Genomic DNA, 144,179 nt, shown 5'->3' with positions numbered 1-144,179 from the left:
AGTTTTAAAGCGCGCACCACAAAACTCAGGATGCTGCTTGAAAAACAAAAATAAATAAAATGGGCTTAGTGCAGGATTAGTTTAAATGGGTTCTTGATGGGCAGCAGGGACTCGATGGGCTGAAGGGCATGTTTCCATGCTGTATGACTCCATGTATTGTTTAAGAAACGTTTAGACAGCTACATGGGTAGGGCAGGTTTGGAGGGATATGGGCCAAACGCAGGCAGGTGGGACTAGTATAGCTGGGACAAGTTGGGCTGAAGGGCCTGTTTCCACGCTGCATCACTCTACGAACAGCTACAGAAAGGCCTCGTGAGGTTTGCTTGAATCCGAGTAGACCTATATAAATATTTAATCGTCTTTGATGAAAACAGAGCAGAGAGTTGTTGCAATCACACAGCCCACTTCACAACAATCGCAGAGGTGTAGTGGATTCAACAAGGTCAGATTGATCAATTAAAATTGTGAAACAGTTCTGTCTATTAATGCTGAGTTTCTGAGCTCAGAGCTTTGTATTCAAAGCTCAGAGTGTCACTGAATGCTCATGGAGTCTTGCAGATGCTTTGAAGAGAGAGTTAAATAGGGTTCTTTAAAATAGCGCAGTCAGGGGATATGGGGAGAAGGCAGGAACAAGGTACTGATTGGGGATGATCAGCCATGATCACATTGAATGGCGGTGCTGGCTGGAAGGGCCAAATGGCCCACTCCTGCACCTATTGCCTATTGTTCAGTTGCCCGATAACAGCTGGGAAGAAACTGGTGGTGTGTGTTTTCACATATTGATGGGGCAGATAGTTACAAACTGCAGGAATAAGTGGAAGCCTTTGGACCGTGCCTTTGCTGTGTCGGCACCCAAATTATGGAACGATCTGCCTGTCCATATTAAACAGGCCTCTTCTCTGTCTGTTTTTAAATCACTTCTTAAAACCCATCTCTTCTCCGTGGCCTTTGATACCCAGTAAGATGTCGACTTTATTTACTTGATTTAATTTCTTTTTTGATTGCTTTATTGCGTGGTTATTATTTTTACTCATGTTTTATGTCATGTTTTACAGAGTTGATGTGGACAAGCTTTTCCCTTTGAGAATAGGGAAGATTCAAACAAGAGGACATGACTTCAGAATTAAGGGACAGAAGTTTAGGGGTAATATGAGGGGGAACTTCTTTACTCAGAGAGTGGTAGCGGTGTGGAATGAGCTCCCAGTGGAAGTGGTGGAGGCAGGTTCATTGGTATCATTTAAAAATAAATTGGATAGGCATATGGATGAGAAGGGAATGGAGGGTTATGGTATGAGTGCAGGCAGGTGGGACTAAGGGGAAAAAAAATTTGTTCGGCACGGACTTGTAGGGCCGAGATGGCCTGTTTCCGTGCTGTAATTGTTATGTGGTTATATGGTTATTTATGTCTTTTAATTTGTCATTGTATTTTATATGTAATTTTTGTGCTTTATGTGAGCTGTTATATTATGTTCTGTTATGTTGTCTGTTTATGATGTCTTGTTTATTCTTCTGTACAGCAGTTTGGTCAACATTGGTTGTCTTAAAGTGCTTGACAAATAAAGTTGGATTGGATTGGATTGGAAGCATCTCTGGAGAAAACACCATCTCTGGAACCGAGACATATGGGCAGGTGTTTAGGAATTCAAACATAACAAGGGATTCAATCTGTAATACAAACTAACTCAGAGAATTAAGCATATAATTCTCACCGCACAGAGGCTCATTCAGTCCATTGAGCCCATCGCAACTACCAATAGACCAATCCATGGACATCTGTGTCATTCATAAGTTTATGTGAAAGGAGCAGAATTAGGCCATTTGGCCCATCAAGTCTACCCCGCCATTCAATCACGGCTGATCTGTTTCTCCCTCCTAACTCCATTCTCCTGCCTTCTCCCCATATCCCCTGACATCCGTACTAATCAAGAATCTACCTATCCCTGCCTTAAATATATCCACTGACTTGTCCACCACAGCCTTCTGTGGCAATTAATTCCCCAGATTCACCACCTTCCGGCAATAGACAATAGGTCCATTCGGCCCTTCGAACCAGCACCGCCATTCAATGTGATCATGGCTGATCATCCCCAATCAGTACCCCATTCCTGCCTTCTCCACATATCTTCTGACTCCGCTATTTTTAAGAGCCCTATCTCGCTCTCTCTTGAAAGCATCCAGAGAACCTGCCTCCACCGCCCTCTGAGGCAGTGAATTCCACAGACTCACCACTCTCTGTGAGAAAAAGTGGTTCCTCGTCTCCGTTCTAAATGGCTTACTCCTTATTCTTAAACTGTGGCCCCTAGTTCTGGACTCCCCCAACATCGGGAACATGTTTCCTGCCTCTAGCGTGATATCTAGCGGGCTAAAAATATTTCTCCTCATCTCCCTCCTAAAGAAACATCCTTTAATTCTGAAGCCATGATCTCTGGTCCTAGACTCTCCCACTAGTGGAAACATCCTCTCTAAGTCCACTCTGTCCAGGCTTTAGTTTAGAGATACAGTGCGGAAACAGGCCCTTCGGCCCACCGAGTCCGCACCGACCAACGATCCCCTCACATTTACACCACCCTGCACACACTAGGGACAAATTTTCGCATTTGTGCCAAAGTCAATTAACCTACAAACCTGTACCTCTTTGGAGTGTGGGAGGAAACCGAAGATCTCAGAGAAAACCCACGGGGAGAACGTGCAAACTCCGTACAGACAGCACCCGTGGTCGGGATCGAACCCGGGTCTCCGGCGCTGTGAGGCAGCGACTCTACCGCTGCGCCACCGTGCCATCCAGGTCTTTCGGAAACCGAACGTATGTATCCTAATAAAGGGAAGCAGATTCTTTGTCAGGAAGAATTCAACGATGGGTTCACGGAATGGAAGCAATAAAGCCGACGTCTTAGAGATGAAATCTGTGTCACAACCTGGATTTACTCCACTAATTCATCCTGGGACATCCCCCGAATCTGCCAGATATCCAATTCAGTTAAGGCTTAGATTGTATCATTTATTTCACACTAGCATTCAATGTATTGTGAAGGGTTTAACTGGCCTTTCAGCTGGGAGCTGTGGAGGCAAGTGAAGCATTTTGACTGCACTCTGCTAAACCTCAATCTCCGATTCTCAGATCTCCCCATGTTTTCGAGAAAAAAATTCAAATGTTCTCAAAATTGTTTTACAGGTGATAATTCTTAACGTTTCTTAACGTGTAGGAAGGAACTGCGGATGCTGGTTTACGCCAAAGATAGACACAAAATGCTGGAGTAACTCAGCGGGACAGGCAACATCTCTGGAGAGAAGGAATGGGTCTCGTTTCGTGTCGAGACCCTTGTTCAGGGCTTATCCAATATTTGCTTATTTAAAAAAATCTTTTTTCTGTTTTGTTTAGTTTAGAGAAAACAGGTGGAAACAGGCCCTTCGGCCCACCAAGCCCGTGCCGACCAGCGGTCTCCGCACACTAACACTATCCTACGCACACTAGGAACAATGTGCAATTCTACCAAGCCAATTAACCTACAAACCTGCATGTCTTTGGAGTGTGGGAGGAAACCGGAGCACCCGGGTAAAACCCACATCAATGAATCTCACCTTCTAATCCAGGTAGTATTCCGGTAAACATTCTCTGCACTCTCTCCGAAGCCACCACAAAACTGCAAAGGTGGAATAACATAGAACTAGTGTGAAAGGGTGATCGATGGTCAGCTTGGACTCAGTGGGCCGAAGGGCCTTATTTCCATGCTGTATCTTTCAATCAAATGCACAAATGTGCACAGGAGCCTGAAGACTGCAACGACCAGGTTCAGGAATAGCTACTTCCCCACAGTCATCAGGCTATTAAACTTGGCTCGGACAAAACTCTGAACATTAATAGCCCATTATCTGTTATTTGCACTTTATCAGTGTATTTATTCATGTGTGTATATATTTATATAATGCTATATGGACACACTGATCTGTTTTGTAGTCAATGCCTACTATGTTCTGTTGTGCTGAAGCAAAGGAAGAATTTCATTGTCTATCAGGGACACATGACAATAAATTTTAAATCTTGAATTTTGAATCTTGAATAACCTGGTGCAGAAGAAGGGTTCCGACCCGAAACGTCACCTTGGATCAATGTTCTCCAGAGATGCTGCCTGACCCGCTGAGTTACTCCAGCACTCTGTGTCCTTTTGTGTAAACCAGTATCAGCACAGTGCTTCGTCTCAACAGACCAGGCCCACTTGGTGTATATTCTAACTGAACCATGGGAATGCAGCTAATCAGGGTTAAGATGCATATTTAATTTAGTTTAGTGACACAGCACGGAAACAGGCCCTTCGGCCCACCGAGTCCGTGCCGACCAGCGATTCCCGCACATTAACACTATCCTACACACACACACTCCAGGGACAATTTACACTTATACCAAGCCAATTATTTAACCTACAAACTTGCACGTCTTTAGAGTGCTAGAGCGCAAAATCAGGCCCTTCGGCCCATTGAGTCCATGCCGTCCAGCGATCCCCATACTCCAGCACCATCCTATACAATAGGGACTATTTACAGTTTTACCAAAGCCTATTAATATTGCAAACCCGCACGTCTTAAAATCCCGGAGAAAGCCCACGCGGGTCACGGGGAGAACGTACAAACTCCATACAGACAGCGGCCGTAGTCAGGATCAAACCCGGGTCTCTGGCGCTGTGAGGCAGCAACCCTACCGCTGCGCCATGGAGCCATGTAATGGATAAATGTGAGATTATCCACTTCAGTGGCAGGAACAAGAAGGCAGATTATTACCTGAATGGTGTCAGATTAGGGGAAGTGCAATGAGATCTGGGTAAAACCCACATCAATGACCATATCACCATCTAACCATATAGTATTCCGGTACAGCATTCTCTCCGGCCACCACAACACTGCCATCTCGGAATAACAAGTCCATGCTGAAAGGGTGATTTTTTCCCCTTAGTCCCACCTGCCTGCACTCTAGTACCACCTTATTTCCATGCTTCTCATCCATATGCCTATGCAATAAATTTTTAAATGATACCAATGAACCTGCCTCCACCACTTCCACTGGGAGCTCATTCCACACCGCTACCACTCTCTGAGTAAAGAAGTTCCCCCTCATATTACCCCTAAACTTCTGTCCCTTAATTCTGAAGTCATGTCCTATTGTTTGAATCTTCCCTATTCTCAAAGGGAAAAGCTTGTCCATATCAACTCTGTCTATCCCTCTCATCATTTTAAAGACCTCTATCAGGTCCCCCCTTAACCTTCTGCGCTCCAGAGAATAAAGACCTAACTTATTCAACCTATCTCTGTAACTTAGTTGTTGAAACCCAGGCAACACTATAAATCTCCTCTGTACTCTCTCTATTTTGTTGACATCTTCCTAATAACCTGGTGCAGAAAAATTGTACCCCCGACTCCAGATTTCACCTCACCAATGCCTTGTTCTAACAGACATCCCAGCTTCTATACTCAATGCTCTGATTTATAAAGGCTAGCATCCCAAAAGCTTTCTTTACCACCCTATCTATATGAGATTCCACCTTCAAGGAACTATGCACGGTTATACCCAAATCCCTCTGTTCAACTGTATTCTTCAATTCCCTACCATTTACCATGTACGTCCTATTTTGATTTGTCCTGCCAAGGTGTAGCACCTCACATTTATCAGCATTAAACTCCATCTGCCATCTTTCAGCCCATTTTTCCAAATGCCTAAATCACTCTGTAGACTTTGGAAATCCTATTCATATCCACACACCCACTATCTTAGTATCATCTGCATACTTACAATCCAATTTACCACTTATCCAGAGTCATTGATGTACATAACAAACAACAAAGGTGCACGTCTTTAGAGTGCTAGGCACCCAAGATCAGTCACCTGCGGCCAACCGATAAATGCCGTCCACCATTACCGATCCCCTCTCTAGCCACTGTCCTATCCAATAGGGCTATTTACATTTTTACCCAACAAACCCTCTTAACCAACCTTGCAGGAACCTTGTCAAAGGCTTAAAAGTCCCGGAGAAAGCATCCACGCTTTACCCTCGTCAATTTCCCTCGTAACTCTTCATAAAAATTCAAGACAGCGTCCAACAGTCCTTCCAGGCCCCATGTTGACTGTTCTAATCAACTCCTCTTTATCTAGATGCTTATATATATTGTCTCTAAGTATCTTTTCCATTAATTTGCCCACCACTGAAGTCAAACTAACAGGTCTATAATTGCTAGGTTTACTCTTAGAACCCTTTTAAACAATGGAACAACATGCGCAGTACGCCAATCCTCGGGGACTATTCCCGTTTCTAATGACATTTGAAATATTTCTGTCATAGCCCCAATCACGGAAAGTAAGCATGCAGGTAGAGCAGGCAGTGAAGAAAGCTAACTTGGCCTTCATAACGAGAGGATTTGAGTAAGGTGCAAAGAGGTCCTTCTGCAGTGAGATCGCACCTGGAGTATTGTGTGCAGTTTTGGTCTCCTAATTTGAGGAAGGACATTCTTGCTATTGAGGGAGTGCAGCGTAGGTTCACCAGGTTAATTTCCGGGATGGCTGGACTGTCATATGCTGAAAGAATGCAACGAGTAGGCTTGTATTCACTGGAATTTGGAGGGATGAGAGGAGATCTTATAGAAACATATTAATTTATTAAGGGATTGGACACGCTAGATGCAGGAAACATGTTCCCGATGTTGGGGGCATTTAAGAATAAGGGGTAGGCCATTTAGAACTGTGAGATTCAAAAATCACAAATGCTCTTGAGACAAAGAAGAAGTGTTTTTATTAATTTCATATTCTGCAGAATAGGTGCCTCTCCTCTGATGTCCCCTAGAGGCACACGAAGATGGAGATGCTTTCTATCTTTATACCTTTCTTCACTATGGTCACTACCTCATGTCTCCCCATCGAGTTTCGTCCAATCATAACATAAAGCCCACATTCCCACGAGAATGTCCAGGAACGTCTCGGACCATCTCCTGACGTCAAAGGCTTCTGCTGGAGTTTTTATCTTTGTTACTTTCTTTATCTAGAATTTCTCTCTGTTCTGTACATTGTTACTTTATTCTACCAGCAGTCTGGCTTCTGCTGACAGCTCATTTCTTTCTAAGTTATATTTTTCAGAGTTCTAGTATAAATCAACCATCCCTATTGACCCTTTTCTCACAGAACTGAGGTGAGGAAAAACCTTTTCACCATGAAAGTTGTGAATTTGTGGAATGCTCTGCCTCAGGAGGCCGATTCACTGGATGCATTGAAAAGAGAGTTAGATAGAGCTCTTCGCGCTAGCAGAAACATGGGATATGGGGAGAAGGTAGGAACGGGCTACTGATTGTGGATGATCAGCCATGATCACATTGAATGGCGGTGGTGGCTCGAAGGGCCGATGGCCTACTCCTGCACCTATTGTCTATTGTCTATTGTCTTTCGCTGGAAGGTAGCGAATGCCCTGGGCCTGCACCTAATATTCCCTGGATCTATGTATCTATGTAAAGTCAAGGGGAACGGCCCTGACCTTAGAGGGAGGTGTAAACTGAACGTCAGTTAAGTCCCTGTCCCACTTTCCCGAGTTACTCACGAATTCTCCCCTCGATTGAAACTCCGGGAATGTCCGTAGTGAGTCCACAGGAGTCCGTGAATATATCGTAGCGGCTCGTAATGCCAACTGTAGGTACTCGGGGCATCGTGTAAGTCGGGACGCTTTTTCAGCATGTTGAAAATTGTCCCGGAGTAAAGAAGATAGCCCCGAGTACCCACGGCTGGCATCTCCGAGTTTGAATCAAAGGGGAAAACTCGGGAGAATTTGTGACTAACTGGGGTAGTGGGACATGGGCTTAACCTTGCAGCCAATGTTACACCTCTCGCAGGTTTCATCTTGGTTGAGTTCCATTCTTTGCATTAGATTCTGTGGCACGGCGCTCCAGCTCAAAGCATTTTCTGGTCTATTTATGAAGAAACAGTATAGATCCTTCAACCTGTTATAAAACCTGTTAAAGGCTGGAACCACTTACTGTGCTGTCGAGCTCATTTTCCGCATGGGTTAGATTAAAGACGCGTGAATGTACAGGATACATTTTCATTAGTGATCCTCTACATCCTGTGCGATGTTAAAAGAAAATAAACTCATTGCCTTAAATAAGTAATGCGGAAAATCCAATCTCCGATCGTTTTGAAGCCGGAGCAGAATTTGTCAGTGGAATTTGAGAAGACCTTACTCACTTCGTGAGGCCAGGCGTGAAAAAGGGTAATTTGTCAAACTGCTCCACTAACTCAAGCTGCTCCGTTTAGTTTGGAGATACAGCGCGGAAACAGGCCATTCAGCCCACCGAGCCCATGCCGGCCAGCGATCCCCGCACACTGTCTTTACCCTCCACGCACTAGGGACAATGTACAACTTTGCCAAAGCCAATTGATCTACAAACCTGTACGTCTTTGGAGTGTGGGAGGAAACCGGAGCAGCCGGAGGAAACCCACAAGGTCACGGAGAGGACGCACAAACTCCGCTGGGACAGCACCCGTAGCCAGGATCCAACCCGGGTCTGTGGCGCTGTGAGGCAGCTACTCTACCACTGTGCCACCGTGACGTGCACTTAATGAAAGGCCCCTAATGTCTGCAGCAGGGTTGGAATCAGCCATTGTCTTTAACATGACCTGTTTCAGTTACAGTTTAGTTTATTGTCACGTGTGCCGAGGTACAGTGAAAAGCTTTTGTTGCGTGCTAACCAGTCAGTGGAAAGACAATGCATGATTACAATCGAGCCATTTACAGTGTACAGATACATGATAAGGGAATAACGTTTAGTGCAAGGTAAAGCCAACAAAGTCCGATCAAGGATAGTCCGAGGGTCACCAAAGAGGTAGATAGTAGTTCAGCACTGCTCTCTGGTTGTGGTAGGATGGTTCCATCCTGTTACAATGCATTTCATTGTCTCTGTACTGTACACTGACAATGACAATTAAAATTGAATCTGAATATGAATATGAATATGAATTACAGGAGGAATGTGCAAACTTTGGAGAGAAGGGATGTATTTAGAATGGATCCACTTGGACAGGGTGGATGTGGAGAGGATGTTTCCACTAGTGGGACAGTCTAGGACTGGAGGTCACAGCCCCAGAATTGAAGGATGTTCTTTTAAGAAGGAGAAGAGGAGAAAGGTCTTTAATCAGAGGGCGGTGAATGTGTAACATGTTTAAAGCAGAGATGGATATATTCTTCTGAATATGTCCGAAGAAGGGTCTCGACCCGAAACGTCACCCATTCCTTCTCTCCAGAGATGCTACCTCACCCACTGAGTCACTCCAGCGTTTTGTGTCTGCCTTCGATTTTAACCAGCATTGCAGTTCCTTCTTACACATGGATAGGTTCTTGATTAGTACGGGTGTCAGGGGTTATGGGGAGGAGGCAGGAGAATGGGGTTCGGAGGGTTGGAGGGATAGATCAGCCGTGATTGAATGGCGGAGTAGACTTGATGGGCCGAATAACGTAATTCTACTTCTATTCCTTATGACCTTAATGCAGAAGAGGTTTACCTGAATGTCGCCTGGATTAAGGGGTGTTAGTTAAAAGGGGTAAACACCTGCATTGCTTTTTCATGGAGCATCAGAGACTGGGTGGAGACCTGATAGACAGTCATAGAGTGATACAGTGTGGAAATAGGCCCTTCGGCCCACCTTGCCCACACTGGCCAACGTGTCCCAGCTACACTAGTCCCACCTGCCTGCATTTGGTCCATATCCCATAGCCAGTGATCCGGGTTTGATCCTAACTACGGATGCCCAAGAAAGAACTGCAGATGCTGGAAAAATCGAAGGTAGACAAAAATGCTGGAGAAACTCAGCAGGTGAGGCAGCATCTATGGAGCGAAGGAATAGGTGACATTTCGGGTGGAGACCCTTCCTACGACCCTTCTTCTGACTACAGGTGATGTCTGTGCGGAGTTTGTACATTCTCCCCATGACTGCGTGGGTTTTATCCGGGACTCTTTCCACAAAGACGTGTAGGTCAATTGGCTTTTGTAAATTGCCCCTAGCGTGTAGGATATAACTAGTGTATGGGCAATCACAAGTTGGCACGGTGGGCCGAAGGGCCTGTTTCCACGCTGTATCTATAATACTAAAACTAAAAACTAAATCAGATTTTCTCCAAGTCTATAGGCCTTTGAAAGCAGCAACACATGTAGATAATGTTTAAGAAGGAACTGCAGATGCTGGAAAAATCGAAGGTAGACAAAAATGCTGGAGAAACTCAGCGGGTGAGGCAGCATCTATGGAGCGAAGGAAATAGGCGACGTTTTGGGTCGAGACCCTTCTTCAGACTGAAGGTCTACACATGTGTCTACACATGTAGATAGGGTTGGTAAGGAAGGTGTAGGCCATGCTTACTTTCATTGGTTGGGACATTGAGTTTAAGAGTAAGTTCATAAGGTCATAAGTGATAGTTGCAGTATTAGGCCATTCAAACCATCCAGGAAGGCAGATTACTATCTAAATGGCGTCAAGTTGGGGATAGGGGAAGTACAACGGGATCTGGGGGTCCTTGTACATCAGTCTATGAAAGTAAGCATGCAGGTACAGCAGGCAGTGAAGAAGGCGAATGGCAGGTTGGCCTTTATAACAAGAGGAATCGAATATGGGTGCAAAGAGGTCCTTCTGCAGTTGTACTGAGCCATACATCTGGAGTTTTGGTCCCCTAATTTGAGGAAGGACATTCTTACTATTGAGGGAGTGCAGCGTAGGTTTACATGGTTAATTCCCGGGATGGCGAGGGCTGTCATATGATGAGAGAATGGAGCGGCTGGGCTTGTGCACTCTGGAGTTTAGAAGGATGAGAGGAAATCTCATTGAAACATATAAGATTGCTAAGGGCTTGGACACGCTAGAGGCAGGAAACATGTTCCCGATGTTGGGGGAGTCCAGAACCAGGGGCCACAGTTTAAGAATAAGGTGTAAGCCATTTAGAACGGAGATGAGGAAACACTTTTTCTCACAGAGAGTGGTGAGTCTGTGGAATTCTCTGCCTCGGAGGGCGGTGGAGGCCGGTTCTCTGGATATTTTCAAGAGAGAGCTAGATAGGGCTCTTAAAGATAGCGGAGTCAGGGGATATGAGGAGAAGGCAGGAACGGGGTACTGATTGGGGATGATCAGCTATGATCACATTGAATAGCGGTGCTGGCTCGAAGGGCCGAATGGCCTACTCCTGCACCTATTGTCTACTGTCTACTCCACCATTCAATCATAACTGTCTCGCCCTCCTAACCCCATTCTTCTGCCTTCTCCCCATAACCCCTGACACCCGTACTAATCAAGATGCAGCTCAGTAGGACTTTGGAGATGCTGCCTGACCCGCTGAGTTACTCCAGCACTCTGTCTTTCTCTGCAGTTCCTTGTGTCTCTATTTGATTTCTTACCTGGTCCAATGAGTGTTGCAAATGTCACAGTGCATCATTTCCTAGGCAATCCAGCAGAGGGCTCCTGGATCAAGGGATGTGACCAGCATTTAATCTAAAAACCTATTGACAGAGTTAAATGTGTTTTATTGACATATGTACCAAAATGGTACACTGAAATCTTACTTGCAGAGACGCAACAGGTTTGTAAACTCATTACTCAATAGATAATATAATAACCAACGGAAAAGAAGTTCAAGAAATAAAATAACTCAATATAGTACATATCAGAGTCTAAAGTCCCTAATGCAATCAATGAATATTGATTTAGTAATAATCTTTCAAAACTCTTTAGATTCTTGAGTAGTTCCTGAGGATTGGCGGGTAGCAAACGTAACCCCACTTTTTAAGAAGGGAGGGAGAGAGAAAACGGGGAATTACAGACCAGTTAGTCTAACATCGGTAGTGGGGAAACTGCTAGAGTCAGTTATTAAAGAGGGGATAGCAGCACATTTGGAAAGTGGTGAAATCATTGGACAAAGTCAGCATGAATTTACGAAAGGTAAATCATGTCTGACGAATCTTATAGAATTTTTCGAGGATGTAACTAGTAGTGTGGATAGGGGAGAACCAGTGGATGTGGTGTATCTGGACTTCCAGAAGGCTTTCGACAAGGTCCCACATAAGAGATTAGTATACAAACTTAAAGTACACGGCATTGGGGGTTCAGTATTGATGTGGATAGAGAACTGGCTGGCAAACAGGAAGCAAAGAGTAGGAGTAAACTGGTCCTTTTCACAATGGCAGGCAGTGACTAGTGGGGTACCGCAAGGCTCAGTGCTGTGACCCCAGTTATTTACAATATATATTAATGATCTGGATGAGGGAATTGAAGGCAATATCTCCAAGTTTGCGGATGACACTAAGCTGGGGGGCAGTGTTAGCTGTGAGGAGGATGCTAGGAGACTGCAAGGTGACTTGGATAGGCTGGGTGAGTGGGTAAATGTTTGGCAGATGCAGTATAATATGGATAAATGTGAGGTTATCCATTTTGGTGGCAAAAACAGGAAAGCAGACTATTATCTAAATGGTGGCCGACTAGGAAAAGGGGAGATGCAGCGAGACCTGGGTGTCATGGTACACCAGTCATTGAAAATAGGCATGCAGGTGCAGCAGGCAGTGAAGAAAGCGAATGGTATGTTAGCTTTCATAGCAAAAGGATTTGAGTATAGGAGCAGGGAGGTTCTACTGCAGTTGTACAGGGTCTTGGTGAGACCACACCTGGAGTATTGCGTACAGTTTTGGTCTCCAAATCTGAGGAAGGACGTTATTGCCATAGAGGGAGTGCAGAGAAGGTTCACCAGACTGATTCCTGGGATGTCAGGACTGTCTTATGAAGAAAGACTGGATAGACTTGGTTTATACTCTCTAGAATTTAGGAGATTGACTGGGGATCTTATAGAAACTTACAAAATTCATAAGGGGTTGGACAGGTTAGATGCAGGAAGATTGCTCCCGATGTTGGGGAAGTCCAGGACAAGGGGTCACAGCTTAAGGATAAGGAGGAAATCCTTTAAAACCGAGATGAGAAGAACTTTTTTCACACAGAGAGTGGTGAATCTCTGGAACTCTCTGCCACAGAGGGTAGCCGAGGCCAGTTCATTGGCTATATTTAAGAGGGAGTTAGATGTGGCCCTTGTGGCTAAAGGGATCAGGGGGTATGGAGAGAAGGCAGGTACGGGATACTGAGTTGGATGATCAGCCATGATCATATTGAATGGCGGTGCAGGCTCGAAGGGCCGAATGGCCTACTCCTGCACCTAATTTCTATGTTTCTATGATTTCTCTAACTTCAAGTAACCCTTACTTTCCCTCTCTCTCTATCCCTCCCCCACCCTAGTTCTCCGACTAGTTTAACTGTCCTCCAGATTAACTTGCACTGATTGTCTCCTTCGTTGTCACCTTCCCCTCATCTAACAATGAGTCATTCTACATTTTCTTTTGAGCTTCATCCCTTTTGATCCTCGTTTTCTCTCTGTCTCCCTCTCCCTTGACTCTCAGTCTGAACCCATTCCTTTTATCCAGAGATGCTGCCTGTTCCCCTGAGATACTCCAGCATTTTGTGTCTCTCTCCAAGGTAGTTCACAGCTTGGAGTTCAGTCTTAGGTTTAGTTTTAGAGATAGGGCGCGGAAACAGGCCTTTCGGCCCACCAGGCCCGTACTGACCAGCGGTCCCCGCACGCTAACACTGTCCTACACACACTAGGGACAATTATTACATTTACACCAAGCCAATTAACCTACAAACCTGCACGTCTTTGGAGTGTGGGAGGAAACCGAAAACCTCGGTGAAAACCCACGCAGGTCACGGGGAGAACATGCAAACTCCGTACAGGCAGCACCCGTAGTCGGGATCGAAACCTCAAACACTACAAATGCTGTACAAACATAGAAAATAGGTGCAGGAGGAGGCCATTCGGCCCTTCGATTCATTGCGATCATGGCTGATCGTCCCCAATCAATAACCCGTGCCTGCCTTCCCCCCATATCCCTTGATTCCAATAGCCCCTAGAGCTCTATCTAACTCTCTCTTAAATCCATCCAGTGATTTGGCCTCCACTGCCCTCTGTGGCAGGGAATTCCACAAATTAAGGAAGGAAGCAACTCTACCGCTGCGCCACCGTGCCACCAGTTGGAGGTGGTAGTGTTCAAGAGCCTGATGGTTGTTGCGAAGAAGCTGTTCCTGAACTTGGTCGTTACAGTCTTCAGGTTCCCGTACCTTCTTCCCGATGGCAGGGGTGAAATGAGTGTGTGGCCAGGATGGTGTGGGTCTATGGTGATGTTGGCTGCATTTTTGAGGCAGCGACTCCTGTAGATCCCTTCGATGGTGGGGAGTTCAGACACGTGATGGACCGGGCTGCCAAGGGTGGTGGTGGAGGCAGATATGATAGTGGTGTTGAAGAGATCTTTTGAATAAGCACATGGAGAATCATACTTTTAGCCAAGTATGTTTTGCAACATACAAGGAATTGTATTTAAGAAGGAACTGCAGATGCTGGAGAATCGAAGGTTGCACAAAAAAGCTGGAGAAACTCAGCGGGTGCAGCAGCATCTATGGAGCGAAGGAAATATTTCCTTCGCTCCATAGATGCTGCTGCACCCGCTGAGTTTCTCCAGCTTTTTTGTGTAACCAAGGAATTGTATTTGCCTTACTAATGAAAAGCAACAGAACACACAAAATATATTTTAACATAAACATCCACCACAGTGACTCCTGCACATTCCCCACTGTGATGGAAGACTAAAACAAAAGTTCAATCTCTCCCTTCTTTGTCCTCCAGTTTTTGGGGACATCGAGCCTTCCGTTTACGGGACGATCTTACTCCCCGCCACGACGTGGAGCGGGCCCCCTCATCGTGGCGATCACGCTCCTGCATCGGGGGGGAATCATTGCTCCCCTGCGCCGGGCGATCTACCCTAGGTCGGGGCGTGTCGAAAGCCGTGCGGTTTTGGAGCTTCCCGACGTCGGTCTCAACCCGAGACTACGAGCTCCTTAATGTCAAAGTCCGCAGTTGGAGCGTCGATCCCAGGCAAGGAATGGAGTGATATGGAGGCAGAGAAGATGAGTTTAAATTGGCATCATGTACAGCACAGACATTGAGGGCCGAAGGGCCTATTCCTGTGTTGTACTGTTCTGTTCTATTATTGACAGTCACTGTTAAAATATTACACATAAAGTTTGAAGAAGTTTCACCTGAAACGTCACCCATTCCTTCTCCCAGGGATGCTGCCTGTCCCGCTGAGTTACTCCAGCATTTTGTGTCTATCCTCGGTGTAAACCAGCATCTGCAGTTCCTTCCTACACATATTCCATGTTAGGATTCATCTTGCCAGTATAGATAGCCATATATTTTCCAACATTATAGTCTGTCTGCGTATTTTTTTAAATCAGATTTTTTTCTCTTCCACGTCACAGCCATTAGAGTAAAGCCATTAATAAGGAGAGACTTTTTCACTGGCAAATATTAATGGCTGCTCTTTTGTTGTTCTTCTTACCAGAGTTCCCAGAACCAAAGTAGATGCATAATCAGACTCCAGAGATTAATTTAACCCCAACACTCAGTTCTGCTTCGTTGCAGCGGTAGTTAGCTGATATCACCTCGGCCTTGCCTGTCCCAGCTTATGGAAACACCACTCCCTGTGGATCACAGCACCACTGCTCAAAGTACAACTCCACAATAAATGCTTCGTACACAAATCATCTGACAGGGATAGGTGACGTTTTGGGTCGAGACCCTTCTTCAGACTGAGGGGACTCAGGGGATTAGTTTTTTATCTTGGCACTATATTGTTCCTTTTAGTTTAGTTTAGATCAGTTTAGTTTAGTTTAGTTTAGAGACACAGCGTGGAAATAGGCCCTTCGGCCCACCGAATCCGCTCCGACCAGCGATCACCCCATATACTAGCTCTATCCTACACACACCAAATTTACCAAAGCCAAATTAACCTACAAACCTGCACGTCTTTGGAGTGTAGGGGGAAACCGAAGCACCCGGAGGAAACCCATGCAGTGACGGGGAGAACGTGCAAACTCCGTACAGACAGCGCCCATTGTCGGGATCGAACCCAGGTCTCTGGCGTTGCATTCGCTGTAAGGCAGCACCTCTACCGCATCGCCACCGTGTCGCTGTGCGCTGTGTGACTCTATTTAAACTGCCCAATGGCGCATGTTCTGGTGCGATTATTCCTCTCTGGAAATTAAGGGGACTGTCCCACTGGCCGATTTTTTCGGCGACTGCCGGCGTCATATCAGGGTCGCAAAAGATTTTGAACATTTCAAAATCCAGCGGCGACAAAAAAATGTTGCGACACTTGAAAAAGCGCCGCGCGTCAATACGCCATCACGCCGCGTCACGCCGTGAGTTTTTCGATGACCCGATACGTCAGTCGGTGACGCCGGCAGTAGCCGAAAAAATCGGCAAGTGGGACAGGCCCTTTACTCAATAAATCTGACCATTAATCCAGGACTGTTTTGTGGTCGCACGCTGTGTCCAACTTGACTCTGGCAATTCCTACATTACAACAGTAACATTATTCTGATTGACTAAAAATTGCTTTGGGATGTGAGACATAGAGCTATACAGGATCGAAGCAGTCCCTTCAGCCCAGCTCATCCATGCTGACCCACATCCACACGTGTCCCATTTGTCTGCATTTGGCCCTAATCCCTCTGCCCGCTCCATGTACGGGTGTCAGGGGGACAAGGCAGGAGAATGAGGTTAGGAGGGAGAGATAGATCAACCATGATTGAATGGCGAAGTAGACTTGATGGGCCGAATGGCCTAATTCTGCTCCTGCATGGCCAACATGCCCTATCTAAGCGAGACACAATATGCTGGAGTAACCCAGCGGGACAGGCAGCATCGCTGGAGAGAAGGAATAGGTGACGTTTCCAGTCGAGACTCTTATTCAAACCATCAACAGAACTACTGTCCGCCAAAGAGCCAGAGCCTGGAGACTGGAGGTGCTACACCTTGGCAGGACAAATCAAAATAGGACGTACATGGTAAATGGTAGGGAATTGAAGAATACAGTTGAACAGAGGGATCTGGGTATAACCGTGCATAGTTCCTTGAAGGTGGAATCTCATATAGATAGGGTGGTAAAGAAAGCTTTTGGTATGCTAGCCTTTATAAATCAGAGCATTGAGTATAGAAGCTGGGATGTAATGTTAAAATTGTACAAGGCATTGGTGAGACCAAATCTGGAGTATGGTGTACAATTTTGGTCGCCCAATTATAGGAAGGATGTCAACAAAATAGAGAGAGTACAGAGGAGATTTACTAGAATGTTGCCTGGGTTTCAACAACTAAGTTACAGAGAAAGGTTGAATAAGTTAGGTCTTTATTCTCTGGAGCGCAGAAGGTTAAGGGGGGACTTGATAGAGGTCTTTAAAATGATGAGAGGGATAGACAGAGTTGATGTGGACAAGCTTTTCCCTTTGAGAATAGGGAAGATTCAAACAAGAGGACATGACTTCAGAATTAGGGGACAGAAGTTGAGGGGTAACATGAGGGGGAACTTCTTTACTCAGAGAGTGGTAGCGGTGTGGAATGAGCTTCCAGTGGAAGTGGTGGAGGCAGGTTCGGTGGTATCATTTAAAAATAAATTGGATAGGCATATGGATGAGAAGGGAATGGAGGGTTATGGTATGAGTGCAGGCAGGTGGGACTAAGGGGAAAAAAGTTGTTCGGCACGGACTTGTAGGGCCGAGATGGCCTGTTTCCGTGCTGTAATTGTTATATGGTTATATGGTTATACGAGGAAGAGAAGTTTGTGCAAACTGGCAAGCTAGAAACGTACCATAATTACGGAAAATTAGAAGTAAATGGACCGTGAAGCAATAACTCAAAGATGTAAAACAGGGGCAGAGTTCGGTGCAGTTGCTCAATGGTTGGGTGGTTCATCAACCAGAGATGTTTATGGAGTTAATGGAGGAGCAAGCCAAACCTCAGACAGTCTTGTGTAGATCAAGGGATGTTGAGATAAGTCACTTTTTCACACAGAGAGTGGTGAGTCTGTGGAATTCTCTGCCTCAGAGGTCGGTGGAGGCCGGTTCTCTGGATGCTTTCAAGAGAGAGCTAGATAGGGCTCTTAAAGATAGCAGAGTCAGGGGATATGGGGAGAAGGCAGGAACGGGGTCGTGATTGGGGATGATCAGCCACGATCACATTGAATGGCGGTGCTGGCTCGAAGGGCCAAATGGCCTACTCCTGCACCTATTGTCTATTGGCTATTGTCATAGAGTGATACAGTGTGGAACCAGGGCCTTCGGCCCAACTTGCCCACACCAGCCAACAAGCCCCATCTGAGGTAGACACAAAATGCTGGAGTAACCCAGCGCAACAGGTTTAGTTTTAGAGATATAGCGCGGATAGATGGAATGGGTGTCGTTTTGGGTCGAGACCCTTCTTCAGACTTAATGTGGAGAGTAAGGGGAGAGGGAGACAAGAGATAAGGAAGGGCAAGTTGTAAAACCGAAACATCAAAGGAGACAAAGTTCAAGGAAAATTTAGAATAGATCATAGTTAGCCTGGGAAAGGTGACAACAAGGCACACAAGGTAAAATTTAATCAGGAGGACAGTCAGACTGGTCAGGGAACTAGGATGGGGGAGGGATGGAGAGAGAGGGAACGCAAGGGTTACTTGAAGTTGGAGAAATCAATATTCATACCACTGGCAAAATCTACACGTCCCACCTGCCTGCATTTGGCCCATATCCCTCCAAACCTGTCCTATCCATGTACCTGTCTAACTGTTTCTTAAAAGTTGGGATTGTCCCAGACTCAACTACCTCCTCTGGCAGCTTGTTCCATACACCCACCACCCTTTGCGTGAAAATGTTACTCCTCAGATTCTTGTTAAATCTTTACCCCCCCCCCCCTCACCTTAAACCCGTGGCCTCTGGGTGGGCATAGTTTGATACTCAGGATAATGGGACTACTATCCGACGAGCTGTTACAGTGACAAGGTACAGCACGAAAGACCCAAACGTAAAAAGATTGAATTAAAATACAGGTCCACCACCGAATTTTCCGGCAACTGGTGGTCCTTTTATACAGACAAAATTACGAGAGCGGGTCCTCAAACCACCCCCACCCCCCTGAAGTCCCCCCCCCCCCCCCCCCGATAACGTGCCCCCTAGGCCGGTGAGATGGCATCGGAACTTCCGCGGCCGATAGGCGGGTGGAATTTGCACCCTGGGGTCGGGGCTCTGGAACTCCCACCTGGCCAGAGCCAGCAGATCCGCTCCCAAGGCCCACTTCCATTGTAGCGGGAACACGTGGTGTCCATGGGGACTCTGGAGGCCTTCCGCGAACGCTGGTCACCGCGGGAGGTCCAGTGCATTGTAGATAATAATAATAATCTTATTTATATAGCACATTTTTAGTCAACTTGCATTGACCCCAAAGTGCTTCACATAATTACATTACATTCACACACAGGCAAAGGTGGGTGAAGTGTCTTGCCCCAAGGACACAACGACACTATGCACTCCAAGCGGGATTCGAACCGGCTACCTTCCAGTCGCCAGCCGAACACTTAGCCCATTGTGCCATCTGTCGTCCCAATGTTGTTAATATTTTAATTTGATAACTTTGTTTGTAAACTGCCAATATAGGCATTCTTTGATCGTGTTACTACTATGTATTTTTGTTTGTTCTGAATAAAAGCATTTTGTATTGTGTAAAAAAAAGGCCAACAATGGACCATTGTGGGCTCCTCCTTTCCTTGATCATCGTTACTTTTTTGCATAAAATTTCATTCATTTGTTCTGTAGCCCCTCTACATCACCGTCTATATCTCTCACTCCCCTTTTCCCACCGACTCTCAGGCCGTAGAAGGGTCTCGATCCGAAAAGTCGCCTATTCCTTCTCTCCAGAGATGCTGCCTGTCCCGCTGAGTTACCCCAGCTTGCTGTGTCTAAGCTAACCATCGCCTAGCATGGTAGGGCCGTAAATCTCATCACTACATGGCTCCGTATGTTGTTGCACACCCGCACTAAATTGCCGTAACAGGTTCATTTGGAAATTAATCTACAAACCTACAAAAATTCATTCATAAATGGAAACTCAAAGCGAAGTTGAAGATGAGAAGTTGAGAAGATTAGACAGGTAGACAAAAGTGCTGGAGAAACTCAGCGGATGAGGCAGCATCTATGGAGCGAAGGAATAGGCGACGTTTCGGGTTGAGACCCTTCTTCAGAAGAAAGGAAGATGCGGAGACTGTGGGCTGTGGGAGAGCTGGGAAGGGGAGGGGAAGGAGGGAGAAAGCAGGGACTACCTGAAATTTGAGAAGTCAATGTTCATACCGCTGGGGTGTAAACTACCCAATATGTGCGAAATATGAGGTGCTGCTCCTCTAATTTACGGTGGGCCTCACTCTGGCCACGGAGGAGGCCCAGGACAGAAAGGTCGGATTGGGAATGGGAGGGGGAGGGGGAGTTGAAGTGCTGGGCCTCCGGGAGATAAGAGAAGATTAGAGGTGGGACAACAGAAGATTGCCCAGGTTCGTGATTCATTGAGAACGTCTACACTGTGGTTACAGTAGTTATTTGATGATTTATGTGTTTTTAATACAAGCACCATTAAACCCGCTGTTGCTTTGGCGGCCAGTGCTGACTTCAGCCAGCTTTGTACAATGAATGATCAACAGGATAATAAAGATTTATAATTGGATTGCACGTACATTATAGCCCAGCAATTATTTTTGCCGAGATAGACACAAAAATGCCAGAGTAACTTAGCGGGTCAGCCAGCATCTCTGGAGAAAATGGACTTTAGTTTAGTTTAGTTTGGAGATACAGCGTGGAAACAGGCCCTTCGGCCCATCGAGTCCGCGCCGCTCAGCGATCCCCGCACAATAACACTACCCTACGCAGACTACGGACAATTTTACATTTATACCAAGCCTATTAACCGACAAACCTGTACGTCTTTGGAGTGTGGGGGGAAATCTCGGAGATCTCGGGGAAAACCCATGCGGGTCACCGGGAGAATGTAAGACTCCGTACAGACAGCACCAGTAGTCGGGAGCAAACCCAGGTCTCTGGCGCTGTGAGGCAGCAACTCTACCGCTATGCCACCATGCCACCCGTCTTCACACTGATTGCAGGGAAGGAAGGGGAAAATAACGGTGGCGCAGCGGTAGAGTTGCTGCCTTACAGCGAATGCAGCGCCGGAGACCCGGGTTCGATCCCGACTACGGGTGCTGTCTATACGGAGTTTGTACGTTCTCCCCGTGACTTGCGTGGGTTTTCTCCGAGATCTTCGGTTTCCTCCCACACTCCAAAGACGTGCAGGTTTGTAGGTTAATTGGCTTGGTGTAAATGTAAAAATGTCCCTAGTGGGTGTAGGATGGCGTTAGTGTACGGGGATCGCTGGTTGGCGCGGACCCGGTGGGCCGAAGGGCCTGTTTCCTTGCTGTATCTCTAAACTAAAACTGGAAGAGAGAAGAGGGGGTACGGATAAATCGCGGCTGGCCTGGAGAGGAAAACTAAAGGTATGAAAAGGCCGGCTCTGATTTGTACTGCACCTTTTGATACCTCTAGTGTCCCTCTCCCCTGACTCTGTCTGAAGAAGGATCTCGATCCAGAAGGTCACCTATTCCTTTTCTCCAGCGATGCTGCCTGACCCGCTGAGTTACTCCAGCAATTTATGTCTAACTGCACTCTATAATCTAATGTTATCCCACTTTCTCACCCTACATTCCCTACACACTAGGGGTAATTTACAGAGGGCCCATTAACCTACAAACCCACACATTTTTGGAGTGCGGGAGGAAACCTGAGAACCCGAATGGATCCTATGTGGTCACAGGGAGAACGTACAAACTTCACACACAGACCACACCCGAAGTCAGGATCGAACCCGGGTCTCTGGCACAGTGAGGCAGTGGCTCTAACAGCTTCAGCGCACCCTTACTAACAGAAGCTTCTGTGTTCAGTGTCATGATTCATTTCATGCTGGTCGGTTCGGACTCGGTGGGCCGAAGGGCCTGTTTCCGCTCTGCATCTCCTAAACTAAATCTAAAAAAATGAAAACAATAAGAGCACAGATAATGAAATAAATGTGCTCTCCATAAAGTGGGTTATCAATCAATGGCAGAACAGATTGTAGTCCTCGAGATTTGCCAAATTGTATTTTCCATTTCCAAATCACTAACAAGACAGCTGATTAATCATAAATTTAGTGCTTAATTGCAAAGTAAAGCTCGTAAGTCAAACTACAGGTGCACAACCTTTTATCCGGTGTTCCGGAAACCGAAAAACTCCGAAAACCGGCCATTTTTTCCAGATGTCATCTGCGCACCAAAGCTCGCATTTGGCGCCAAACTGGACCCGAAACGACCCACGGTCAACCCAGGTCTGTACTACTGTAGTGGCTGCCTCCTCCCCGGAGACGGGGGTTTAAGACACTTAAACATCTGTAAATCATTGCTTAAATGTTAGTCAGTTAGTTTGGAGGGCTTTTATGTGAAGGGGGGGGGGGGGGGGGGGGGGGGGGGTGAAGGGGTAAACTTTAATTCTTAGTCCCCTACCTCGTCGGAGAGGCGGGGAGCGGTCAATGCCTTACCGGGTCGCCGTGCAGTAAGCTCCGCAGCGCTGTGGCCGGTGGGGCTGCGGGCGGCGCCGGTTGTAGCTCCGACCCCGGCAACTCTACCCCTGGCTGCGAGGCGCTCCAAATCCAGCGCCGCCCGCGACCGGACGCCCGCCCAATGTTGGGAGTCGGCGGCGTCGCAGCGCTGGGATACCAGCGGGAAGCGGGCAATGCCTTACCGGGTCGCCGTGCGGCAAGCTCCGGAGCGCTGTGGCCGCCTTCTTCCAACATTCGCGGAGCGTCGCTGGATTTGGAGCCGCGCAGCCAGGGGTAGAGTTGCCGGGGTCGGAGCTACAACCGGCGCCGCCCGCGGCCGGACGAAGCCCCCAGCTCCGCGAGGTTGGGAGTCGCCGACCAGGTAGGGGACTAAGAATTAAAGTTTCCCCCTTCACCCCTACTCCACCACCACCACCACATAAAATCCCTCCAAACTAACTGACTAACATTTATGCAATGATTCTCCCGGTCTCCGGGGAGGAGGCAGCTGCTCCAGACTTTTCAAGCCACCCGTGCTACCTACCTAATCTACGCTAAAAATCTTCCATTCCGAAATCCGAAAATGTCCGAAATCCGACAAGTGTCTGGTCCCAAGGCTTTCGGATAAAAGGTTGTGCACCTGTTATAGTTCAGAGCACCTCATATTCCGCCTGGGTTGCTTGCGTCCGGATGGCATGAACGTTGAATTCTCCCAATTTTGCTAGCCCTTGCTGTCTCCTCCCCTTCCTTAACCCTCGAGCTGTCTCCTCCCATCCCCCCGCCCTCGGGCTCCTCCTCCTCCTCCCTTTTTCGTTCCTTCTCCCCCCCACCCCCCATCAGTCTGAAGAAGGGTTTCGGCCCGAAACGTCGTCTATTTCCTTCGCTCCATAGATGCTGCTGCACCCGCTGAGTTTCTCCAGCATTTTTGTGTACCTTCGATCTTCCAGCATCTGCAGTTCCTTCTTGAATACTAGTCCAGAGCCATTGACTCCACTTTGATCTAATATATAATTGTGCAATAATCCATAATTAAATAGCACATCTGGTGTCATGTAGCGATGTTGCAGTATAATAACAGTGCTTCTCATGATGATGTTAATTAGTATCTATCTGTATAAGAGGCTGTTTAAGATGGAGTTCCAGAGGTGGCATTAATTTGTACTTGCGCTGAGTGGAGAGACCAAATGTTTATGATGGGTGGAGATTTATTTTATTTTAGTTTAGACATTCAGCGCGGAAACTTTGGCCCACCAGCACCCTAGCACCATCCTACACCCACTAGGGACTTCACCAAGCCAATTAACCTACAAACCTGTACGTCTTTGGAGCGTGGGAGGAAAATGAAGATCTCGGAAAACAACCTCGCGGGTCACGGGGAGAACGTACAAACTCCGTACAGACAGCGCCCGTAGTCGGGATCGAACCTGGGTCTCCGGCGCTGCATTCGCTACAAGGCAGAAACTCTACCGCTGCCCCACCGTGACCGCCCCTGGAGTGGGGAGGGAAAAACGCTTTTAATAATTTCATGGGAATCAAATTTCATGGAAAAGGAGAGGCCCTTCGGCCCACAATGTCTGTGCTGAACATGATGCCAAGACCAACTCTTATCTGCCTGCATGTGATCCATATCCTCCATTTCCTGCATATCCATATGCCTATCCAAAAGTTTCTTAAATGCCACTATCGTATCTCCCTTACTCCGAAGATGTACTGGTCTGTAGATTGACACAACATGCTGGAGTAACTCAACGGGACAGGCAGCATCTCTGGGGAGAAGGAATGGGAGACGTTTCGGGTGGAGACCAATCTTCCGACTGATGTCAGGGGAGTGGGCGGGACAAAGATAGAATGTACTCGGAGACAGTAAGACTGGTGGGAGAACTGGGAAGGGGGAGGGGATGGAGAGAGGGGGAGAGCAAGGGCTATCTTTTTTCACACAGAGAGTGGTGAATCTCTGGAACTCTCTGCCACAGAAGGTAGTTGAGGCCAGTTCATTGGCTATATTTAAGAGGGAATTAGATGTGGCCCTTGTGGCTAAGGGGATCAGGGGGTATGGAGAGAAGGCAGGTACGGGATACTGAGTTGGATGATCAGCCATGATCATATTGAATGGCGGTGCAGGCTCGAAGGGCCGAATGGCCTACTCCTGCACCTAATTTCTATGTTTCTATGTTTCTATCTGAAGTTAGAGAAGTCAATGTTCATGTGTAAACTGCCCAAGCAAAATATGAGGAGCTGTTCCTGCAATTTGCGCTGGACCTCACTCTGACAATGGAGGAGGCCCAGGACAGAAAGGTCAGATTGGGAATGGGAGGGGGAGTTGAAGTGCTGGGCCACCGGGAGATCATGTAGGTTAAGGTGGACTTAGCCCAGGTGTTCAATGAGAACATCTCCTCATGTTTTACCACAGCCTGGTCTGTAGGTTAATTGTCTTTGGTTAAAATAGCAAATTGTCATTACTGTATCTTCCTCCACCACCACCCCTGGCAGCGCATTCCAGGCACCCACAACCCTCTGTGTAAAAAACTAGCCCCGCACATCTCAATAGACAATAGACAATAGGTGCAGTAGTAGGCTATTCGGCCCTTCGAGCCAGCACCGCCATTCAATGTGATCATGGCTGATCATCCCCAGTCAGTACCCCGTTCCTGCCTTCTCCCCATATCCCCTGACTCCGCTATTTTTAAGATGCTCCTGAAAGCATCCAGAGAACCCGCCTCCACCGCCCTCTGAGGCAGAGGATTCCACACACTCCCCGCATTAGACAATAGACAATAGACAATAGGTGCAGGAGTAGGCCATTCGGCCCTTCGAGCCAACAATGCCATTCAATGTGATCATAGCTGATCATCCCCAATCAGTACCCCGTTCTTGCCTTCTCCCCATATCCCCTGTCTACGCTATCTTCAAGAGCCCTATCTAGCTCTCTCTTGAAAGCATCCAGAGAACCGGCCTCCACCGCAGAGAATTCCACACTCACCACTCTCTGTGTGAAAAAGTGTTTCCTCGTCTCCCTTCTAAATGGCTTACCTCTTATTCTTAAACTGTGGCCCCTGGTTCTGGACTCCCCCAACATCAGGAACATGTTTCCTGCCTCTAGCGTGTCCAAGCCCTTAACAATCTTATATGTTTCAATGAGATGCCCTCTCATCCTTCTAAACTCCAAAGTGTACAAGCCCAGCTGCTCCATTCTCTCAGCATATGACAGTCCCGCCATCCCGGGAATTAATCTCCTTTAAACATTGCCCCTCTCACCTTAAAGTTAAACCCTCTTGTATTTGATTTTTCCATCCTGGGAAAAAGGTTCTGTCTGTCTCCCCTATATGTGCCTCTCATAATTTTACATCCTTCTATCTGGTCCCCTCTCAACCTCCAATGTTCCACAGAAATTCAATCCAAGTCTGTCCATCTTCTCCCTGCAGCCAATACCCCCTGATCCAGGCATCATTTCGGTTTATCTCCTCTGCGCCCTTTCCAAAAGCCTCCACACCCTTCCTGTAATGGGGTGACCAGAAATGCACGCAATACTCCAAATGCATAGGAAGGAACTGCAGCTGCTGGTTTAAACCGAGAGATAAGACACAAAACTCTGGAGTAACTCAGTGGGTCAGCAAGCATCCCTGGAGAAAAGGAATATGTGACGCTTCAGTCGAGACCCTTCACCAGACCTTTCCCCCAGCTTTTTGTGGCAATATTCTTCGCAATACTCCAAATGTGGCCTGACCAAAGTCCTATCGAGCTGCATCATGACTTCCTGACTCTTCTGGCCCTGTCCCACTTAGCCGATGTTTTGAGCGACTACAGGCGACTGCCGCTAAATTTTCAACATGTTGAACATTTTTTCGACGGCAGTGGCGACAATTTTTGCTGTCGTAGGTTGTCGCCAGGTGTCGTAGGTGAATTCCATTGAAACTAGCCCCTGGCAGTCGCCTAAACAGTCGCCTAAGTGGGACAGGCCCTTTGCACTCAATGCCTTGACCTGTGAAAGCAAGCATAGCATATGCCTCTTTTACCATAGACAATAGGTGCAGGAGTAGGCCATTCAGCCCTTCGAGCCAGCACCGCCATTCGCTGTGATCATGGCTGATCATCCACAATCAGTACCCCGTTCCTGCCTTCTCCCCATATCCCTTGACTCCGCTATCCTTAAGACCTCTATCTAACTCTCTCTTGAAAGCATCCAGGGAATCGGCCTACACTGCCTTCTGAGGCAGAGAATTCCACAGACTTCTCAATATTCTTCCAAATAACCCTTTCTGGCTTAAGTCCTCCCTCCACCACCTCCAGTTTAAATTCCATTTGGAATATTTTGGAGGACCAAGAAACCAAGAACCAAGACTCACAACTCTCTGGGTGAAAAGGTTTTTCTGCATCTCCGTTCTAAATGGCATACCCCTGATTCTCAATCTGTGGCCCCTGGTTCTGGAACATCGGGAACATGTTTCCTGCCTCTAGTGTGTTCAATCCCTTAATAATCTTATAAACACGTATCTTTTATTTTTTTCCTGCGGGTCGCTAATTGCATTTAAATGAATGAGGTGTGGCAACAGCTGAAGGGTCATAGAAACATAGAAATTAGGTGCAGGAGTAGGCCATTCGGCCCTTCGAGCCTGCACCGCCATTCAATATGATCATGGCTGATTATCCAACTCAGTATCCCGTACCTGCCTTCTCTCCATACCCTCTGATCCCCTTAGCCACAAGGGCCACATCTAACTCCCTCTTAAATATAGCTAATGAACTGGCCTCAACTACCCTCTGTGGCAGAGAGTTCCAGAGATTCACCACTCTCTGTGTGAAAAAAGTTCTCCTCATCTCGGTTTTAAAGGGTTTTCCCCCTTATCCTTAAGCTGTGACCCCTTGTCCTGGACTTCCCCAACATCGGGAACAATCTTCCTGCATCTAGCCTGTCCAACCCCTTAAGAATTTTGTAAGTTTCTATAAGATCCCCTCTCAATCTCCTAAATTCTAGAGAGTATAAACCAAGTCTATCCAGTCTTTAACCATATAACCTTTAACCATATAACCATTAACCTTTCTTCATAAGACAGTCCTGACATCCCAGGAATCAGTCTGGTGAACCTTCTCTGCACTCCCTCTATGGCAATAATGTCCTTCCTCAGATTTGGAGACCAAAACTGCACGCAATACTCCAGGTGTGGTCTCACCAAGACCCTGTACAACTGCAGTTGAACCTCCCTGCTCCTATACTCAAATCCTCTTGCTATGAAAGCCAACATACCATTCGCTTTCTTTACTGCCTGCTGCACCTGCATGCCTACCTTCAATGACTGGTGTACCATGACACCCAGGTCTCGCTGCATCTCCCCCTTTCCCAATCGGCCACCATTTAGATAATAATCTGCTTTCCCGTTTTTTGCCAACGAGGCAAAACGTGGGTTCAGCCAACACGTGTAGTCACATCTGTAACTCGTGTAAAATCACGTTCCAGATGTACTGAGTATGGGATCCAGGAGCGGAGAGATGAATGAGATCCGTGTGCCACCATTTTGTTTCCATCACACCTTGCCAAACATGCCACAGTATATACCCACGTAAATCTGGCACCTACAGGCATGCCTTGGTTGCTCACGGGACGATGGAAGGACACAAAAAGCTGGACCAACTCAGCGGGTCAGGCACCATCTCTGGAGGAAAGGAATAGGTTGAGACTGTCTGAAGAAGGGTCTCGACCCGAAACGTCACCTATTCCTTTTCTCCAGAGATGCTGCCTGACCTACTGAGTTACTCCAGCACTTTGTGTCAACATTATTATTAATTCTGATCCACTAAAACCTCCGCATCACAACCGCAACTCACTAGAGTCATAGAGTGATACATTGTGGAAACAGGCCCTTTGGCCCAACTCGCCCACACCGGCCAACATGTCCCAGTTACACTAGTCCCACTTGCCTGCATTTGGCCCATATCCCTCCAAACCTGTCCTATCCATGTAACTGTCTAACTGTTTCTTAAATGATGGGATAGTCCCAGCCTCAACTACCTCCTCTAGCAGCTTGTTCCATACACTAGTGGATACATCCTTCCAAAGTATTTAATTTGTTTATTGATGGAAGTACCTGTAATATTATTTTGACAGCCTGGGTGAAAACCATGTAATGAGATGAAAACCATGAATGAACTCACGACAGTTACTCACGACAACATAATGCGTGTGGTACACCAGCTGTACACCATTGACAACGCCCAGAGGATTGTCGGCTGCCCTCTCCTTACCTTGGAGGACTTACACAGTTCCCGCTGCACCAAAAAAACCCAGAATATCATAAAGGACATTTCCCACCCCGGACACTCCCTGTTTGAACTGCCGTCAGGCAGACGGTACAGATCTACAATTTGCTTAGATGTGTAATTGTGGGTGAATAGTGAATAGCTTGGATAGAGTGGATGTGGAGAGGATGTTTCCACTAGTGGGAGATTCTAGGACTAGAGGTCATAGCCTCAGAATTAAAGGATGTTATTTTCGGAAGGAGATGAGGAGAAATTTCTTTCGTCAGAGGGTGGTGAATCTGTGGAATTCTTTGCCACAGAAGGCTGTGGATATTTTTAAGGCAGAGAGTTAGATTCTTGATTAGTACGGGTGTCAGAGGTTTTGGGGAGAAGGCAGGAGAATGGGGTTAGGAGGGAGAGATAGATCAGCCATGATTGAATGGTGGAGTAGGCTTGATGGGCCGAATGGCCTAATTCTACTCCTATCACTTATCACTTATGACTCGTCCTATTTACTACACTCACCGCCTCTGCCTGAGAGACGCACCTGTCTGTCTGTCTGTCTGTCTGTCTGTCTGTCTGTCTGTCTGTCAGTATTTGCACAACTGCTTGTGATTGTGCATGTGCCTGTTCTGTGTTACAAGTCAAAGGCACCTCTAATAGACTGTGCCACGGCTGAAACCTATCCAATTTCACCAGCCAGCAATATTAAATTTAGCACTGAAAGCAAAGCATAAATTTATCTCTATCAGGATACATCTAAATTGTGCAATGACTTGGCATTTAATCCTTGCTTGTCATAGAGTCAGAGTCAAACAGTGTGGACACAGGCCCTTCGGCCCAACCTTCCCATGTCGGCCAACATGTCCCATCTATAGTCGTCTCACCCGCCTGCATTTGGTCCATACCCCTCTAAACCTGTCCCACCCAAGTACCTGTCGAATTACCTCTACCGCTGCACCACTGTGCTGCCGTATGCGCTTTTTTTGTAAACCAGCATCTGCAGTTCCTTGTGTCCAAAGGATAATACTGCTCCTCATGTTGCCCTCGGCATTGTGCGTGGTGAAGATCATACCGATGAGAGTCATAGAAACATAGAAACATAGAAATTAGGTGCAGGAGTAGGCCATTCGGCCCTTCGAGCCTGCACCGCCATTCAATATGATCATGGACTGATCATCCAACTCAGTATCCCGTACCTGCCTTCTCTCCATACCCCCTGATCCCTTTAGCCACAAGGGTTTTACATCTAACTCCCTCTCTAAATATAGCCAATGAACTGGCCCCAACTACCCTCTGCGGCAGAGAGTTCCAGAGATTCCACCACTCTCTGTGTGAAAAAAGTTCTTCTCATCTCGGTTTTAAAGGATTTCCCCTTTATCCTTAAGCTGTGACCCCTTGTCCTGGACTTCCCTAACATCGGGAACAATCTTCCTGCATCTAGCCTGTCCAACCCCTTAAGAATTTTGTAAGTTTCTATAAGATCCCCCTCAATCTTCTAAATTCTAGAGAGTATAAACCAAGTCTATCCAGTCTTTCTTCATAAGACAGTCCTGACATCCCAGGAATCAGTCTGGTGAACCGTCTCTGCACTCCCTCTATGGCAATAATGTCCTTCCCATGCAGTGGAGACCAAAACTGTACGCAATACTCCAGGAGTGGTCTCACCAAGACCCTGTACAACTGCAGTAGAACCTCTGTGCTCCTATACTCAAATCCTTTTGCAATGAAAGCCAACATACCATTCGCTTTCTTTACTGCCTGCTGCATAGAGTGATACAGCGTGGAAACAGGCCCTACGACCCAAATTGCACACACCGACCAACATGTGGGATCCACTAGTCCCACCTGCCTTAGAAGGTCCATATCCCTCCAAACCTGTCCTATCTGTGTGCCTGTCTAATTGCTTCTTATACGTTGTGATAGTCAATAGACAGTAGACAATGGGTGCAGGAGTAGGCCATTCGGCCCTTCAAGCCAGCACCTCCATTCAATGTGATCATGGCTGATCATCCACAATCAGTACCCAGCTCCTGCCTTCTCCCCATATCCCCTGCCTCAACTACCTCCTCTGGCAACTCGTTCCATACACCCGCCACCCTTTGTGTGAAAAAAATCACTCCTCAGATTCCTATTAAATCTTAACCCTCCCCCTCACCATAAACCTTTGTCCTCTGGTCCTTGATTCCCCCACCCTGGGCAAGAGACTCTGTGCATCTACCCGATCTATTCCTCTCAAGATTTTATACACCCCTATAAGATCACCCCTCATCTTCCAGCGCTCCAAGGAATAGAGTCCCAGCCTTTTCAACCTCTACCTTTAGCTCAGACCCTCTAGTCCTGGCAACATCCTCGCGAATCTTCTCTGCACCCTTTCCAGCTTGACGACATCTTTCCTATAACATGGTGCCCAGAGCTGAACACAATAGTCTAAATGCGGCCTCAACGACCTCCATGTCTGTTCTGCAATTAATTCTGCACGATCAGCCTGTATTTTAGGATCTAACACAAATAGTCTCAATAGCCACTGACTAATCCCAAGTGATTCAGAAGCTTTACACTTGATTCGAAGTATCTGAAAATTGCAGACAAAATATTTTGCTCCCTGGACAATAATTCCCCACTTGATTTCTTAATCTTAACAAACATAACAATGGGAAACTCTAAACAACGACTCTTACTGTGGATCAGTGTGATTATCTGTGATCATCGGTGTGATTAGAGCATTTATAATATTTTTTTATTTCCAGTTTTTGTTTAGTTTAGATTAGTTTGGTTTAGTTTGGAGAAACAGGCCCAGCCGGCCCACCGAGCCTGCGACCACCAGCGACCCCCACGCACTAATGGGCCTGTCCCACCTACGCGACTTTTACGACGACTGTCGGCACCCGTCATAGGTCGTTGCAGGTCGCCGAAAATATTCAACATGTTGAAAATCCAGCGGCGACCAGAAAGACGCTACGACTCTTTGGGCGACTGAGGAGACGACTCATTACCATACAGGGGACACCCTGGCGACATTTGGTGGGGTGAAGCCTGTCTGGTCGTGTGTAGTCGCCCAAAGAGTCGTACCTTGTTCTGGTCGCCGCTGGATTTGCAACACGTTGAAACATTTCGGCGATCTGTAACGACCTATGACGGGTGCCGGCAGTCGCAGAAACAGTTGCGTAAATGGTTCAGGCCTATTAGTACGCGGGGATCGCTGGCTGGCGAGGACCCGGTGGCCCTATTACACTGTCCTGCAGACACTAGGGACAATTTCCAATTTTTACTGAAGCCAATTAACCTACAAACCTGTACGTCTTTGGAGTGTGGGAGGAAACCAGAGCACCCGGGGAAAACCCACGCAGGTCACGGGGAGAATGTACAAACTCCGTTCAGACAGCAGCCGAGGTCAGGATCGAACCCGGGTCTCCGGCGTCATGCCTTATCTTTAGAAACACTTATCTCTACACTAAGCTAAAACTTTATACAAGGGATGGGTGATATACACTGGCTTTGCCAGTGACTGCGACATGCTGAAAAAAGAATAAATACATAAATAAAAACGGGGTTGAAATGAAAGTTATAGAATATTTAGTTTAGAGACACAGCATGGAACCAGGCCCTTCGGCCCACTGAGCCCATGCCGACCATCCGTTCATATTAGTTCTATGTTATTCCATTTTCTCATCCACTCCCTGCACACGACCAGCAATGTACAGAGGGCCAATGAACCAACAAACCCGCACGTCTTTATAGTGTGGGAAGAAACCGGAGCACCTGGAGAGAACCCACGTGGTCACAAGGAGAATGTGCAAAGTCCATTAAGACAGCACCCGAGGTCAGGATTGAACCCGGGTCTCTTGCGCTGTGAGGCAGCAACTCTACCAGTGTTTAATCTACATGGGGAAGAACAAATCTCAGATTGCACTCTAACCCTGATAGCAACCTCAGTATCACTATATCTTTATTGTCATTTCCTGAGTACTCACATACCCAGAGGAAACAAAAAAATGTTGCTCAACCAGTGTCCATTCAGTGTGCAGTAAAAAATAAATAGAAATAAAAATACATATATCATGAACAAATTAAATTAAACACTCTACTCTCTACTAAACATCAACAGGCGTTCCGATCGACAGCTGCTGCAGTGTGTCCAGGTTGGTGGTTGGTGCGCGATACTTTGGCAGGGGGCAAAGTCCGTTTATCAGTCTTATAGCCTGCGGGAAGAAGCTGAGGAGCATCCTGCTGGTTTTGCAGCTAATGCTCCTGTACCTCTTCCCAGATGGCAGGATGGAGAATATGTGATGCGATGGGTGGTAGGGGTCTTTGATGATGGAGATGGCTCTGCTGATACATCTCTTCCTGTATATGTCCAGCAGGAAAGGGAGTGGAGCACCAATAATCCTGCTGGCGGTCTTCACAATCCTGCCTAGTTAGTGCCGTTCGTACGCCTTGCAGCTCCCGAACCAGGAAGTGATGCCGTAGGTCAATGTGCTCTCGATTGTCCCCCTATAAAAAGTTCGTAGGTGTGTAGTGGGGAGACCTGCTGTGGTCAAAGGGAAAATAACAACAAATAAATAGAAATAAAAATACATATATCATGATCAAATTAAATTAAACACTCTACTCTCTACTAAACATCAACAGGCGTTCCGATCGACAGCTGCTGCAGTGTGTCCTGTGTGGTCAAAGGGAAAATCTAGTCCAATCGAGGCCAGTCCCTGACCTGAGGAGCAATGGGAAACCTGTTGCCCTTCCTTAATGAATTACCCTCATAGACCTGCCGTCAGGGGCAGCACGGTGGCGCAGTGACAGAATTGCTGCCTCACAGCAGCAGGGACCCGGGTTCAATCCTAACTATGGGCGCTGTCTGTACGGAGTTTGTACGCTCTCCACGTGACTGCGTGGGTTTTCTCCAGGTGCTCCGGTTTCCTCCCACACTGCAAAGACATGTTTGTAGGTTAATTGGCTTCGGTAAAGATGTCCCTAGTGCGTGTAGGATAGTGTTAGTGTAACATAGAAACATAGAAATTAGGTGCAGGAGTAGGCCATTCGGCCCTTCGAGCCTGCACCGCCATTTAATATGATCATGGCTGATCATCCAACTCAGTATCCCGTACCTGCCTTCTCTCCATACCCTCTGATCCCCTTGGCCACAAGGGCCACATCTAACTCCCTCTTAAATATAGCCAATGAACTGGCCTCAACTACCCTCTGTGGCAGAGAGTTCCAGAGATTCACCACTCTCTGTGTGAAAAAAGTTCTCCTCATCTCGGTTTTAAAGGATTTTCCCCTTATCCTTAAGCTGTGACCCCTTGTCCTGGACTTCCCCAACATCGGGAACAATCTTCCTGCATCTAGCCTGTCCAACCCCTTAAGAATTTTGTAATTTGCTATAAGATCCCCTCTCAATCTCCTAAATTCTAGAGAGTATAAACCAAGTCTATCCAGTCTTTCTTCATAAGACAGTCCTGACATCCCAGGAATCAGTCTGGTGAACCTTCTCTGCACTCCCTCTATGGCAATAATGTCCTTCCTCAGATTTGGAGACCAAAACTGCACGCAATACTCCAGGTGTGGTCTCACCAAGACCCTATACAACTGCAGTAGAACCTCCCTGCTCCTATACTCAAATAGGAGCAGGGAGGTTCTACTGCAGTTGTAAGGGGTGATCGCTGGTTGGCGAGGACACTGTGGGTTGAAGGACCTGTTTCCGCGCTGTATCTCTAAAACACACTAAACAACACGGTCACGGGGAAAATGTTTACTTCAGTTTAGCTAAGATGTTCAGCCGTGCACAAACAAATTTGAGTTCGATTTATTATTGTCACTTGTACCGAGGTACAGTGAAAAGATTTTCCCGTTATGTGCTATCCAGTCAGTGGAAAGCCAATACATGATTACAGTCAAGCCATCCACAATTTTATTTAGTGTAAGATATAAACCGGAGACGTGGCGCTAAAGATGGGCCTCGACCCGAAACATCACCCCTTCCTTCCCTCCAGAGATGCTGCCTGACCCGCTGAGTTACTCGGACATTTGGTGTCTACCAGATTTTCACAGGCTGGGAAACAATCTGTCACCATCTAGTGGATGTTTCACACCTCCAGAAGGTTTTTTTTTATATCTGATGGAGTGCAGGTTAATTTAGTTCAGAGATACAGCATGGAAACAGACCCTTCGGCCCACCTGGTCCGTACTGACCAGCGATCACCCAGTGGTGGTGGCCCGTCGGTAAAGACGATGGCGGGTTGCGCAGTCTCAATTCTGGTGAGTTCTGACACGGCTCGCGAGTCCAATTCGTGAAGCTCACGCTCGAGGGCAGTGGGGGGCAGATGAAGGTCAGCGCTGGAGGGTTCCGGGCGGCATCCTTCCACGGCCTCCCTGGCCTTTGGTAAGTGGCTCTATGCGGCGCTCCTCGTAGCTGCCGGCTGCTGTTCGCACTGCTGCGCGCCAGCGTGTTCTGTCGCTGGCCCAGGCTTTTCCAGTTGCTTGGGCGCAAGACCACAATAGTGGAGGTGGTCCTTGACCTTGACGCAATCTTTGTACCGCTTCCTGGGACGCCCACGGTTGCTTTGTCTCTGGGAGAGCACACTGTAGAAGACCTGTCGAGGAGTATGGGTTTCATCCATCAGATGACGTGCCCAGTCTATCGGAGCTGTGCGTTGATGATCATTGCCTCGATCCTGAAGCTGGATCTGCCCAATACTGCCAGGTTGGGCACTTTGTCCTGCCATGGTGGACTGTAACGAGCACACGTGGAACTTCTCAAGTCGACGGATGTGATTCCTATACAAGGTCAACGTTTCACGGCCATAGAGCAGGCTGGAAAGCACAACTGCTTTGTAGACGTTGAGTCTAGTTGACAGCTTGATGTTGTGCCGGTTCAACACTCGTGTACGCAGTCGGCCAAGGGCTTGACTGGCTTTGCTGATTCTCGTTGAGATTTCCTTGTCCAGGGAACCATCAGATGATATTACACTTCCCAAGTATTTGAAGGAGGCAACGGCTCTCAGCTGTGTTCCCGATGTTGGGGGAGTCCAGAACCAGGGGCCACAGTTTAAGAATAAGGGGTAAGCCATTTAGAACGGAGAGAGACGAGAACACACTTTTTCTCACAGAGAGTGGTGAGAGTGGAATTCTCTGCCTCAGAGGGCGGTGGAGGCCGGTTCTCTGGATGCTTTCAAGAGAGAGCTAGATAGGGCTCTTGAAGATAGCGGAGACAGGGGATATGGGGAGAAGGCAGGAACGGGGTACTGATTGTGGATGATCAGCCATGATCACATTGAATGGCGGTGCTGGCTCGAAGGGTGGATGACCTCCGTCTTGCTGAGGCTGATTGTGAGGCCGCAAGCCTGTGCTGCTTCCGCAAACCTGATGACAATGAACTGGAGTCACGAGGGCACAGTCATCTGCAAAAAGGCCTTCGAGAATGAGCCGTTCGTGCGTCTTGGTTTTGGCGTTCAGTCGATGAAGGTCAACGGTAGATCCGTCCAGACGATACTTCGGGTACACGCCACGGTCAACGTCCTGGAGTGCGTGACACAGGACACAGCTGAAGAAGCGGTTGGAGAGTACAGGGGCCAGAACGCAACCATTGGAGATGTCGAAAGGTACAGAAGTTTAGCCGTTGACCACAACTGTGCCTGTCATGCCATCACGGAGGAGGCCAATGATCAGGGAGAACTCTTTTTAGCAGGCCAGCTTCTGAATGTTCCCGATGTTGGGGAAGTCCAGAACAAGGGGTCACAGTTTAAGGATAAGGGGGAAGTCTTTTAGTACCGAGATGAGAAAAACATTTTTCACACACAGAGTGGTGAATCTGTGGAATTCTCTGCCTGAGAGAGTAGTTAGATGTTAGAGTTAGAGTTAGATGTGGCCCTTGTGGCTAAAGGGATCAAGGGGTATGGAGAGAAGGCAGGTACAGGATGCTGAGTTGGATGATCAGCTATGATCACGTTGAATGGCAGTGCAGGCTCGAAGGGCTGAATGGCCTACTCCTGCACCTATTTTCTATGTTTCTATGAAGTATCAGCCACAGAGCCTCCCAGTTGACCGTGTCAAAGGCCTTTGTCAAGTTGATGAAGACTGCGCAGAGGTCCATCATCTACTGTACAGTAGCACTATCCTACACACTCGGGGCAATTTGCAGAAGCCAATTAACCCACAAACCTGCAACTCTTTTGTTCCATTCTCATGGAGCTATTTTAGACCTTACTTTAGAGATCAGCGTGGAAACTGGCCCTTCGGCCCGTCGAATCTGCGCTGACCAGCGATCACCCCGTTACACTGGCACTATCCAACGCGCCAGGAACAATTTACAACCTACAATCTACAATCCGGCACATCTATGGCGTGTGGCAGGAAACCGGAGCGCCTGGAGGAAAACCACGCAGTCACAGGGAGAATGTACTTACCCTGTAGAAATAGCACCCGTGGTCAGGATCTAACCCAGGTCTCTGGCGCCGTGAGGCAGCAACACTACCATTGCACCACCAGACCACCCTTGTTTGAACCATTTATCTAATATATCTTTAACATTTTTGAGTCCTTCGCAAACAGGTCACAGAGTTTCCCAATGCACAGCTGCAATCTGACCTGCCAAATATCAGCGTTGTGTGTTTATACTTAAACACACTGGAAAGGGCAGGCATATGTACCTACGTGGAGTTTAAATGAGGGCAATAGGTATGATCTTCACGATACAGACTGCTGAGGAGCAATGGCGGGACTGACATATGCTGAGAGAATGGAGCGGCTGGGCTTGTGCACTCTGGAGTTTAGAAGGGTGCGAGGGGATCTTACTGAAACATATAAGATTATTAAGGGTTTGGGAACACTAGAGGCAGGAAACATGTTACCGATGTTGGGAGAGTCCAGAACCAGGGGCCACAATTTAAGAATAAGGGTTAAGCCATTTAGAATGGAGACGAGGAAACATTTTTTCTCACAGAGAGTTGTGAGTCTGTGGAATTCTCTGCCTCAGAGGGCGGTGGATGCCGGTTCTCTGGATGCTTTCAAGAGAGAGCTAGATAGGGCTCTTAAAAATAGCGGAGTCAGGGGATATGGGGAGAAGGCAAGAACGGGGTACTGATTGGGGATGATCAGCCATGATCACATTGAATGGCATTGTTGGCTCGAAGGGCCGAATGGCCTACTCCAGCACCTATTGTCTATTGTCTATTGTCTATTGTCTATGCGGGGAGCAGCATTAACCATTATACTTTAGACACAAGGAGCTGCAGATGCCAGTTTACAAAAGATGACATGCAGCGGCACAGTGGCGCAGCGGTAGTGTTGCGGCCTTGCCTTGCCAGAGACGCAGGTTCGATCCCGACCTCGGGTGCTGTTGGTATGGAGTTTGTACAGAGTTTTCCCTGTGACCGCAAGGGTTTTCTTCAGGTGTTTAGTTTAGTTTGGAGATACAGCGCAGAAACAGGCCCTTCGGCCCACCGAGTCCGTACCGGCCAGCGATCCACGCACACTAACACAACCCTACACACACACACACACACACACACAAGGGACAATTTACATTTATACCAAACCAATTAACCTACAAACCTGCACGTCTTTGGAGTGTGGGAGGAAACCGGAGCACCCGGAGAAAACCCACGCAGGTCACGGGGAGAACGTACAAACTCCGTACAGACAGCACCCTAGTCAGGATCGAACCCGGGCATCTGGCGGTGTGAGACAGCAACTCTACCGCTGCGCCACCCAGCAGCCAGTGCTCCGGTTTCCTCCCACACGCCACGGACGTGGAGGTTTGTAGGCTAATTGGCTTCTGTAAATTGTCCCTAGTCTGTATGATTAGTGTATGATCGCTGGTCGGCGCAGACTCGGTGGGCCGAATGGCCTGTTTGCATTAAACTAAACTAACAGGCCACGTGTAATGCAAGTGGACTTTGAGTAGCCTTCGCTGAGGTGGAATAGTCATCTCAGACTTTGAAACCATTGATTGTTCGATTGCCAAAACGGCAGTAGGATTCTGAGAATCAGCAATTATGAAGAAACAAGGAAATGCAGGTGCTGATTTACAAAATAGGAAACTAAGTGCTGGAGTAACTCAGCAGGTCGGGCAGCATCTCTGGAGAACAAGGATAGGTGATGTGTTGGATCAGGACCCTTCTTCAGACTAAATTATGAATTTTGTGCTGTATTTTTTAGTAAAAAACATCACTGCTTTATTTGAATAGTTTGGTTGCTTGAAAGATACAGCATGGAAACAGGCCCTTTGGCCCATCGAGTCCACGCTGACCATCGATCACCCGTTCACACCAGTTCTCTGCAGCGCCAGAGACCCGGGTTCAATCCCGACTATGGGTGCTGTCTGCATGGAGTTTGTACGTTCTCCCCGTGGTCTGCGTGGGTTTTCTCCGAGAACTTCGGTTTCCTCCCACACTGCAAAGACGTTCAGGTTTGTAGGTTAATTGGCTTGATAAAATGTTAAATTGTCCAAGCTGGCGATATGCAGAGTACTGCCCTGCCTGCCCACTACAAAATTCAGAAGGTTCAGAACATCTAGGTTATTCCACTTTCTTATCCGCTACTTATACACTAGGGGCAATTTACTGAGGCCAATTAACCTACAAACCCGCGCGTGTTCGGATTGTGGGAGGAAACCGTAACACCTGGAAGAAAGGTAGACACAAAATGCCGGAGTAACTCAGCGGGACAGGCAGCATCTCTGGAGAGAAGGAATGGGTGACGTTTTGGGTCGAGACCCTTCTTCAGACCCAGAGGAATCCCATGCGGTCACAGGGAGAACGTGCAAACACCACACACAGTCAACACCCAAGGTCAGGGTTGAACCCAGGTCTCTGACGCCATGAGGCAGCGGTTCTACCAGCTGCACCATTGCAATCCAATCTCCGTATCTTGGGTTTACCAAATGTAAATGAATATGAGAAGTTTGCATTCATTCACATCCTGTCAGACCTAGGCAAGACCTTCCATCACAGAGATTCACTGGGGTGTTACCTGGGTGAGAGTTGCAGCGTGCCCTTGTTATCATGAACCTGTTTATAACAGATATAGTAAGAAAGAACTGCAGATGCTGGTAAAATCGAAGGTAGATTACACAATGCCGGAGTAACTCAGCGGGTGAGGAAGCCTCTCCGGAGAGAAGGAATGGGTGACGTTTCAGGTCGAGACCCTTCTTCAGCTTTTTCTTGTGATGGAGACGGTGAGATGCAGGGAGATGCGGAGATGGTCCAGGTGAATTTAAGTGCCGGATGGAGATTAGTGGTGAAGTTGATGAAGTCAGCGAGTTCTGCATGGGTGCAGGAGGTAGCACCGATGCAGTCGGCAATGTAGTGGAGATAGACTGCGGGGATAGGGCCAATGTACGCCTGCTTGACACACCCTACATAGAGGCAGGCGTAGCTGGGGCCCATGCGGATGGCCATAGCTACGCCTTGTATTTGGAGGAAGTCGGAGGAGTCGAATGAGAACTTGTTGAAGGTAAGGACCAGCTCTGCTAGGCGGAGGAGTATTGGTGGATGGAAATTGGCTGGTTCAGCGGTCGAGGAAGAAACGGAGGGCTTTAAGACCCTTCTGGTGGGGGATGGAGGTGTAGAGTGACTGGACATCCATAGTAAAGATGAGGGAGTGGGGGCCTGGAAAACGGAAGTCATTGAGATAAAGAGCGTGTGAGGTGTCTCGGACATAGGTGGGGAGTGATTGGACCATGGGGGATAGGATGTTTATAACGCATTTTGGTTGTGGTGGTTATATTTCCCACAGTAACGAAACTAGAGAGCAGTCCTGAACTACAATCTATCTATCTCATTGGAGACCCTTGGACTATCTTTGATCGGACATTACTGGCTCTACCTGGCACTAAATTTTATTCACATTATAAATTCACATTTATTCACATTAGACATGTACAAGGCATTGGTGAGGCCAATTCTGGAGTATGGTGTACAATTTTGGTCGCCTAATTATAGGAAGGATGTCAACAAAATAGAGAGAGTACAGAGGAGATTTACTAGAATGTTGCCTGGGTTTCAGCAACTAAGTTACAGAGAAAGGTTGAACAAGTTAGGGCTTTATTCTTTGGAGCGCAGAAGGTTAAGGGGGACTTGATAGAGGTTTTTAAAATGATGAGAGGGATAGACAGAGTTGACGTGGAAAAGCTTTTCCCACTGAGAGTAGGGAAGATTCAAACAAGGGGGCATGACATGAGAATTAAGGGACTGAAGTTTAGGGGTAACATGAGGGGGACCTTCTTTACTCAGAGAGTGGTGGCTGTGTGGAATGAGCTTCCAGTGAAGGTGGTGGAGGCAGGTTCGTTTTTATCATTTAAAAATAAATTGGATAGTTATATGGATGGGAAGGGAATGGAGGGTTATGGTCTGAGCGCAGGTATATGGGACTAGGGGAGATTATGTGTTCGGCACGGACTAGAAGGGTCGAGATGGCCTGTTTCCGTGCTGTAATTGTTATATATGGTTATATGGTTATATGGTTAAAGCTGGAGTAACTTAGCGGGTCAGGCAGCATCTTTGGAGAAAAGGAATAGGTGACGTTTCGGGTCGAGTCAGGGGAGACGGAAACGAGAGATACAGATGGTGATATAGAACAAAAGATAGGCAAAAAAGTAACAATGATAAAGGAAAAACAGTTGGTGGCTGTGGGCTAGGTTCACATTATTCACTTTATCATGTGGATGGATTGATTGCAATCATGTATTGTCTTTCGGCTGATTGGTTAACACACAACAAACGCTTTTCTCTGTACTTGTGGCAATGAACTAAACTCAACTCAATCTCTGTGTCAGATGCATTTAATGCATTTCGTTGTCTCTGTACTGCACACTGACAATGACAATTAAAATTGAATCTGAATCTGAATCTGAAGGAACTGCAGATGCTGGTTTAAACCGAAGATTGACACATAATTCTGGCATAACTCAGCGGGTCAGGCTGTATCTCTGGAGATAAGGAATGGGTGATGTTTCGGGTCGAAACACTTCCTCAGACGGATGTCAGGGGAGAGGGAGATACATCGATAAGAGTCAAGAGATGACGAGTCAAGAGATGACGAATCAATGTACAGGGAGAAAGTAAAACAACAATAAATGTGAGGTTATCCATTTTGGTGGCAAAAACAGGAAAGGAGACTATTATCTAAATGGTGGCCGACTAGGAAAAGGGGAGATGCAGCGAGACCTGGGTGTCATGGTACACCAGTCATTGAAAGTAGGCATGCAGGTGCAGCAGGCAGTGAAGAAAGCGAATGGTATGTTAGCTTTCATAGCGAAAGGATTTGAGTATAGGAGCAGGGAGGTTCTACTGCAGTTGTACAGGGTCTTGGTGAGACCACACCTGGAGTATTGCGTACAGTTTTGGTCTCCAAATCTGAGGAAGGACATTATTGCCATAGAGAGAGTGCAGAGAAGGTTCACCATACTGATTCCTGGGATGTCAGGACTGTCTTATGAAGAAAGACTGGATAGACTTGGTTTATACTCTCTAGAATTTAGGAGATTGAGAGGGGATCTTATAGAAACTTACAAAATTCTTAAGGGGTTGGACAGGCTAGATGCAGGAAGATTGCTCCCGATGTTGGGGAAGTCCAGGACAAGGGGTCACAGCTTAAGGATAAGGGGGAAATCCTTTAAAAAAACCGAGATGAGAAGAACCTTTTTCACACAGAGAGTGGTGAATCTCTGGAACTCTCTGCCGCAGAGGGTAGTCGAGGCCAGTTCATTGGCTATATTTAAGAGGGAGTTAGATGTGGTCCTTGTGGCTAAGGGGATCAGATGGTATGGAGAGAAGGCAGGTATGGGATACTGAGTTGGATGATCAGCCATGATCATATTGAATGGCGGTGCAGGCTCGAAGGGCCGAATGGCCTACTCCTGCACCTAATTTCTATGTTTCTATGTTTCTATTATTTTCCAACGATCAATAGATTTACGATCAGTTCCTGTGGATTGGAGGATAGCTAATGCTATCCCACTTTTCAAGAAAGGAGCGAGAGAGAAAACGGGGAATTACAGACCAGTTAGCCTGACTTTGGTGGTGTGAAAGATGCTGGAGTCAATTATTAAAGATGTAATAATGGGGCATTTGGATAGCAGTAAAAGGATTAGTCCAAGTCAACATGGATTTACGATTTTACAATGCATTTAAGCCTCTCCCATTTTTATGAGATGCATTCCTGGAATATGTAGGAAGTTTATTGTAACCTAGTGCTACTTGCCTGAACAATGGATGATATATCACTTAAATGCAATTGTTTTCAGTTGTGTGGAGAGACCTGTATATTGAAAATGCGTTTTGCCTCTAATATGTCAATTTACCTTACATGTAGAAGAGCTTATTAAAATCTTCTTACAAAGACCATTAAGTATTTTCTATCTATCCTCTTTTGGACCCAAGGCATAGCAGAGCTGCCAACTCTCACGAAGAGGTAAGGGAGGGAGAGATGGAAGGGAGGGAGAGAGGGAAGGGAGGGAGATCGCGAAGAGAGGGGGAGAGAGAGAGAGAGATCGAGAGAAGAGAGGGGAGCGAGAGATCGAGGGGGGGGGAGAGAGGGAGAGAGAGAAGAGAGGGAGAAGAGGGAGGAGGGGAAGGGGAGGGAGGAGAGGGGGAGAGGGAAAGGGGGGAGGGAGAAGGGAGGGGGGGAGGGAGAAAGGGGACAGGGAGAAGGGGGAGAGGGAGAGTGGAACGATAGCACATTATAACGCGCAGCCGTCCCATTCCGACCAAAGATTATAGAGCAGAGCTCCACTAGTATCTTTGATTGCGGCCGCCGCCACCGAACCCCCCGACCCACCATTGCACCCAAAGATGATAGAGCAGAGTTATATAATATTTGATTGCACCCTTCTTCACGGCGGGCTTGTGATCTTTGCTTGTGATGTCTCGACAATTCGAGGAATATAATGGGTAACAGCCGCCCATTCTCGGACTTGAATCTGAGCTCGAAAAATCTCCTGGTCACTGGACCTGATGTGTCCGCGGGCCATATTGTGGAGACCAATCCCTTACAAGAACAAAACCAAAAACGTACAGAAGTGTTAAAATTGTCTTTATTATTATGGTAAGTAAAGAACTATTAAAAATAAGTCTAATAACTTTCTAATGTACCGACAAACCCAGTTTCCCAATGGCCGTTGATGGGAGAACAGAAAATAACATTTTCACGACAGAATATTGACTGAAAATAATAAAAATATTTTCTCACCTTTCTTTTTTATTGGGGAACCTAAAGAATGACAGGTCGGGTCGTTTAGATTTACGATTAGAATACTTGATAGCAGAGCAGTGAGATGAAATTTAGATAAGAACGCCATGACAGTGTGGGGGAAGCCCAATAAATGCCTCGAAAAATGGCGTCGACGATCACACACGTCATACTACGCGTTTTTCGAGGAGTGGTCTATCTTGCTCCTCTAGGATCTTTGGCACTGGCCACTCATATCAGCTGCCCTGGACATTTTAATGATTGGTTTACTGTATTTTAATGTTGCTGTTTTACCTGCTTTTAACTATACTGTTTCATCAGGGACTGGATTTTTTTAAATTGTTATTATGTGTGAAATGTTTTAAGTTTCATGTGCGATGCTCTGGTATTCCCTGGGAAACGTCTTCTCATTTTGCACTGTACAACTGTTGCTTTGCAAGATGACAATGAAGGTTGATTTGATTTGATTTGAAGTGTGTTTTATTGTCATATGTCCCAGATAGCACAATTACATTCTTACTTGCTGCAGCTCAACAGAATATGTAAATATAATAAATAATATAACAAAAACTCAGAAAAAAAAGAACAACAGTGCAATAATAATAAGTGTATTGTAGTTCATTGCTTATAAGGTTGTCGTGTTTAATAGTCTAACGGCTGTAGGGAAGAAGCTGTCCCTGAACTTGTACGTTAGTTTTCAGGCTCCTGTATCTTCTTCCCGATGGCAGTGGTGAGATGAGTGTGTGGCCAGGATGGTGTGTGTCTTTGATGAGGTTTGCTGCCTTTTTGAGGCAGCAACTACGATATGGAAGCGTGAGGTGTTAAAACAGGGCAAAGGGGATGGAGATCAACTCAATCACTGTCTCTTTAAGAACACAGGCACTACAGGAGACCATAGTAATTGACAAGCATTGCTTCATTTGACACTTGTGCAATGAAACTCTATAACATAATGTAACGAACCACCCCTCAGCTGTAACAATTTTTAGCTGGCAGCAACAAAAAAACATTTTTAGCTGTTACAAAATACTTTGTATTTGAAAAAAACTTATGGTTCTACACTGCTGTTACTCAGTGGTAGTTGACAATCAGCAATAATGGACATCATTGAACCCCCCCCCCCCCCCCCCCCATCCATAGTCTGTTATAACAAGGGTATCTGTACAGGGACATGTTGGCTGGGCTGTGACTCTTTTCCTTGGAGCGTAGGAAGCGAAGGGGTCATCTTACTGAAGTGTACAAGGTGTCTGGAGTCACCTACAAACCTGTACGTCTTTGGAGTGTGGGAGGAGAGCAAAGATCTCGGAGAAATCCCACGCAGGTCACGGGGAGAACGTACAAACTCCTGACATACAGCACCCGTGGTCAGGATCGAACCCGGGTCTCTGGTGCAGTGAGGCAGCAGTTTACCGCTGCGCCACAAGGCTTCATTTTCTTTCTAATTAAATCCTTTCTAATCGTTTCAATCGAAGCCCCAATAGGGGCTGCCTTCTGCAGTAAGAATGGTCTCGACCCGAAACGTCCACTATTTTAATCTCCAGAGATGCTGCCTGACACACTGAGTTACTCCAGCATTTTTGTGTCTATCTTCGGTGTAAACCAGCATCTGCAGTTCCTTGTGTCTACAAACACATCTGTCTCTGGGGCGGCACGGTGGCGCAGCGCTAGAGTTGCTGCCTCCCAGAGCCAGGGACCCAGGTTCGATCCTGACTACGGGTGCTGTCTGCACAGAGTTTGTACATTCTCCATGTGACAACGTGGGTTTCCTCTGGGTGCTCCGGTTTCCTCCCACACTCCAAAGCCATACAGGTTTATAAGATGATAACAGTGACAGGAGCCATTCGGCCCATCAAGTCTGCACCGTCAATGAATCATGGCTGATCTATCTTTCCCTCCTAACCCCATTCTCCTGTTTTCTCCACGTAATCCCTGACAGCCGTACTAATCAATAATCTATCTATCTCTGTAGGTTATTTGGCTTTGGTAAAAATAGTAAATTGTCCCAAATGTGCAGGATAGTGTTAATGTGTGGGGATCGCTGGTTGCCGTGGACTTGAAGGGGTGAAGGGACTGTTTCTGCACTGTATCTCTAAACTAAACTACAGTAAATCTCCCTGGTATAATTGGACCGGAAGAAATGTCCATGTTCATAAAGTACATGCCTACTGCTTCTGTAACTCTTTGTGGTTGAGGTTGGCTCTTCTGCCTTTGAAACGAGACACATTCATTATTTTATTGAGTGCTGTTAAACCTCAAGAGTTGCAGACCATCCTGCCCACTAATGGGTAAGTTCCCTACGAGAGAATTTATCTATACATTGCATTAGCAATTGAGGATAAATCATGATGAAAGACACAACTGGAGTAACTCAGGCAAGATCTCTGGAAAACATGGATAGATGACGTTTCAGGTAGGGACCCTTCTTCAGGCTGATTGTAGTAGGCGGGTGAAAGCCAAAAGAGATTTGAGGGTGGCACAATTAATTGGCTTAGTTTAGAGATTAAGCTTAGTTTAGAGATACAGCTGAAGACAGGCCCTTCGGCCCACCTAGTCCATGCCGACCATCGATCACCTGTCAATAATACTAGTTCTATGTCATCCCACTTTCTCATTCACTCCTTACACATTCAGAGGTAGACAAAAAAGCTGGAGAAACTCAGCGGGTGAGGCAGCATCTATGGAAGGTCATTTTACGGAGTGCCAGAAACCCACATGTTTTTGGGATGTTGAGAGGAAACCGGGGAAACCCACATGGTCACAGGTAGAACGTACAAACTCCACACAGACACACACAGCACCCGAGGCCGGGATTGAACCCGGGCCTCCCCATCCTAACCTATTGCAGTGTTCAGAATGTTTCAACTGAGCAGAAGTTTCAAATGAAATTTGAATATGCAACAAAGGCACTGCCAATGTTGTGTTATGACGGAGCGTCTTTGACCTGAACTATTATCTATTTCTCCTTCTCCAGAAGCTATCTGACCAAAGACAGTTTCTTCCCAGCTGTTATCAGGCAAATGAACCATCCTACCACAACTAGAGAGCTTTGCTGAACTAGAGAGCAGTGCTGAACTACTGTCTGAAGAAGGGTCTCGACCTGAAACGCCACCCATTCCTTCGATCCAGAGATGCTGCCTGTCCCGCTGAGTTACACCAGCATTTTGTGTGTATCTTCGGTTAAAACCAGCATCTGCAGTTCCTTCCTACGCATACTATCCACCTCATTGGTGACCCTTGGACTATCTTTGATGAGACTTTGCTGGCTTTACATTGCACTAAACGTTATTCCCTCATCATGTATCTGTACACCGTAAGTGGCTCGAATGTAATCATTAGAGCCAGGGTGTTTAGGCACTAAAAAACTCTGAAATAGGCAGGGAAAAAGGCACAATAAAATTACAAAAAATGCACGAAAGGCATTTATTGACAAAAAAAGGCATGAAAAGGCTTGTATTTCCACAACCAAAATATAATATAAAGGTATACTGCATTAAATGGCCAAAGTTGCCTGTATTTCAAGGGAAAGTTTGTGACAATTGAAAATTTGGCATTAATTAGATAAACTCAAAAGATTGAAAAAGGCTGGCAGCGGCACGAACCAAAATATAAATAACGGTAACTGCCCTTAAACAAAGTTGGCCTTTTTTGTACATAATACTACTTAACACACGTTTTTTAATAACATTATATGTTATTTTTAGCAAAATTGCGACCAGCTCGTTCAGGGAGCCGAATATGCTTCAGTTGTGGAAAAGAAGTCTTTCTACTTCAGACTGAGGTCACTGGTGCATACCCGAAACAAGCTACAGACTCTATATTCATGTCGATATCTTGTGCATTATAACTACCTTTGAGAACTTTAGCTAGGTTTTGCATTTCTTCAAGACCGTGGATGTTAGCTAAAATCAGTCTCTCACAATTTCCTTGTATGTCTTTACCTACATCGCCAGGAACTTTACAAATATTGTCAGTTACTTTGTTGAAAACCTGCAAGTTATTCACTAATTTTTTGCCACGTTTCTCAAGGGAAGTGATAGCTTGTGGGAAGTTTGCAAAATTGGAAGCAATAAGTAGATTTTGGAGAAGATTGAACCAGCAGGCAGCGGCACGAGGGGAGAGGGAAAGAGATGAGGGACGGTGGAGGAGAGGCGAGGGGGACAGACGGAGGAGGCGAGGGAATTGATACATGGGAGACAGTTAAGGGACATTAAGAGGTGGGTATTTCAGGCAAAAGAACAAGAGGAGGAGGGGGAGAGAGAGAGGAGAGGTGGGGAGGAGAAGAAAAGAGGTAGAAGGGGAGAGAGGGGGAGGGGAAGAGGGAAGGGGGGGGGGGGGAGGAGAGAGAGGGGGGGAGAAGCGAGAGGAGAGGGGGGAGAGAGAGAGAGGGGGGGGAGAGGGAAGGAGAGGGAGAGGGAGGAAGAGGGAGAGGAGAGAGGAGAGGGGAGGAGGGATGAGGGGGAATGGAGAGGGGGAGAGAGAGAGGGAGAGAGATGGAGAGGAGAGAGAGAGAGAGAGAGAGAGACAGAGAGAGAGAGAGAGACAGAGAGAGAGAGAGAGAGAGAGAGAGGGTGAGAGGGAGAGAGAGAGAGAGAGAGGGATAGGGGAGGGAGAAAAGAGAGGAGAGGGACGAGGGAGTTGAGAGAGAGGGGAGAGAGAGGGGGAGAGGGGAAGGAGAGAGGAAGAGGAGGGGGAGAGGGAGAGAGGAGGAGAGGGAGAGGGGGCGGAGGGGAGAAGGGGGAGGTTGAGAGAGGAGGGGAGGGAGAGAGGGAGAGAGAGAGGGAAGGAGTGAGGGAGGGAGAGAGAGGGAGGGAGAGAGAGAGGAGAGGAGAGAGGAGGAAGGAGAGAAGGAGAGAAGGGAGGGAGAAGAGAAGGGAGGGAGGGAGAGAGAGGAGGGGGGGAGGAGAGGGAGGAGAGAGGAGAGAGAGGGAGAGGGGAGAGAAGGGAGAGGGGAGGAGAGGAGAGAAGAAGGGAGGGGGGGGGGAAGGAGAGGGAGAGAGGAAGAGAGGGAGAGAGAGAGAGAGAGAGAGGGAGAGAGAGAGAGGAAGGAGAGGGGAGAAGAAAAAGAGAGAGAGATAAGAGAGGGGGAGAGGGGAAGGAGAGAAGCGGGAGAGAGGGGAGAGAGAGGGAGAGAGGAGAGGGAGAGGAGAGAGAGTAGGAGAGAAGAGAGAGAGGACGAGGGAGGGAGGAGAGAACGAGAGAAGGGGAGAGAAGGAAGAGAGAGAGAGGGGAGAAAGAGGGAGGGAGAGGAAGAGAGGAGAAGAGAGGGAGGGAGGGAGAGAGGATAGGAAGGAGGGAGGAGAGAGAGGGAGGGGGAAGGAGGAAGAGAGAGAGGGAGAGGGAGGGAGAGAGAGAGGAGAGGGATAGAGGGAGAGAGAGAGAGAGGGAGAGAGGGAGAGGGGAGGAGAGAGGAATGAGAGGAGGGAGAGAGGGAAGGGAGAGAAGGAGGGGCGGAGAGAGGGCGAAGGAGAGAGGGAGAGAAGGAGAGAAGGAGAGAGGGAGGGAGGGAGGTGGAGAGGGGGGAGTGTCCCCGGGAGAGGGAGCCCGTTGCCGTTGCCGTTGCCGCCTCCTCCCCGGGCCCAGCGCCATGGCGGGCGCCGCGCCTCTCAAACGGTCACCGCTCTCGCGCACGGACAAGGGCGGCGGCGGCGGGACTGAGGAACGGCGACACCCGCGGCCCACAGGTAGGGAACAAACTCACATCTACTCACCCACTCACCCTGTGCCTGTCTCTCCCCCGCACCTGTCCTTCCTCTCCCAGGTCTCTGTACCCTCACTCTCTCCACCTGTCATTTCCCCAGGTCCCGGCCTCTCCCCGTCTCCTTCTCTCCCCTGCTCTCCCCCCCTTTCTCTCTCTCTCCTCCCTTCACTAGGACCATCCCCGCGGTCCCATTATCTCTCTTATCCCGTACTCGTCCTTCAGTCTCCCCTCCTGGTCTCTTCTCCCCCTTAGTCTATCCTTCTCTCCACCCTCCATTCACCGGATATCCAATGTCTCTCTCAAGCACTCTTATCTCTATTCTCTCTTTGTCATCCCTCTAACCCGTCCTGCTTCTCCACCTCCCATTGTACACTCTCTTCTCTCTTCAACTGTCAAATTCCCCATTGTCCATCTATCCCCCTCACTTCTCTACTCATAGAAACAACTTCCCCTCTCTCCCCCCCTCCCCTCACAAACCCATCAGGTATCTCCTCTCCTTCTCTCCCCTGTCTCTCTAGAACACCTTATCTCTATCCCCGTTTACCTTCTTTCCCCCCCACTCTTTTCCACCCTCTGTCTCCCCTCTCCCCGTCCTTTCTCCCAACCACCCTCTACCTTCTCTCTCTCCCTCACCTGTCATTCCCCCCTGTCCATCTCTCCCCCTTCCTCCTATCTCCTCCCCTCCCCCCTCCCCCTACTCTCTCCCACCTCCCTTCATTCTCCCCCCCTCCCTCCAACTCTCCCCCCTTCTCTCTCCCCCACCTTCCCTTCTCCCACCTCTCCTTCTTTCTCCCATCCCTTCTATCTTCACCCCCTACCATTTCCCCCCTCTCCCCACCCTTTCTCTCCCCCCCCCTTCTCTCTCCCCCACTCCTTTCAGCGTGTTTGCAATCAATGATTCCTGCACCTTTCCTTCGCTCTCTAATAATCCTTTTAGTTTAAACGTACAGTTTTGCAGTAAGTAATTTCCCTTATTGATTAGTAGCGGCAAAAGTGCCCGCCAGAGATTTCATTGAATGCATTATTTATTGCAAAATATTCTGTTTTTACTTGATGCAGCCATTGTCGATAACGGATTTAAATATACTTCTGGTCAGTTCCTTGTGATTATATCCCCCCCCCACCCAAAAAAAGACTGCAATGCTTTACTGCAGTTCCCTGTTATTATACTGCACCGTTTTACTTCATTTTAGTTTATTAAAAATAACCACAATACAATTTAACCAATGATTTCTCTTTGGCTGGCGGTTTCTGTCCATCTCCGTTTCCCTCTGATTAGAATATGTACTTTGCATTTTGAACAAAGTGGAACTATCAATTGACGAAGAAGTTAAAAGCGAGGTTTTTAATTAGAGGCAATAGACTTTGATGCAAATATTTAAATCCCTGTTTAAGGAATAAAAATTAATTTTTGGTTTGAATTTAATTTTCGTAATGTGTGGGTGTAAAGTAAAAATGAATCTTTGACTTAACCACCAAGCTGAATTTAGTGATACGGTGTGAAAACAGGCCCTTCGGCCCAACTTGTCCCATCTATATCAGTCCCACCTGCCTGCGTTTGGCCCATTTCCCTCTAAACTTGTCCTATCCATGTGCCTGTCTAAATGTTTCTTAAACATAGGGATTAATCCCTGCCTCGACTACCTCCTCCAGCAACTTGTTCCATACACCGACCCGCCCTTTGTGTGATAAAATGACTCCTCGGGTTCCTAGTAAAACACAGTGGATGTGGAGAGGATGTTTCCACTAGTGGTAGAGTCTACGACTAGCAGTCATAGCCTCAGAATTAAAGGAAGTTATTTTAGGAAGGAGATGAGGAGAAATTTCTGTACACGTAGGGTGGTGAATCTGTGGAATTCTTTGCCACAGATGACTGTGGAGGCCAAGTCAGTGGATATTTTTAAGCCAGAGATAGATAGATTCTTGATTAGCACGGGTGTTAGAGGTTATGGGGAGAAGGCAGGCGAATGGGGTTAGGAGGAAGAGATAGATCAGCCATGAATGAATGGTGCAGTATACTTGATGGGCCAAATGGCCTAATTGTACTCCTTTCACTTATGACCTTATGAGAGGTGACGTTTCGGGACGTGAACCTTCTTCAGACACTTAAGGTAAATACAAAAAGCTTGAGTAGCCCAGAGGGGCAACTTTTTTAAACAAAGGTTGGTGAGTGTATGGAAGGAGCTGCCAGTTGAGGCACATACTATCAGAACATCAAACATAACATTTGTACAGGTACATGAAGATAGACAGTTGTACAGGGCCCTAGTGAGATCACACCTTAAAGATAGCAGAGTCAAGGGATATGGGGAGGAACGGGGTACTGATTGTGGATGATCAGCCATGATCACAGTGAATGGTGGTGCTGGCTTGAAGGGCCGAATGGCCTACTCCTGCACCTATTGTTTATTGACACAAAAAGCTGGAGAGACAGCATCTCTGCCGAGAAAGAATAGGTGACGTTTCAGGTTGAGACCCTTCTTCAGACAGGTAGTATTGGTAGGAAAGGTTTATAGAGATATGGCCAAACGCAGGCAGGTGGGACATGTTGGTCAGTGTGGGCAAGTTCGGCCGAAGGGCCTGTTTCCATGATGAATGGCTCTATGACTCGAAACAGAGTGCAGAATAAAATGCTGTTAGCAAAGAGAAAGTGCAGTTTAAATAACACTCCAGGATAAAGGTTCATTTGCCTAGTCAAATAGTACAGTTGAATGGGAATGAGTTGAAGCTTTTAGTGTGTGAACATAACAACCTCCTGTCTGCTCGAACCTTGCCCACTCGATTTAACACGGACACACGGGACACACTGTGAAGTTTTACTCCGGTATTCCTGTTTTTAATTGCAATTGAAATTGAAACTTTGAGAAGCAAAGAAACATAGAAAATAGGTGCAGGAGTAGGCCATTCGGCCCTTCGAGCCAGCACCGCCATTCAATATGATCTGGTCTTCCCCAACATTGGGAACATTGTTCCTGCATCTAGCCTGTCCAATTTCTTAAGAATTTTATATGTTTCTATAAGATCCCTACTCATCCTTCTAAATTCCAGTGAATATAAGCCCAGTCGATCCATTCGTTCATCATGTGTCAGTCCCAATAGACAATAGACAATAGCTGCAGGAGTAGGCCATTCGGCCCTTCGAGCCAGCACCGCCATTCATTATTGATCATGGCTGATTGTCTAAAATCAGTGCCCCATTCCTGCTTTTTACCCATATATCCCTTGATTCCTCTAGTCCTAAGAGCTATATCTGACTCTCTTGAAAACTCTATCTCACGCTGACTCAGCAAGGCCAGCAGCCTGTGCTCATCAAGGACGGGTCGTACTCTGCCACTCCCTCCTTCTCCCCTCACACACCTCCAGATTCAGGGACAGTTTCTTCCCAGCTGTTATCAGGCAACGGAACCACCCTACCACAACCAGAGAGCAGTCCTGAACTACTATCTACCTCATTGGAGACCACTATCTTGATCAGAAGGGTGTGCAACCAGAGAGCATAGAGTCCTTAAATGCAGCGTACCCGGGTATCTACCTCATTGGAGACCGAGATCTTCGGGTTCCTCCCACGCTCCAAAGACGTACAGGCTTGTAAGTTAATTGGCTTGGTAAATGTAAAAATTGGGTCCTAGTGAGGCTATCTTTGATCAGAAGGGGAGGTGTGCTGGCTATGGCAGGTCCTTCGCTGTACTGATTTGGTTTAAAAACCGGGCAGTCAAGGTGGGATGTCAAGGTGGGAGAGTAAAGTAGGGATGGTTGAAATCTTTAATTTCGTAAGAGTAAATATCACCAGCAACTTGTCCTGGATCATCCATACCCATACCTGAGAAAGCACTCCAATCCCTCTACTTCCTTAGAAGGCTTATGAAGATGGGCGTGAAGAAGGGTCTCGACCCGAAATGCCACCCATTCCTTCTATCCAGAGATGCTGCCTGTCCCGCTGAGTTACTCTGATATTAATTATCTTGTTTAAATTGTGTTGTTAGTTTAGCTTAGTTTATTGTCATGTTTATTGTTAGTTTATTGTTACCGAGGTACAGTAAAAAGCTTTTGTTGCAATGCTACACGTACCCTGTATAGTCTTTTCACTATACATGTATAGTTTTATCATGTACAGTGAAAATATTGTACATGATTGCATTTGAGCAGTCCACAGTGTACAGAAACAGGATAGAGGGAATAATATTTAGTCCAGTAAAGTCTGATTAAAGATAGTCTGAGGGTCTTCAATGGGATAGATAGTAGCTCACCACAGCTCTCGAGTTGCTGATAAGATGGTTCAGTTTACTTATAACAGCTAATAAGAAACATAGAATATAGGTGCAGGAGTAGGCTATTCGGCCCTTCGAGCCTGCACAGCCATTCAATATGATCATGGCTGATCATCCAACTCAGTATCCTGTACCTGCCTTCTCTCCATACCCCCTGATCCCTTTAGCCACAAGGGCCACATCTAACTCCCTCTTAAATATATCCAATGAACTGGCCTCAACTACTTTCTGAGGCAGAGAATTCCAGAGATATACCACTCTCTGTGTGAAAAATGTTTTCCTCATCTCGGTCCTAAAAGATTTCCCCCTTATCCTTAAACTGTGACCCCTTGTTCTGGACGTCCCCAACATCGGGAACAATCTTCCTGCATCTAGCCTGTCCAACCCCTTAAGAATTTTGTAAGTTTCTATACGATCCCCCCTCAATCTTCTAAATTCTAGCGAGTACAAGCCGAGTCTATCCAGTCTTTCTTCATATGAAAGTCCTGACATTCCCAGGAATCAGTCTGGTGAACCTTCTCTGTACTCCCTCTATGGCAAGAATGTCTTTCCTCAGATTAGGAGACCAAAACTGTACGCAATACTCCAGGTGTGGTCTCACCAAGGCCCTGTACAACTGCAGTAGAACCTCCCTGCTCCTATACTCAAATCCTTTTGCTATGAATGCTAACATACCATTCGCTTTCTTCACTGCCTGCTGCACCTGCATGCCTACTTTTAATGACTGGTGTACCATGACACGCAGGTCTCGCTGCATCTCCCCTTTTCTTAATCGGCCACCATTCAGATAATAGTCTACTTTCCTGTTTTTGCCACCAAAGTGGATAACCTCACATTATACTGCATCTGCCACGCATTTGCCCACATAAGACAAGACAAGAGACAAGAGACATTTATTGTCACATGTCCCAATTGGTACTAAGTGATATTTGTGGTCACCATACAGCCATAGGAATAAAATAAAGAACACAGAACATGATAGTCTTTATCATAAACATCCCCACACAGCGGGATCAATGTTTCCCACTGTGAGGGAAGGCACCAAAGTTCAGTCATCCTCCTCTGTTTTCCTCTGTTGTTCGTCCATGGTCGGGGCCTCCCGAGCCCTCCGTGGTCACTGCTACGGGCGGCCCGATATCCAGGCCCGCTCGCCGGGATGATGGAACTCCGACGTCGGAACGGGAGAACACGGCCCTGAATCAGGAGGTGTGCGTTTTCACACTTCTTGCCCGATGGGAGAGGGGAGAAGAGGGAGTGAGAAGGGGGTGGGAGAAGGGGGTGAGACTGGTTCTTGGTTATGCTAGCGGCCTTGCCGAGGCAGAGCGAAGTGTAGATGGAGTCGATGGAAGGGAGAGAAAGTTGGTTTGTGTGATGGCCTGGGCTGCGTCCACAATTCTCTGCAATTTTCTGCGGTCTTGGATGGAGCTGTTCCCAAACCGTGCTGTGATGGATCCCGATAAAATGCTTTCTGTGTGGTGCATCTGTAGAAGTTGGTGACAGTTGTTGGGGACATGGAATGGAATGGAATACTTGATTGTCACATATGACAAGGCACAGTGACATTCTTTGCTGTGTACCCAATGTATACAAATAGTAGCCACCTACAGTGCTGACAAAGTTACAAAGCACGCCGGCTCCTCCTTTTGTCCTCCCCCCCCCCCCCCCCCCACACAGCGATTGCCCCCCGCTGGGTCCCCAGTGTCCATGTTCTCTCCCCCCACCTCCCTCAAGGTGATTCCCCCTACGTCGGCTCCTCCCAGTGTTCTTCCACTACCCCCTCACGACGGTTCCCCACGCCCATCTTCCTTAAGGGCCTGTCCCACTTGCCGATTTTTTTCAGCGACTGCCGGCATCATTGACTGACATATCAGGTCACCGGAAAATCTGCGGCGTGATGGCGTATGATGCGCAGCGCTTTTTCAAATGTCGCAACGTTTTTTTTTGTCGCCGCTGGATTTTGAAATGTTCAAAATCTTTTGGCGACATTGATATGACGTTGGCAGTCGCCGAAAAAATCGCCAAGTGGGACAGGCCCTTAAGACTTCTGAGGAAGTAGAGGTGTGCATTCTCGGCCATCGCTTCGGTATGGGTGGTCCAGGACAAGTTGCTGGTGATATTTCCACTAACGAACTTGAAGTTTACAACCATCTCTACTTTAATCTATCTCTGCCAGTTATGCTTCAAGAAGGTTTGCGGGGAATGCATCAGACAATGATAATCATGTAGACAGAATGAGGAAATAATATGGTACAATGATGGTGATGTAAGAGTGTAGCAAGGTACTGCAGATGCTGGTTTACACAGAAAATAGACACAAAATGCTGGAATAACTTAGCGGGACAGGCAGCATCTCTGGAGAAAAGGAATAGGTGACGCTTTGGGTCAAGACGTTACGGGTGTGAAGAAAGAATCCGAAGTGTCACCTATTGTTTCTCTCCAGAGAAGCTGCCTGACACGCTGAGTTATTCCAGCATTTTGTGTCTATTTCAGGCAATTAAGAAACAGAAAACTGTAAATACCTTGAGCTGAGGAAAGAGCCAAGTGGATTTGTTTAAAGTGAATCTCTGGAGAACTCCAGGACTGTTTGTTATAGGTTGCATTTTGCAAAAAGGAAACTTGATTACTTTGCGAAAGTAGAGGTCGTGGGGGAAGTTGGCACCAGATGGCATTACTGTGACCTGGAGTTAAGTATTCTGCTGTTAATAAGAAATGTATCCACACCATTTCCCTGAATATCGACCAAAAAGCTGGATTAACTCAGCGGATTAGACAGCATCTCTGTAGAAGAGGAATCCGTGATGTTTCGGCACTGAAGAAGGGTCTCGATCCGAAACATCACTCATTCCTTTTCTCCAGAGATGCTGTCTGTCCAGCTGCGTTACTCCAGCATTTTGTGTCTGTCTTCGATTTAAACCAGCATCTGCAGTTCCCTCCTGCGCAACACCATTTAGAGTCATAGACTCATAGTGATAGAACATGGATCACTCCAGGGCCTAACCTTGGTTAGAGGCTGGTGAATCTGTGGAATTCTTTGCCACAGAAGGATGTGGAGGCCAAGTCAGTGGATATATTTAAGGCAGAGATAGATAGATTCTTGCTTAGTACGGGTATCAGAGGTTATGGGGAGAAGGCAGGAGAATGGGGTTAGGAGGGAGAGATCAGCCATCATTGAATGGCATATTAAACTTGTTGGGCCAAATGGCCTAATTCTATTGCTATCGCTTTTGATCTTATGAACTTGCCAACATGTCCCAGCTACACCAGTCCCACCTTCCCACGTTTGGCCCATATCCCTCCAAACCTGTCCTATCCATGTACTTGTCTACCTGTTTCTTAAATGATGGGATAGTCCCAGCCTCAACTACCTCCGCTGTCAGCTTGTTCTATACACCCACCACCCTCTGTGTGGAAAAAGTTACCCCTTAGGTTCCTATTAAATCTTTACCCCTTCACCGTAAAATGAAAGAAAGGGAACATTTCTCTAATGAGTCACCTTTTAATAACCACTGCACAGTTTCCTGCATTGTATCCATTGGACAAATCAAATATTGTCATTTAGGATGTATAAGAAAGAATTGCAGGTACTGGAAAAATCAAAGGTAGACAAAAAATGCTGGAGGAAACTCAGCGGTTGAGGCAGTATCTATGGCATCTCCCTAGATGCTGCCTCATCCGCTGAGTTTCTCCAGCATTTTTTTGCCTACCATTATCATTTAGGTCGCTACGAGGTGGTGACTGCTTCAATTTAAATGGATCACAGGAATCAGGAAGTGTTTGTGCAAGGTGGAGCAGTGTAAAAGTATAGCCCCGTCAAAGTCGTTGCCTGTAAATCCTCAGTTGCAGCGGGCTGTAAGGCCCTGCTATTGTCGCTCCTTCTCTGGTGAGTGATGCTGCCTCGCAGCGCCAGAGACCCGGGTTCGATCCCGACTACGGGCGCTGTCTGTACGTTCTCAACTGTGACCCGCGTGGGTTTTCTCCGAGGTCTTCGGTTTCCTCCCACACTCCAAAGACGTACAGCATTTAATTTACAATCTTACCAAAGCCAAGGCCGACCTGCGATCCCCGCACACTTACACTACCCTGCACACGCCCTAGGGCGTGTGCAGGGTAGTGTAAGTGTGTGGGGATCGCAGGTCGGCACAGACTCAGTGGTTGTTTCCACGCGTGTTTCCGTCTCTAAAACTAAAATAAATGTGTAGCAAAATTAGAGATGCAACGTGCAAACAGGTCCTTTGGCCCACCGAGTCTGCGCCGACCAGCGATCACCCCGTACACTAGCACTATCCGACACACTAGGGACAATTTACAATGTTACAGAAGCCAATTAACCTACAAGCCTGCACGTCTTTTGGAGTGTGGGAGGAAACCGGAGCACCCAGAGTGAACACACGTTGCCACAGGGGAGCGTACAAACTCCGTACAGACAGCGCTTGCAGTCAGGATTGAACCCGGGTCTCTGGCGCTGGTAGGCAGCAACTATACCGCTGCATCACCATGCTGCTGGTCAGCGGGTCTGGCTGCTTCTTTGGAGAACAGGGATAGGTGACATTTCGGGTTGCGACCCTTTTTCAAACTGATTGGAGTATGGGGCAGAAAGCTGGAAGAGAGGACCATCAAGATGAAGCTCGGCAAGTGATAGGTGGGAGGTAGACACAAATCCTGGAGTAACTCAGCGGGACAGGCAGCGTCTCTGGAGAGAAGGAATGGGTGACGTTTCGGGTCGAACTCCCTCTCGACCTGAAACGTCACCCATTCGTTCTCTCCAGAGACGCTGCCTGTCCCGTTGAGTTACTCCAGCATTTTGTGTCTACCTTCGATTTGAACCAGCATCTGCAGTTCTTTCTTACACATGTGATAGGTGGATACAGGTGAAGGGGGTGGGGGTGGGGGTGGGGAGTTCGATAGGCAGATGACGAATGTCTGCGATGTGAGATAATGGGAAAAGAAGAGAAAATGCGAAGTTAGAGGAAAGAGTATAGAGGGTAAAGGAGTGGGGGAATTAAGAAGTGGTACATACCCCAATAGGGCCACAGGGAAGAGAGGGGGGAGGGAAATGGTGGAGGGGAAGGGGAAGGTCGGGAAGTGGGGGGGTGGTGGATCAAGAGTAGACTACAGATGTGCAAGAGGACAGAATGGAGGGGGAGATAGATACCTCAGTGTTCTGGGATGGGAGGAAGGTAGGGAGCTGAGGGTGTGCAGAGATTTGTAAACGAGGATGAGAATAATTAATTAATGGGTCAGTGGCACAGCGGGTAGAGCCACTGCCTCACAGCACCAGAGACCCGGGTTCAATCCTGACCTCAGGTGCTGTCTGTGTGGAGTTTGCACGTTCTCCCTGTGGCCGCGTGGGTTTTCTCCGGGTGCTCCGGTTTCCTCCCACATGGCAAAGATGTGCGGGTTTGTGGGTTAAATTGGCCCTCTGTAAATTACCCCTAGTGTGTAGAGATGGGATAGCATAGAACTAGTGTGAATGGGCAATCGATGATTAGTGTAGACTCGGTGGGCCAAGGACTGTTTCCACACTAAATCTTTAAATCAAAAAAGGATTTGTAGGTTGTATTTTTGCAAAGGCCACTTAGTAAATGGAAAGGAATGTGCTATTTGAAAACCTATTAACATTGTATGCAATTAAACGCCCACAAATGTCTTTAGATGCCATTTGATTTTTGGGTGTGGCGTCTGACTTAAAAAAAATCTTGATTATGCAAATTGTGAATAAAATACTACAACTTTTTTAGTCTGAAGAAGGGTCCCGACCCGAAGCAGCATCTATTTATTTTTCTCCGGGAATGCTGCCCGACCCGCTGAGTTACTCCAACATTTTGCGTCTATCTGCGGTGTAAGGAATTCCTTCCTCCGCAACTTTGTTGAAGTTGGTTAAACAACAAACATAGGTTTAAGGTGAAACGGAAAAGATTTAATAGGAATCAAGGGGTAACTTTTTCACACAAAGAAGGGGTGGTGGGTATATGGAATGAGCTGCCAGAGGAGGTAGTTGAGGCTGGGACTAACCCAACGTTTATGAAACAGTTAGACAGGTACATGGATAGGACAGGTTTGCAGGGATATGGGACAAATGCGGGCAGGTGGGACTAGTGTAGCTGGGACAATGTTGGCCGGTGCGGATAAGTTGAGCCCAAGGACTTGTTTACACGCTGCGTGACGTCTGTGACTAACTGACCAGAATTTTTAGCAAAGGGGAAATATGTTTTCCCGACAATTGTGAAAGGAATAGAGGGCTGACTGCTCGTGTCCAGCAGAGATTTGGCACCATTTCAGTGGGATCAGCATCTTTCTCCGCTCTACCATTTTATGCTTTCGTACTGAAGATAAACTCAAAATGCTGGAGTAACTCAGCAGGACAGATCATGTCGCTGGAGAGAAGGAATGGGTGGAGTTTGGGGTCGAGACCCTTCTGCAGGGTAAAGGGAAACGAGAGATATTGATGGTGACTTTGAGAGATACAGCACAAAGAAGAGATATGCAAAAAAGTTATGATGATAAAGGAAGCAGGTTGGCTGTGGCTGTGTGAAAACGAGTTGTACAGACAATGAAACTCACCAGGACAACAGTGAAACTAGTACACAAAAGTGCTGGAGAAACTCTGCGGGTGCAGCAGCATCTATGGAGCGAAGGAAATAGGCAACGTTTCAGGCAGAACCCCTTCTTACAACGACTAGGGTGGGGGAAGGACGGAGAGAGTTACAAGTTGTAGTTAGAGAAATGCATATTTATACTGCTGGGTTAAGCTGCCCGAACAAAATATTGGATGCCCTTGTAACTTTAGTTTCTTTAATAATAATAATAATAACTTTATTTATAAAGCGCTTTTAGACAACATCAGTTACCACAAAGTGCTGTACATGAGAAGTCAACAAAAAGTTATTACAAATTACTAAAACCATTAAGACGACAGGACTATAAAAACAGTAAAAATTAAAAGACATTAAAAGCACTAAAACAGGAACAATGTCTCAGCCAGTGTCGAAAGCCAGTGAATAAAAGTGAGTTTTTAGTGAGGATTTAAAGATGGACAGTGAAGGGGCCTGTCTGATCTGCAGCGGCAAGGTGTTCCAAAGTGCCGGTGCAGCAACAGAAAAGGCTCTATCCCCTCTGAGCTTCCGCTTAGACCTTGGTACCTCAAGGAGCAGCTGATCCGCTGACCTGAGGCACCGGGTAGGAGCATATAGGTGGAGCAGCTCAGAGCTCTTTACTGGAATAGTGTGCCACAGAAACAGGCCCTTCATGCCATAAGACATCAGTTTCAATTTAGTTTATTGTCACGTGCACTGAGGTAATGTGAAAAGCTTTTGTTGTGTACTAACCAGCCAGCGGAATGACAACACATGATTACAATCGATCCATTTACAGAGTACAGATACATGATAAGGGAAGAACGTTTAGTGCAAGGTAAAGCCAGCTGGTAAAGTCCAATCAAAGATAGTCCGAGGGTCACCAATGAGGTACATAGGAGTAGAATTAAGCCATTCGGCCCATCAAGTCTACTCCACCATTCCATCATGGCTGATCTATCTCTTCCTCCTAACCGCAATCTCCTGCCTTCTCCCAATAACATCTAACACCCGTCCTGATCAAGAATCTATCTATCTCTGCCTTAAAAATATCCACTGAGTTTATCTCCAAAGAATTCCACAGGTTCACCACCCTCTGACTAAAGAAATCCCTCCTCATCTCCTTCCTAAAAGAACATCCTTCAATTCTGAGATTAAATTCTCCATTCTCCTGCCTTTTGTCCTGTAACCATTGACGCCCTTACTAATCCTGCCGACTACAGTGAACATGTCGAACATGATGCCAAGATAAGCTAATCTTCTCTGCCTGTACGTGATCCATATCTAACACTGGATAACCAACTCCAAGTCACTAGTTTCAACTTGCTGTTGGAGCACAGAAGACACTGGCGTCGACTCCAGCTTGTCAGACCGGTACTTCCAGTGCTCCCTAGATAGACACCAAAAGCTGTCATAACTCAGCGGGTCAGGCAGCATCTCTGGAGAGAAGAACAGGCGACATTTCGGGTCGAGACCCTTCGTCAGATTGAGCGCTTCCTACTTGCTCAAAGGGTTAAAGGATAATATTCCTGTAAATTAAAAGACATAGATAGAATAGCAGTTGAATTTTCACACAGATAGTGTAGACAGTTAGAATCTGATAGGGTAGACAGTCAGAATCTTAGTGTATAGGAAACAACTTCAGATGCTGGTTTAAATCGAAGGTAGACACAAAATGCTGGAGTAACTCAGCTGGACAGGCAGTACCTCTGGAGAGAAGGAATGGGTGACGTTTCGGGTCGAGACCCTTCAGACCTTGGTTCAGTTGGTTCAGTCTGAAGAAGGGTTTCGGCCCGAAACGTTGCCCTCAGTCTGAAGAAGGATTTCGGCCCGAAACATTGCCTATTTCCTTCGCTCCATAGATGCTGCCGCACCCGCTGAGTTTCTCCAGCAATTTTGTCTACCTTGGTTTTGGCATGATCTTCATTGTGGGCCGAAGGGCCTGTCCTTGCCCTGTACTGTTCGATGTTCTGAATTGATTTTGTTCGAAGTGCCAAAATAGTGATTTGTACTTTGATGTTTATATATTTATCTGGTTGATATGCCTGCTGCAGACTCCACAATGTGTCACCCCCACACCGGTGACCCATAGTTTCAGAGAGAGCTTTTAGTTTTGATTTTGGTGATGAGCATGGAGTTGGTTATGGAACAAAGGCCAATCTTTCCACCCGTGGTGGGCCTGCTTCAGTTGCAGTATCCTGTCTTCTGCGCAAACGAAATCGCGAGAGATCATTGTGTTTCCCCGTATCGACGTGACGCTTCACCTTGCCTTGCCATGCATTGTCCTGTCCCTCCTCTCATCCAGCTTTCCTCCCTGCACCCCACTGCCTACAAGGGGCAGCACGAGGGCGCAGCGGTAACGTTGCCGCCTTACAGCGCCAGATACCCGGGTTCCATCCTGCCTACGGGTGTTGCCTGAACGGAGTTTGTACGTTCTCCCCATGACTCTCTCTGGTTTCCTCCCATGCTCCAAAGACATACAGCTTTGTAGGCTAAATGGCTTGGTAACATTGTAAAATTGTCCCTAGTGTGTGTAGGGTAGCGTTAGTGTGCGGGGATCGCTGGACTCGATGGGCCGAAGGGCCTATTTCCGCGCCGTATCTCTAAACAAAACTACACTAAGTTAAACTGTCTGAAGAAGGATCTTGACCCAAAACGTCACCAGGGATGCTGCCTGACCCGCTGAGTTACTCCAGCACTTTGTGTCTTTTTTTTGTTAAACCAGCACCTGCAGTTCCTTGTGTTGACACTTTACTCAACCTGCCGTTCTGACTACTTCTACTATTTCTGAATACCTTCACGATTCACAACTCGTTTATCCCTATCCCACACTTTTTGTCTTTGAATCTCTGGCCTTTGTCCAACCATCTGCCTGCTATCCAAACCCTCCCTCACCTGTATCCACCTGTATCCATCTGTCACTTGCCAGGTGTTGCCATGCAGTTCCTCTCTTCCAGCTTTCTTCCCCCTCCCCCCATCACAATTATTCTGATCCAACCCAACCCAAAACAGGCACCTGTTTCATTCTCTCCAGAGATGATGCCTGACCCGCTGAGTTGCTCCAACGCTTTGTGCCTATCTTCCAAATAAACCAGCATCTACAGTTCCTTCCTGCACTTTCTGACCACCTTGAGCTAGGTTTAGGTCTATTATTGTCTCGTATAACTAGGAACAGTGAACATTTTTGTGACGCATGCTATCCAAAAAGATCAGATAGTACTCTTCATTACACAATCAAGTCAAATTCAAGTACAATAGGTAGAGCAAAGTGCAGAATATAGAGTGATACAGCGTGGAAACAGCCCCTTTGGCCCAACTTGTCCACAACGGCCAACAATGTCCAACTAGTCCCACCTTCCTGCGCTTGGGCCATATCCCTCCAAACCTGTCCTATCCATGTACCTGTCTAACTGCTTCTTAAACATCGGGATAGTCCCAGCCTCAACTACCTCCTCTGGCAGCTCGTTCCATACACCCACCACCCTTTGTGTGAAAAAGTTACCCCTCAGATTCCTATTAAATCTTTTCCCCTTCACCTTGAACCTATGTCCTCTGGTCCTCGATTCCCCAACTCTGGGCAAGAGATTCTGTGCATCTACCAGATCTATTCATCACATGATTTTGTACACAGCATTTAGATCTCAGCATTGTAGTGCATCAGTGCCAGAGACAAAGTCCAATGTCCGCAATGGGATAGAGGTGAATCGGACAGTACCCTAGCTAATTGCAGTTGTACAGAGCTCTAGTGAGACCACACCTGGAGTATTGTATGCAGCTTTGGTCCCCTACTTTGAGGAAGGACATTCTTGCTATTGAGGGAGTGCAGAGTAGGTTTACAAGGTTAATTCCCGGGATGGCAGGAGTCATATGCTGAGAGAATGGAGCAGCTGGGCTTGTACACTCTGGAGTTTAGAAGGATGAGAGGGTATCTCATTGAAACATATAAGATTGTTAAGGGTTTGGACACGCTAGAGGCAGGAAACATGTTCCCGATGTTGGGGGAGTCCTGAACCAGGGGCCACAGTTTAAGAATAAGGAGCAAGCCATTTAGAACGGAGACGAGGAAACACTTTTTCTCACAGAGAGTGGTGAGTCTGTGGAATTCTCTGCCTCGGAGGGCGGTGGAGGCAGGTTCTCTGGATGCTTTCAAGAGAGAGCTAGATGGGGCTCTTAAAGATAGCGGAGTCAGGTGATATGGGGAGAAGACAGGAACTGATTGTGGATTGTGGATGATCACCCATGATCACATTGAATGGCGTTGCTGGCTCGAAGGGCCGAATGGCCTACTCCTGCACCTATTATCTATTGTCTACAATGGAGGGACTATTCGGAAGCTTGAAAGATTTATATAAAACTTTTGACCTTCCTTAAAACCTACATCTTGGATGAAGATTTTGCTCACCATTCCTTAAAGTTCTTTACGTAATCCAGTATGAGATTGTGAAGCAGCCCTAGTCGTCGTACTAGTTTCACTGTCGTCCTGTTGAGTTTCACTGTCTGTATAACTCGTTAGCACCTTCCCTACAACCAACAATGAACCATTGTGGGCTCCACCTCTCCATGATCATCGTAACATGTTAACTTTTTAACATATCTTTCATGCATTTGTTCTACATCTCTCGTTTCTCTTTCCCCTGACTCTCAGTCTGAGAAAGAGTCTCGACCTGATACCTCACCTAGTTCTTTTCACCGGAGATGCTGCCTGACCCGCTGAGTTATTCATAAGGTCATAAGTGATAGGAGTAGAATTAGGCCATTTGACCCACACAGAGAGTGGTGAATCTCTGGAATTCTCTGCCACAGAGGGCAGTTGAGGCCAGTTCATTGGCTATATTTAAGAGGGAGTTAGATGTGGCCCTTGTGGCTAAAGGGATCGGGGGTATGGAGAGAAGGCAGGTACACTGAGTTGGATGATCAGCCATGATCACATTGAATGGCGGTGCAGGCTCAAGGGCCGAATGGCCTACTCCTGCACTTATTTTCTATGTTTCTATTTTCTATGTAAGTCTACTCCGCCATTCAATCATGGCCGATCTATCTCTCCCTCCTAACCCCATTCTCCTGCCTTCTCCCCATAACCCCTGACACCCAGCTTTTTGTGTCTGTCTTCAATGGTTTACTGTGCTGGAGGTACACCGTACAAGGCCAGAAGTTGTTGATAAACAGAGTTCTATTTGGCTGCATTGCAGAGCTCCCAAAGGCGTCACGGTAGCTCTGACCAAGCATAAAGTTTATGTTTATGTGTGCGGTGCTCCAGAGCTCTGTGCAAGCATGTTCCAGAATCTGAAGCTTCCGAGTATAGTTTAATTTAGAGATACAGCGCGGAAACAGGCCCTTCGGCCCACCGGGGGTGTGCAGACCAGCGATCACCCCGTACACTAGGACTATCCTACACGCACTAGGGACAATTTACAATTTACCAAAGCCAATTAACCTACAAACCTGCGCATTTTGGGGATGTGGGAGGAAAACTGAGAAAACCCACCTGGTCACAGTGAGAACGTACAAACTCCGTACAGACAGGTACCGGTAGCCAGCATCGAATCCAGGTCTTGAGCGCTGTGAGGTAGAAGCTCCACCGCTGTGCCACCGTGCCACCCCTAGATGAGGATAGAAAAGGCATGAAATATGAAGCCAGACAAACATAAACAGGTGGAAGGGGACGGGGATCGGCAGCGATGCCACCGAGGCGTCTAGTGTGGGGCACGGAAAAGAGAAGTGTAAAAATGGGGAAAGGGGGGGAAGAAAAGAGAGGACGCACCTTCAGAAAGATGAAGAGGAATTTCTTTAGTCAGAGGTTGGTGAATCTGTGGAACCCATTGCCACAGACGTCTATGGAGGTCGTCAATGGGTATTTTTAAAGCGGAGATTGATAGATTATTGATTAGTGCAAGTGTCAGGGGCTATGGGGAGAATGCAGAAGAATGGGGTTAAGAGGGAGAGATGGATCAGGCGTGTGTAAGAAAGAACTGCAGATGCTGGTCAAATCGAAGGTTGACACAAAATGCTGGAGTAACTCAGCGGGTGCGGCAGCACCTCTGGAGAAACGGAATGGGCCCGTTACTTTTCTCCAGAGGTGCTGCCTCACCCGCTGAGTTACTCCAGCATTTTGTGTCTACGATAGATCAGGCTGATTGGATGGCGGAGTGGCTGAAGTGGATGGCGGAGTGGCTGAATAAATCCTATGATCAATGAGTTTATGAGTAATCTCAATTACCAGTACTTGGTCCAGAGTCTACCGTGCCTTGGTGATAATAGAGTCTTTGCTTTTGTTCATTTTTGTTTTGGGGTGTCTCGTGGCCCTTTGAAGGCAATGATGAAGCTTGCTCTGAACCGCTGCAGTTCTGCTGGGGATGGAGTTCCAGGATTTGGATGCAACAATGAAGAAAGATGGGCAAAGCGTCCACGAATGGTATGTGACATGGAGGGCAATGTCATATCTGTGGCCCCTGTGGTGTTCCAGGTCGTACGACCGGTCTATGTTGGCATGGATGCTGTGGAGACAAAGTCAGTGGATATTTTTAAGGCAGAGATAGATAGATTCTAGATTTGTACGTGTGAGAGGGGTTGTGGGGAGAAGGCGGGAGAATGGGCCTGAGAGGGAAAGATAGGTCAGCCACGATTGAATGGCGGAATAGACTCGATGGGCTGAATGGCCCAATTCTGCTCCTATCACTTATGAAACATAGAAACATAGAAAATAGGTGCAGGAGTAGGCCACTCGACCCTTCGAGCCTGCACCGCCATTCAATATGATCATGACTGATCATCCAAAATCAGTACCCTGTTCCTGCTTTCTCCCCATATCCCTTGATTCCGTTAGCCTCAAGATCTAAATCTAACACCCCTTTAAAAACATTTAATGAATTGGCCTCCACTGCCTTCAAACACAGAGAATTCCACAGATTCACAACTCTCTGGGTGAAAAAGTTTTTTCCTCATAGTCCTACATGGCCTACCCTTTATTCTTGTGAATTCTTATGAATATTACCGCTGCGCCACCGTGCCGCCCCTGATGGGCCGAATGGCCTGATTCTGCTACTAAAACCTATGAACGTGAATCTTATGTAGGTGTATAAGATCATGAGGGAAAAAGATAGGATAAATGCACAGAGTCTTTTACCCAGAGTTGGGGAATCGAGAACCAGAGGTTTATGCTGAGGGAGGAAAAATTTCATAGAAAGCTGAGGGATAAAATTTTTACACAAAGCGTGGGAGATGTATGGAACAAACCGCCAGATGAGGTAGTTGAGGCAGGTAGTATCATAACGTTTGAAAAAGATGTTGGCAGGTACATGGATAGGATAGGGTTAGATGGATACAGTAGAATTGCTGCCTTACAGCGCCAGAGATCCGGGTTCAATCCTGACTACGGGTGCCGTCTGTACAGAGTTTGTACGTTCTCCCCGTGACCCGCTTGGGTTTTCTCCGGGTGCTCCGGTTTCTTCCCGCACCAACGACATACAGGTTTGTAGGTTAATTGGCTGTGGTAAAATTGTAAATTGTCCCTTGTGTGTGTAGGATGGTGCTAGTCCACGGGGTGACCACTGGTCGGCATGGACTCGACGGGCCGAATGGCCTATTCTGAATATCTGGTGCTGTGCTTGCAGAAAGGTCTGCTGCTTTTATGAATAGTTGAGCTTAACCAACTGTTGTTAACAGAGCAGAGGATAACTGAGCAGGGGGAGAGTGAGAGGGGAAAGATTTAATAGCAATCCGAGGGGCAGCTTTTTCACTCAGAAGCTGGTCGTATATGGATTGAGCTGCTAGATGAGGTAGTTGCGGCAGGTACAACAATAACATTTAAAAGACACTTGGGAAGGTAGAATTTGGACTTAGTTTATTGCCAGGTTGTGTGCTATCCAGTCAGAGGAAAGACAATACATGATTACATTCATAATGTACATGGATTGGGCAGGTTTGAAGGGATATGGACTAAACGTGAGCAAATGGGACTACCTTAGATGGGGCATCTTGGTCGGCATGGACAAGTTGAACGGAAGGGCCTCTTTCCATGCTCTATGGCTCAATGACACTATGACTGACTGTAATACATGTGCAAATAAATATGTAGTGCAAGATATTAGACCAGTCTTAGGATGTTCCCCATAATCTCCCTGACACACACTCACCCCTCACTGAAACATACCGAATAGTGAAAGGCTTGGATAGAGTGGATGTGGAGAGGATGTTTCCACCAGTGGGAGAGTCTAGGACTACAGGCCATAGCCTCAGAATTAAAGGATGTTCCTTTAGGAGGGAGATGAGGAGGAATTTCTTTAGTCAGAGGGTGGTGAATCTGTGGAATTCTTTGCCACAGAAGGCTGTGGAGGCCAAGTCGGTGGACATTTTTAAGGCAGGGACAGATAGATTCTTGATCAGTATGGGTGTCAGGGGTTATGGGGGGTAGGCAGGAGAATGGGGTTAGGAGGGAGAGATAGATCAGCCATGATTGAATGGTGGAGTAGTCTTGATGGGCCGAATGGCTTAATTCTGCTCCTATCACTTATGAACAATTTAAATTCCACAAAGGCTTCCTAACATCACACTGTGCTGCCTTGATATGAAGGGCAGTCGCTCTCACCTTGCCTCCTGAGGTTTATGCTTTTGGGGAAAGGCTGTGATCCGCTGTTCGACTGCAACCAAAAATAATCATCGGGAGCAGGTGTTCTGAAGAGGGATAACAAGTGACAGGAAAACAGACACTGCCCTACACACACTAAGGACAATTCTGCATTCAACCAAGCCAATTAGTTTAGTTTATTGCCGCGTGTACCGAGGTACAGTAAAGGAGGGAACTGCAGATGCTGGTTTAAATCGAAGATGGACACAAAATGCTGGAGTAACTCAGCGGGACCGGCAGCATCTCTGGCGAGAAGTTCTGAACAAGGGTCTCGACCCGAAACGTCACCCATTCATTCTCTCCAGAGATGCTGCCTGTTCCGCTGAATTACTCCAGCACTTTGTGTCTTATCTTTGCTTTAACCACAAGGAAGTGCAGGTGCTGGAATCTTCCACAAAATCTTGAACAAAGTGCTGGAGGAACTAAGTGGGTCAGGCAGCATAGAGTCTTACAGAGTGGAAACAGGCCCTTTGGCCCAACTTGCCCAAAATGGCCAATGTCCCATCTACACTAGTCCCACCTGCGTTTGGTCATGGCCAACGTCCCATCTACACTAGTCCCACCTGCGTTTGGTCCATATCCCTCTAATGCTGTCCTATCCTTGTACCTGTCTAATTGTTTCTCGAACGTGTCGATTGCACTTGTCTCAACTACCTCTTCTGGCAGCCCGTTCCATACACCTACCTCCCTTTGCGTGAAAAAAATTGCCCTCATCGCCTTAACCCTATGTCCTCTGGTTCTCGATTCCGTCCCTCTGGGCATATTTGGAGGGATAGAAATGACCAGAGCAGGACAGACCACACCTGGAGTATTGTGTGCAGTTTTGGTCTCCAAATAAGGACATTCTTGCTATTGAGGGAGTGCAGCGTAGGTTCACAAGGTTAATTCCCGGGATGGCGGGACTGTCACAAGCTGAGAGAATGAAGCGGCTGGGCTTGTGTACTCAGGAATTCAGAAGGATGAGAGGAGATCTTATTGAAACATATAAGATTATTAAGGGTTTGGACACGCTAGAGGCAGGAAACATGTTCCCGATGTTGGGGGAGTCCAGAACTAGGTGCCACAGTTGAAGAATAAGGGGTAAGTCATTTAGAACGGAGACGAGGAAACACTTCTTCACACAGAGAGTGGTGAGTCTGTGGAATTCTCTGCCTCAGTGGAGGCCGGTTCTCTGGATACTTTCAAGAGAGAGTTAGATAGAGCTCTTAAAGACATTTAAGTCTTTAAGATATGGGGATATGGGGAGATGGCAGGAACAGGGTTCTGATTGTGGATGATCAGCCATAATCGCATTGAATGGCAGTGCTGGCTCGAAGGGCCGAATGGCCTACTCCTGCAACTATTGTCTATTGAGTCATCAGCTAGATAACCAATTTCTAGCTGAGCAAGGAGTAGATGTAGACACAAGGAAGTCTGAAGAAGGTGTCTCGACAAGAAACGTCACCCATTCCTTCTCTCCAGAAACGCTGCCAATTCCGCTGAATTACTCCAGCACTTTGTGCCTTATGTTCGGTTTCGACACAAGGAAGTGCAGGTGCTGGAATCTTCCACAAAATCTTGAATAAAGTGCTGGAGGAACTAAGTGGGTCAGGCAGCATAGAGTCTTACAGAGTTTATGGCCTAACTTGCCCACACTGGCCAACATCCCATCTACACTAGTCCCATGGTGGGACTCCCACCTGCCTGCGTTTGGTCCATATCCCTCTAAAGCTGTCCTATCCTTGTACCTGTCTAATTGTTTCTTGAACGTTTCGATAGTACCTGTCTCAACTACCTCCTCTGGCAGCTCGTTCCATACACCTACCACGTGAGAAAAATTGCCCCTCAGGTTCCCATTACATTTTTTACTTCATCACCTTAACCCTATGTCCTCTGGTTTTCGATCCCCTCCCTCTGGGCATCTTTGGAGGGCATGAATAAATGAAGATTCGGATTGGGACGAAAGGTCCCAACCCTAAACTTGGACCCAACTTGTCACCTATCCATAGTCTTCAGGGATGCTGCCTGACCCACTGAGCTACTCCAGCATTCTGAAGAAGGGTCACGACCTGAAACGTCACCCATTCCTACTCTCCAGAGATGCTGCTTGACCCGCTGAGTTACTCCAGCATTTTGTGTCCATCTTCGGTTTAAACCAGCATCTGCAGTTCCTTCCTACGCACATTGTGCGTTTCCTTGGTAAACCAGCATATGCACTTTCTTGGGTAGACAAAAGTGCTGGAGAATCTTCTTCACTCCATAGATGCTGCTGCACCCGCTGAAATGCATTTCGTTGTCTCTGTACTGTACACTGACAATGACAATTAAAATTGAATTGTCTGACTTTTGTCTACTTTCGATTTTCCAGCATCTGTAGTTCCTTCTTAAACACATATGCACTTTCTTGTTTGTGCATAATCTTACACTGGCAACAATAAATGGAGGGTGACTTAGACATTTTGTGGGATTGACAGCTACCAACCAACTAAAGGATACTAGAAAGGATGTTTCCACTGGTGGGAGAGTCTAGGACCAGAGGTCAGAGCCACAGAATTAAAGGGCGCTCCTTTAGAAAGGAGGTGAGGAGGAACTAGTCAGAGGGTGGTTAATCTGTGGGACTCATTGCCACAGAGGGCTGTGGAGGCCAAGTCAGTGATTTGTATTTAAGGCACAGATAGACATACTTTTGATTAGAATGGGTGTCAAGGGTTATTCACCAGTCATTGAAAGTAGGCATGCAGGTGCAGCAGGCAGTGAAGAAAGCGAATGGTATGTTAGCATTCATAGCAAAAGGATTTGAGTATAGGAGCAGGGAGGTTCTACTGCAGTTGTACAGGGTCTTGGTGAGACCACACCTGGAGTATTGTGTACAGTTTTGGTCTCCTAATTTGAGGAAAGACATTCTTGCCATAGAGGGAGTACAGAGAAGGTTCACCAGACTGGTTCCTGGGATGGCAGGACTTTCATATGAAGAAAGACTGGATAGACTTGGCTTGTACTCACTAGAATATAGAAGATTGAGGGGGGAAACTTACAAAATTCTTAAGGGGTTAAACATAGAAACATAGAAACATAGAAATTAGGTGCAGGAGTAGGCCATTCGGCCCTTCGAGCCTGCACCGCCATTCAATATGATCATGGCTGATCATCCAACTCAGTATCCCGTACCTGCCTTATTTGGGTTGGACAGGCTAGATGCAGGAAGATTGTTCCCGATGTTGGGGAAGTCCAGAACAAGGGGTCACAGTTTAAGGATAAGGGGGAAGTCTTTTAGGACTGAGATGAGAAAAACATTGTTCACACAGTGGTGAATCTGTGGAATTCTCTGCCACAGAAGGTAGTTGTGGCCAGTTAATTGGCTATATTTAAGAGGGAGTTAGATGTGGCCCTTGTGGCTAAAGGGATCAGGGGGTATGGAGAGAAGGCAGGTACAGGATACTGAGTTGGATAATCAGCCGTGATCATATTGAATGGCGGTGCAGGCTCGAAGGGCCGAATGGCCTACTCCTACGCCTGCACCTATTTTCTATGTTTCTATAAACTATACAGTCAGAGTTCATCTGAATCTAAAACTAAACTAAACGAAAAAGTAAACTTTCCAAAAGGTGAGCTGCAATAAGTCACAAAACAACATTCTCCATCCCCTCAGAGGGTCTGATGAATTTTTCAAACTATCAAGGCAAGGCCTCTTAAAGGGCAAAGTGTTGATGGACTCAGCTATCTTTAGGAGCTCTTATCTCACTCTCTCTTGAAAGCATCCAGAGAATTGGCATCCACTGCCTTCTGAGGCAGAGAATTCCACAGATTCACAACTATCTGGGTAAAAAAGAATTAGGAGGCAGAGGTCAGCCATGATTGAATGGCAGAGTAGACTTGATGGGCCCAATGACCTAATTCTGCTCCTATAACTTGTGAACTAAAGAGGTGACTGGGGCTTGTCACACTGGAGTGCGTCTCAACATTTGAATTATTGTTTTTCAACAGCAGAATGGCAAGTCCACTACAGATCGCCAGAAGAAGATCTTCCATGAATCCTTTGAGCAACCACCGATATATGTTCCCGTCCTCACTTACATGGGCTATGGAATCGTCACCTTGTTTGGGTATTTGAGAGACTTTCTGCGCACCTGGGGCCTTGAGAAATGTCACGCATCACAGGAGAGAAAAGAGCAAAAGGTACGACATTCTCATTTTCAATGTGCTGAATTGCGGCATTTCTTGCTGCAGCTCAAATGGAGCAGAGTTGGGTTAATTTTTTTTATTGCTTTTCTTGCTTTAACTCATCTCTGGAGCAGGTGGATGGGCGATGTTTCAGGTCAGGACCCTTCTTCAGAAGTCTGGAGAAGAGTCTCGACCCGAAACGTCACCTACCCACGTTCTCCAGAGATGCTGCCTGACTTGCTGAGTTACTCCAGCACTCCGTGTCCTTTTTGTGTGATAAGCACTGTCTGCAGTTCTTTATTTCTACACTCTGGCGATTCTGTCGGGTTGTGGGGAGAAGGCAGGAAAATGGGGTTGAGAGGGAAAGATAAAACAGCCAGTAGACTCGATGGGCCGAATGGCCTAATTCTGCTCCCAACAACATGAACTTATGAAGACGGTGGATATATTTACGGCAGAGATAGACAAATTCTAGAATGGAACGGGTGTCAAGGGTCATGGGGAGAATGCAGGAAAATGGGATTAGGAGGCAGAGATCAGCCATGATTGAATGGTGGAGTAGACTCGATGGGCCGAATGGCATAATTCTGCTCCTATAACTTGTGAACTTATATCCGCAATACTAATTAGCTGATAGTTTGAGTACTGTGTACAGTTCTGGTCACCACATTAAAAACAATTGTAATTGCTCTGGAGAAGGTTTACCAGGATATTGCCAGGAATGGAAAACTGTTGCCGGCTTATCAGACCTCAGAACGCTACTCCCATAAACTTGGCAATGGTCCTGATCTTCCAACCTACCACATTTTGGACATTAGACTTTTTCTCTGGAGCTGTTACACTATGATGTCATAAAACTATATTTTACACTCTGGTATTTTTCTCTCTGCATTACTTGTTCGAGTTGGGCTTGGCTTGATGGTATTGACAGTGTGATTTGATGTGATTGAATGGAATGCAAACAAAAGCTTTTCATTGTATCTCGGTACACATGCCAAGGAGGAAAGACTGGGTAAACTTGAATTATTCTGAACAGAGAAAGGCGAGGGAGACTTAGAAGAAGGGCATGCGAATCCTGGCTAAGGGGCAATTTCCCCGAGTTGAGTTCTTTAGAGTCTAGTGGAAACAGGCCCTTCTGCCCAACTTGCCCACACCGACCAACATGTCCCATCTACAGTCGTCCCACCTGCCTGCGTTGGGTCCATATCTCTCTAAACCTGTCCTATCCATGTACCTGGTTTGGTTAAACGTTGCGATGGTCCCTGCCTCAACTACAACAGACAATAGAACTTTTTTCACACAGAGAGTGGTGAATCTCTGGAACTCTCTGCCACAGAGGGTAGTTGAGGCCAGTTCATTGGCTATATTTAAGAGGGAGTTAGATGTGGCCCTTGTGGCTAAGGGGATTAGGGGGTATGGAGAGAAGGCAGGTATGGGATACTGAGTTGGATGATCAGCCATGATCATATTGAATGGCGGTGCAGGCTCGAAGGGCCGAATGGCCTACTCCTGCACCTAATTTCTATGTTTCGATAGGTGCAGGAGTAGGCCATTCGGCCCTTCGAGCCAGCACCATCGTTCAATGAGATGATGGCTGATCATCCCCAGTTCCCCGTTCCTGTCTTCCCCCATATCCCCTGACTCCGCTAACTTCAAGAGCCCTATCTAGCTTTCTCTTGAAACTATCCAGAGAACCGGCCTCCACCGCCCTCTGGCAGAGAATTCCACTCCTACCTCCTCCGGCAGCTCGTTCCATACACCCACCACCCATAGCCAAACAATGTCAGCTGCGGAGACCTGGGTTGGATCCTGACCACGGGTTCTGTCTGTACGGAGTTTGTACGTTCTCCCCGTGACCTGCGTGGGTTTACTCTGAGATCTTCGGTTTCCTCCCACACTCCAAAGCCGTACAGGTTTGTAGGTTAATTGGCTTGGTATAAAAGTGTAAAGTGTAAAGTGTGTAAATGTGTGGGGATAGCTGGTCGGCGTTGACTCGGTGGGCCGAAAGGCCTGTTTCCGTGCTGTATCTCTGAACTAAAGTAGAACTAAAAGGCTCATTGCCATCGGAAAACTGGAAGTGCTGCTATCAGGAATGTTCAAGGAGCATTGACAAAATGAAACCCAGCTCAAGGCACACCCAAACACAGTCACAGTAAAAGCTCCTCGGTAACTTTGAAAGAGGAAATGCAATTGAATTACAGAACACCCAATGCAACTGAAGAGTCAGCAGCTTGTGATGTTTAGGAGGTCAAAATCCAAAGCATTGCGGTGCAGTGTAGGATGGGCTTAGGGTGGAGGAGGTTACACAATTAGAAAGGTGGGGCTGCTAGGTTTGGGAGAGAGCAGAATTAATATACACCCACGGGCAGCGGAGTGGCGCAGCAGGTAGAGCTGCTGCCTCACAGCCGATGCCTTGAAACATATAAGATTGTTAAGGGTTTGGACACACTAGAGGCAGGAAACATGTTCCCGATGTTGGGGGAGTCCAGAACCAGGGGCCACAGTTTAAGAATAAGGAGTAAGCCATTTAGAACGGAGACGAGGAAACACTTTTTCTCACAGAGACTGGTGAGTCTGTGGAATTCTCTGCCTCAGAGGGCGGTGGAGGCAGGTTCTCTGGATGCTTTCAAGAGAGCTAGATAGGGCTCTTAAAAATAGCGGATTCAAGGGATATGGGGAGAAGGCAGGAACGGGGTACTGATTGGGGATGATCAGCCATGGTCACATTGAATGGCGGTGCTGGCTCGAAGGGCCAAATGTCCTACTCCTGCACCTATTGTCTATTGTCTATTATCTCACCGCGCCAGGGACCCAAGTTCCAGCTTGTCCTCGGGTGCTGCCCGTGTGTGGAGTTTGCACGTTCTCCCTGTGACCGTGTGGGTTTCCTCCGGGTGCTCCGGTTTCCCCCCCACATACCAAAGATGTGCTGGTTTGTAAGTTAATCGGCCCTCTGTAAATTGTCCCCTAAGTGTGTAGGGAGTGAATGGGAAAGTGGGATAACTTCGAACTAGTATGAACGGGTGATTGATGGAGAGATTCCGTTCAATCCTCTTAGAATGAGCTGTGACACCAGCGACTGTGTTTGATCCTGACCTCAGGTGCGGAGTTTGCGTGTGCTCTCTGTGAACCGCGTGGTTGCTCTGGTTTCCTCCCACATCCCAAAGTCGTGCAGGTTTGTTGGGAAATTGGCTTCTGTAAATTGCCCCGTCTGCGTAGGCAGCGGATGAGAACGTGTGATAAAGTAGAACTAGTGCGAGCATAGACGCAGTGGGCCGAAGGGCCTGTATTTTTCAACCAATCAATAAGTAAGGTTGCTTCAAATCGTTGAGCTGGTAGGGAAGATGTTTGAACAACTGAGGACTAATCATCCATTCGCTTTCTCTCCCATTTCCTGGTCATTAATGGAGGCTCTCACACGTAATTCTTAGTCAGCCCGTACGATTTTGCCTCCAAGCCAAGGAGTTTAGTTTTTCGTCGAATGTACCGAGGTAGAACAAAAAGCTTACCTGTCTTCTTCTTGTCCATCCTCCATGTTTCAAATGTTGACATCGCTGTCATTGTCTGTCCTGAAAAGGACGCATGCTTCCGGAGAACACAGTAGGAGCCAGCGGAGATACCTTGTGACACTGTCTGCACTGTTTATGTGGCAACTATTCGCACACCTTGGGTCCGCAAGCAAAGAATGTCACTGTACCTTGTCACATGTGACAATAAACTATTCCATTCCTCTTGCCAGGATGGACACAACATGCTGGAGTAACTCAGCGGGGCAGGCAGCATCTGTGGAGAGAAGGAATTGGGTGACTTTTCGGGTTGAGACGTCTGAAGAAGGGTCTCGACCTGAAACATCACCCATTCCTTCTCTCCAGAGATGTTGCCTGTCCCGCTGAGTTACTCCAGCATTTTGTATCTATACCTTCGGTGTAAGTCAGCGTCTGCAGTTCCTCCCTATCACTCGCCAAAATTTGCTCTACTCCCACCTCTCTTTTCCAACTTTCTCTCCCCTCAGTTTAGTTTTGTTTAGTTTCGAGATGCAGCGCGGAAACAGGCCCTTCGGCCCACCGAGTCCGCACCGAACTGCGATTCCCGCACACTAACACTCTCCTACACGCTGGGGACAATTATTCATTTATGCCAAGCCAATTAACCTACAAACATGTACGTCTTTGTAGCGTGGGAGGAAACCGGAGCACCCGGAGAAAACCCACGCAGGTCAGGGGGAGAACGTACAAACTCTGTACAGACAGCAACGGTAGTCAGGATCGAACCTGGGTCTCCGGCGCTGTAAAGGCAGCAGCTCTACCGCTGCGCCATTTAAAGAAGGGTTCCGGCCCTAAATGCCTGTCTGTCCATTCCCTCCACCGAAGCAGCCTGACCCGTTGGGTTACTCCAGCGCTTTGTGCATTATCTGATTTGTTAATGTGTTGCTGGCTGTAAAAGCCACACCTCAACATTCCTGCAGCAGGATAAAGACAATGTTTCGTGAAGAATGTTGCCTGGGCGGGCGTCAGGCATCTGGTGACAATAGCCCCAGGGTGTAGTAGCAAGTGTTGAACTGCAGGTCTGACCTCTGCTCTAAGATCTTTGGGTTCTGACTGCCTCGTTTCCCATGATTGGAAGCAGAGTTTACTTTAGTTCTTTGCAAAGATCCTATAGCGAGCAAGATAGTCCACTCGACGAAAGAGACGTAGTACGGTCATGGGCGGATTCATCGGTAATTTTCGGCCCCATTTCCGTAACCGGCTTCCGTCTCCGCACCAAATAGGATACTAATACTACGGACAGTCTCTGAGTTCGAATCGGGAAAACTCGGGAGAACTCTTGAATTACCTCGTACAGTGGGACAGGCCCTTAACACATACAAAGACGCAATCCAGAGGCATCTCCATCTCGACTAGCATGTCCACCGCCGTCATAGTGCCGAATGATGCTTTACCTAGTGCTTTTCAGATTCAGATTCAATTTTAATTGTCATTGTCAGTGTGCAGTACAGAGACAACGAAATGCATTCTGCCTGTCCCGCTGAGTTACTCCAGCATTTTGTGTCTATTGATACACAATTGATACAATTTATTTGTTGTCATTTGAACCTCAAACGAAATTTGGTTTCTGCAGTCATACACACAAGAAAAAGAACCCAGACACAACACAATTTACACAAACATCCGTCACAGTGAATCTCCTCCTCACTGTGATGGAAGGCAAAGTCTTATCTCTCCCCTGTACTATACATGACAACAATCGAGCCGTCCACTGGGTGCGGATGCATGATAAGGGAATAACGTTTAGTGCAAGATAACCTGTTTCCGCTGGTGGGAGAGTCTAGGACCAGAGGTCACAGCCTCGGAATTAAAGGGCGCTCTTTTAGAAAGGAGGTGAGGAGGAACTTCTTTCGTCAGAGGAGACCCTCTGTGAAGGCCAAGTCAGTAGATATTTTAAAGGCAGAGATGGACAAATTCTTGATTAGAACAGGTGACAAGGGTTAGTATAGTATAGTATAGTTTCTTTATTGTCATTGTAACATGAGCCATGTACAACGAAATTTAAAAATGTCAGCCAGTCAGTGCACCATTCAAACATTTCTAAAAGCTAACGATACATACAAGGTAAAATATTAAAAGATAAACAACTAAATAAATATCACGAAAATAGCACGCATAAACACCCAACCCTCCATCCTTCTGTCGATTTCACAGTGTACCACAGTCCCTTAGTTTGTCCGGGAAGAAGGTAGTAAAATAGGATTAGGAGGCAGAGATCAGCCATCATTGAATGGCGGAGTAGACTCTGTGGGCCAAGTGGACTAATTCTACTCCTATAACTTGTGAAGATAAAGACCGAGTAAAGAGAGTCCGAGGGTCTCCAATGAGGTAAATAGTTGCTCAGGACAGCTCTCTATTTTTTGATTCAATGGTTCAGTTGCCTGATAACAGCTGGGAAGAAACTGTCCCTGATCGGTTACATCTTTTGGCACACATGGACTGTGGACATGTACACGCACATGTACTGTGGACATGTACACACACATGTACTGAGGAACACACAGAGTCATAGAGTGATACAGTGTGGAAACAAGTCCTTTGTCCCAACTTGCCCACACCGGCCATCATGTCCCTGCTACACTAGTCCCGCCTGCCTGCGCTTGGTCCATATCCCTCCAAACCTGTCCTATCCATGTACTGTCCTATCCATGTACTAATCCATCTAACTGTTTCTTAAACATCGGGATAGTCCCAGCCTCAACCACCTCCTCTGGCAGCTTGTTCCATACACCCACCACCCTTTTTGTGTAAAAGTTACCCCTCAGATTCCTATTAAATCTTTTCCCCTTCACCTTGAACCTATGTCCTCTGGTCCTCGATTCCCCTACTCCGGGCAAGAGATTCGGTGCATCTACCCGATCTATTCCTCTCATGATTTTTACACCGCTATAAGATCACTCCTCATCCTCCTGCGCTCCAAGGAATAGAGACCCAGCCTACTCAACCTCTCCCTATAGCTCACACACTCTAGTCCTGGCAATCTTCTCTGAACCTATTCAAGATTGACAATATCTTTCCGACAACAAGGTGCCCAGAACTGAACACAATTGAACAGAACTGAACACATTGTACATGTGTACACGCACATGTACTGAGGAACTGGCTGACTTCAACCGCTTAGTAAATGAGGCATAGATAGGGTAGAGAGCCAGAACCATTACCCCAGGGTGGGTATGTCCAACAGTGGAAGGCATGGCTTTAAGGTGGGAGGGGGAAAGTTTGATGGAGATGTGATGGGGCATGTTCTTTTACACAGAGGGTGGTGGGTGCCTGGAACGCGCTGCCAGAGGTGGTGGTGGAGGCAGATACGATAGTGGTGCCTAAGAGGCTTTTGGATAGGCACATGGAATAGTGGGATTTGGATCATGCGCTGACAGATGAGATCAGTTTAATTTGGCATCATGTTCCGAACAAGCATCGTGGAATGAAAGGCTCATTCCTGTGTTGTACTCTTGTACTGTTTAGTTTAGTTTAGAGGTACAGCGTGGAAACAGGCCATTCGGCCCACCGAGCCTGCGCCGACTAGCGATCCCCGCTAATTACACACACACACTAGGGACAATTTACACGTACCAAGCCAATTAACCCACAAGCCTGTGAGTCTTTGGGAAGTGTGGAAGGAAACCGAAGATCTTGGAGAAAACCCACACGGTCACGAGGAGAACGAACAAACTTCGTACAGACAGCACCCGTAGTTGGGATCGAGCCGGGGATATACCCAAAGCCCTGTAAGGCAGCAACTATAGTTTATTTGTATCAGAGGCAGTAACCGTGTAATACAGTGTAAGTTTGGGAGTGGCACGGTGGCGCAGCGGTAGAGTTACCGCCTTATAGCATCAGAGACCCGTGTTCTATCCTGACTACGTGCGCTGTCTGTACGGAGTTTGTACGTTCTCCCCGTGAACTGTGTGGGTTTTCTCCAGGTGCTCCGGTTTCCTCCCACACTCCAAGGACATACAGGATTGCAGGTTGGTTGGCTTTGGCAACAGTTTAAAATTCTGGGAAGAAACCGGAGCACCCGGAGAAAACCCACGCGGTCACACGGAGAAAGTGCAGAACAGCACCCGCAGTCAGGATCGAACCAGGGACCTTTGCGCTGTGGGGCAGCAACGCTCCTGCTGCGCCACCACGTCGCCCAAACGATCCTTGAATTTTCCTCCTTTGTCAAACCTGTCCAATTATCTCCTCGTTTGGCCTAATAATAGATTTTGTTGAATAAGACAATTGTGAGAAGTAAAAAACACAAAAGAGCTGGGGTAACTCAGCGGGTCTGGCAGCATCTGTAAAGAACATGGATGGCTGATGCCTCTTCAGAGCCGACCCGAAACGTCGCCTCTCCATGTTCCCCAGATATGCGAGTTGTTCGGCATGGACTTGTAAGAACTAAAAGGACAATGCTGAGGTAATTTAGTGGGACAGGCCGCATCTCTGCATAGAAGGATTGGGTGACGTTTTGGGTCGAGACCCTTATTCGGAGTGAGAGTCAGGGGAGAGAGAGACACAGCGATATGGAAGGGTAAAGTGTGAAAACAAGACATCCAAGGGGATAAAGTTCAAAGAAAATGTAGAATAGATCATGACTCCGTCTGAAGAAGGGTCTCGACCCGAAACGTCACCCATTCCTTGTCTCCAGAGATGCTGCCTGTCCTGCCGAGTTACTCCAGTATTTTTGTGTCTATCTTCGGTGTAAACCAGCATCTGCAGTTCCTTCCTGCACATTCCTGCAGAGATGCTGCCTGCCCCAATTTGTGTATTTGACTCAAGATTCCAGCACCTGCAGTTCCTTGTGTCTAATGGTGTGAAAGACCCCTGGCTCATTGTTCATGGTGTAATATAAGTAGAGTAACAAGAACTGAGGATGAGGGGCGATCTTATAGAAACATATAAAATTATAAAAGGACTGGAGAAGCTAGATGCAGGAAAAATGTTCCCAATGTTGGGCGAGTCCAGAACCAAGGGCCACAGTCTTAAAATAAAGGGGAGGCCATTTAAGACTGAGGTGAGAAAAAACCTTTTCACCCACAGAGTTGTGAATTTATGGAATTCCCTGCCACAGAGAGCAGTGGAGGCCAGATCACTGGATGGATCTAAGAGAGAGTTATATAGAGCTCTAGCGGCTAGTGAAGTCAAGGGATATGGGGAGAAGGCAGGCACGGGTTACTGATTGGGGACGATCAGGCATGATCACAATGAATGGCGGTGCTGGCTCAAAGGGCCGAATGGCCTCCTCCTGTACCTATTTTCTATGTTTCTATGGAACTAGAACTGTTCATTGCCATGGCGTTTATTGTTTGATATTTCATGGTGTAGGATTTTGTGCCACTCTATCAAGACTTTGAAAATTTCTACAAACGGAACCTGTACATGAGGGTGCGTGACAACTGGAATCGGCCGATCTGCAGTGTGCCCGGCCCAACGTTTGACTTGGTGGAACGACTCAGTGATGATTATAACTGGACGTTCAGGTACAGTGCAGAGTTGCCCAACGGCCAGGCTTTAAATGATGCTGTTCTTAACAAGGGTCTTGACCCGAAACGTCGCCTATTCCTTTGCTCCATCGTTGCTGCCTCACCCGCTGAGTTTCTCCAGCATTTTTGTCTACCTTCGATTTTCCAGCTTCTGCAGTTCCTTCTTAAACTGTTCTTTAATTGTTTTGTTTTGTTCAGAGGTACAGCGCGGAAACAGGTCCCTTCGTCCCACAGAGTCCGCGCCGACCAGCGACCCCCCCCCCCCCCCCCCCCCCCCCCGCACGCTAACACTATCCTGCACACTAGGGACAATTTTCACATTTTTCACACAGAGAGTTGTGAGTCTGTGGAATTCTCTGCCACAAAGGGCGATGGCGACCGGTTAGATAGGGCTAGATAGGGCTTTTAAAGATAGTGGAGTCAGGGGATATGGGGAGAAGGCAGGAACGAGGTACTGATTGTCGATGACCAGCCATGATCACATTGAACGGTGGTGCTGGCTCGAAGGGCTGAATGGCCTACTCCTGCACCTATTGTCCATTGTCTAATTTACAATTATACTGAAGCCGATTAACCTACAAACCTGCACGCCTCTGGAGTGTGGGAGGAAACCGGAGCACCCGGAGAAAACCCACGTGGTCATAGGGAGAAGGTACAAACTCCGTACAGACAGCACCCGTGGTCAGGATCAAACCCTGGTCTCTGGCGCTGTGAGGCAGCAACTCCACTGCTTGAGTTGGACGGATTTGCTACCTGGCAAGTGGAGGAAAGGTCGGTTTAGCCGGTGGATTTCAATGATACTAGACACGTGACGGAGGACAGACACAAAAAGCTGCAGTTACTCAGCGGGTCAGGCAGCATCTCTGGAGAGAAGGATTGGGTGATGCTTTGGGTCCAGTCCCTTCTCTTCAGTTCCTTCCTACACATTTTGTTATCTGCAGTTCCTGCCTACACATTCATGCTATCCTGGCCCCAGAAGGGTCTGAAGGAAGGTCTGAAAAAAGGTCTTGACCCAATGCGTCACCTATCCCTTCTCTCCAGAGATGCTGCCTGACTCGCTGAGTTACACCAGCTTTTTGTGTCTATCTTCGGTTTAAACCCGCATCTCACAAGTTCACGTTATAGGAGTAGAATTAGGCCATTTGGCCCATCGAGTCTACTCTGCCATTCAATCATGAGAGGGGATCTTATTGAAACATATAAGATTATTAAGGGTTTGGACACGCTAGAGGCAGGAAACATGTTCCCGATGTTGGAGGAGTCCAGAACCAGGGGCCACAGTTTATGAATAAGGAGTAAGCCATTTAGAACGGACACGAGGAAACACTTTTTCTCACAGAGAGTTGTAAGTCTGTGGAATTCTCTGCCTCACTGGAGGCCGGTTCTCTAGATACTTTTAAGAGAGAGCTAGATAGGGCTCTTAAAGATAGCGGACGGAGTCAGGGGATATGGGGAGAAGAGAGGAACGGGGTACTGATTGGGGATGATTGAATGGTGGTGCTGGCTCAAAGGGTCGAATGGCCTACTCCTGCACCCATTGTCTATTGTCTATTGTCTCTGCCTCCTAATCACATTTTCCTGCCTTCTCTCTATAACCCTTGCCACCCGTACTAATCAAGAATTTGTCTATCTCTGCCTTAAAAATATCCACTGCCCTGGCCTCCACGGCCCTCTGTGGCAATGATTTCCACGGATTAACTGCCCTCTGACTAAAGAAATTCCTCCTCACCTCCTTTCTAAAAGAGCACCCTTTAATTCTGAGGCTGTGACCTCTGGTCATAGACTCTCCCACCAGTGGTAACATCCTCTCCACATCCAAATGCATCAGCAGTTCCTTCCCACAACATCCCATAAAACGGAGGGAAGGGAGTGAGACAGAGCAGGTGGAGCCTCTCCATTGACGTCTGAGCGTGGTTATGTACATAGCTGACAGCTGCCGTTAGTGAAGGGCTGACAGTCTGTGGTTCATGTCAGTAACCCACTGTCGCTGACAAGTCCTTACAAAGGTCACTGAATGCGATGGCGCGGAATGAACCCTGTTGTTTAGTGTAGATTAGAGATACAGCGCGGAAACAGGCCAACGGGTCCGCGCCGTCCGGCGATCCATGCACATTAGCACTATCCGACGCCCACTAGGGACAATTTTTTTACATTTACCAAGCCAATTAACCTACAAGCCTGTTTAAGAAGGAACTGCAGAGGCTGGAAAATCAAAGGTAGACAAAAGTGCTGGAGAAACTCAGCAGGTGAGGCAGCATCTGTGGAGCGAAGGAAATAGGCCTGAAACGTTGCCTATTTCCTTCGCTCCATAGATGCTGCTGCACCCGCTGAGCTTCTCCAGCACTTTTGTCTACCTTTGTTAACCTACAAGCCTGTGCTTCTTTGGAGTGTGGGAGGAAACCGAAGATCTCGGAGAAAACCCACGCAGGTCACGGGGAGGACCTGCAAACACCGTACAGACAGCACCCATAGTCAGGATCGAACCCGAGTCTCCGCTGTTTGCATTCGCTGTAAGGCAGCAACCGTGACTGCCCTGATAATAATATTATTCATGATATTACTGATAATAATGCAATAATATCGCCGCCCCTCTCGGCGCAGGTACACAGGAAGGATCATTAAAGACGTGATCAACATGGGCTCCTACAACTACCTGGGATTCGCTGAAAACCAAGGGGATTCTTTAAACTCTGTGGCCGAGGTGACGGTGACATACGGGCCCGGAGTGTGCAGCTCCCGGCTGGAAATGGGTAGGTAACAGTCGGTGAGAGGTTGTGCAAACATTTACCTTGGCGAGATAATGCCGATGATCCATGCCCACACGTTCACAGAATAGCCTGGTTCCCCCAAGATGCAGCGCAACGCAGCACGCCACAGGAGATCCTGCTTCCCTGTGACGATCAAACTGTACAACTAAAGTAAAGTAAAGTATCCTTTATTGTCATTCAGACCTTTCAGTCTGAACAAAATTGTATACCTTGCAGTCATAACATAGAATAAAATAACAAAACACACACTTAACACAGTTTAACATCCACCACAGTGAGTCTACCAGGCACCTCCTCACTGTGATGGAAGGCAAAAGTCTTAAAGTCCTTGTCACTTCCCTCCTTGTCTCCCTCTGCGTTGAGGCGATCCAACTCCTCCCCCTTTTGTCATAAAAACTGTACAACTCCCTCCCCCCCCAATCTTTTCACACACCCCAAATCCTTTCCACTCGTCACCTTAATTTAATGTTTCATGTTTAGTTTCGTTTTGTTTGGAGATACAGCGGGGAAACAGGTCCTTCGGCCCACCGGGTCCGTGCCGACCAGCGATCCCCGCATATTAACACTACCCTACACCCACTGGGGACAATTTTTACATTTATACCAAGCCAATTAACCTACAAACCTGCACGTCTTTGGAGTGTGGGAGGAAACTGAAGATCTCGGAGAAAACCTACGCAGGTCACAGGGAGAACGTACAAACAGAAGCTGTAGTCGGGATCGAACCCGGGTCTCTGGCGCTGCCTTCGCTGTAAGGCAGCGACTCTACCCGCTGCGCCACTGTGACCACCACGGCAGATCAATTTGCCCCCTAGGATAAATAAAGTTGTGTCGTATTGTATCGTGACATTTGTCACTAAATGCCCTTCACTCAACTTCCTGCTGGGATACATCAGGACTGGAAGCTAAAGTGAAATGCAATTAGTTCTCCGCTACTTCCAACATGTTTATTTTCACTTGGGGTCACCTACTTTAGTTTGGTTTGGTTTAGGTTCATTTAGATTAATTTGGTTTAGTTTGGACTAGTTTGGTTTAGCGTAGTTTATTGTGGATTATTTTGGTTTAGTTTAGTTAGTCTGAGGAAGGGTCTCGACGCGAAACGTCACCAATTCCTTCCTTCCAGTGATGCTGCCTGACCCGCTGAGTTACTCCAGCATTTTAGTGTCTATCTTTAGTTTGGATTGGATTGGTTTGGTTTAGTTTAGTTTTTCAGCCTGGAAATAGGCCTTTCTGCCCACCGAGTCCACGCCGACCATCGATCCCGAGTTCTATATTATCCCACTTTCTCATCCACTCCCTACACACATGCAGCAATTTACAGAGCCACATGCCGCCCAACATGTCCCATCTACACTAGTCCCACCTGCAAGTGTTTGGCCCATATCCCTCTAAACCTATCCTATCCATGTCCTTTTCATTTTTTTTTAGTTTAGAGATATAGTGTGGAAACAGGCCCTTCAGCCCACTTAGTCCACGACGACTAGCGATCACCCGTACACTAGTTCTACCTTACACATGAGGGACAATTTACGGAAGCCAATTAACCCACAAACCTGGGATGTTGGAGGAAACTGGAACACCCGGAGAAAACCCACGTGGTAACGGGGAGGACATGCAAACTACACTTAGACAGCACCCAGAGTCAGGATCGAACCCGGGTCTCTGGTGCTGTGAGGCGCCAAGTCCACTAGCTGGGCCACCGTATAAATGGTATCTTTATACTGTAAACGAAAGAGAACCGTGCGTTTTTGTAAAGCTTTGCACGTCCTGAGAAAATTTTTTGGTCCACATCCCTCCAAACCTTTCCAATCCATGTACCTGTCCAAATGTCCTTCAAATCGTGTTTTAGTACCTGCCTCAACCACCTCCTTTGCCATCTCGTTCCATATACCCCACCCACCTTCAGTGTGGAAACCTTCAGTTGCCCCTCGGGTTCCTTTGCAATCTTGCCCCTCTCACCCTTAAACCCATATCCCCTGGTTCTTGATTCCCCGACCCTGAAGGAAATACGTTTTTAAACGTACTGACGGTGGAATGCGGGAAATGTAGCGACTAATTTGAGCACAGGAAGCTTGTGCAGTCATGTCACCATAATTAGATAAAAAGCATCAGGAATGTTGGTTGAGGCGCAGATCGTTTACTTGGGCAACAGCATTTTTTCTTCCAAAAATAGACTTTATTCAGAATGAAAAATATACACAAAAAAAATACTGTGCCGAAAAATCTTCATAAGTTCATACGTTCAAATATTCCCATTGGTTTGGGAACAGCTCTGTCCAAGACGGCAAGAAATTGCAGGGAATTATGGACACAGCCCAGACCGTCACACAAACCAACCTCCCTTCTATTGAAGGTAGATAAAAACGCTGGAGAAACTCAGTGGGTGAGCGAAGAAATAGGTGACGTTTCGGGCCGAGACCCTTCTTCAGACTGATGTGGGGAGTGGTGTGTGTGGGGAGAGGAAAGGAAGAGGCAGAGACAGTGGGCTGTGGGGGAGCTGGGAAGGGGAGGGGAAAGAGGGAGAAGGCAAGGACTACCTGAAATTAGAGAAGTCAATGTTCATACCGCTGGGGTGTAAACTACCCGAGCGAAATATGAGATGCTGCTCCTCCAATTTACGGTGGGACTCACTGTGGCCACGGAGGAGGCCCAGGACAGAAAGGTCGGATTCGGAATGGGAGGGGGAGTTGAAGTGCTGAGCCACCGGGAGCTCAGGTTGGTTATTGTGAACTGAGCGAAGGTGTTGGGCGAAGCGATCTATTGAAGGTAGACACAAAATGTTGGAGTAACTCACGCCAGCATTTTGTGTCTACCTGCCATTCAAACCAGCACCTGCAGTTCTTTCCTACAAGTCTCCCTTCTATTGACTCCATCTACACCTCACGCTGCCTCAGCAAGGCCAGCAGCATAATCAAGGATGAGTCACACCCCGTCCACTCCCTCTTCTCCCCTCTCCCATCGGGCAAAAGGTGTAGAAGTGTGAAAACGCACACCTTCAGATTCAGGGACAGTTTCTTCCCAGCTGTTATCGGGCAACTGAATCATCCTACCACAACCTGAGAGCAGTGCCGAACTACTATCTACCTCTTTGGTGACCATCAGACTGTCTTTGATCGGACTTGACTGGCTTTACCTTGCACTAAATGATATTCCCTTATCATGTATCTGTACACTGTCGACAGCAGCTCGACTGTCATAAAGTCATAAGTGATAGGAGCAGAATTGGCCATTCGGTCCATCAAGTCTACTCCCCCATTCAATCATGGCCGATCTATCTATCGCTCCAAACCCCATTCTCCTCATAATCCCTTAGATCCGTACTAATCTTCATACATTCTCAGTGACTGGGCATTCAATGGTCTCATACTCAGTAGCGTTCGCACCCATAGTGGGGGGTAAACCATACTCAGACACAAAGTGCTGGAGTAATTCAGCGGGTCAGGCGGCATCTCTGGAGAACACTGGTCGGTGACCAGTTTCAGGTCGGGACCCTTCTTCAGCCTGTCCATTCCCTCCTCAGACGATGCCTGGCCAGCTGAGTTCCTCGTGAGTTAACATGAGAAGCAATGAAACTGTTTATCACCGAAGATAGACGCAAAGAGCTGGAGTAACTCCACAGGTCAGGCAGCATCTCTGCAGAGAAGGAATGGGTCGAGGCTCTGCTTCAGAATCGACCTGAAATGTCACCTAATCCTTTTTTCCCAGAGAGGCTGCCTGACCCGCTGAGTTATTCTAGCTTTGTGTATCTCCTTTCACCAAGATCAGACGTCAGATTCTTACATAGTAGATGGTTCTTCTTCTTGCGTATGGTGTGCACAGCCTAAAGTTGTAGATCAAGGGTAGACATCCAGGCCAGGACAGCATCAGTTGTCTGGGTGGACGGCTTTGATGCCACCAGGGAAAAGCCTCAGTGGGCAGTCATTCACGATGTGTGTGATGGTGTGGTCTGGATGTCAGCAGTGGCAAGCAGGGCTGTCTGTCACCCCCCACAGGTGAGCAACTAAGCAGGTGCTGGGCTGTTCTTGCATGGAGGGTGCGGATTCAGTTCAGGGTTAGTCATGATTGAGTGGTGGAGTAGACTTGATGGGCCGAGTGGCCTAATTCTGCTTCTATCACATGACCTCGGCATTCCACCATGGCTGATCTATCTCTCCCTCTCAACCCCATTCTCCTGCCTTCTCCCCATAATCCCCGATACCCAGACTAATCAAGAATCTTTCAATCCTCGTCTTAAAAATATCCATTGACTTTTGGCCTCCACAGCTTTCTGTGGCAAAGAATTGCACAGATTCACCACCCTCTGGCTAAAGAAATGTAGCATCGTGAAGGATGCTGAAGAATCTTTCCCATGGATCAGGAACCGAGGGATGGAATGGTGGTTGGCAAAAAACAAAGTAATACTAGGAAAACATTCTTTGTGCGGTGAATATGTGGCGGTCACGGTGGCGCAGCGGTAGAGTTGCTGCCTTACAGCGAATGTTGCGCCGGAGATCCGGGTTCGATCCCGACTACGGGTGCTGTCTAGAACGGAGTTTGTACGTTCTCCCTGTGACCTGCGTGGGTTTTCTCCGATAACTTCGGTTTCCTCCCGCACTCCAAAGAGGTACAGGTTTGTAGGGTGATTGGCTTGGTGTAAATGTAAAAAAGAAATGGGTTGTAGGACAGCGTTTACGTGCATTCACAAGGAAGCTGGGCAAGTCTCTCAAAAGTAAACAATATGCAGGGCCGCAAACGCTCCAAAGTTCCTGTTTCCTGGAGCATCTAATCGTCACATGTCCCACAACTGGCCTGTAAACACAGTGCTCATCGATAACATAATAAAGACAACATTTCAATGAATGAAACAAATTAGAGTGGCACGGTGGCGCAGGGGTAGAGTGGTTGCCTCACAGCGCCAGAGTCCCAGGTTTGATCCGGACTACGAGTGCTGTCTATACAGAGTTTGTACTTTGTGACCTGCATGGGTTTTCCCCAGGTGCTCCAGTTTCTTCCCACATCCCAAAGACGTACAGGTTTGTTGGTTAATTGGCTTCGGTAAAATTGTAAATTGTCCCTTGTGTGTGTGTGTAGGATAGTGTGATAGTGCGGAGATCGCTGGTCGGTGCCGGCTCATTGGGCCGAAGGGCAGTGAAGAAAGCTAATGGCATGTTGACCTTCGTAGGGAGAGGATTTGAGTTTAGGAGCAAGGAGGTTCTACTGCAGATGGACAGGGCCCTAGTGAGACCACACCTGGAGTATTGTGTGCAGTTTTGGTCTCCTAATTTGAGGAAGGACATTCTTGCTATTGAGGGAGTGCAGCGTAGGTTCACCAGGTTAATTCCCGGGATGGCGGGACTGTCATATGAAAGAATGGATCGACTGTGCTTATATTCACTGGAATTTAGAAGGATGAGATTGGATCGTATAGAAACATAAAAATTCTTAAGGGATTGGATAGGCTCGATGCAGGAAAAATGTTCCTGATGTTGGGAGAGTCCAGAACCAGGGGTCACAGTTTAAGAATATGGGGTAGGCCATTTAGGACTTAAGGGGCTGTCCCACTGTACGAGCTAATTCAAGAGCTATCCCGAGTTTTAAAAAAAAAATCAAACTCGTGGTAAGCACGTAGAATGTACGTAGCGGGTACGTCGGAGCTCGGGGACGTCTCTTAGCGGCTCGTAAAGCTAACGGCAGGTACTCGGGAAACGCAGTAAGTTCGTGAAGACTCGTGAAGATTTTTCAACATGTTGAAAAATGTCCATGAGAGCCCCGAATACCTACGAGCGGCCATTACCGTAATTCTCCGAGTTCGAATCAGGGGAAACTCGGGAGAACTCTTGAATTAGCTTGTACAGTGGGACAGGCCCTTTAGAGGACGAAAGCCGTTTTCAGCCAGAGAATTGTGAATCTTTGGAATTCTCTGCCTAAGAAGGCGGTGGGAAGTCAATTCACTGGATGTATTCAAGAGAAAGTTGGATGTTAGTCTTTGGGCTAATGGAATCAAGGGATATGGGGGAAAAGCAGGAACGGAGTACTGATTCTGGATGATCAGCCATGTGGCATATTGAACGTGGCTCGCAGGGCCGGATGGCCTACTCTTGAACTGATTTTCTATGTTTCTATATTTCTATGTATATACGTTATTCCCTCATGATGTATCTATACGCTGTAAATGGATCGTGTTACTCGGTACACGTGACAATAAACTAAACTGAACTGAATATGGACATTTCAGAGACTTTGAGATAGGCAGATAGACAGGCAGAAAATGGAGGGATATGGGCCACGTGCAGGCAGAGAAGATCAGTGTTTGGCGTAAAGTTGAGCACGGACATTGCAAGCCAAAGCCCCTATTCCTGGCCTGTACCGTCCAATGTTCTCACAGTCAATATAATATAATATAAGATAAGATATAATTTATTGCCACACAACCAGGGTCGGTGGAAATTTGGGTTGTCAGCAGCAGTACAATAATAAAGAACACACAACCACAATAAAACTGTAACACAAACATCCACCACAGCATTCATCACTGTGGTGGAAGGCACAAAATTTGGCCAGTCCTCCTCCCCCCCCCCCCCCCCCCCCCCCCCCCCCCCCCCCCCCCCCCCCCGTGGACAGGACCAGAGTCCAGAGTCAGTCCAGGATCGGCTCTTCCTCACCGGAGACCGCGGCTTTAAGATGGTGTAGGCCGATCGGTCGAGATGTAAAGACTCCGCCGCAGCCAGAAGCACCGTAGACTGCAGGGCCGGCGGTCGAAGCTCCCCTCCAGGGGTGATGGTGAGTCCATATCGGACCCGCGGTAGAAGTTGGCCACGGGCCGGCAGTGATGGCTTCTTCTTCCCCCCCCCGGGTCCCCCACGAGGGATCCCGGGCTGTAGACGCCGCACCACTGAGTTACAGTGAAAAGCTTCAACCTCCACTATTCAAGGAGACTATATAGAAACATAGAACATAGGAAATAGGCGCAGGAGTAGGCCATTCAGTCCTTCGAGCCGGCACCGCCATGCAATATGATCATGGCTGATCATCCAAAATCAGTACCCCGGTCCTGTTTCCTCCCTCCCCATATCCCTTGATTCCGTTAGCCCTAAGAGCTAAACTGCCACTGACGATCTCAAGAGAGACAAATCCTTCCGTCAGCAACTCTGAATTTCCTCAGACATTTCCCCAGCCATTTCGTTGTCAGAATACACATTTATTCACATTTATTCTTGTAAACGGCGCCTCATTACAGGGTATTTTTTACAATTCCAGGCTCTTTGAGACGATAGACTCCGTAATCCCTATATTCTGGATCTCTCTCACTCCTTCAACATGAGTTCAGTTTTGTTTATTGTCACGTGTACCGATGTTCTATACTATTCTAGACCAGAAACTTACAAAATTTCTATACAAACTTACAAAAAGCTTAAGGGGTTTAAGACAGAACTAGCATGCAGGAAGATTGAAGGTATGACAGGGAAGTCCAGGACAAGGGGTCACAGCTTAGGATAAGGGGGAAATCCTTTAAAACCGAGATTGAGAAGAACTTTTTTTCACGCAGAGAGTGTTGAATGTCTGGAACTCTCACCCACAGAGGGTAGTTGAGGCCAGTTCATTGGCTATATTTAAGAGGGAGTTAGATGTGGCCTTTGTGGCTAAGGGGATCAGGGGGTATGGAGAGAAGGCAGGTACGGGATACTGAGTTGGATGATCAGCCATGATCATATTGAATGGCGGTGCAGGCTCGAAGGGCCGAATGGCCTACTCCTGCACCTAATTTGTATGTTTCTATGTTTCTATTCTAGACTAGCTATATATGCAACATCGATACACAAACCAACATCAAGCTGTAATGTTTAAGAAAGAACTGTAGATGCCGGTAAAATCGAAGGTAGACACAAAATGCTGCAGAAACTCAGCAGGTGAGACGGCATCAATGGAGGGAAGGAATTGGCGACGTATTAGGTCTCGAGCCGAAACGTCGCCAAATCCTTCTCTCCATAGATGCTGCCTCATCTGCTGAGTTTCTCCAGCATTTTGTGTCTACCTTCAAGCTGTAATTCTCCCCATAGTCTCTGCCTTTCCGCTTCCTTACGATCCAGCTAAAATCTCTCTGCCTTGATTTTGATCATGTTACATACATTTACGTATGTGGCTTGGCAACGTTTCTTGATTTGATAACGATCCAGAGAGGTGTCGTGGGACACTTTTGCTGCGGTAGAGGTGTATTATAAATAGATGTTGTTCTAACCTGTATTGAAATGAAAGGAAATACGCTGTGCATCAATACTCCCTCCCCCTCTCCCCCTCTCTCCCTCTCTCTCCCTCCCCCCCCTCTCCCTCTCTCTCCCCCTCCCTCTCTCTCTCTCTCCCCCCTCCCTCTCTCCCCCTCTCCCTCTCTCCCCCCTCCCTCTCTCCCCCTCCCTCTCCCTCCCTCTCCCCCCCCTCCCTCCCCCCCCTCCCTCTCTTCCCCCTCCCTCCCTCTCCTCCCCCTCTCTCTCCCTCCCCCTCCCCCTCTCCCTCCCTCTCCCCCCCCCCTCCCTCTCTCCCTCTCCCTCTCTCCCCCCCCCCTCTCTCTCCCCCCCCCCCCCCTCCCCTCCCCCTCCCCCTCCCTCTCTCCCCCCTCCCTCTCTCCCCCTCCCTCCAATCCCCCCAGCTCTCTCGTCACTCTATGACTCTCATAGATAATAAAATAACAAACAATAGAAATTCAATTTAAAAAACAAAACAATTTCGTGCAAAAAACAAAACCAAGCCCAATACCACGCGAGTAACCCAGGCAGATTGGAGTTCAGAGTTTAATTGCAGTTGGTAGTGTTCAATAGCATGATGGCTGTAGGGAAGAAGCTGTTCCTGAACCTGGACGTTACACTTCTCAGGCTCCTATTACTTCTTCCTGATGGCAATGATGAGATGAGTGTGTGGTCAGGATAGTGTGGGTCTCTGATGATGCTGGCTGCCTTGTTGAGGCAGCGACTCCTGTAGATCCCCTCGACAGTGGGGAGGGAGGTCAGTACCTGTGATGGGCCGGGCAGTGGTCACCACTTTTTGCAATCTCCTTCGTCCTTGGGGGTTCGAGTTCCTGAACCAGGCCGTGATGCAACCAGTCAATATGCTCTCCACCGTACAGCTATCACCATACATAAGCTCAGATAAACATCTCAGATATTGTACAAGTGTGCAGCAGTAGTACACTGAGCAGTAGAACTAGTGTACGGGTGATCGATGGTCGGCGTGGACTCGGCAGGCCAAAGGGCACGTTTCCACGCTGTATCTCTAAACTAGACTTCAGCCCCTCCCTTGGCACTTGGCCCTGGCTGAAGCATGTGACATTTTACTGCACTTGGCACGCAGAATAACTTGCTGTGGAACGCCGGCTAGTGTCCAACATACCAGAGCCTTCTTCTCGATTGATGACTTCCCATCAGCTTCTGGTATTTGTCTGGGTGTACACTGGGACCTCTGTTACGCAGCTGTTCAGGATGGACTCAACACACAGCACTGAATGTCATCCCGGACATTCCTGGCAAAGACACATTCACTAAGAGACACGCAACAATCTCGCTTCCAGCACAGACAGTGTGTCAGCATGTGTGTGTCAGTGTGTGTGTGTGGGTGTTTGTGTGGCAGCGTGTGTGAGTGCGTTAGCGTGTGTCAGTGCGTGTGTGTGTCAGCGAGTTTGTGTGTCAGCGTGTGTGTGTGGGTCCGTGGGTGTGTCAACGTCTGGGTGTGTGCCTGTGTCAGTGAGTGCGTGTGTCAGCGAATGTGTGTGTGTGTGTGTGTATATGAGAGTCAGTGTGTTTGTGTGTGTCAGCGTGTGTGTCAGGATGTGTATGTCAGCCTGTGTGTCAGCATGTGTGTGAGTCAGTGTGTGTTGTCAGCTTGCGTGTCTGTGTGTGTGTGTGTGTCAGTGTGTGTGTGTCAGCTTGTGTGTCAGTGTGTGTGTCAGTGTGTGTGTGTCAGTGTGTGTATGTCAGTATGTGTGTGTGTCTGTGTCAGCATGTGTGTCCCAGCGTGTGTGTGTCAGTGTGTGTGTACGTACGTATGTACGTATGTATGCTGTGGCCAATATAACAATCACACAATTGACAAAATTGACCTTTGTTCACTAAATCCAACCAAACAAGTTTACTTTAGACTGTAGAGATACGTCATGGAAATAGCCCCCTCCACTCACCAAGTCCACGGCGACCAGCAACGACCCCGTACACTAGAGTTTAGAGATACAGCATGCAGACAAGCCCTTCGGCCCACCGAGACTGCGCTGACCAGCGATCGCCCTGTACACTAGCACTCACCTGTACGTCTTTGGAGCGTGCAGGGATACCGGAGCACCCGGAGAAAACCCATGCAGTCACAGGGAGAACGTACAAACTCTTATACAGACAAGCACTCGTGGTCAGGATGGAGCCCGGGTCTCTGGCGCAGTAAAGCAGCAACTCTACCGCTGCACCACTGCTGCCCCAAGTTCTTGGCACTTACCTGGTGTTGGTTTGAAAGCACTAGATTGGCATGATTACCTTAGATCTTTCTAAGTGTTCCACTCCAACATCTTCAACAGCGTTCTCTAACATTAAGGGCGGCACAGTGGCTTAACCATAGAGCTACTGCCACTCAGCGCCAGAGACAATAGACAATAGGTGCAGGAGTAGACCATTCGGACTTTCGAGCCAGCACCACCATTCACTGTGATCATGGCTGAGCATCCACAATCAGTTCCTGCCTTCTCCCCAAATCCCCTGACCACTATATTTAAGAGCTCTATCTAATTCTCTCTTGAAAGCATACAGATAATTGGCCTCCACTGCCTTCTGAGGCAGAGAATTCCACAGATTCACAACTCTCTGGGTGAAGAAGTTTTTTCTCATCACCGTTCTAAATGGCCAACCCCTTATTCTTAAACTGTGGCCCCTGGTTCTGGACTCCCCCAACATCGGGAACATGTTTCCTGCCACTAGCGTGTCTAAACCCTTAATAATCTTATATGTTTCAATCAGATTCCCTCTCATCCTTCTAAATTCCAGAGTGTACAAGCCCAGCCGCTCCATTCTATCAACATATGACAGCTCCGCGCATCTCCTGTGTCCCTCTCAAAGTTTTTTCCAGAAAAGAGAGATTTTAACTTGGGTTAGATTGGAGAAGCAGGGTCGTTCTCCTGAGAGGAAAGAAAGTTACGAGAAAACATGTCCAAGTTTAATGGAGATTTGCAGTTTCCACCCAGACCCACATGTTAAAGCTGACTTTAATCAGCAGAATGATGGCTTCCATGCTGTTAGCTAATTGAATCAACTGTTTGATTGTAAGATACTACATGGAAACAGGCTATTTGGCCCATCGAGTCCACGCTGACCATCGATCATGTAGGAAGGAACTGCAGATGCTGGTTTACACAAAGTGCTGGAGTAACTCAGCGGGACAGGCAGCATCTATCTGTCCATCTTTGTCTGTTTGTGTCTATCTGACCATCGTCCACACTGGTTCTATGTTATCCCACTTTCCCATCCAGTCCCTACACACTAGGTACAATTTACAGGGGGCCAATTAACCTACAAACGTGCATGTCTTTGGCACCTGGGAGGAAACCAGATTACCCAGAGGAAAACCAACTGCTTTCACAGGGATAACATGCAAACTCCACACAGACAACACCTGAGGTTAGGATTGAACCTGAATGTCTGGTGACTTGATTCGTTCAAAAGGGATTGGACGGAATATGGGTTTATATAAAATATAGAGGGTTTGACAGCTCTGGGCCTGTACTCACTGGAGTTTAGAAGGATGAGGGGGGAACCATATTGACATTTACTAAATAGTGAAAGGCTTGGATACAGTGGATGTGGAGAGGATGTTTCCACCAGTGGGAGAGTCTCGGACCAGAGACCATAAGCCTTAGAATGAAAGGACATACCTTTAGAAAGGAGATGAGGAGGAATTTATTTCGTCAGAGGGTGGTGAATCTGTGGAATTCACTGCCGCAGACGGCTGTGGAGGAAGTCAGTGGATATTTTAAGGCAGAGATAGATAGATTCATGATTAGTACGGGTGTCAGGAGTTATGGGGAGAAGGCAGGAGAATGGGGTTGAGAGGGAAAGATAAATCAGACATGATTGATGGTGGAATGGGCCAAAGTTTGCTCCTATGACTAATGAACTTACATAGATTTAATTATTCCACCTTGAGATGTAGTCAATGACTATTGGAAACAAAGAAACATAGAAAATAGGCGCAAGAGTTGAAGCCAGCACCGCCATTCAATAATGATCATGGCTGATCATCCAAAATCAGCCACCCGTTCCTGCTTTCTTCCCATATCCCTTGATTCCGTTAGCTCTAAGAGCTAGATCTATCTTTCTTGAAAACATCCAGTGAATTGGCCTCCACTGCCTTCTGTGGCAGAGAATTCCACAGATTCACAACTCTCTGGGTGAAAAAGTTTTTCCTCATCTCAGTCCTAAATGACCTACGCCTTATTCTTAAACTGTGACCCCTGGTTCTTGACTCCCCCAACATGGGGAACATTTTTCCAGCATCTAGCCTGTCCAATCCTTTAAGAATGTTATAGTTTTCTATAAGATCCATTCTCATCCTTCTAAATTCCACTGAATACAAGCCCAGTCGACCCATTCTTTCATCATATGTCAGCCCCAGGAATTAACCTGGACTGCACTGCCTCAATCACAAGGATTGAGTCCTTCCTCAAATTAGGGGACCAAAACTGCACACAATATTCCACATGTGGTCTAACCAGGGCCCTGTACAACTGCAGTAGGACCTCTTTGCTCCAATACTCAAATCCTCTCGCTACGAAGGCCAACATGCCATTAGCTTTCCTCACTGCCTGCAGTACCTCACACCAGTGAGTCTAGACCAGCCTGAAATGGGTTTCAGATTATTGCTACATGACAAGTTGGTCCCATCTTCTTTCAACCTCCCTTGGGGACTGAATTACTGCTGGCTTGAAGCAGCGTATCGAAGATGTATTTTTGTAATCTCTTGAGCAATAGATCAAAAACAAAGGAAAATAAAAGTGCTTTGCTCCAAACTCTGATCGAACCTCTAATCGAGCGTACACCTCAAGAAAACAAAACACAGGTCACTTGTACTTTGAATTGTGCAGCAGCTGTTAAAGGGTGGCACAGTGGCGTGATGGCAAACCTGCTGCCTTATAGTGCCAGAGACCCCTGTTCGATGCTGACTGTGGGTGCTGTCTGGACGGAGTTTGCACCTTCTCCCCGGGGCCACAGTTTAAGAATAAGGGGTAGGCCATTTAGAACAGAGATGAGGAAAAACCTTTTCACCCAGAGAAACAATAAACAATAGACAATAGGTGCAGGAGTAGTGCAGAGTTTGTAAGAGACGAGCAAATAGTTGATTCCTGTTTACAAAGGTGAGTATGGAGAGGGGGTGAGGAAGTGGGATTGGCCTGACTGGATGATCCGACATGACGAGCCTGTTCTGTAAAAACTGCGCTATCGAGTTACTCTTTGTCTCCCTGTTCAGTGTGAATATCAACATTACAAGGGCAGTACATCCAGTTTTAACTCCTCGTGGGTGCTAAGGCGGAGAGGAGGAGCAGGAAATCACCTCACTTTTTTAGGTTTTGTTTAGTTTATTGCCGCGTGCAGTGTGAAAAGTTTTTGGTTGCGTGCTATCCAGTCAGCGGAAAGACTATACATGATTACAATCGAGCCATTTAAAGTGTACAGATAGATACATCTATCATTAGGGCGGTCACGGTGGCACACGGGTAGAGTTGCTGCCTTACAGCGAATGCAGCGCCGGAGACCCGGGTTCCATCCCGACTACGGGTGCTGTCTGTACGGAGTTTGTACGTTCTCTCCGTAACCTGCGTGGGTTTCCTCTGAGATCTTCGGTTTCCTCCCACACTCCAAAGACGTACAGGTTTGTAGGTTAATTGGTTTGGTAAATGTAAAAATTGACCCCAGTGTGTGTAGGATGGTGTTAATGTGCGGGGATCGCTGGTCCGCGCGGACCCGGTGGTCCGAAGGGCCTGTTTCCGCGCTGTATCTCTAAACTAAGGAAGTTTAAGAAGGAACTACAGATGCTGGAAAATCGAAAGCAGACAAAAATGCTGGAGAAACTCAGCGGGTGAGGCAACATCTATGGAGCGAAGGAAATAGGCAACGTTTCGGGTCGAAACCCTTCTTCAGACTCAACATTATAAGGGAATAACGTTTACTCTCATGGTGTTATGTGCAGGCATGTAAACACGAGCAACCGCAGAGGCTGGTATGCCAAAAATAAAAAATACATAAAGTGCTGGAGTAACTCAGCGGGTCAGGCAGCATCTGTGGAGAACATGGATAGATAATGTTTCACAGAGTGCTGGAGTAACTCAGCGGGTCAGGCAGCATCTCTGGAGAACGTGGATAGGTGGCGTTTCGGGTCGGGCACACTTAAATTACAATTGTAACACACAGTAGTTTAGTTTATAGTTAGGCCCACGACACCTCGCGAAGGCTCAACAGTCAGTTCTGGCATCCCAGACCCACCCCTCTCAATGCCTGCTCTCTCTCGCCACCTGTGCTACCAGTATCTACAGATGATTAATTCACTCAAACAAATACTGAAGACACTTGCATCCTGTCTTCCACTTATCCTTACCCATCGTAACGCCACAAATAACAATAGGATTTCAGTATAGGAGTAAAGAGGTTCTTCTGCAGTTGTTTAGGGCTCTGGTGAGACCACATCTGGAGTATTGTGTACAGTTTTGGTCTCACTAATTTGAAGAAGGACATCCTTGTGATTGAGGCAGTGCAGCATAGGTTCAGGAGATTGATCCCTGGGATGGCGGGATTGTCGTATGAGGAAAGATTGAAAAGACTAGGCTTGTATTCACTGGAGTTTAGAAGGATGAGGGGGCATCTTATAGGAACATATAAAATTATAAAAGGACAGGACAAGCTAGATGCAGGAAAAATGTTGCCAATGTTGGGCGAGTCCAGAACCAGGGGCCACAATCTTAGAATAAAGGGGAGGCCATTTTAGACTGAGGTGAGAAAAAACGTTTTCACGCAGAGAGTTGTGAATTTATGGAATTCCCTGCCACAGAGGGCAGTGGAGGCCAAGTCACTGGATGGATTTAAGAGAGAGTTAGATGGAGCTCTGGGGGCTAGTGGAGTCAAGGGATATGGGGAGAAGGCAGGCACGGGTTATTGATAGGGGACGATCAGCCATGATAACAATGAATGGCGGTGCAGGCTCGAAGGGCCGAATGGCCTCCTCCTGCACCTATTTTCTATGTTTCTATGTTAAATATCAACCTCGCATATAACCGGGATACACTTACACGTTGGATTGCAACCTTGTGGTGGCCGGGGAGCTTGTATGTCTCAGTGACCCCTAGAGCTACGCCAGCGAGAGATTCGTCTCCTGTTAGGGTCTCCCATGCTGGACAGGTCGAAGGGTAGAGGCCAGACGAAGTGCGATCCACTGGTCCTCCAGGTTGGAGGTTGAGCACAGGGCTAACAACCCTGTCTCGTAAAACACACATGTTACGGAAACAGCGACTGAAGGAATCGACCAGGACCTTCGTTACTGCCCTACATGCTAGGAGGCATAATAGACAGTAAGTAAGTACACTTACACGGAATACACTTGCAAAGAAACACACACACCATGTGTTATACATGTCCTTTCTGCCTCCTCACTGACACCATTTCTTCTCCACCAAACCTGGCCTTCCTCTGCTGTCTCTGACATTCTCGTCAAGGCCTGATGCAAACTCTGTCTGCGAATTCCTAGCTCTCCAAAAAGCGACGTGGCCAATCCTTCTATGAATTTAAGTCTACTGTCTATCTCATTGTTGACCCTCGGACTATCCTTGATCGGACTTTGCTGGCTTTACCTTGCACTAAACTTTATTCCCTTATCATGTATCTGTACACTGTAAATGGCTCGATTGTAATCATGTATTGTCTTTCTGCTGACTGGTTAGCACGCAACAAAAGCTTTTTACTGTACCTCGGTACGCGTGACAATAAACTAAACTGAAACTGAACTGAAGTCAGATTGAGCCACAGGATACAGGTACGAAGGGCCAGGAAAGTCAACACTCCATGTTTAGACAATAGACAATATCTCTATAACTCCTAGAAACATAGAAAATAGGTGCAGGAGTAGGCCATTCGGTCCTTTGAGCCAGCACCGCCATTCAATGTGATCATGGCTGATCATCCACAATCAGTACCCCGTTTAGCCCAGGCAATCGTGGGTGCAGGGTGATACAAGGTGATGGAGGAGGCCTGTAATATTTAGATCTAGATCTAACAAGTTCACAAGTTATTTGAGTAGAATTAGGCCATTTGGCCCATCGAGTCCACCCTGCGGGACACAAAAAAGTTGGAGAAACTCAGCGGGTGCAGCAGCATCTATGGAGCGAAGGAAATAGGCAACGTTTTCCAGCCGAAACCCTTCTTCAGACTCTACCCAGCATTCTACACAGACTCGAGTCTACTCAGCCATTCAATCATAGCTGATCTCTGCCTCCTAATCCCATTTTTCTGCCTTCTCCCCAAAGCCATAGCATATCAGTGTATGAATTGGCAACGTTTCGGGTCGAGACCTTTCTTCAGACCCGAAACGTCGGCAATTCATTCTCTCCATAGATGATGCCTCACCCGCCGAGTTGCTCCAGTATTGTGTGCCTACCTTCAATTTAAAGCAGCATCTGCAGTTCTTTCTTAAACATGTCAGTGTACATCATGTCTAATGGGCTCCTTGTGGCCGGTTGTTTTGCAGGTAACCTTGACAAGCACATTCAGCTGGAGGAGTTGGTCGCCCAGTTTTTGGGAGTCGAGGCAGCAATGACATTCGGCATGGGTTTCGCCACTAATTCTATGAATATCCCGTCCCTGGCTGGCAAGGTGAGTTTACGTTTGCGTTTGCGTTTGTAATGTGTGATTGCAGATCCACTTCTGAGTCGCCTGTGTTGGGCGCCAACTGTATCTTCAGTGAAGACCTGTGGAGCAAACGTCTTGCGATGAAACAGTAAGCCTGGTGTGGAGTTACAGAGTGATACAGTGTGGAAACAGGCCCTTCGGCCCAACTTGCCCATACCGGCCAACAATGTCCCAGCTTCACTAGTCCCACCTAGAAACAGAAACATAGAAATTAGGTGCAATGTCCCAGCCTCACTAGTCCCATCACCTGCCTGCATTTGGTCCACATCACTGCAAACCTGTCCTATCCATGTACCTATCTACCTGTCTTAAACATTGTGATAATACCTGCCTCAATTACCTCCTCCGGCAGCTCGTTCCATACACCCACCACCCTTTGTGTAAAATGTTGCCCCTCTCAGCTTAAACCTATGTCGTCTGGTTCTCGATTCCCTTACTCTGGGCATCTGTCTGATCTATTCCTCTCATGATTTTATACGCCTCTGTAAGATCACCCCTCATCCTCCTACACACCAAGGAATAGAGTCCCAGCCAGCTCAACCTCTCCCTATCCATCTTGACCTCAAGTGCTGTCTGTGCGGAGATTGCATGTTCTACCTGTGACCGTGTGGCTTCCCCCTATGTGTGCTCCGGTTTCCTCCCACACAAGACGTGTGGGTTTGTAGGTTAATTGGCCTCTGTAAATTGCCTATAGTATGTAGGGAGTGGATGAGAAAGTGGGCTAATGTACAGATGATCGATGATTGGTGCGGACTCGGTGGGCCGAAGAGCCTCTAAACTAAACTGAAATAAAGTTACGAGTGGCCTCGTTCAGTAGTCTAATTCAGTGGAAAGTATTGGAGACTGCATCTTAGTTGCGGCACGATGGCGCAGCGGTAGAGTTGCTGCCTTACAGCGCCCGAGGCCCGGGTTCGATCCTGACTACGGGTGCTTGCCTGTACGGAGTTTGTATGTTCTCCCCATGACCGAACAAGATCTTCCGTTTCCTCCCACACTCCAAAGCCGCACAGGTTTGTAGGTTGATTGGCTTGGTGTAAAAAAAGTATAAATTGGCCCTAGTATGGTGGTAATGTGCGGGGATCGCAGGTCGGCACGGACCCGGTGGGCCGAAGGGCCTATTTCCGTGCTGCATCTCAAATCTGCCCCAAGTGACACCACTGGCGATCCCTTTACTCATTTGTTCTGCAGTCGACCATTGTGTGATCGACAACGTTCCCCCATCAAAGGGCAGAGAAAGGAAGTCTTTCATCTATGCCACCTGTACTGCAGCGGTATTACCACACAACAGGAGGACATCTTGTCTCCCCTTTCCTGTGCACTTGATCATGAAAGATCAAAGTTTACAAAGCTTCACAGATTACACGCTGAGGATTAAGCCCAGGAGGATTACGTTTATGTGGCTTCAAAGATCAACTCCGGTTAGAATTTGTCGCTCGCGAGCAGTACCAGGATCGGCATGCGTTACTAATTCTGCGTAAACACCGTTAGTAAGACAAGTATCGGGGGAGTTTTGATCTCTTTCAAATTCTAAATCGGTGCGTTTTCTTTTAAACATTTCGTATCAGGGCAGTTGTGTAAGAAAGAACTGCAGATGCTGGAAAAATGGAAGGTAGACAAAAATGCTGGAGAAACTCAGCGGGTGAGGCAGCATCTATGGAGCGAAGGAATAGGTGACATTTCGGGTCGAGACCCTTCTTCAGACTGATGTGGGGGTGGGGGGTGGGAAGAAGAAAGGAAGAGGCTGAGGCTGTAGGAGAGCTGGAAAGGGGTGGGGAAGGAGGGATAAAGCAAGGACTGTGTGAAATTGGAGGTCAATGTTCATACCGCTGGGGTGTAAACTACCCAAGCGGAATATGAGGTGCTGCTCCTCCAATTTACGGTGGGCCTCACTCAGGCCATGGAGGAGGCCCAAAACAGAAAGGTCAGATTCGGAATGGGAGGGGGAGTTGAAGTGCTGAGCCACCGGGAGATCAGGTTGGTTATTGCAAACTGAGCAGAGGTGTTGGGCGAAGCGATCGCCAAGCCTGCGCTTGGTCTCACCGATGTAGAGCAGCTGACACCCAGAGCAACGGATGCAATAGATGAGGTTGGAGGAGGTGCAGGTGAACCTCTGCCTCACCAGGGGAGTTGATTTCTTACATATTTTAAATGTTTTTTTTAAACGTTTGGTTCTCGGCAGGGTGCGGGGTGGATGGTGTGTTATCACGTGCCATCTCCCCACGTGTCTCACTTTCTGCGAATCTTTCCTGCGCAGGGTTGCCTCATACTGAGCGATGAGCTGAACCACACGTCTCTGATCCTGGGCGCACGTTTGTCGAGCTCGACCATCCGGGTTTTTAAACACAACAGTGAGTGACTACGCCGCATCCGCCGCTTGCGCCATGACTTTAATTTCGATTAGTTTAGAGATACAGCGCGGAAACAGGCCCTTCGGAACCCACCGAGTCCGCGCAGACCAGCGACATACCCGCACACCAACACTATCCTACACACACTATGGACAATTTACACACACACCAAGCCTATTCACCCACAACCTGTACGCCTTTGGAGTGTGGGAGGAAACCGAAGATCTCGGAGAAAACCCACGCAGGTCACGGGGAGAACGTGCAAACTCCATAAAGACAAGCACCCGTAGTCAGGATCGAACCCGGGTCTCTCGCGCTTTAATGCAGCAACTCTACCGCTGCGCCACTGTGCCACCCATGTTTCTTAAATGTTGCCTCAACTACCTCCTCCAGCTGCTCGTTTTATACACACACCGCCCTTTGTGTAAAATATTTCCCCTCAGGTTCCTATTAAATCTTCCCGCCCCCTCACCTTAAACTTATGTCCTCTAGCTCTCAATGCCCCTACTCTGGGCAAGAGACTGTGCGTTTACCCGATCTAGTCCTCGCAGGCACACTTACTCTAAGTTAATTATTTTTGTTAAAGCAGGTTATGCCAGAATAGATAATGCAACAAAGCGCTAGAGTAACTCAGCGGGTCAGGCAGCATCTCTGGAGAGCATGGATAGGTGACGTTTCACAGAGTGCTGGAGTAACTCCAGTGCCGGATTTAGATGAAGAGAGGCCCTAAGCTGTTCCACTTGTGAGGCCCCCAACGACCGGACAGCCATGGCGGCCAAATCTCCCACAATTCAAAGCGAGGGAGAAAGTGCCCAGTGCCGACCAGTTGCCGTTGCAGTGCGCATGCACAGGGCGGCCGATGATGTGCTGGCCGTGGCTGTGCGCATGTGCTAGGCGGCCTGCCGTGCCGGCGGCTGAGGAGCGAGCGGAGCCCGGCGGCCCGGACACGGATAGCGGGGGGAGATGGAGAGAGAGAGATAGAGAGGGGGGCCGCCTTGAGTTGAACGGTAGGTGTTCTGCCTTGGCCGGAGGCCCCCCTAGACCTCGAGGCCCATCAATTTTTTCGGGGGGCCCCCTAGAAAGTGGGGGCCCTAAGCTATAGCTTGTTTAGCTTATACGTAAATCCGGCACTGAGTAACTCAGCGGGTCAGGCAGCATCTTTGGAGAACATGGATAGGTGACGTTTCACAGAGTGCTGGAGTAACTCAGCGGGTCAGGCAGCATCTGTGGAGAACATGGATAGGTGACGTTTCACAGAGTGCCGGAGTAACTCAGCGGGTCAGGCAGCATCTCTGGAGAACATGGATAGGTGACGCTTCGGGTCAGGACCCTTCTTCAGACCATTATCCGCAGTTCCTTGTATAGCCCTGAATTGGAAAAAATCATGAGATTTCGGAAGTGTTGGATTGGGCGAGATGGCAAGATGGGCGTAGATTTTGAAAGCAAAGAAGGAACTGTAGATACTGGTTTACAAAAAAAAGACACAAAGTGCTGGATCAACTCAGCGGGTTGAAGAATGGAGAACTGAGGAAGGGTTCAAACCCGAAACGTCACCTATCGCGAGTTCTCCAGGGATGCTGCCTGACCCGCTGAGATGCACCAGCACTTTGTGTCTTTTTTGTAGACCAGCTTCTGCAGTTCCTTTCTTCAACATGTACTAAGTGAAAGGCTGAAACAGGCGAAGTAGGAATAGGGCAGATGGGTGGACGAAGGCCAGAGGTGGAAAGACAAAGTGTGAGATGAGGAGTTCAGGAGAGAAGAGGTGTACATTGTGAAGCCAGAGGAAGGAATATTGGCGGAAAGGGGGAGGGGGGCAGAAGAGGAGAAATTGGTGCCAATCCAGGTGGGGAATTTTATAATAAGATCCTCGCAGGCCAGTGAGGCAGTGTTAAATTGTCTAGCTTGAGAATTAAGTTTGCATTGGACCTGTTCTGAGTAAAGACACGGCATCGGAGACCTGGGTTCGAACTTGACTAGAGGTGCTGGCTGTAGGGAGTTTGCACGTTCTCCCCGTCACCTGCGTGGGCTTTCTCCGGGTGCTCCGGTTTCCTCCCGCACTCTTAAAGACGTAAAGATTTGTAAGTTAATTGGCTTCTGTAAATTGTAAAATTGTCCTTAGTGTGTGTTAGAGAAGGCAGGTACGGGACACTGAGTTGGATGATCAGCCATGATCATATTGAATGGCGGTGCAGGCTCGAAGGGCCGAATGGCCTACCCCTGCACCTAATTTCTATGTTTCTATGTAAGATAGTGTTAGTGTAAGTGGTGCGGACTCGGTGGGCCGGGTGGCCTGTTTCCACCCTGCAGGTCTAAAGTCTAACTAGAATTTTGGAAAAAAATCCCATATCATGTATCTGTACACTGTGGACGGCTGTATTGTAATCATGATAGCACACAACAAAAGCTCAGCGGGTGCGGCAGCATCTATGGAGTGAAGGAAATAGGCAACGTTTCGGGCCGAAACCCTATAGGGTTTCGGCCCGAAACGTTGCCTATTTCCTTTGCTCCATAGATGCTGCCGCACCCACTGAGTTTCTCCAGCACTTTTGTCTACCTTCGATTTTCCAGCATCTGCAGTTCCTTCTTAAACACAACAAAAACTTTTCACTGTACCCCCGGTACACGTGACAATAAACTAAACTGAACTCATCCGCAAATTGGAGGAGCAGCACCTCATATTTCGCTTGGGCAGTTTGCACCCCAGCGGTATGAACATTGACTTCTCCAATTTCAGGTAGTCCTTGCTTTCTCCTTCCTTCCCCTCCCCTTCCCAGCTCTCCCACAGCCCACTGTCTCCGCCTCTTCCTTTCTTCTTCCCATCCCCCCCTCCCCGCCCACATCCGTCTGTACCAAAGATCCTATAGCGAGCAAGATAGATCACTCGACGAAAAACACGTAGTACGGTCATGGGCAGATTCATGGGTAATTTCAGGCCCCATTTCCGTAACCGGCTTCCGTCTCCGCACCAAAGATCCCGTAGCGGAGCAAAGATAACTAGTGCGGAGACGGAAGCCGGTTACGGAAACATCCTCGTAAAAATAAAAGTTCTTTGGTTAAAAATCTTCTCCTCATTTTCAGAATTATGATTTATTAACACAAACTGTTCCCCCGCAACGTTGATTACACTGCGAGAGGGATACCCAAAGTCGGGTCAGGGTTACTGAAATGGATGAAAGAAAGGCCCACGTTCCGCTCCGTTGCGTACTACACGTCAGCCCATTGCATTTAGCAGGAGTGGTCTATCTATAGGATCTTTGGTCTGAAACATAGAAACATAGAAATTAGGTGCAGGAGTAGGCCATTCGGCCCTTCGAGCCTGCACCGCCATTTAATATGATCATGGCTGATCATCCAACTCAGTATCCCGTACCTGCCTTCTCTCCATACCCTCTGATCCCCTTGGCCACAAGAGCCACATCTAACTCCCTCTTAAATATAGCCAATGAACTGGCCTCAACTACCCTCTGTGGCAGAGAGTTCCAGAGATTCACCACTCTCTGCGTGAAAAAAGTTCTTCTCATCTCGTTTTAAAGGATTTCCCCTTTATCCTTAAGCTGTGACCCCTAGTTCTGGACTTCCCCAACATCGGGAACAATCTTCCTGCATCTAGCCTGTCCAACCCCTTAAGAATTTTGTAAGTTGGGTCAGGGTTACTGAAATGGATGAAAAAAAGGCTCACGTTCTGCTCCGTTGCGTACTACACGTCAGCCCATTGCATTTAGCAGGAGTGGTCTATCTATAGGATCTTTGGTCTGAAGAAGGGCCTCGACCCGAAACGTCACCTATTTCCTTCGCTCCATAGATGCTGCCTCACCCGCTGAGTTTCTCCAGCATTTTTGCCCACCTTTCATGTTGAAGGAGTGAGAAGTAGTAATCACGGTGTCGATAGTCTCACACGCCCTAGAGTGAGGCATCGTTTACATGAATAGATGTGTATTCTGACAAGGAAACGGCAGGGAAAATGTCTGAGGAAATTCCGAGGTGCTGACAGAAGGAATTGTCTCTCTATTTGAGATGGTTAGTGGTAGTGTAGAAACTTTTTCCCTCGCCAGGGTTGAGCATTGTATCAAACAGGAATGCAGCAGAACTGGTTGTGAGCCGGGTGGTTTGGTGCTCTTGGGTTTAATTGCTTCTTTTGTCTTTTTGGCTTGTTGCTTTTTTTTAGTATGGCTGTAAGGTAAATCGAATATCACTGTACCTTGATTGGTATGCATGACAATAAAAGACCTTTGAAACCTAAGGTACACAAAAGTGCTGGAGAAACTCAGCGGGTGCAGCAGCATCTATGGAGTGAAGGAAATAGGTAACGTTTCAGGCCGAAACCCTTCTTCAGACTGAAGTTTCCTTTGAAACCTAATCGGATCGGGAGAGGCGTTTATGCATCTGCCTGTGATCCAGGTATTCATATCGCCTGGGGCGGGGAAGTAAAGAGGGAGTGTGTAAGATGGATCTCCACCCAAAACGTCACCCTTTCCTTCTCTCCAGAGATGCTGCCTGTCCCGTCTGCTGAGTTACTCCAGCTTTTTGTGTCTGTCTTCGAGTAACGATGGAGTGTTTTACTACGTGAGCTTCCCCTCTCCCCTCTCCCCCCCCTCCCTTTCTTCAAACAGAGGACATAGGTTCAAGGTGAAGGGGAAACGTTTTAATAGGAACCTGAGGAGTAACCTTTTCACACAAAGGGTGGTGGGTGTATGGAACGAGATGCCGGAGGAGATAGTTGAGGCTGGGTCTATCCCAATGTTTAAGAAACAGATGGACAGGTAGGTACATGGATAGGACAGGTTTGGAGGGATATGGACCAAGCGCAGGCCTGGTGGGACTGGTGTAGCTGGGGCATATTGGCCGCCGTGGGCAACGTTGGGCTGAAGGGCCTGTTTCCACACTGTGTGATTATGAATCCATGGCTCCAACTGAGGGACCCCGCCTGAAGTAATACTTGAGAACAATCATGGAAGGGTGACACGGTGGCGCAGCGGGTAGATCCACTGCCTCACAGCACTGGGGATGCCGGTTCGATCCTGGCCTCGGGTGCTATCCGTGTGGAGGTTGCACTTTCTCCCTGTGACCATGCGCGTCTCCTCCCACATCCCAAAGACACGGGGGTTTGTAGATCAATTGGCCTCCGTAAAATAAGTTAATAAGTTCTAGGAACTGAATTAGGTCATTCGGCCCATCAAGTCTACCCCATTCGCCATTCAATCATGGCTGATCTATCTTTCACTCTCAACCCCATTCTTCCTCTCAACCCCATAACCCCTGAAATTGCCCCTGGCGTATAGGGAGTGGATGAGAAAGTGGGATAACATGGACCTAGTGTGTTTGTACAGTGAGATTCTTTGTTTGCATACAGTACATGTGGGCAACAGTCACTAGGTAAGGGGCAGCGACAAAGTTACAGAAGTATTCAGTGTAGTCCCTCTTCATTCTCCCACAACCACCCCTCAGCCCCCCCCCCAGTTCCTCGTTATTCTCGCCCCCCCACACACACACCAGGCCCCTCTCTGTTCTCAGCGGCCCCCTCCTCACGCAATACCAGGTCCCTCTTTGCTTCACTGGAATTTAGAAGGATGAGAGGGATTTTCTTATATAGAAACATATAAAATTCTTGAGGGATTGGACAGGAAAAATGTTCCCCATGTTGAGGGAGTCCAGAACCAGGGGCCACACAGTTTAAGAATAAGGGGTCGGCCATTTTGGACTGAAATGAGGAAAAACGTTTCCACCCGGAGAGTTGTGAATCTGTGGAATTCTCTGCCACAGAAGGCAATGGAGGGCAATACACTGGAAGTTTTCAGGAGAGAGTTAGGTTTCGCTCTTAGGGCTAACGGAATCAAGGGATATGGGGAGAAAGCAGGAATGGAGGACTGATTTTGGATGATCAGCCACGATCATATTGAATGGCGGTTCAGGCTGGAAGGGCCGAACGGCCTACTCCTGCACCTATTTTTATATTTCTATAATCTTGGCGGCCACCCCATGCTGGGTTTCCCCTTTGTTCTTGTTGTTCCCCCCCACCCAAGTCGTGTCCTTCTTTGTTGTCAGCGGCGGGTCCTTCTCTGACCACCGGCTCTCACGAGCGCCAACACTGCCGTGTTGCTGTGTCGTTGGTTGGCGGAAGCAGCGCGTTCTGAGGGAGTGTGTACACGTGTGTGTGTGTCGTCCCACAGATCTGCAGAGCCTGGAGAAGCTGCTGCGAGACGCAGTGATCAGCGGACAGCCCCGCACCCACAGACCCTGGAAGAAGATCCTGATACTGGTGGAGGGAATATACAGGTACAGCATCGTGCCTGCTCCCCCACACACCTCTCCTCACTCTCCCTCACCTCCTGCTGCCTCCCACCCCCTCCTAAACACCTTCTACGTTCAATTCTGGATGTGGGCAATATGCTTCCACTAGTGGGAGAGTCTAGGACCAGAGGTCGCAGCCTCAGAATTAGAGGACGTTCCTTCAGGAATGAGATGAGGAGGGATTTCTTTAGTCAGAGGGTGGTGAATCTGTGGAATGCTTTGCCACAGAAGGCAGCGGAGGCCAAGTCAGTGGACATTTTTAAGGCAGAGATAGATAGATCCTTGATTAGCACGGGCGTCAGGGGTTATGGGGAAAAGGCAGGAGAATGGGGTGGGAGGGAGAGATAGATCAGCCACGATTGAATGACGGAGTAGACTTGATGGGCTGAATGGCCTAATTCTGCTCCTATCACTTATGACCTTATGACCTAATAAGGGTATCGATGATTGTAATTGCATCTACGGTTCAGTTGTATCGGTCCAGGGATGTGTGCGGTGAATGAGAACGTGATGTTCCTCTGTTTTTAATTTAGTTTATTTATTCAGTCAGTTTTTTAGTTAGTTTAGTTCAGATTATTGTCATGTGTACCGAGTGAAAAGCTAGGTTTCAAGCTGGAAAACGTACAGAGAAGATTTACGAGGATGTTGCCAGGACTGGAGGGTGTGAGCTACAGGGAGAGGTTGAGTAGGCTGGGTCTCTATTCCTCGGAGTACAGGAGGATGAGGGGCGATCTTATAGAGGTGTATAAAATCATGAGAGGAATAGATCGGGTAGATGCACAGTCTCTTGCCCAGAGTAGGGAAATAGAGGACCAGAGGACATAGGTTCAAGGTGAAGGGGAAAAGGTTTAATAGGATTTTGAGGGGTGGTGGGTGTATGGAACAAGCTGTCAGAGGAGGTAGTTGAGGCAGGGACTAACCCAACATTTATGATACAGTTAGACTTACAAAATTCTTAAGGGGTTGGACAGGCTTCATGCAGGAAGATTGTTCCCGATGTTGGGGAAGTCCAGAATTATGGGTCACAGTTTAACAATAAGAGGGAAGTCCTTTAGGACCGAGATGAGAAGATCATTTTTTACATAGAGAGTGGTGAATCTGTGGAATTATCTGCCACAGAAGGTAGTTGAGGCCAGTTCATTGGCTATATTTAAGAGGGAGTTAGATGTGGTCCTTGTGGCTAAAGGGATCAGGGGGTATGGAGAGAAGGCAGGGATTGGATACTGAGTTGGATGATCAGCCATGATCATATCGAATGGCGGTGCAGGCTCGAAGGGCCGAATGGCCTACTCCTGCACCTATTTTCTCTGTGACTCTACAAACAGCTACAGAAAGGCCTCGTGAGGTTTGCTTGAATCCGAGTAGACCTATATGAATATTTAGTCGTCTTTGATGAAAACAGAGGAGAGAGTTGTTGAAATCACCCAGCCCACTTCACAACAATCTCAGAGGTGTAGTGGATTCAACAAGGTCAGGTCGATCGATTTAAATTGTGAAACAGTTCCGTCTATTAAGCCTGAGTTCTGAGCTCAGAGCTCTTCATTCAAACCTCACAATAGTTGAGACAAGGACTATCCCAACCTTTAGGAAACATTTAGATAGGTACTTGGATAGGACAGGTTTGGAGGGATATGGATCAAATGCGGGCAGGTGGGACCAGTGTATCTGAGACACGTTGGCCGGCATGGGCAAGTTGGGCCGAAGGGCCTGTTTCCACACTGTATCACTCTGTGACTCTATAGTTTGTTTCGGTAAGTTGTAAAATTTTAGTTGCGTGCTAACCGGACATGTATCTGTACACTGTGGACGGCTCGTTTGTAATCATCTTTGGACAGCAGATGATTACAATCGAGCCGTCCACAGTGTCTATGGAGGGGATAATATTTAGTGCAAGATAAAGTTCATTGTAGTCTGATTAGAGATAGTCCGAGACCCCTCATTGAGATAGATAGTAGCTCAGAACCTATACACGATAACCGTCAATAGACAATAGACGCAGGACTAGGCCATTCGGCCCTTCGAGCCAGCACCGCCATTCAATGTGATCATGGCTGATCATCCACAATCAGTACCTCATTCCTATAACCATATAATAATTACAGCACGGAAACAGGCCATCTCGGCCCTACAAGTCCATGCCGAACAACTTTTTTTCCCTTAGTCCCACCTGCCTGCACTCATACCATAACCCTCCATTCCCTTCTCATCCATATGCCTATCCAATTTATTTTTAAATGATACCAATGAACCTGCCTCCACCACTTCCACAGGAAGCTCATTCCACACCGCTACCACTCTCTGAGTAAAGAAGTTCCCCCTCATGTTACCCCTAAACTTCTGTCCCTTAATTCTGAAGTCATGTCCTCTTGTTTGAATCTTCCCTATTCTCAAAGGGAAAAGCTTGTCCACATCAACTCTGTCTATCCCTCTCATCATTTTAAAGACCTCTATCAAGTCCCCCCTTAATCTTCTGCTCTCCAGAGAATAAAGACCTAACTTATTCAACCATGAAAGTATATTCATTCCTGCCTTCTCCCCATATCCCCTGATATCTTTAAGAGCCCTATCAAGCTCTCTCTTGAAAGTATCCAGAGAACCGGCCTCCACCGCCCTCTGAGGCAGAGAATTCCACACTCACAAATCTCTGTGTGAAAAAGTGTTTCCTCGTCTCCGTTCGAAATGGCTTACCCCTTATTCTTAAACTGTGGCCCCTGGTTCTGGACTCCCCCAACATCGGGAACATATTTCCTGCCTCTCGCGTTTTTCCTGCCTCTCCTGCAATAAGATTCCCTCTCATCCTTCTAAATTCCGGAGAATACGCCCAGCCGCTCCATTCTCTCAGCATATCGAGCTGTCCGCAGCATAGTCACAGAGTGATACAGTGTGGAAACAGGCCCTTCGGCCCAACTTGCCCCAGCTATACTAGTCCCTACTTGCCTGCGCTTGGTCCAAACCTGTCCTATCCATGTTCTTGTCCAACTGAGGATAGTCCCAGCCTCAACTACCTCCTCTGGCAGCTTGTTCCATTTTCCCACCCCCCTCTGTGTGAAAAAGTTACCCCTAGCTGGATTTGAGGAACCCATGGAACATTCCAGAAACGAGTCTCCATGCGCATCCTTCCGTCACATTGACCCCCCCCCCGTGATTCTTGCCGTTGCAGCATGGAGGGTTCGATGGTGCGTCTGCCAGAGATCGTGGCACTGAAGAAGAAGTACAAGGCCTACCTGTACTTGGACGAGGCGCACAGCATCGGGGCGGTGGGGGCCACAGGCCGGGGCGTGGTGGAGTACTTCGGAGTGGACCCGGTCGATGTGGACGTGCTGATGGGAACCTTCACCAAGAGCTTCGGGGCCACTGGGGGATACATCGCTGGCAAGAAGGTGGGTGCCGAGGTTCAGGTTAACCTGCTCACTCCTCCCCCCCCATTCTCCCCCCTCCACTCCCTTCCCCACTCCCCCTCCCACTCCCCCCTTCCCACTCCCCCCCCCCCCCCTCCTCCCCCCCAATCCACTACCCCCCAATCCATTCCCCCCTCCACCCCCCTGACTATAGACAATAGGTGCAGTAGTAGGCCATTCGAGTATCGCGTTCTCGCCTTCTCCCCATATCCCCTGACTCCGCTATCTTTCAGAGCCCTATCTAGCTCTCTCTTGAAAGTATCCAGAGAACCGGCCTCCACCGCCCTCTGAGGCAGAGAATTCCACAGACTCACAACTCTCTGTGAGAAAAAGTGTTTCCTCATCTCCGTTCTAAATGGCTTACTCCTTATTCTTAAACTGTGGCCCCTGGTTCTGGACGCGCCCAGTTGAGGCTGGGACTAACAATCGCAACGTTTAAGAAACAGGTTACACAGGTACATGGATAGGACAGGTTTGGAGGGATAAGGACCAAGTACAGGCAGGTAGGAATAGTGTAACTGGGACATGTTGGTCAGTGTGGGCAAGTTGGGCCGAAGGGCCTGTTTCCACACTGTATCACTCTATGACTATGACTAATATTTATTTAACCACAGGAATTGATGCTTTCAAGAGAGAGCTAGATAGGGCTCTTAAAATTAGTGGAGTCAGGTGATATGGGGAGCAGGCAGGAACGGGATACAGATTGGGGATGATCAGCCATGATCACATTGAATGACGGTGCTGGTTCGAAGGGCCAAATGGCCTACTCCTGCAGCTATTGTCTATAGTCCCCACCAGACTGGCCGGGAAGCTAATGGAATTGGGACTCAACACCTCCCTGTGTGCCTGGGTCCTGGACTTTCTCACCGCCAGGCCCCAGGTAGTCAAGAAGGGAGGGAATACATCGAAGTCCCTCACCCTGAGCACAGGATCGCCCCAGGGTTGCGTCCTCAGCCCCCTATTGTACTCCCTGTACACATGACTGTGGCTAGGTTCAGCTCCATAATTAAGTTTGCTGATGACACTGTGGTGGTGGGCCTTATCTCAGACAACGATGAGAAGGCCTACCGGGAGGAGGTGGCTGATCTAGCACTCTGGTGCCAGGAGAACAGCCTCCTCTTGAACATCAAAAAAACGAAGGAGCTGATCATGGACTTTAGGAGGGCACATCATCCGAGGACGTACACTCCATTGAGGATAAATGGGGATCCTGTGGATAGGGTGAACTGTTTTAAATATCTGGGAGTCCACATCTCCGAGGATATGACATGGGCATCACACGCCTCAGCACTCGTGAGTAAGGCAAGGCAGCGCCTTTACCACCTCAGCCAATTGAGGAAATTCAGAGTGTCTCCGAGGATCCTCCAGTGCTTCTACGCAGCGGCGGTGGAAAGCATCTTGTCCGGGAACATTACCATCTGGTTTGGGAATTGCTCTGCCAAGGACAAGAAGGCTCTGCAGAGAGTAGTGCGTTCGGCCGAACGCACTATGGGAACTTCACTCGCCCCCCTGCAGGAACTATACATCAGGAGGTGCAACTCCAGAGCCAACAATATCATGAGAGACCCCTTCCACCCCTGCAACGGACTGTTCCAGCTGCTACGGTCAGGCAAACGCCTCCGTTGCCATGCGGTGAGAACGGAGAGGTTGAGAAGGAGTTTCTTCCCAGAGGCCATTCGGACTGTAAACTCCTATCTCACCAGGGACAAACTTTACTGAATATTTTTCCTTCCATTATTTTTTATGTAAAAGAATATGTGTGTTATGATTGTGTTTATAGTTTGGTTGTTTGGTTGTTTGTCTTTTGCACAAAAGTCCGCGAGCATTGCCACTTTCATTTCACTGCACATCTCGTATGTGTATGTGACAAATAAACTTGACTTGACTTGACATAAATACAGCTTTCCCGCTGAGTTACACCAGCACTTTTTCTCTTAAAACTTCCCAACCATTTTCCCCATACGTTCTTTTGATGGAGTAGTCTAAGATTTCTTCATGGTCAGTAACTCTTTGCATTTTGCTATTTTAGCGCAGAAAATGGTAAAAATCATTGGTAAATTAAATGAATTAAATGGCTTTGGAATGGATTGCTGCACAGTAAGGTTGCAGTTTTGGGGACAGAGCCTTCTCCAGGGCAGCTCCCAGGCTCTGGAACTCCCTCCCCCAACTGATCCGCAATTCCGTGTCCCTCACCATCTTCCAGTCCCCGCCTCAAGACCCATCTCTTCACCTCTGCCTATCCTTAGCCCCACGTCCCCCTCCCTTTTCATCTGTGCATTAATTGCCTCATATTGTGGTTTGAATTGAATTCTGTCTTTACTTTGTGTATTAGTCATGTCTCTACTATTTATTTCATTCCCCTTACATGTTTTTCCTCTACCTGCTAAATTTCTGTACGGTGTCCTTGAGACTCTTGAAAGGCGCCCATAAATAAAATTTATTATTATTATTATTACTTGTAGCGGCCAGCCGAGGGTGCTAACGAGCCATATATGTCTAACCTTGAGCAGCACTGCCTCTCGCAGGAAAATGACGGTATGGCAGGTACCTAAGAAATTAGGATTCAAGGAACTGCAGATGCTGGTTTACAAAAGAAGACACAAATTACTGGAGTAATTCAGTGGGTCAGGCAGCATCAGGTTCCGTCTGATGAAGGGTCTTGACCTGAAATGTCACCTATCCATGTTCGCCAGAGATGCTGCCTGACCCGCATGAGTTACTCCAGCACTCTGTGAAACGTCACCTATCGAGCCTGTTCGCCACAGATGATCATGCCTGACCCGCCAACTCAGTTACCCGTACCAGCACTCTGTGAAACGTCTGATCCCCTTAGCCATGTCTCGCCACAGATGCTGCCAATGAAGTGCCTGAGTTACCCTCTGTGGCAGAGACTTCTGTGTAACGTCACCACTCCATGTTCGCCACAGATTCTGCCTCACCTCGGTTTTAGTTTCCTCCAGCACTCTGTGAAACGTCACCTATCCATGTTCTCCACAGATGCTGCCTGACCCGCTGAGTTACTCTCCAGCACTCTGTAAAACGTCACCTATCCATGTTCGCCACAGATGCTGCCTGACCCGCTGAGTTACTCCAGCACTTTCTGTTTATTTTCCCTCCGAAATTAGTCTTTTTCTGCCCTCTTGTGATTTCTTCAATATTTCCACATTCACAAGCTGCTGCCTCGCGGCGCCAGAGACCTGGGTTCAATCCTGGCCTGTGGTGCTCTCTGTGTGGAGTTTGAACGTTCTCCCCGTGACCACATGGGTTTCCTCCAGGTGCTCCGGTTTCCCTCCAGATTTCAAAGGCGTGCAGGTTTGCAGGTTAATTAGTTTAGTTTAGTTTAGATACAGCGCGGAAACAGGCCCTTCGGCCCACCGGGTCCGCGCCGACCAGCGATCCCCGCACGTTAAAACCATCCTACACACACCAGGAACAATTTTTACATTCACCAAACCAATTAACTTATAAACCTGCACATCTTTGGAGTGTTGGAGGAAACTGAAGATCTCAGAGAAAACCCAGGCAGGTCACGGGGAGAACGTGTAAACTCCGTACAGACAGCACCCGTAGTCAGGATCGAACCCGGGTCTCCGGCGCTGCATTCGCTGTAAGGCAGCGACTCTACCGCTGCGACACCGAGACCGCCCGTAATTGGGCTCTATAAATTGTCAAATTGTCCCTTGTGTATAAGATACAACCAGTGTACGGGTGATTGCTGGTCGACACGGACTCGATGGGTCGGAAGACCTCCTATTTTCAAGCTGTATCTCTAAAACTAAAACTAAAACAACATCCTGGACTCGAGGGAAAAACCAGGAAAGTGCCGGGCTCCGTCATATAAATTGTCAAATTGTCCCTTGTGTATAAGATACAACCAGTGTACGGGTGATTGCTGGTCGACACGGACTCGATGGGTCGGAGGACCTATTTTCAAGCTGTATCTCTAAAACTAAAACTAAAACACTGGACCTAACCACCACATCCTGTCAACTAATGAAACCACTTCAGTCCCATCGCGTCTGAACAAAACCGGTTAGCTATTTCCTGAAAAACATTTAGTCTGGGGTTATGGGGAAAAGGCAGGAGAATGAGGTTAGGAGGGAGAGATAGATCAGCCATGATTAATGACTGAGTGGTCTTCCTGGGCCGAATGGCCTCATTCTGCTCCTAATGAACCAAAGGAACAGCTGCCCAATATAAAATCACAATAACAGGCCAATTTGAAGTTGAAACCCTGTTATTCAGGCATCATTTCTGATAAACCTCTGCACTGTCCCCAAAACAAGCACATCCTGTGAATCTGTGGGATTCTTTGCCACAGACGGCCTTAGAGGCCAAGTGGATGGACATTTTTAAGGCAGAGATTGACATAAAAACAGTTTTTATCCACGAGTAGTTGCTCTACACAACAGCCAAAAATCTGTAGCCTCCCTTTGATCTGGTATTTTGTTGGTTCACATGCTTGATCAACGGGGTTTTATCATTAATGTTTTATCATTATTAATGTTTAGTGTTTTCTGAGTCATTCGTAACAGTCACTGTATGTCATGTTACTTGTGGGCGGAGCACCAAGGCAAAATCCTTGTATGTGAATACTTGGCCAATAAACTTACTTACTTACTGATTCTGGATGAGTTATGGGTGTTAAAGGTTGTGGGGAGAAAGCAGGAGAATGGGGCTGAGAAGGTTATGATTGAACAGTGATTGGGCCGAATGGTCTAATTCTGCTCCTCCTGAGACTTATGAAGTTGTGACCTTGTCTTTTGCAGGAGCTTGTGGATTACCTCCGAGGCTACTCGCACAGTGCTGTCTACGCTGCTTCCATGCCTCCACCAATAGCAGAACAAATTATCAGATCACTAAAATGTATCATGGGCCTTGACGGGTCAACTATCGGTGAGAATCAAACTGAATGAATCTGACTTTAAGGTTTAACGAAGCACAGGCTGGCTGGGCTGAGGACCTGTTTTTAGTTTAGTTTCAAGGTACAGCACGGAAACACGCCCTTTGGCCCACCGGGTCCGCGCCGACCAGCGATCCACGCACATAATTACTACCCTACCCACAGTTTTTACATTTATACCAAGCCAATTAACCTACAGACTGCACGTTTTAGGAGTGTGGGAGGAAACCGAACTCCTTGGAGAAAACCCACGCAGGCCACGGGGAGAACGTACAAACTCCGTACAGGCGGCACCCGTAGTCAGGATCGAACCCGGGTCTCCGGCGCTGCATTCGCTGTAAGGCAGCAACTCTACTGCTGTGCCATTGTGACCGCCCTGTTACTATGCAGTATCTGCAAAGTAAACTAAACTGAACCAGGGTGGCGTAGTGGCATGGGACAAGTTGGGCCAAAGAGCCTGTTTCCACGCTGTATCACTCTTAAGTCGGAGTAAGTCAGTGGGTCAGTTTTGGGATGTTCTGTCGAGGGGGCCAGAATTAGACGCAGACTGAATACAGGGGTGTTTACAACTAGGCGTGGGGATACTTTGTCAGCCCACTTTATGTGGCCACTATTTGCATACCTTAGATAGGCAAAACAAAGAATATCACTTGTCACATGTGACAATAAAGTATTCATTCACTCATTCATTCATTCACTCACACACTCATTCATTCACTCACTCATTCATTCACTCACTCATACATTCATTCACTTTCATTCACTCATCATTCATCATTCACTCATCATGCATTCATTAATTCATTCACTCATTCACTCACTCATTCACTCACTCATTCATTCACTCATTCATTCACTCATTCATTCATCATTCACTCATTCATTCACTCACACTCATTCATTCATCACTCATCATCACTCACTCACTCACTCACTCACATCACTCATTCATTCACTCACTCACTCATCACTCACTCATTCACTCACTCATTCACTCACTCATTCATTCACTCACTCATTCATTCACTCACTCATTCACTCACTCATCATTCACTCACTCATTCACTCACATTCACACATTCACTCATTCATTCACACTAATTCATTCACTCATGCATTCATTCATTCACACATCCACTCATTCATTCATTCACTCATAACTTACTCATTCACACATTCATGCACACATTTATACCGCTCTGCTCTCTTCCCCCACAGGTATCGAGCGGGTGAGGCAACTGGGCATCAACACACGCTACTTCAGGCAGCGGCTCCGGGAGTTGGGATTCATCACCTACGGCAACGACGACTCCCCCGTGGTGCCCCTGCTCCTCTACATGCCGGGAAAAGTCGGGTACGAACCTCCCTCCCATCATTCGCTAACGCCCAGAGTATTTTTTAGCTTCCACCATTTTAGTGACGGTTTAGTTTACACTCAAAAGAAATTGCAGCGAATAGTGAACGCAGCCCAGACCATCGCACAAACCAACCTCCCTTCCATTGACTCCATCATGCTGCCTCGGCCAGCAGTACAATCAAGGACGAGTCGCACCCTGCCCACTCCCTCTTCTCCCATTGGTAAGAGGTACAGAAAACGCACACCTCCAGATTCAGAGACAGTTTCTTCCCAGCTGTTATCAGGCAACTGAATCATCCTACCACAACCAGAGAGCAGTGCTGAACTACTATCCACCTCATTGGTGATCCTCGGAGTTTCCTTGTTTGGACTATACTGGCTTTACCTTGCACTAATCATTATTCCCTTATCATGTATCTATACACTGTGAATGACTCGATTGTAATCATGTATTGTCTTTCCGCTGGCTGGTTAGCACGCAACTAAAGCTTTTCTCTGTACCTCGGTACATGTGACAGTAAACTAAACTGAAACTGAACTGAAAAAAAACCTGATCTATGTGATTTCCAATTGTTGCTGTGTTGTTGTTGCTCTTGCTATTGTTGCTGTTGCTATTGCTATTGCTGCTGCTGCTGCTGTTGCTATTGTTGCTGTTGCTATTGCTATTGCTGCTGTTGCTGTTGCTATTGCTGCTATTGTTGCTGTTGCTATTGTTGTTGCTGCTGTCACAGCAGCTTACCTCAGGGCTGCGGTGTAACGGACGATTCTTCTTTCAGTGCGTTTGCCAGAAGGATGCTACAGAAGAACATTGGGGTAGTGGTGGTGGGATTCCCCGCCACGCCCATCGTTGAGTCCCGCGCTCGCTTCTGTCTCTCCGCCGCCCACACCCGCCAGATGCTTGACACGGTCAGTCTCTCGCGCTCGACAACGTGCAACATACTAACACACATTAACATACGTTAGCAAAGGCAGCACGGTGGCACAGCGGTAATGTTGCTGCTTTACAGCGCTTGCAGCACCAGAGAGCCGGGTTCGATCCCGACTACGGGTGCTGTCTGCATGGAGTTTGTACATTCTCCCCGTGACCAAAGATGTGCAGGTTTGTAGGCTAATTGGCTTGGGTTTGTATAAGTGGTATAAGTATAAATTGTCCCTGGTGTGCGTAAGATAGTGATTGTGTGTGGGAATCTCTGGTCAGTACGGACTCGGTGGGACGAATGGCCTGTTTCTGCGCTGTAAACTAAAAAATAAAATAACCGAAAAGTTAATTTGCAAGTTGGATCGGTGGTAAGGAAGGCATTTATTTCAGGCGAGCTAGTATACAAAAACAGGAACATCATGCTGAGGCTCTAGAAGGCACTGGTCAGACCGCATTTGGAATATTGTGAGCAATTCTGGGCACCATATCTGAGGACGGATGTGCTGCCCCTGGAGAGGGTCCAGAGGAGGTTTACAAGAATGAATTCCAGGAATGATCAGGTTAACCTATGATGAGCGTTTGTCGGCGCTGGGCCTGTACTCGTTGGAGTTTAGAAGGATGAGCAGTGGCCGCATTGAAACATACAGAATAGTGAAAAGGCTTGGATAGAGTGGATGTGGAGAAGATGTTTCCACTGGTGGGAGAGTCGAGGACCAGAGGTCATAGCCTCAGAATTAAAAGGACGTTCCTTTACGAAGGAAGATGAGGTGGAATCTCTTTCTTCATACAGGCCACCAAACAGCAGTAGGGAGGTTGGGGATAGCATCAAGCAGGAAATTAGGGATGCGTATAGCAAAGGTACAGCAGTTATCATGGTCGACTTTAATCTACATATAGATTGGGCCAACCAAATTGGTAACATCACTGAGGAGGAGGATTTCCTGGAATGCATAAGGGATGTTTTTTAAACCAATATGTAGAAGAACCGACTAGAGGGCAGGCCATCCTAGACTGGGCATTGTATAATGAGGAAGCTTTAGTTAGTGATCTTGTTGGGCAAAGCCCCTTGGGCAACAGTGGCCATAACATGGTGGAATTCTGCATTAGGATGGAGTGTGACACGGATAATTCGGAGACGAGGGTCCTGAAATTAAAGAAAGGAAACTTTGAAGGTATGAGAAGGCAGTTGGCTGGGATAGACGGGCAAATTATACTTAAAGGGTTGACGGTGGAGATGCAATGGCAAAGATTTAAAGACCGCATGGATGAAATCCAAAGATTGTTCATCCCTGTCTGGTGAAAAAATAAAACGGGGAAGGCGGCTCAACCGTGGCTGACGAGGGGAATCAAGGATAATGTTAAATCCAAGGAAGAGGCAAATAAATTGGCCAGAGGAAGCAGCAAACCGGACAACCGGGAGAAATTTAGAACTCGACAGAGAAGGACAAAGGGGTTAATTACATGGGGGGGGGGCGGGGGAGCATGAAAGAAAGCTTGTGGGGAATATAAATACTGGCTGTAAAAGCTTCTTTAGATATGTAAAAAACGAAAAGATTAGTGAAGACAAATGTAGGTCTCTTACAGTCAGAGATAGGTGAATTTATAATGGGAAACAAGGAAATGGCAGAACAGTTAAACGAGTACTTTGGTTCTGTCTTCACGAAGGAAGACACAAACAATCTCCCAGGAATACTATGGGACCGAGGATCTAGTTGGAGGGAGGAACTGAAGGGAATCCAATAGACAATAGGTGCAGGAGTAGGCCATTCGGCCCTTCGATCCAACACCGCCATTCAATGTGATCATAGCTGATCATCCCCAATCAGTACCCTGTTCCTGCCTTTTCCCCATATCACCTGACTCCGCTATCTTTAAGAGCCCTATCCAGCTCTCTCTTGAAAGCATCCAGAGAACCTGCCTCCACCGCCCTCTGAGGCAGAGAATTCCACAGACTCACAACTCTCTGTGAGAAAAAGTGTTTCCTCGTCTCCGTTCTAAATGGCTTACCCCTTATCCTTAAACTGTGGACCCTGGTTCTGGACTCCCTCAACATCGGGAACATGTTTCCTGCCACCTGCGTGTCCAAACCCTTAACAATCTTATATATTTCAATAAGATTCCCTCTCATCCTTTGAAACACCAGAGTGTACAAGCCCAGCTGCTTCATTCTCTCAGCATATGACAGTCCCGCCATCCCTGGAATTAACCTTGTGAACCTACGCTGCATTCCCTCAATAGCAAGAATGGCCTTCCTCAAATTAGTGGACCAGAACTGCACACAATACTCCAGGTGTGGTCTCACTAGGGCTCTGTACAACTACAGAAGGACCTCTTTGCTCCTGTACTCGATTCCTCTTGTTATAAAGGCCAACATGCCATTCGCTTTCTTCACTGCCTGCTGTACCTGCATGCTTACTTTCATAGACTGATGAATCCACATTTGTCAGGGAATGGTGTTAGGTAAACTGTTGTGACTGAAGGCAGATAAATCCCCAGGGCCTGATGGTCTGCATCCCAGAGTACTCAAGGAGATGGCTCTACAAATCGTGGATGCATTGGTGGTCATTTTTCAATGTTCTCTCGACACTGGATCAGTTCCTGTGGACTGGAGGGTAGCCAATGTAACCCCACTTTTTAAGAAAGGAGGAAGAATAGAATAGAATAGAATAGAATAGTTTCTTTATTGTCATTGTAACATGGGCCATGTACAACGAAATTTAAAATGTCAGCCAGTCAGTGCAGCATTCAAACATTTCTAAAGCTAACGAAACATCCACGGTAAAATAATAAAGATAAGCAATAAATAAAAAACACAGACAAAGCACGCATACACACCCAACCCTCCATCCTTCTGTCGATTTCACCGTTACCACAGTCCCTTAGTCTGTATCGCCCCTGCGTTCCTTGGCGGCCACATTTAGTGCTTTTATAGCAGTGGGGTAAAAACTGTTTTGTAGTCTATTTGTCCTTGTCCTTGTGGATCTGTACCGTCTGCCTGACGGCAACAGTTCAAACAGGGAGTGTCCGGGGTGGGAGATGTCCTTTATTATATTCTGGGTTTTTTTGGTGCAGCGGGAACTGTGTAGGTCCTCCAAGGTAAGGAGAGGGCAGCCGACAATCCTCTGGGCGTTGTCAATGGCCCTCTGGAACGCTTTCCTCTGAGCCACTGTGCAGCTGGTGTACCACACGCATACACAGTATGTTAGTATGCTCTCAATGGAGCACCGATAAAAGGACAGCAGCAGCCTCTGAGTGATGTTGTTCTTCCTGAGCACCCGCAGGAAGTGCAGTCTCTGCTGGACCTTTTTCAGCAGCGCAGTGGTGTTCACGCTCCACGTCAGGTCCTCCTCAATGTGGATTCCCAGGAAGCGGAAATCCGCCACCCTCTCTACACAGTCCCCTCTGATGGTCAGTGGTACCATGTCCGTTTTGTTTTTCCTGAAGTCTATTATTACCTCCTTCGTCTTTGAGGTGTTGAGGAGCAGGTTATTTTCTTCGCACCACCCTGTCAGCTGCTCCACCTCATCCCGGTAGGCGTACTCGTCCCCCGCGGAGATGAGTCCCACCACTGTAGTGTCATCCGCAAATTTGACAATGGTGTTGCTGTGGTGGACTGGGGTGCAGTCATGCGTGTAGATGGTGTAGAGCAGGGGGCTCAGTACACAGCCCTGTGGAGAGCCGGTACTGAGGCTGAGGGCCGTGGATGTGTGATGGCCCACTCTGACTCTCTGGCTTCGACCCGACAGGAAGCTATTTATCCACGTACAGGTGGAGTGTGAGAAAACAGGGAATTATAGACCGGTTAGCCTTACATCGGTAGTGGGGAAGATGCTGGAGTTGATTATTAAAGATGTTATAGCAGCGCATTTGGAAAGCAGTGACAGGATCGGTCAAAGTCAGCATGGATTTATGAAGGGGAAATCATGCTTGACTAATTTTCTGGAATTTTATGAGGATGTAACAAGTAGAATGGATAGGGGAGAGCCAGTGGATGTGGTGTATCTGGACTTTCAAAAAGCTTTTGACAAGGTCCCACACTAGAGATTAATGGGCAAAATTAGAGCACATGGTATTGGGGGTAGGGTATTGACATGGATAGAGAACTGGTTGGCAGACAGGAAGCAATGAGTAGGAATTAACGGGTACTTTTCAGAATGGCAGGCAGTGACTAGTGGGGTGCCGCAAGGCTCGGTGCTGGGACCCCAGTTATTTATAATATATATTAACGATTTAGACAAGGGAATTAAATGCAACATCTCCAAGTTTGCGGATGACACAAGGCAGTGTGAGCTGCGATGAGGATGCTATGAGGCTGCAGGGTGACTTGGATAGGTTGGGTGAGTGGGCAGAAACAGATGCAGTATAATGTGGAGAAATGAGAAGTTATCCACTTTGGTGGCAAGAACAGGAAGGCAAATTATTATCTGAATGATGTCAGATTAAGAAAAGGGGAGGTGCAACGTGACCTAGGTGTGCAGTAAGCATGCAGGTACAGCAAGCAGTGAAGAAAGCTAATGGCATGTTGGCCTTCATTGCAAGAGGATTTGAGTTTAAGAGCAAAGAGGTCCTACTGCAACTATACAGGGCCCTGGTGAGACCGCACCTGGAGTATTGTGTGCAATTTTGGTCTCCTAATTTGAGGAAGGACATTATTGCTATTGAGGGAATGCAGCGTAGGTTCACCAAATTAATTCCCGGGATGGCGGGACTGACATATGATGAAAGAATGGGTCGACTGGGCTTGTATTCACTGGAATTTAGAAGGATGAGATGGAAATCTTATAGAAACATATAAAATTCTTAAGTGATTGGACAGGTTAAATACAGGAAAAATGTTCCCGATGTTGGAGGTGTCCAGAACCAGGGGTCAGTTTAAGAATGAGGGGTAGGCGATTTAGGACTGAGATGAGAAAAAAAATTTTTACCCACACAGTTGTGAATCTGGAAATCTCTGCCACAGAACGCAGTGAAGGCCAATTCATTGGATGTTTTCAAGAGGAGGTTAGATTTAGCTCTTAGGGCTAAAGGAATCAAGAGATATGGGGAAAAAAGCAGGAATGAGGTACTGAATTTAGATGATCAGCCATGAACTTAGAGCCTGGATTGACACCTGGAAGTATGATGTTGTGGCGATCAGTGAAACATGGTTGCAGGAGGGCTGTGATTGGAAACTAAATATTCCAGGATTTCGTTGCTTCAGGTGTGATAGAATTGGAGGGGCAAGAGGTGGAGGTGTTGCATTGCTTATCAGGGAAGATATTACAGCAGTGCTTTGGCAGGATAGATTAGAGGGCTCGTCTAGGGAGGCTATTTGGGTGGAACTGAGAAATGGGAAAGGGGTAGCAACACTTATAGGGGTGTATTATAGACCGCCAAATGGGGAGCGAGAATTGGAAGAGCAAATATGTAAGGAGATTGCAGATATTAGTAGTAAGCACAAGGTAGTGATTGTGGGAGATTTCAACTTTCCACACATAGACTGGGAAACACATTCTGTAAATGGGCTGGATGGGTTGGAGTTTGTAAAATGTGTGCAGGATAGATTTTTGCAACAATACATAGAAGTATCTACTAGAGAAGGGGCGGTACTGGACCTCCTGTTAGGAAATGAGACGGGCCAGGTGGCAGAGGTATGCGTTGGGGAACAGTTTGGGTCCAGTGATCACAATACCATTAGTTTCAATATAATTATGGAGAGGGTCAGAACTGGACCTAGGGTTGAGATTTTTGATTGGAGAAAGACTAACTTTGAGGAGATGCGAAAGGATTTAAAAGGAGTAAATTGGGACAGTTTGTTTTATGGGAAAGATGTGGAAGAGAAATGGAGTACATTTAAAGGTGAAATTTTAAGAGTACAGAATCTTTATGTCCCTGTTCGGTTGAAAGGAAATAGTAAGCATTGGAAAGAGCCGTGGTTTTCAAGGGAAATTGGACACTTGGTTCGGAAAAAGAGAGAGATCTATAATAATTATAGGTAGCATGGAATAAATGAGGTGCTTGAGGAGGATAAAGAATGTAAAAAGAATTTTAAGAAAGAAATTAGAAAAGCTAAAAGAAGATATGAGGTTGCTTTGGCAAGTAAGGTGAAAGTAAATCCAAAGGGTTTCTACAGCTATATTAATAGCAAAAGGATAACGAGGGATCAAATTGGTCCATTAGAGAGTCAGAGTGGACAACTATCTGCAGAGCCAAAAGAGATGGGGGAGATATTGAACAATTTATTTTCTTCGGTATTCACCAAGGAGAAGGATATTGAATTATGTGAGGTATGGGAAACAAGTAGAGTAGCTATGGAAACTATGAGATTCAAAGAAGAGGAAGTACTGACACTTTTGAGAAATATAAAAGTGGATAAGTCTCCAGGTCCGGACAGGATATTCCCTAGGACATTGAGGGAAGTTACTGTAGAAATAGCAGGGGCTATGTCAGAAATATTTCAAATGTCATTAGAAACGGGAATAGTACCGGAGGATTGGCGTACTGCGCATGTTGTTCCATTGTTTAAAAAGGGGTGTAAGAGTAAACCTAGCAATTCTAGCAATTTCAGTGGTGGGCAAATTAATGGAAAGGATACTTAGAGATAATATATATAAGCATCTGGATAAACAGGGTCTGATTAGGAACAGTCAACATGGATTTGTGCCGGGAAGGTCATGTTTGACTAATCTTCTTGAATTTTTTGAAGAGGTTACTCGGGAGATTGATGAGGGTAAAGCAGTGGATGTTGTATATATGGACTTCAGTAAGGCCTTTGACAAGGTTCCTCACAGAAGGTTGGTTAAGAAGGTTCAATGGTTGGGTATTAATGGTGGAGTAGCAAGATGGATTCAACAGTGGCTGAATGGGAGATGCCAGAGAGTAATGGTGGATGGTTGTTTGTCAGGTTGGAGACCAGTGACTAGTGGGGTGCCACAGGGATCTGTGTTGGGTCCACTGTTGTTTGTCATGTACATCAATGATCTGGATGATGATGTGGTAAATTGGATTAGTAAGTATGCAGATGATACTAAGATAGGCGGGGTTGTGGATAATGAAGTAGAGTTTCAAAGTCTACAGAGAGATTTATGCCAGTTGGAAGAGTGGGCTGAAAGATGGCAGATGGAGTTTAATGCTGATAAGTGTGAGGTGCTACATCTTGGCAGGACAAATCAAAATAGGACGTACATGGTAAATGGTAGGGAATTGAAGAATGCAGGTGAACAGAGGGATCTGGGAATAACTGTGCACAGTTCCCTGAAAGTGGAATCTCATGTAGATAGGGTGGTAAAGAAAGCTTTTGGTGTGCTGGCCTTTATAAATCAGAGCATTGACTATAGAAGTTGGGATGTAATGTTAAAATTGAACAAGGCATTGGTGAGGCCAATTCTGGAGTATGGTGTACAATTTTGGTCGCCTAATTATAGGAAGGATGTCAACAAAATAGAGAGAGTACAGAGGAGATTTACTAAAATGTTGCCTGGGTTTCAGCAACTAAATTACAGAGAAAGGTTGAACAAGTTAGGGCTTTATTCTTTGGAGCGCAGAAGGTTAAGGGGGGGACTTGATAGAGGTCTTTAAAATGAGAGGGGATAGACAGAGTTGACGTGGATAAGCTTTTCCCACTGAGAGTAGGGAAGATTCAAACAAGGGGACTTGACATGAGAATTAAGGGACTGAAGTTTAGGGGTAACATGAGGGGGAACATCTTTACTCAGAGTGTGGTAGCTGTGTGGAATGAGCTTCCAGTGAAGGTGGTGGAGGCAGGTTTGTTTTTATCATTTAAAAATAAATTAGATAGTTATATGGACGGGAAAGGAATGGAGGGTTATGGTCTGAGCGCAGGTATATGGGACTAGGGGAGAATACGTGTTCGGCACGGACTAGAAGGGTCGAGATGGCCTGTTTCCGTGCTGTAATTGTTATATGGTTATATTGAATGGTGGTGCTGGCTCGAAGGGCCAAATGGCCTACTCCTGCACCTATTTTTCTATGTTTCTAGTCAGAGTGTGGTGAATCTGTGGAATTCATTGCTACAGATGACTGTGGAGGCCAAGTCAATGGATATATTTAAGGCTGAGATAGATTCTTGATTAGTACGGGTGTCCGGCGTTATGAAGGCAGGAGGACGGGGTTTGAGGGGGAGAGATAGACCAGCCATGATCGAATGGCGGAGTAGACTTGATGGGCCGAATGACCTTGAACTTATGAACGTGTGATCCATTGTAGGTGTTGGATGTCCTCGATGAAATGGGCGACTACCTGAGGTTCAAGTACTCCAGGCGGGCCCCTTCTGTTCGGCCCGAACTCTACGACGAATCCAACTTTGAGCTGGAAGACTAGAGCTCCCTCCGACCCGTGAAATGTGGGACGAGAAGGGGCGACGGCCGAGGGAGATGGCGGCGGCACGGGACTCCTCTTCGACGAGCACGGACCAGGGGAGCAGAGCGAGAAGGGCGGGCGGACATCCCCAAACCCACACCGGGAGGACACAGTAGACCTTTGGCCAACACGCCACCAACACCCATCCTCTGGTACAGTGTGGTGGGGTGGGGTGGGGTGGGGTGGGATAGGGAAGGGGAAGACTCTGAAAACCTCGTTTGACCTGCTGCTCATGTTCTTTCTGCAGATGTTCTTTGTTCAATCACCATTTTTTGCCTTTTCGGAGTCTTTTTTTATCAAAAAAAAAGAAAAGATATTAAAAAAAAACACAGTTATTGTTACTCCGAGCAGGCATTTGAAATGTATATTTATCTTTATCTGTGATTACTACAATAAATAATAATTCATGAATTAGCCAAAACGTTAAACTCAGGCATGTTTAGGTGGGGTTGGTGTTGTATATTCAATCACATGCACTTGGACTCTCAGGGTTCAGTCCGTAGAATGGGAGGGAAATAGATGTTTTAGACGGCGGAAATGTTGCCAAAGATGAATTACCTAATCATTTTGTTGAAATGTTGAAAGAGAAAAAAATATATATGTAAATACACAGAAATTATAAGTTTTGTAAACTTTTTTCCTGGGGGGGGCTCCTTTTGAGCCTCGTTTAAACAAAAAAAAAAGAAATTGTGTGTTTCGACGTTGGGCAACACATGTTGGAAAGTTGGTGACCCAACAGTGCGGGTTCATGTGATTTAAACAAAACAAAGTGAAATTCTTTCTGCGAAGAGGATTGTGATATTTGCAATGAAAAAAAAATGTTTTAAGGGGAACACAAAGAAGGGTTGATTGTTGTCCACTCGTGGTTATGGCATTTTAATTTAATGTTAATGGTCTTTCGTTGTCATGTTTTTGTATCATTGTCTTGGTTCGTGCCTGCTACATTCCCAGTGCCTTCCTAGCCCCCCTCCCCGCATCACAAGCTCACGTTAAGGGAGTGGAATTAGGCCATTTGGCCCATCAAGTCCACTCCGCCATTCAATCATGGCTGATCTCTGCCTCCTAATCCCATTTTCCTGCCGTCTCCCCATAACCCTTGACACCCGTTCTAATCAAGAATTTGTCTATCTCTGCCTTAAAAATATCCACTGACTTGGCCTCCACAACTCCCTGTGGCAATGAGTTCCACAGATTCACTACCCTCTGACTAAAGAAGTTCCTCCTCACCTCTTTTTTCAAAGAGCGCCCTTTAAATCTGAGGCTATGGCCTCTGGTCCTAGACTCTCCCACCAGTGGAAACATCCTCTGTGGGGAGAGCGCTGTAGCCCAGACCACAGTGATCCTCTGTATCAACCCGCAAACTCGTTTAGAGTCAGGCCTCGCCGGCAAGCTACACCGCTACACCGCCCCCCCCCCCCCCCCCCCCCCCCGGATTCTCAGGGAAACAAACTAAGTTGGCGCTTACGGTCCGAGCAGAGGCTCACCCACAGCACGAGGGCGATCAATGTTCCGCACTGATCGCCAGGTATACCCAGAACGTGCGCATGGCCAGACGACACACACGCACGCACCACTCCATGCACACGCATATACACACACAACTACACCACACGCATACTCACATACACACACAAGCAAACACACACACGCACACACGCGCACACACACACACACGCGCACGCACACACAACTACACAGACATGCCACCACACACACACACACACACACTCGCGCACACACACACACAACCACACAGACACACACACACACAAACACTCACACACACACACACGCACAAACACACACACACACTCACACACACACACACACACAAACACACACACACACCGCCACGAGCAAACACACACACACACACACGACACACACACACGCACACACACACCTCTGCATACATACGCCGCCAGGAGCAAACACACACACACACACACACACACACACACACACACACGCACACACACACACACACACACACACACACACACACACACACACACACACACACACACACACACACACACACACACACACACACACACACACACACACACACACACACACACACACACACACACACACACACACACACACACACACACACACACACACACACACACACACACACACACACACACACACATATACCAGCCACTGCACACTGCCCAGCAATGACGGAGCTCATTTACTTGTTGAAAGGGTTTTCAAAAGGAAAGTCTACATTTCTCTCACGGCAAATTTTAGAATATGCTCAGTTTCCTTAGTCTTTGTGACTTAAAAATCACCCGGGGCTCCAGCACCATAAGGCAGCAACTACCGCTGCACCACCTAACTCCAGCACCCTAGTTCTAACTCGCACTCTTAATTGTCACTCCCTTGGGGAAAAAACGTTTAAAGCATTAACTTAAGTCGGGCGTGATTAATGAACAAACTATTGGCTTTTGCTTGAAGAACTGTATTTTATCACCTCGGCTCCAGAACATATGGCTGTGCTAAGATCAATGGCCAATCTGGTTCAGGGTGTTAACACAGTATCTCTCGCCAACCAGAGGGAGATTCTGGTGCCGTTTGTTTTAACTTGGTGTCAAGTGTTGGCTTCTCTCTGTTTGTATTTTGCTGAAATTTGTCCCTTGGCTTCAGAAGCCATTGGTGTCGCTTCCAGCCATCAGCACCTGGAAGTGCAAATTAAAAGTGAAGTCCCTGGTGTTTCACAGTCCTTTTAAGTGGCAGGACAGGACAAAGAGGCCTAAGCATTCTCCAGAGTCATGGAAGCAGGCAATCGGCTAACTTGCCCGCACTGACCGAGGGATTGGTGCCTTGAAACGTTGACGTCCATATGGAGTTCCCATATTCTATACCATAGGGCGGCACGGTGGCGCAGCGGTAGAGTTGCTGCCTTACCGCCACAGAGACCCGGGTTCGATCCTGACTACGGGTGCTGTCTGTACGGAGTTTCTTCGGTTCCCTGCCCCACGCCAAAGACGTGCCGGTTTGTAGGTTAATTGGACAAAATTGTAAATTGTCCCCAGTGTGTGTAGGATAGTGCTAGTGTAGGGAGGTGATCGCTGAGCCGAATGGCCTGTTTCCACGCTGTATCTCTAAACTAAACTAAACTTGAACGAAGCCATTATTATATACAGAAGTCCCTCTCCAGATCCCAAAGGACACGCTGGTTTACAGGTTATTTGCCTTCTGTAAGTTATCCCGAGTGTGTAGGATAGAACTAGTGTATGGGTGAACGCTGGTCGGCATGGACCCGGTGGGCCGAAGGGCCTGTTTCCACACTGTATCTCTAAATTAAACTGATCGAAACTAAACGTTGAAGGTCAGGATAAGAAAACGATGGGTGAACGAACGCATATTTGGTTCCAGTTTTCAGTTGGGGGAGTGATGCTTGGGAAAGGGTGACATTCAGGACAGTCGAGTTGTGATATTCAGTCTATCCACAACGAGAACAGACACAAACGTGCTAGAGTAACTCAGAGGGTCAGGCAGCATCTCTGGAGAACATGGATAGGTGACACAACAAGGATGTTGCCCCCTCCCCCCCATCGTTTTAGCTGGTACAGGATGGTTAGGGGTGGTGAGATTCTAAGTTGCGATAAGAGCAACAAGGAACTGCAGGTGCTGGTTCACCAAAAATATACACAAAGTGCTGGAGTAACTCAGCGAGTCAGGCAGCATCTCTGGAGAGCCCTTCTCCCACACCTGAAACGTCACCTATCCATGTTCACCAGAGATGCTGTTTGACCCGCTGAGTTACTCCAGCACTTTGTGTCCATCTTTTCCAGCATTTGCAGTTTTTCCCGAAGGACCAGACTGACGGACTAAGGTCATAAGTGATAGGAGCAGAATTAGGCCATTCGGCCCTGAGTCTACTCCGCCATTCAATCATGGCTGATCTATCTCTCCCTCCCAACCCCATTCTCCTGCCTTCTCCCCATAACCCCTGACACCCGTACTAATGAAGAATCCATCTCTGCCTTAAAAATACCCATTCACTGGCCTCCACAGCCTTCAGTGGCAAAGAATTCCGCAGATTCACCACCCTCTGACTAAAGAAATTCCTCCTCATCTCCTTCCTAAAGGAACGTCCTTTAATTCTGAGGCTGTGACCTCTGGTCCTAGACTCTCTCACTAGTGGAAGCATCCTCTCCACATCCACTCTATCCAAGCCTTTCACTATTTGCTAAGTTCCAACGAGGTCCCTCCTCATCCTTCTAAATAAATAATGGTCACGACCCTGAAACGTGACCGATCCCTGACCTCCAGAGAAGCTGCCTGACCCGCTGAGTTACTCCAGCACTTTGTGCCTCTTTTGTCAGATCAATAGTTAGGCTGACATTTTGCGTTCCTTGCGATTCCGAGCCTGTAGTCAGAATCTGCCTGAATGCTGCTGCTGCTGCTGCTGATGGCTTAAAACCCATGTTGACCAGTCAGATATTTTGCATCCCAAGTTTCCGGCATGGTTGGCTGTTTACTATTATTATACCCTGTAGGTTGCACATGATAACGAGAACAGGTCTAATGAACACTGAATGCAATTTCTCACCAGCTCCAAAGGCAAAGCTTTTTCGGGTGTACCAACTCTTCCAATGTACATTCTCCATCTACGATCAATACCCTGGTACAACCTGTGTCTGCGTTTCATGGGACATCTCGGTGCTATTTTGAAAGTATCGCAAAAAATCCAACTATATATATTAAAGAACGAGATGGATTATTCTGCGAGTCCATCCTTAAAGATCAGTGCGATAATACGTAGACACAGGGCACTGGAGTAACTCAGCGGGCCAGGCAGCATCTCTGGAGAGAATGAATGGGTAACCCGTCATTCTGGAGAAGGGTCTCGACCCATTCCTTCTCTCCAGGGATGCTGCCTGTCCCGCTGTGCGCTTTTTGTCGAATTTCGGTTTAACACCCGCGCCTGCAGTTCATTCCTACGCATAATAATATGTAGACACATAATTGCTTCCGGTTTTCTCAGTCGGAGAGCGAAACACGCGGGGAAAAGTGGGTTTGGGGAGAGTTGAGTTGCGGTATTCAGTCTAACCAGGAGCACACAACACATGAGACACCAATGATTTGCCAGGCAATTACTGATCCATTGCAAATAAATAAAGGCTGGCGAATCTCTCTGACAGCCATTCACTTGCATGCACTGAAAGGGAGGGAATTGCACTCTCAGAGTTCTCAAACGTAACCTTGTATCTTGATTTTACTGCATGGATTCACAAGGTTGGTAGAAAATAGACAATAGGTGCAGGAGTAGGCCATTCGCCCCTTCGAGCCGAATATAGCTCCATCAATGCTGTTGCCAGTGGCTGGTGCAGAATCACTGATTCAGGTGCACCTTCACGGACCTTAAAGTGCTGATGATAAAAGATTTGTATATATAATTATAAATGGATATATGAATGCTGATTGTGTTTTAAAGTATACATAATGTACAAAGTTAATTTCATTTTTGCGAGGTCGGGAGTTATTTTTTAATATATGATGAAGTCTGGCACGTGTCGTATCAAATGTATGGACAAATAAACCTTCTCATTCCCTTAACTTGCCTCTTCTGTCTGCGTGGTTCATTAAACAGCTCGATAAAATGTCCTCTCTCTCAACCTGGACGTTTCGGAGTTGGCTTAATCCTTCTGAAGGGTCCAATAAAAATAACCGTGATGTGGGATTGAATTCTTCTGCAATAATAATAATAATAATAATAATAATAATATCCTTATAACTATAAAACTCTGATCTTGGATGTGGATGTGTGTGTGTGAGTGGTGGAGTATTGCGTTCGGGAACCAGCCCTCACCTGTGACGCCATGTCCCCCTCCCTCCCACAATTCAATCTCTACCCCCCTCCCTCTCCCTCTCTATCCCTCCTCCCCCCTACCTCTCCACCCCCCCCCCCCCCCCCCCCGCCCTAGCCGCGCCTGTGAGTTGGGGGCTATGTGTGAGTGGATAGGGCGGGGGATGGGGTAGAAGGAGCAAATGAATAATATTAATATAATATCAAGGGAGGGATTAGTGTGTGTATGGGGGGAGGTTACTGTATGTGTGTCGCCCCTCCCCCCCCGCAACTTTGCGTTGAGGGGACGGGACCCAACGGGTCCCACTTGGTCTAGTTAATAATAAGAATAATAATACTTATTATGACGCCCATTCGTCCCTTCGAGCCAGCACCACCATACAATGTGATCATGGCTGACTTACAACGCTTACAGCGTCGGAGAACCGGGTTTGATTGACACTACGGGTGCTCAACGTCTGGAACGCAGGCTTTCACGAAGGAGATTGCGACAATGACTATAATTTGTTTCTTTATCTATAGGATAAATAGTATAAAAGATATACAGATCGGCACGGTGGCGCAGCAGTAGAGTTGCTGCCTCACAGCACCAGAGACCCGGGTTTGATCACGACTACTGGTGCTTAACGTCTGGACAGCGATTGTATGTTCTCCCCGTGACGTGCGTGGGTTTTCTCCGAGATCTTTGGTTTCCCCCCACATTCCAAAGACGTGCAGGTTTGTAGGTTAATTGGCTTGGTATGAATGTAAAATTGTCCCCAGTGTGTGTTGGGCAGTGTTAATGTGCAGGGATCTCTGGTCGGTGCGGACTGTGTGGGCCAAAGGGCCTGTTTCCGCGCTGTATTTCTAAACTAAACTAATTAATAAACGAATAAAAATTTCCGATACCACGTGCTCCAGTTTCCTCCCACGTCCCAAAGACGTGTGGGTTTGTCGTTTAATTGGCTTCTGTAAATTGCCCCCTGGTGTGCAGGGAGTGAATGAGAAAGTGGGATAACATAGAACTACAGGTGCACAACCTTTTATCCGACGATCCAAATAACGAAAACCTCCGAATTGCGGACATTTTTTCAGTCCTTGAAGAAAGGTCCTTGAAAACGTTCACGGAGGGCGGCCCGCAGAGGTGACAGCGGAACCTCCGGTCGGTCCTCGAAGAAAGGGGAACTAAATCCCCATTCATAAAAGAGAAGGTGAGGGTATATTGTGCGGGAGGGTTAATAATTGACAATCTGCTGCTGTCTGCCCGCTGAGTTAAAAAGTTCCCACGGTAGACTCACGATACACAGTGTATCGTGAGTCTTGCGTGGGAACTTTTTAACTCAGCGGGCAGGGAGCAGCAGATTGTCGCTCCCTTCAGTTTCACCCCACCTACACCCCTCTGCTTCCCGGCCATGTGTGTGACCCCTTCCCTCCCCTCTCCAGCTCCCCGCCCATTGCACCGGCGTGGGGGCTTTGCACTGTCTTCACGTCGGCAATGCCAGCATACAATCAGTACCAGTCACCGGAGACGTCGGGACCAACGGGACACCGACCCCCAGGCCCACTGCAAGCACGGAGATCCCAGAGACCCACAGCCAGCAGCAGCCCAGCCCCGTTCCAACTCTAGAGGAAAACTGCAAACTAGCCGGAGACGTCAGGACCACCAGAAGCCGCTCCCCGATGGGCCGCTACGGCGACAAGTGGCAGTTCGCCCACAGCCCGAGCTGTGCCCCCTCATCGGGACACCGACCCCCAGGCCCACTGCAAGCACGGAGATCCCAGATCAGCAACTCCAGCCCAGCCCCGCTCCAACTCCAGAGGAACACGCTCCCCGTAGGGGCAGAAGCTGATGGTGTGCAAGGTACGTCTTGTTCTTGGGGTCGCGCAGCTCGGGCTGTGGGCGAACTGCCACTTGTCGCCGTAGCGGCCCATCGGGGAGCGGATTCCTCTGGAGTTGGAGGGGGAGGAGGGTATTGTGCTGTTTGATCGCCCCCTGCTATCCCAGGGACAGGGAGACAGGACGTTCACCGAGGGCGGCCCGCAGAGGTGACAGCGGAACCTCCGGTCGGTCCTGGAAGAAAGGGGAACTAAATCCCCTTCATAAAAGAGAAGTGGAGGGTATATTGCCCGGGAGGGTATATCGCCTACCTGGAAGAAACCGGCCATTTTTTCCAGGATGTCGTCTGCACACCAAAGCTCACGTTTGGCGCCAAACGCACGTCGCCGCTGCTGCACACGAGTGTGAAAATGTCGCCTTAGGCCGCCTAAGGGCATGTAGCCCCGCTAGGGTGACATGCGTGCGGGAGGTGATTCAATGCTGCGGTCACATTTACAAATTCAGGAATTCATTCAACACACTGCATTTCATACAAACATTTATTCTGCAAGAAAAAACTACATTGAAGACTCAAACTCGTGACCTTGCGGATATGAGCCGAGCACTCTACCACTGAGCCAGCCATTAAAATCTACGCTAAAAAATTTCCATTCCGAAGACCAACAAATTCCGAATTACGAAAAGTGTCTGGTCCCAAGGCTGTCGGATAAAAGGTTGTGCACCTGTAGTGTGAACGGGTGATCGATGGTCGGCATGGACACTGTGGGCTATGATGCATACTGATGAAATGCTTTCTACAGTGCATCTGTATAAGTTGGCGAGAGATGCAGGGGACATACCAAATTTAAGCAGTGCCATGGTGTGCTTTCTAGGCCATGGCTTTAATAAGGGTGGTCCAGGACATGTTGCGGGTGATATTTACTCTGAGGAAGTTACTTTGTACCTTTTTCTTTTGTAAACCAGCATCTGCACTTCCTTTGTGTCTAACTTCTTGCCTGCATGTTTCCTTATTATGAGAAGATAAGATATACAGTATGTGACCAGCTAGAGGGGAGGATATTTATGTTTAGAAAGGAACTGCAGATGCTGGTTTAAACTGAACATAGACAGAATAAGCTGGAGCAACACAGCGGGACAGGCAGCATCTCGGGAGTGAAGGAATGGGTGACGTTTCAGGTCGAGACCCTTCTTCAGACTGATATAGTTACGTTATCCATTATTAGATTGTGTCAGATTCATACCTGGAAGTTAATGGGTTAAACCTTTGCTTTTAAAAATATTATTTCAATAGTCTCTTTAATTATCCCATAGCATTGGCAAATATTCAAAACGTTATTTTTTAAATCAAAATGGGAATTTATTAAGCTGGGCTGTTCAATCACAAATATATAACCAGTTCCATTCTTAAAAATATGATTCTGATTTAAGACTCTCTCTGGTTGATTTTACATTGTAATTTGAGAACTAGATCCCCCGACGTTCTAATGAATGATTTACGTATGAAGGTACAGGCAAAGTGAATAATGAGACCAGCTATGAATTACCAGTTTATTATCCCGGCTGGTAGGCATTGCCAGCAGAGGGTTGGAGGTGGTCCAGGAGATTTACCTCGTGTGACCTCTCTCTCACCCTCCTCTGACCTCCTGATCCTTACTGTCCTTCCTACGGACAATAGACAATAGGTGCAGGAGTAGGCCATTCGGCCCTTCGAGCCAGCACTGCCATTCAATGTGATCATGGCTGATCATTAGTACCCTGTTCCTGCCTTCTCCCCATATCCCCTGACTCTGCTATTTTTAAGAGCCCTATCTAGCTCTCTCTTGAATGCATCCAGAGAACCCGCCTCCACCGCCCTCTGAGGCAGAGAATTCCACAGACACCACTCTCTGTGAGAAAAAGTGTTTCCTCGTCTCCGTTCTAAATGGCTTACTCCTTATTCTTAAACTGTGTGGCCCCTGGTTCTGGACTCCCCCAACATCGGGAACATGTTTCCTGCCTCTAGCGCGTCCAAGCTCTTAACAATCTTGGACAGGTACATGATTAGGAACGGTTTAGAGGAATTTGAGCCACATGTGGGCAAATAGTTTAATTTAGCTTAGAGATACAGCGTGGAAACAGGCCCTTCGGCCCATCGAGTCTGCAGCGACCAGCGACCCCAGTACACTAGCACTGTCCTACACACACTAGGGACAATCTTTACCAAAGCCAATAGAAACATCGAAACATAGAAATTAGGTGCAGGAGTAGGCCACTCAGCCCTTCGAGCCTGCACCGCCATTCAATATGATCATGGCTGATCATCCAACTCAGTATCCCGTACCTGCCTTCTCTCCATACCCCCTGATCCCCTTAGCCACAAGGGCCACATCTAACTCCCGCTTAAATATAGCCAATGAACTGGCCTCAACTACCCTCTGTGGCAGAGAGTTCCATAGATTCACCACTCTCTGTGTGAAAAAAGTTCTTCTCATCTCGGTTTTAAAGGATTTCCCCCTTATCCTTAAGCTGTGACCCCTTGTCCTGGACTTCCCCAACATCGGGAACAATCTTCCTGCATCTAGCCTGTCCAACCCCTTAAGAATTTTGTAAGTTTCTATAAGATCCCCTCTCAATCTTCTAAATTCTAGATAGTATAAACCAAGTCTATCCAGTCTTTCTTCATAAGACAGTCCTGACATCCCAGGAATCAGTCTCTGCACTCCCTCTATGGCAATAATGTCCTTCCTCAGATTTGGAGACCAAAACTGTAGGCATTACTCCAGGTTTGAGCCTGCAACGCCATTCAACTGCAGTAGAACCTCCCTGCTCCTATACTCAAATCCTTTTGCAATGAAAGCTAACATACCTGCGCTTCTCTCCATACCCTCTGATCCCCTTGGCACAAGGGCCACATCTAACTCCCTCTTAAATATAGCCAATGAACTGGCCTCAACTACCCTCTGTGGCAGAGAGTTCCAGAGATTCACCACTCTCTGTGTGCCAAAAAATTCTAACCTCATCTCGGTTTTAAAGGATTTCTCCCTTATCCTTAAGCTGTGACCCCTTGTCCTGGACTTCCCCAACATCGGGAACAATCTCCATAGAGACAGCACCCGTAGTCAGGATCGAGCCCAGGTCTCTGGCGCTCTGAGGCAGCTTCTTTACTGCTGCGCCACTGTGCTGCCCAATGGGCCGAGCATAGATAGGGCATCTTGTTCAGCATGGACTGTGAAGGGCCGAAGGGCCTGTTTCCATGCTGTATGACTCAAAAGAAAAGATAATATCGGTTAAGAGAGAAAGAAAGAAAAATCGACAGACAGAAATGCTGGAGAAACTCAGCGGGTGAGGCAGCCTCTATGGAGCGAAGGAATAGGTGATGTTTCGGGTCGAGACCCTTCTTCAGACTGATGTGGGGGCGGGAAGAAGAAAGGGAGAGGCGGAGACAGTGGGCTGTGGGAGAGCTGGGAAGGGGAAGGGAAGGAGGGAGAAAGCAGGGACTACCTGAAATTGGAGAAGTCAATGTTCATACCGCTGGGGTGCAAACTGCCCAAGCAAAATATGAGGTGCTGCTCCTCCAATTTGCGGTGGGACTCACTCTGGCCATGGAGGAGGCCCAGGACAGAAAGGTCGGATTCGCAATGGGAGAGGGAGTTGAAGTGCTGAGCCACCGGGAGATCAGGTTGGTTATTGCGAACTGTGCGGAGGATTTGGGAGAAGCGATCGCCAAGCCTACGCTTGGTCTCACCGATGTAGAGCAGGTAACACGGTTTTATAATTACTGACATGCGTGAACATTTCGAGACTGGGCTTCCTTTATCCAGTCAGGTCAAAGTAATGGAGCTGTACGGAAGCGCTGGGGAGATTGTGGGCTTTCAGTGTCATGATCCCACAACACCGTGATTGAGTTGCCACCCATCTGTCCACAGCCATCCGCATGCTTCTGTGTTTGTTCACCTGCCAGCAGGCATCTGTCAACCCTGGCTCAGCGGGTAGCATTCCTGTCTCTGGGTCAGAAGGTTATGGGTTCAAGCCCTGCTTTGGGAAGTCCGGTGTGGGTAATACATATACAGTAAAGGATAGGGAGATAAGGAATGATGTTTAGATTAGCTTGGTCAGTCTGCATCCTGATGGCCTGAACATTGACTTCTCCAATTTCCGGTAGCCCTTGCTGTCTCCTCCCCTTCTCAGCTCTCCCTGAGCCTTCTGGCTCCTCTTCCTTTCTCTTAACCCACCCCACCCCTACCCTGCATCAGTCTTAAGGATGGTTTCAGCCCGAAACGTCGCCTATTTCCTTCGCTCCATAGATGGTGCCGCACCCGCTGAGTTTCTCCAGCACTTTTGTCTACCCTTAGATTAGCTTAGTTTAGTTTAGTTTAGTTTAGTTCATAAGGGATAGGAGTAGAATTAGGCCATTCGGCCCATCAAGTCTATTCCGCCATTCAATCGTGGCTGATCTATTTCTCCTCCCTAACCCCATTCTCCTGCCTTCTCACCATAACCCCAGTTTAGTTTAAGAAGGAACTGCAGATGCTGGAAAATCGAAGGTAGACAAAAATGCTGGAGAAACTCAGCGGGTGAGGCAGCATCTATGGAGCGAAGGAAATAGGCAACGTTTCAGGGCAAAACCCTTCTTCAGTTTAGTTTAGTCTAGTTTTGAGATACACTGCAGAAACCTAGAGATCCAGCGCAAAAACAGGCCCTTCGGCCCAACGAGTCCGTACCGACCAACCTCTTAGTCATGGCTGACCATGGGTGTCTCCAGGGTGCTAGTCCCGAGAGGAGGACGTCTGTGCGTGACTTTGTTTAACGTGGGGAGACTGGTGCACAGACAGCCACCCCACAGTCCTTGACAGATCTGGGTCGGGATCCAGTGGCATGGAGTCCAAGACGACCGGAGACCCTTTTCTGCCGCAGCCTTCATCCGCCTTCCCAGCCGTTGTGACGTTAGCTCCACTAAGGTCAGCCATCGTCCTCCGCCTGTTCCACCGTTGAGGTCTTGGTTGGATTGTTCTTTGTCAGAGACCTCCCCCTCGACCTTACCGCCATGGGTGGCCCTACCAGGAGCATAGCTCCAGACGGCATCGCTCTCAGGATCTCAGGACCACACGAGCTTCTCCACCACGCCAACACACATTTTACAGAAGCCAATTAACCTACAAACCCGCATTTCTTTGATCACGGGGAGAACGTACAAACTCCATACAGACAGCACCCGTAGTCAGGATCGAGCTTGGGTCTCTGACGCTGTGAGGCAGCAACTCTACCATTGGGCCTGTACTCACTGGTGTTTAGAAGATTGAAGGGGGGACCTCATTGAAACGTGCAGCATAATGAAAGACATAGATAGAGTGGATGTGGAGAGGATGTTTGCACTGGTGGGAGAGTCTAGGACCAGAGGTCACAGCCTCAGAATTAAAGGTAGTTCTTTTAGAAAGAAGGTGAGGAGGAACATCTTTAGTCAATGGGTGGTTAATCTGTGGAAATCATTGCCACAGATGGCTGTGGAGGCCAAGTCAGTGGATAACTTTAAGGCAGAGATCAACCATGATTGAATGATTGAATGGCTGAGTTGACTCGATGGGCCGAATGGCCTAATTCTACTCCTATAACTTGTGAAACTGTGCCTCCCACTGAAAAAACATTCATCTGGGATAATCTAGGCTGATACTGAAAGACTGCTTGATTGTTGAGGGTGACAATAGACATTATGTGCAGGAGTTGGCCGTTCGGCCCTTCGAGCTAGCACCGCCATTCAATGTGATCATGGCTGATCATCCCCAATCAGTACCCCGCTCCTGCCTTCTCCCCATATCCCCTGATTCCGTTAGCCCTAAGAGCTAAAACTCTCTCTTGGAAAACATCCAGTGAATCGGCCTCCACTGCCTTCTGAGGCACAGAATTCCACAGATTCTCTGGGTGAAAAGGTTTTTCCTCATCTCAGTCCTAAATAGCCTACCCCTTATTCTTATACTGTGACCCCTGGTTTTGGACTCCCCCAACATCGGGAACATTTTTCCTGCATCTAACCTGTCCAATCCTTTAAGAATTGTATATGTTTCTCTAACATCCCCTCTCATCCTTCTAAATTCCAGTGAACACAATCCCAGTCGACCCATTCTTTCATCATATGACAGTCCTGCCATCCCGGGAATTAACCTGGTGAACCTACGCTGCATTCCCTCAATAGCAAGAATGTCCTTCCTCAAATTAGGAGACCAAAACTGCACACAACACTCCAGGTGTGATCTCACCAGAGCCCTGTACAACTGCAGTAGAACCTCCTTGCTCCTAAACTCAATGATGGTGTTATTCACTGCCTGCTGTACCTGCAGTGCTTACTTTTAGTTCAGGTCCTATTTGGAGATTGTAGTTTTGAATACAGGGAAGAATCTATTCCTGAACCTGGAGTGATTCACACCAAGAGTTGTTCCCGATGTTGGGGGGAGTCCAGAACTAGGGGCCACAGTTTAAGAATAAGGGGTAAGCCATTTAGAACGGAGACGAGGAAAAATCTTTTTCACCCAGAGAGTTGTGAGTCTGTGGAATTCTCTGCCTCAGAGGGCGGTGGAGGCAGGTTCTCTGGACACTTTCCAGAGAGAGCTAGATAGGGCTCTTAAAGGTAGCGGAGTCAGGGGATACGGGGAGAAGGCAGGAACGGGGTACTGACTGGGGATGATCAGCCATGATCACACTGAATGGCGGTGCTGGCTCGAAGGGCCGAATGGCCTACTCCCTGCACCTATTGTCCATTAACTTAGTTGCTAAAAGATCCTGAGGTTCTTGATGAAGTAACGAGGGGGTGAGATGTTTCTTCCGCAGTACGGTGGTTGATCAGAGGGCATGGATATAATAATAATAATAATAAATTTTATTTATGGGCGCCTTTCAAGAGTCTCAAGGACACCGTACAGAAATTTAGCAGGTAGAGGAAAAACATGTAAGGGGAATTAAATAAATAGTAGAGACATGACTAGTACACAAAGTAAAGACAGAATTCAATACAAAACACAGTATGAGGCAATTAATACACAGATGAAAAGGGAGGGGGACGTGGGGCTAAGGATAGGCAGAGGTGAAGAGATGGGTCTTG

At 47.5% G+C, this 144,179-nt stretch overlaps 1 protein-coding gene across 2 annotated transcripts; it reads left to right on the top strand.

The window, feature by feature from the left end:
• The first annotated feature begins 49,554 nt into the window (after nt 1-49,554).
• Nucleotides 49,555-130,157, top strand: sptlc3 (serine palmitoyltransferase, long chain base subunit 3). 2 transcript variants are annotated; one of them, XM_055638918.1, is made up of 13 exons: nt 49,555-49,612; nt 66,780-66,881; nt 73,059-73,247; nt 82,085-82,239; nt 84,844-84,992; nt 101,739-101,863; nt 104,154-104,247; nt 110,415-110,520; nt 113,696-113,915; nt 118,703-118,829; nt 120,055-120,190; nt 120,970-121,099; nt 129,318-130,157. In XM_055638918.1, exons 2-13 carry the CDS (start codon nt 66,783-66,785, stop codon nt 129,429-129,431), a joined length of 1,644 nt encoding a protein of 547 aa, XP_055494893.1. In that variant the 5' UTR covers nt 49,555-49,612; nt 66,780-66,782; the 3' UTR covers nt 129,432-130,157. The 2 variants fall into 2 exon arrangements, with proteins under 2 accessions (XP_055494893.1, XP_055494891.1); XM_055638916.1 differs by having other exon boundaries at nt 73,056-73,247.
• The last annotated feature ends 14,022 nt before the right edge of the window (nt 130,158-144,179 follow it).

This window comes from Leucoraja erinacea, chromosome 8 (genome assembly GCF_028641065.1).
Source record: "Leucoraja erinacea ecotype New England chromosome 8, Leri_hhj_1, whole genome shotgun sequence".
Classification (NCBI taxonomy): domain Eukaryota; kingdom Metazoa; phylum Chordata; class Chondrichthyes; order Rajiformes; family Rajidae; genus Leucoraja; species Leucoraja erinaceus.
The sequence above is the reverse complement of the archived record's forward strand: the minus strand, read 5'-3'. Positions and strand labels throughout refer to the sequence as shown.

Excerpts from the sequence above, each read along its gene's own strand:
- sptlc3 (XM_055638916.1), top strand. The coding sequence starts at position 66,783 with ATGATGAAGCTTGCTCTGAACCGCTGCAGTTCTGCTGGGGATGGAGTT. Across the intron at positions 110,521-113,695 it reads CTGGTGGAGGGAATATACAG|CATGGAGGGTTCGATGGTGC; the intron begins GTACAGCATCGT and ends TTGCCGTTGCAG. Across the intron at positions 120,191-120,969 it reads TACATGCCGGGAAAAGTCGG|TGCGTTTGCCAGAAGGATGC; the intron begins GTACGAACCTCC and ends TTCTTCTTTCAG.